General features: G+C 42.7%; 2 protein-coding genes and 1 long non-coding RNA gene across 5 annotated transcripts; all 3 read right to left on the bottom strand.

The window, feature by feature from the left end:
* Positions 1 to 36,507: 36,507 nt before the first annotated feature.
* Positions 36,508 to 92,600, bottom strand: CRADD (CARD and death domain containing adaptor protein). 3 transcript variants are annotated; one of them, XM_083365978.1, is made up of 5 exons: positions 92,422 to 92,600; positions 91,351 to 91,649; positions 57,975 to 60,528; positions 56,585 to 56,680; positions 36,508 to 36,769 (listed from the first exon to the last, which is right to left on the bottom strand). In XM_083365978.1, the coding sequence occupies exons 2-3, from the start codon at positions 91,646 to 91,648 to the stop codon at positions 60,227 to 60,229; spliced, it is 600 nt and encodes a 199-aa protein (XP_083222104.1). In that variant the 5' UTR covers position 91,649; positions 92,422 to 92,600; the 3' UTR covers positions 36,508 to 36,769; positions 56,585 to 56,680; positions 57,975 to 60,226. The 3 variants fall into 3 exon arrangements, with proteins under 3 accessions (XP_083222104.1, XP_083222105.1, XP_083222103.1); XM_083365979.1 differs by lacking the exon at positions 36,508 to 36,769 and having other exon boundaries at positions 53,949 to 56,680; positions 57,975 to 58,295; positions 60,347 to 60,528; XM_083365977.1 differs by lacking the exon at positions 36,508 to 36,769 and having other exon boundaries at positions 53,949 to 56,680.
* Positions 63,267 to 66,244, bottom strand: LOC310642342. Its single transcript, XR_014492891.1, has 2 exons — positions 66,123 to 66,244; positions 63,267 to 63,613 (listed from the first exon to the last, which is right to left on the bottom strand). It is a non-coding gene; the product is annotated as an uncharacterized lncRNA (long non-coding RNA).
* A 3,054-nt stretch (positions 92,601 to 95,654) lies between the features above and the next one.
* Positions 95,655 to 102,748, bottom strand: SOCS2 (suppressor of cytokine signaling 2). Its single transcript, XM_083365822.1, has 2 exons — positions 101,852 to 102,748; positions 95,655 to 100,123 (listed from the first exon to the last, which is right to left on the bottom strand). The coding sequence occupies exons 1-2, from the start codon at positions 101,982 to 101,984 to the stop codon at positions 99,666 to 99,668; spliced, it is 591 nt and encodes a 196-aa protein (XP_083221948.1). The 5' UTR covers positions 101,985 to 102,748; the 3' UTR covers positions 95,655 to 99,665.
* Positions 102,749 to 116,386: the final 13,638 nt, after the last annotated feature.

Here is a 116,386-nt window from a genome sequence, read left to right as displayed (position 1 = left end):
GATAGTCCTCGACTTATGACTACAGTTGGGACTAGAACTTCCATCATTAAGTGATATGATCGTTAAGTGAGTCACACCCAATTGTCAGAATCCCCTAGGAAGGTCATAAATGGTGAGGACTTATGGTAAAATAATATCTTTCAACCTGGGTGAGCCTCCCCTGAAATCCAAGGAGGAGCTAGAATCAGAAGGTCATGTCTGCTATTGATTTACATATATGCAATTGAAAGAAAGATTCAAGTTAGATAAAAAGAATCATGGGTTTAATTTTGTTAAAAATGAATTGGAAAGTTTACTGTGTGGCAGTGGTGGACATATTGATAAAGTTTATAAAATATTATTGAATTTAAATCTGGAGAACAAACAAGTAAAACATTGCATGCTTTAGTGGGCAAGGAATTTGGAGTATAATATAATGCTTGAACAATGGGAAATTATGTGGAATAAAGGATTAAAATTTACATTAAATTATAATCTAAAAGAAAACTTTTACAAGATGATGTACCGTTAGTACGTAGCACTAGACAAGTTATCAAAAATGTATACAGATATTTCAGATGAATGTTGGAAATGTAAAGGCAAAGATTTATCATTTACCATTTATGGTGGACATGTGATAAAGCAAGAAGATATTGGAGTAGGATTCATATGTTAATACAGAAAATTCTTAAACTAAATATAGAAAGAAAACCAGAGACTTTTCTTTTGGGGCTAATGGACAAGACCTGGAAAAAAAAATAAGGAACTTTGATGTTATATATGTTGACAGCAGCAAGATTACTCCATGCTCAGAAATGGAAGATTACATCAATTCCTACAATGGAGGAATGGTTACAAAAACTGATGGAGACAGCAGAGATGGTTAACTGTCTTTACTGATTAAAGAAACGAATACGAATACTTTTATTGCCACATGGAAAGTGCTTCTAGATTTTGTGCTTGGGATGGAAAAAAATGAAATTTTGATTGTGGCCTTTACCAATTAGACAGTCTTGATGTTATTGAAATGGCTAGTTTATATTATTTTGTAAAAGTAAAAAGTTGAGGCTTGAAGTTGATAGTCTATTGCACCAAAGTGTTCTGTACCAGCCTGCTACCGGCCTTGCAGAAAAGGCAACCCCTTTACAAACGGCAAGAGGCTGGAATGACGTCTACCAAATTTATTACAAAAACAAACAAGACACGAACCAAGATACAGGAGCTTTGAAACACTATCTGAGCGGTTGCTTTCAGCAAACCAGCCCTCCCCAAACATTCCTTTTATAAAGAGTTCAGGGCGTGGCCTCTCTTTGCCTCCTTCCGAGAAGCCCCACAGCCTTCCTCTGTTTGCTCCTACTTGACTGCCTCCTGCATCGGGCATCCTTGAACAGGGCCAGCTGTGGGTCATCTTCATCCACACTGTCAGGCTCACACAGCTGGGTCTCCATGGTGACCAAGTGGGAGGGGCCTGCTTGAGGGCTATCATCAGCAAGGTCTTCAACACCCCCCTCCTCCTCTGAGTCGTCCGACCCAACTGCCGAACCCACAGGCTGACCCTGAATCACAACACAAAGGAAGTAGGAAGTCAATGCCTTTCCCCCCCTTTTTTTTCTCCCTTACCTCACTTTTCTATTCCCTTTTCCCTTCCCCATCTTTTCCGCTATTTACTTTGTATTTTGATTGCATCGTATATTAAAAACTAATAAAACTTTGTACAGGATAAATGGTGAGGAGATGACCCTGGACACTGCAATTGTCATAAATATACTGTAAGCCAGTTGCCAAGTGCCTGAATTGCTTCATGTGGTTGTGTGGGGTTTTTTTATATAATATTTTATTGGTTTTCCAATTTTATATTTGAGTATTTGAAAAGCAACATGGTGGGGTTAATCAATAATTCAATAACAAAATCTTTAGTACAAATCTCACATCACATCATCAAATATTTCTTCTCTTTTTCCCTTAACGTGTACTATCTGAAATTCAAGCTACTACATTTCTAATTATATCAACTCAATGAAAACATCATTATTACATTTATTGATACATTTTTAGCTTATACATATCTTAATTAGTCTTCATAAAACAATCCATATCCTGTTATTAATTTTAACCTAATATTCCAGTTAACCTTTAATATCCATAATTTTCAAGTTTGGGGTAACCAAAGTTTCCCTTGTGTGGGGTTTTAAGTGTGAGGACTGGTTATAAGTCACCATTTTCAGTGCTGCTGTAACTTTGAACAGTGGTTAAATGAATGGTTGTAGGTTGAGGACCACCTGTAGTTAGCTTCAGAAGGACTGCAGTGGGTGCACTAGTTGTAGTTGTGTAGATGTGCTCCTCATAACAACTGCCACCAGGAATTGTTAAGGATTAAAAAACCAGGCAGCACCTTTTCAGATCAACAGGAAGGACAACCCCTTTGAAAACTACATGAAAGCTGCAGCCCACAAAACTTTATGCATTTTTAATGAAGCTTTTGGCCTGAAAAGGAGCTACTAGAGTCTTCTCGATATTTGGATACCATAGTCGTCCTGATACAAAATCTACAACTGAATCAAAGAAGGCTCCCAAACCTACTTCTTTTGAAGAAATATAACAACATTCAGAGCAAACTTCACCAAAATGCCAAATATTAGTTTTACCTCTTACCTATAGTACCACCATCCTGTCTGGATTTAATTTCAACTTGTCCAGCTTGAGAGTAAAGTGGGGCAATCTGGAGGCTTTCTCCTTGTATTCCTCTACTCTGGCAGACAGATTTGGGAGAGATCATTCCCCATCTTCAGCCAGGGCTTTGTTATCTAGGCTAGGTCAGTGCAGAATCAAATCCCAAATAACAGAAGTTTTGTCAACAAATAACTTGACATTAAAAAGACCTTTATTTTCCCCCAAATTACGTAATTGTTTTGTTATACAGTGCAAATAAGACCTTTAGACTGAAGACTCTTCTTGGACTTTCTTTGGGTTTGTGCCTAAAGTTGGGACTAGAACTCAGTCTCCTGTTTTCTAGCCCACTACTTTTAACCACTATACTTTAAAACTATACTTTACTAAACTTCGTCTCATGCCACTTAGCTACAAATTAATAAAAGTAATGAGCAGTTGCCCTTATGCAAAATCTGAGCTTTCCATCCATGTTGATTTATAAGGGCAAAGAGAATGGGCCAATTCAAGGACCATGCTAGTACATCATTTTAAGTGTGTTTAAGTTAAGTCAAACTAATTTGATGCAATCCAGATAATATTAACAATAAGTTCTAGCACTATGTGTATGTGGGTGGTTTCTTGAAATGACTTTGCCCTACAGTACTTATATAGAGTAAGTTGTATTTTTTTTTTACATTTTTCTTTAGGCAAAGAAAAATAAAAGAAACATAAATATACTATTTACAGCCAATGCCAACATGAAGCTATGTGAACTTGTGAGCATTTTTTAATCTTTTGAGTATATACTGTCTTAAGTGCTGTCTCTTACCAGAGGTTAATAATCATCAATGTCATTTGTTTTTTTGATGTCACTGAACAAGGATATTAATGTATATCAAACAGTGCATGTAGATTTTTCAGCCAGAATATACTGTACACCAGTGCTTTAGTTCTCTTAACATTTTCTTGTATATATGGTTGTTATTTCTCATTGCAAGTATTCCTATTTCCTATATTTTGTCACAATATCCATATCTTTATCCATCCTTTGGGGGAACTATCTCATATCCTTCAACCCATAATATTAATCTTCTCTACATCCACATTTCAAAGGGTTCTATTATCTTGTTGCTTGACTCATTACCCATACTTCTAATTTACATGATAGAAATGGGAAGACATAGCAGCCTACAACTCACAAAGTTCTAATTTTAAATCTCAATAACAAACAAGTTTCCTTTTAAAAAAACTAACTACTTTATCCAGCTCATTTCCCTACTGTCTATTTAAGTTTAATTTAATTTAATTTAATTTATTTAATTTAATTTAATTTAATTTAATTTAATTTAATTTAATTTATTGAGATTTTTATACCGCCCTTCTCCCAAAGGGACTCAGGGCGGTTCACAGGGCATAAATATAAACACCAATACAAACATTAAAAAATAATTAAATTAATGCCCAAGTTAAAACCAGAATACTAAAACAAACCAATAAAAAACCCAAGTACCCCCATCAGGCCAGACCCGCTAGTTCAAATAAATGGGTCTTCAACCCGCGACGGAAGGATCGGAGGTCTGATGCCATCCGGAGCTCGACCGGCAGTTGATTCCATAACGCCGGAGCACCCACAGAGAAGGCCCTCCCCCTGGGGGCCACCAGTCGACATTCCTTGACAGGAGGCACCCTGAGGAGGCCCTCTCTGTGGGCGCGCACAGGGCGGAGGGGAGTCGACGCCGGCAGCAGGTGGTCCTCGAGGTATCGCGGACCCATGCCATGTAGGGACTTAAAGATCATAACCAAAACCTTGAACCTTACCCGGAAGACAACTGGCAACCAATGCAGCTCACGGAGCAAAGGTGTAACATGGGAGTACCGGGAAACTCCCAAGACAACTCTCGCGGCCGCATTCTGTACCAGTTGGAGCCTCCGAGTAGTCTTCAAGGGAAGTCCCATGTAGAGAGCGTTACAGTAGTCTAGGCGAGAGGTCACGAGCGCATGAGTAACCGTACACAAGGCCTCCCGATCCAGATAGGGCCGCAACTGGATATAGTCCAGTCCAAAATATAGTCAAGGCTTCTAGTTTTCCTGCTAGAATAATACTTGGTTCAGGGATTTTGTTTTTAATGATAACTATTACCTTTTCTTCTGCATTTATATTTAGCCAAAATATTTATTCAGTGGATATATATGATTAAATTTTCAATTTTGTAAATCTTGCTTACTATTTGCCAATGTATCATTTCTTTAGGCATATAAGACCCTATGTTAATATTTGTTTAATAATGATGCTGTGTTCTATCCTTTTATTACAAAAGAGGTATTCCACAAATGATATTCTTATTTGTACTTTTTCCTGCAGCACAACCTCGGTCTATGCTGTAGAACAAAGGCCATTTCACCAATGTCATTGAAAGTGAGAAATAAGGCTACATATTGGTCCTAGCTTTATGCCATTTCTATGTTAACTCCATAGTGGCCCATCTTCCCCACACAGAGTTTTACTTCCCAAAACTTGCTGGAAGACATACATCTTTGTTCTAATCTGTGCAGATAATGCATCAATACTTTCAAGACCTATTGGCCTTAAAAGACCACTGAGAGTAATCACACAATATTTCAGAGAAGATCAGCTGGAACTCAATTATCAGAAAACTAAAATCATGGCATTTGCCAAAGGACTCAGGAGCCATTCCTGAGCTTAGACAGCCACAAGACAGAGCAGGTCTACCATTTCATATATTTTGGAGTAAAATTTCATCTCCAACCCCAAGGGATTACATTGCTGAAAATGCATAGGAGAGTTCATCTGCCATCCTTAAATTCCTTAGGACAACAGTTGGCCAATGCATACCTGCAGTTCTCAAATTATTTGAAGCCAAGCCAACAGGACAGCTTCTATATGGTGCCCAGTTGAACTTCTCCAGTCTGCACTATTAGAACTCACAGAGTCACACTTTTGTGAGATGGGCAGTCATATAAATATGAGAAAAAGAGAAATCAATTTTTTAAAAATCAGATCTTCAAGTCCCTAATTGTGTCTCTAATGCCATGCTGTGATTAAAGACAGACTTCTTGAAAGTGGAAGCTAGAGAGTGGGTGTCCATTCTCAGCTATTGGCTCAGACTCTTTTCAGCCATGAATTCTGAATTTTGTGATATGGTTTTTTATATAGTTTTATATGGGTTTTATTATTTTAAATTGTTTTGCAGTTTCACATTGGTTTTAACTATAAGCTGTCAGAATCATGTACTGAGATGGGAATAGAAATGTGCTAAATAAATAAATGTCAAAGGTGATAAACTGCATAGATGTTCTGGTTTAGTAAGTTCAAATTACTTTAATAAAAGTTTTCTAGTTCAACAATTAGAAAAGGTGCAAATCAGGGCAGCCAATTACTTAGAGGCTAGGGCAGCTGTCTTCTGAAGAAATATTACCACAATGGGAACTTCTTAGCCTAAACGGAAATAAGGACGTTATGAAATAGATGTAAAAGGTCATGCGTGCCATACATAATGCAAAGAGAGAATTTTTCTTCCTCTTTCACACTATTAGAACTTGATGTCATCCAGTGAACATGGAAAAATTCAGGGCTAAGAGGTGTAAATATTTATTCAAAGCACACAGTTAAATGGTGGAATTTCCTGCCAGCTTGAAGTAATGGCAGTAAATTTTGATATTTTTGAAAAGATACTGGACACTTTTATGGACAATCAGGCTATCAATAGTTGCTAATACTGATAGAGTTTTATTTCCTTCTGAATTTTAACACATTGTATGGTATAAATGCCTGTTGTTGAAAAGTCCAAGCATCTGTGTGACACAAGAGAATGGATTCCAGGTGTGTCTGGGGTAGCGTGGCTCAAAAGTTCAAGATGGCAGCCACAACTATGTGATCAAAGCCCTATACTAGATATGTCAAACACAAGGCCCGCAAGCTGCATTCAGCCCATGATTGGCCGATATTTGGTGCTTTGAAGGAGCAGACAGGACAGCGAAGTTAAGCAAACTTAACTTTATTAGGAACCAGGCAAACAACAGAAGAACATTGCTCTTATTTATAGTAGCAGCTGTCAAACGTCTGGCCAATCAGGGCTGTGCCGGTTTCCCGCTCCGTTCGCTTCCACCAATCGGAGTCGGTTGGTTTTGACAGCTCGGAGCTGTCATCTGGTGGCGCGTGCGCTGTTGCCGGGTGATTTTGACAGCCGAGAGCTGTCAGTCGGTTGGCGCCTGCGTAGTTCTGTCCGGCAGCTTTTGACAGCTGTCAAAAGCTGCCGCGGCTTTACCTCAGCCCTGTTGGTTTTTATACATTAAGAATGTTTAACGTTATATTAACATGTAAATACATAACACCCCTTACCCCTCCCTCTGATTGAGTTGACGTTTCCCCAACTGTTTCTTTTTTGGGTTTCCCCATTCAAAGTCTTCCAAATAGGCGGGGGGTCTTTTTATTCTTTCGGAGCGACGAGGGGGTGTCTCTACTGGTCGTTCCTTTTCCCCAGGTGTATTGGAATCTGGCTCGGGGGGCAGGGGGTTTGGCTCCGTCGTTTCAGAGTTCCTTTGTGGGAGGAAGTCGTTCTGTGCAGGGTTTTGCTGTGGTGCCATTTGTTCGGGGGGTTTTTGGTGTGACAGTGTTTGCGGAGGGGGTTCTGATCGCATTTCGTAGTTCCCCCTTTCCCCCATATTTTGTGGGCTGCGTTGTCGTAACTGGTCAATGTGTCTGCGGATATGGGAATTGTACCGGAGGGGAAGCTCTGGGTCTGCTGGGGTTCTATCTGGATGTAAACGGTCCAATCTGGTAGTCAGTCATTTGCCCCAGCGGAGTTCTGCCGGAGACTTCCCGGTAGTCGTGCAGGGGGTGGTGTGTTGCGCTAATAGGAATTGAGCAAGTCTGCAGTGCCAGTTGCCGGTGATGATTTTCCGCAGTGCCTCTTTGGTTGATTTCACCATCACCTCAGCCAAGCCATTCGTCGAGGGGTGAAACGGAGCCATGGTGGTGTGCCTAATAGAGTTCGCCGTTGTGAAACTCTGGAATTCGTGGGAAGTAAATTGGGGGCCGTTATCGGAGACTAATATATCCGGAAGCCCATGTGTGGCAAATAACCCCCTTAAAACTTGTATTGTGGCTGCAGAGGTTGTGCTTGTGACTGGGGCCACCTCTAACCACTTAGAATAACTATCTACGACTATTAGGAACATTTGTCCCTGGAAGGGACCTGCAAAGTCTAAATGGACGCGTGACCAGGGCGTTTTGGTTGTTTCCCATCTGTGTATGGGAGCTTGGGGCTGAGCTGCTCTGACAAGTTGGCAGGGATAACACCCAGCCACATGTGTTTCTATTTGCTTGTCGAGGCCGGGCCACCAGACGTAGCTTCTGGCCAAAGCTTTCATTTTGACAGTTCCCGGGTGACCTTCGTGGAGGCTTTCCAGGACTTTTAATCTGTGTTTTTCAGGTATTATTACCCTGCTGCCCCATAATAAGCATCCCTGGTGGGAGGATAATTCTTTTTGTTTTAGAAAGTAAGGTTGGAATTCTGTGTCTGGGGGTGTGGTTTGCCACCCTGAAGTGACGTAGCCTAAAACTCTGCCCAGGATTTTGTCCGCTGCTGTGGCTGCTGAAATATCTTTTACTGATAAAGGGCATTCTGGCAGTTCGGATATAGCTAGGATTTTTCCAGCTGGTGCGGGGTCTGGGTCAATCACTGGTAGGGGCAGTCTGCTAAGCCCATCTGCGTGACCCATGCTTTTCCCTGGTTTGTATTCTAATGTGAAAGAATAGGCTGACAAGAAGGTGGACCATCTGAGGATGCGGAGAGATAATATCTGGGGCGTTTGTTTATTTACTGTGAAAATCCCTAACAGGGGCTTATGATCCGTAAAAATAGTAAATTGGCGACCATAGAGGTAGTCGTGAAACTTTTTCACGCTGGCCACTATGGCTAAAGCCTCTTTATCAATTTGAGCGTAATTGCGCTCAGGTTTTGACAGCGTTCTGGAATAGAACGCTATAGGGGTTTGGGTTCCCTCCCTGGTTAAGTGGCTTAGGACCGCTCCTATGCCGTAGGGAGAGGCATCACATGCCAAACATAGGGGTAGCTGTTCGTTGAACAGTGCCACCGTGGCGTTGCTGGTCAATAAGTTTTTTAGAAGTTTGAAACTTTTGTCGTGCTGTGGGGACCAAGACCAGGGTTTGCCTTTGTCTAAAAGTCTATGGAGGGGTTCTGCAATTGAGGCTTTGTGTGGCAGGAAGGTATGGTAGAAATTAACTAACCCCAGAAAGGCTTGCAGTTCCTGCTTATTCTTTGGGATAGGTGCTGTTTTGATGGCTTTTATCTTAGACTCAGTGGGGTGAATCCCTTTTGCATCAATTTTGAACCCTAGGAATTCAGCTGAGGGTACCCCTATGGAGCATTTGTCTCGCCTTAATTTGAGCCCTGCTGTTCTGAACCTTAGGAGCACATTTGTCAGCTTGTTTGCTAAGTCCCTTTCAGATTCCCCTGCAATTAGAATGTCATCAAAATATGGGCAGACCCCAGGGATTCCTTTTAGTGTTTTTTCCATGATTTCTTGAAAGATCCCTGGGGCTGCAGAGATGCCGAATTGAAGGCGGTTAATTTTGAATGCTCCCTTGTGCGTGACAATTGTCTGTGCTAGGGCGGTGTCAGGGGTGACAGGCAGCTGTAAGTACACCTGCGCCAAGTCTAATTTAGCGAAAATGGCGCCTGACTTAATGGCCGCGAGGATGTCTTTGACAGCCGGGATCGGGTAAGCATGGGCGTTTAATGCGCGGTTCAGGGTCGCTTTATAATCAGCGCATAGTCTGATTTGGCCATTGGGCTTGATTGGGGTCACTATGGGTGTTTCCCATTCGGCCCCTTCGACTGGTTCTAATGGGCGTTTTTTGAAAATCCACTAGGCGGAGTTTAGTGGGACGTAAGGCAGGTTGTTGCCGGCTGCGGCTACAAATGTCCTTGTAAGTTTGCCAAGAAATGAGAGAGACGGAGGACCCTGAGTCAACTTCCATCTCGCAAGGGATTCCGTGGATTAGGACGTCCACCTTGACTTTGGGCTTAAGGATGCTGTGGACCGTATTCTCCCTCGCTTTTTCCTTTACATTTTGTACTAGGGGTTTAAATTTTTGTTTTTCCCTGGGTGTGGGTCGGTTCGTACCTGCAGACGTCACCTCCAATTCATGTAGGTTTTCTCGGCTCCGGCTCCGGCACACGGCTTTGAGGTGACCTGTTTTTCTGCATCCATGGCATTTGGCACTGCGGAACCAGCACGATGCCCTCGGGTGGCTTCCGCCGCAGCTGGCACATTTAGCTCTGTTAGGCTGGTAGCTAGCGCTCTTGTTGTTGGAAGGGCCCCCTCGGTTGTTGCGCTGGAACTTGAGCCTCTCGAACCGCCGCTGAATGGCATCGATGTCCATAGAGATGTCATCGTCCTCTGGCCCGCTGAAGGTGCCGTCCTCCTGGTGCACGGACCCACTGGGTCTGCTATCAGGGGGACGTACGTTGTCGCCGTGGCTGTCTTCATAGGCGATGACTTCCATGGCCACTTCAGCCAGCGTTAGAGCGGGTTTGGCGATCAGTTTCCTCCACAGGCGCTCGTCTTTAAGCCCGATGATGATTTGGTCCCGGATCCGGTCCTCCAAGTCGGGGAACCGACACCGCCGTGCAGCGTGTCTGACCTGGGTTATGAAGTCATTAGCGGGGCTCGTCAGGAAGTTGTACGCGTTGGGCGAAATTCTCTCTCCAGAACAGCTCTGACTTCGTGGGCATGAAGTGTTTGCTCAGTCCCTTGGTGAGTTCTGCGTAGGAAATTGTTGCGATGGGTTCTGGACTGAAAAGTCCCACAGCGGCATCGTAAACGGCAGGGCCACTGAGCCAGAGGAGGGCGGCTGCTTTAGCCCAATCGTCGGTTATTTTCTTAACTACCAGGTACCCTTCTACCTGGTCTAGGTGTGATTCCCAGCATTCTGGGTGGCGAGTGTTGAACTCACGAATATGGCTGTGGTTCGTCATGCTGTCCGGTCATGGGTGCTGCTTGCGTTGTTGTGGAAGCTAGGCTTCCCGTTAGTGACTTCAGCGAGTGACTAGCTCGGGCTAAGGGAAAAAATCTCTTCTCCCCTTAGGCGGTGACTTCAGCTACGCAAGCAGGCATCCCACCTTCGTTGCCAGTGCTTTGAAGGAGCAGGCAGGACAGCGAAGTTAAGCAAACTTAACTTTATTAGGAACCAGGCAAACAACAGAAGAACATTGCTCTTATTTATAGTAGCAGCTGTCAAACGTCTGGCCAATCAGGGCTGTGCCGGTTTCCCGCTCCGTTCGCTTCCGCCAATCGGAATCGGCTGGTTTTGACAGCTCGGAGCTGTCATCTGGTGGCGCGTGTGCTGTTGCCGGGTGATTTTGACAGCCGAGAGCTGTCAGTCGGTTGGCGCCTGCGTAGTTCTGTCCGGCAGCTTTTGACAGCTGTCAAAAGCTGCCGCGGCTTTACCTCAGCCCTGTTGGTTCTTATACATTAAGAATGTTTAACGTTATATTAACATGTAAATACATAACACCTGGCCCCTGGAGATGACAAGGGACTGGCCCCACCCAGCCGGACAGCCGCCAAGGCACATGCACAGGAGGTGGTGAGCATGCAGGAGCCAATGGCGTCCAGCAGCAGGGGCTGCGTAGCTCACTGTGAATACTGGGCCAACCCTCCAGCAGCAGTGCTGCAGCAGCAGCATGCGGAGTCAGGGGGGCACGTGATGCAGACTGTCGGACACACCTACTCCATCCCATCTCTTGGAAAGCAGGTCACCACTGGTCATCTCCCCAGTCCCTGCATGGGTCTTGCCCTTGGCCTGTGGGTGGAGTGCATTCCCCTCATGCACCATGGTACCTACTGCAGTGGTGGCTGCCAGATGCTCTCACACATCCATTAGGCCACTGCCCGGAGCTGCAGGCCTGCCCAGCACGAAGGAGGCAAAACAGTCAGCTAGGAATCTCCGAGTAGAGGTGGTAGAGCATGTCCAGGGCTAGCAGGCAAAAGGCCACTCCAAGCAGGGAAAGCCGGATCCCCATTGGTGCAATGGCTGCCCAGGCCCAGCAGAGATGGAGAGGAGGCACGCAATCCTGGCTGGGACTGGGCTGCCAGGGTGCCGATTGGGATCTGGCTTTCCCCGCTCAGGGTGGCTTTTTGCTTGCTGGGCATGGGTGTGCTCTAACACCTCTACTTGTGCTGTGCTGGGCTGCTGCTCCGTGTGGTGGCCTAATGGACCTGCGTGAGCTGCTGGCACCAGTGGCCCAAGGCAGGGACAAGGTGCATCGGGTGTATGAAGGGAACAGGCTCCATGAGCGGGTCAAGGGCAAGATCTGCAAGGGGGCCGAGGAGATGACCAGCAGTGACATGCTCTCCAATTGCAAACAAAAACAGATGGGATGGAGTAGGCGCATCTGGCGGTCTGCATCATGTGCCTCCCCTCCCCTACTCTGCCTGCTGTTGGAGGGCTGGCCCGGTATTTGCAGTGGGCTGTGGAGTCCCAAAGTGTGCTGGTTGGAGGGCCGACAGGCTGTGGCTGCTGATGGACACTGTCAGTCCCCTTTCACTCGCTGGCCTGTGTGGGAGAGCAATGGTGTCACCTCTCCCCAGGACGAGCCACCTGCCCATCACCCCTCCTACCAGAGATCCCCTGGATCTCCCCGAACCCTGCCTGGCCCCCACAGGCATCCCTGAGCAACATTGAGGTGGCCACACCCCCTGGCCACGACCATCCAGCAGCCATGACCACCACAGCCATGCCCACCCAGTGGTCCACGCTCACCTGGCCACCCTGAGGGAACCACAATGCTGATGAGGCCCTTAGTGAAATTGACTTTGACACCCCTGTCCTATCATAAAATTAATTATGCCCACCACCTTGCTTTTTTAAAATCTCCCTGAGGACACCTCTATTTTAAGAATTGCATTTCTACTACAGTAACTCAAAAGACTGGGAAATTCATATTTTTAGAATGATAATTTTTTAAAATATGCACATCTGAGCAATCCATAACACTCCCTATTTTGAAGATTGTAGCAATTTTTCTCATGTGTAGTGGAAAAGCTTTACAAATAATTCCAGCTTATGGCGAATATCAATTTAAGGAAAAAGTAATGGAAAGTCTATTTTGATTTTTGTCCCTGTCCTAAATCTAAAATTAAAGTGTGATTGTGTGTGTGTGTGTATGTGTGTGTGTGTGTGTGTGTGTGTTTGTGTAATATGCATGTATACCTAGATTCTAATCAAATTAGAATGGATAATTAACTTCTCTAAGAGGGGATAAAAACTAGAGATTGTGCTTAGACTACCACATTTGACCTTCTGAGCTTCTTCTCTGAGCTTTCATTGGACTAATGCAATTCTACAGAAACATAATAGTGTGCACTTTGTATAATGGACAGTGTCTCATCACTAAAAAAAATATACAGGGTCTCCTCATTTTGGATTATCTTTTGAAAGACCTTCATATGACTTAATATCCTCGCTAAAGTTTAGCATTTAGGCTAACAACAACAACAACAAATTAGGACAGAAAGAAGCATCATAATTTAATTTTTCTATATTTTTCTCTGATCATCAATATGTCAGCTGTTAACCGATTTTCTGTATATGTGCACTTCCCAGAATAGCAACTTGAACTTTACTTTTCTGTAAAAAAAAATGTGGGTACTTTCCAGCCAACAACATACTTTTATAAACCACAGTAATGATGTTATATTGATTCTAATTTATTTTCCTTGACTGACTATATAGTCAGATGAAGTACTGTACGTATCTTTTTATAAATCAATTCGCAATACATTGAAAAATATTAGTAATAATATTATGCCTAAAAGCCTTCCATAATACTTGTAATTATGCTCTTTATGTAGGCAATTCACTTTCTGATTTAAGCATACTTTGAATAAATGGTGGCCCAAGATTATGAAGCTTAGACTTGGATACAATAAAGCAAGCAAGTTTACTTTTTGCTCAAAGTAAGAAATAGAGAATACAGTGTTAATAAGAAAAATGGCTTATTAGTGCAAATTAAATACAGAGATTTTACAGGTAGTCCTCAACTTATGACCGGTCACTTAGCGATTGTTCAAAGTTACAATGGAATCCCCAAAAGGTACTTACAACCTGGTTCTGAAGTTCCAATAGCACTCCATACACAGAGAGAGTCACATGTTTGCATTTTGGGCACATAACAACTGGTCCACCTTTATGTCTGTATGCATCATTCCATGGTCACATGATTGTAATTTAAATTTTTGTTGAAAACTGGTGTCTGTTCTGGTTTTGGGCAAAAATGCCCTACAGCAAACAATTAATAACCCTTAATGACTTTGGTATTTGTTTAAAAATCACTGTGTTTACCTAACAACAGCCACAAAAAAATACATCATGAAACTGAGTTGGTCACATTTTACAACAGTCATGACTTAAGCCCGTAATTAATTGGAAGGTTCTGTTGTGATACATTGTGAGGAATTCTTGTATAATTAAAAATAATATGTGAAAAAACAGATATAGTAGGGAAGGGATCAGATTTCCAGATCAATCAGGTGAACATCTCCCAAGTTAACTTCATATTTCTATGGCTGTAACAAAGAGAAAACAAATATAAACAAACATATAAACAGCCACATACTTCTCCCAGAAGAAGGAAGCAGAAACCACTAGCCTGATGATGACGGATGGGATTTCGTCGAAACGTTGCGCCTACACCTTTAGTTCTACGCAGGGAAAAACCCGAAAAACCAAGGATCCACAAACATATAAACAAATATACTTTTACATGAAGCACAACACTCTATCTTCATGCATTAAAATTTTCAGCATGGCAACTTATTTTAGAAATCTGAAAGCTGCAACATCAATGCAGTATATCTTGCAGTTGATACTTGGAAATGCTAGAGGACAAACAAAATCATGAAACTACTTAGGTATTGCTTCAGTGATATTCCACCACAAGACATCATAAACAGATTCAAAACTCATTACACAAATATATTATCAAGCACATATCCTCTCATTTTTCTGCTTCATGAATTTAAAGAAAACAGTAGGTGTTAGGAACTCAAGATATTACAAAATGGCAGTGTAGCTTTATTTTATAAATAAGAGAATGTACATATTCCAATAATCTCTTCCGTGTCAAAGTAAATGACAAAATCATTTCAAATAATATGAATATTTTACAAAAGCACCTCCATAAAATGTCCACTTTTGCACATACTTCAGGCATTCTGAGCAGTTTGATGCGGGCCTAGATAATGCCACAACTCAAGGCGAGGCTGAGAAATATTTGCAGATTGATAGGAAATGCAGTTGTTATAACTTATCAGAGTCAAAATCTCATGTCTACAACAAAAAATACTACACTGGAATCAAAATAGTCAAAATAGCACCGGAAGCTACAATGATGCTTTCAGTTCTATATTCAGAAGCCAGTTAACTGAATTTGAATGATCCAAATACTGTGATCTTAACAAATTAATTTAGAATAAATCATGGGTAAAAATTATGGCTGAAACATAGTGCCTTCAAGTTTGGGCATATTAAATAGGAAAGTCTCCCTCAAGTTTGTATGTCTTGCTGGTTCCTTTGAGAAAGCACCATGAGCTAAAATCCTTTTTCAAGCTTTACAGAGGTGATTTAACCACAGGATGGCGCCAATAATACATATTAGAAGAAAAACTAGTTCTTAAGCTTTTGAAGTAACAGAATAACCGAGTTTGAACTTTTGAAGTAACAGAATAATTTTATTTTAATTCTATTTTTTTTATTTTAATTCCATTTATATCCCGCCCTTCTCCGAAGACTCAGGGCGGCTTACAAGCTTAGCAGTAGCCTTCATTCTATGTATATGCCTGGGGCTTTCACACACCCCAAGCGGCATTATTACAAAGTCAGCTTAATTGCCCCCAACAATCTGGGTCCTCATTTTACCTACTTCAGAAGGATGGAAGGCTGAGTCAACCTTGAGCCTAGTGGGATGCGAACCTGCACTAATTGCAGGCAGCTGGTGTTACTTAAGGAGGCATTAGCCCACTGCTCCACCAAGGCTTCCACCAACAGAGTTGGAAGTGACCATGGAGGTCTTCCAGTCCAATCCCCTGCTCCAGCTGGAAACTTTATACCTTTTCAGACAAATGGCTGTCCAATCTCTTCTTAAAAACTTCTAGTGAGGAACTTCTAGAGGCAAATCATCCCACTGATTAATAGTTCTTACTGATAGGAAATTTCTCCTTAGTTTTAGGTTGTATCTCTCCTTGATAAGTTTTCATCTTTTACTTTTGACCTGATGTCAGGAATAGGTTGACCCCCTCTTTGTGGCAGCCCGTTAGATATTGAAAGACTTCTATAGTGATTACTGCAAGTTGTGTTTTTGCTGCTTTAGAAAGAAGCTGTAGTGTAGATCTTTCAGCATGCATCACTACAAAAACAATTATTTTTTTTCAAGCAGAAGAAAATTCTTAGGTGTTCTTGTGGGAGGGAATTCATTCTTATCAACAGTGTAATCTTATCACTGTTGCTTTTGTGAGTAGACCTATGCCTAAATTACTTAGAAATCTGGATTCTGAAAACAGTCAAAACAACCTGATTTCCACCCACACACTGTCTAAACCAGGGACAACCTGTATGTGAATCGATAATTGCTTCCATAAGAAAGAAGAAAGAATTATGGAATGCCTATATCTGTAGCCATATCATAATTCTTTCTTCTTTCTTATGGAAGCAGTTATCAATTCACATACAGGTTGTCCCTAGTTTAGACAGTGTGTGGGTGGAAATCAGATTGTTTTGACTGTTTTCAGATGTATTTGGACATCTACAAATAATGCATGTCTGCATGCTTGCCAGCCTATAAAATTTGTCAAGAACAACCCAGTCAGTTCTTGTGCATCTGAACACCAGCTGAGCACAAGGAACTGTAAACCAAGCAACCTTGGCTTAAAAGGGCTGTAACTCTGTGCCTCTTCCTCCTTTGACAAAAATAAAGGTGAATATATTGCCAGTTAGTCCCCTTGTTTGTTTCATACCAGTGAGAAATCTTTGTAATTTGATACCTCTTGGCTCCAGGATGAGAATGGAGAACAATTGTGAGGAAGTGGTTGGATTAGCAGCACAGAGACACAGTTTCTAATCTAGTCTATTCTCAGCCACAGAAGCTGTCTGGGGGAATCTCACAGGGTAGTTGTGGGGAAACTAAGAGCAGGAAAAATATTTTCTGCTTAGAGTTGCTTATAAAAATAATAAAGACAGGATATAACTAACTAACGAAAAGTTGTTACTTTATAGGTTACTTGATTATGTATTGTTGCACTGGTTCCTGCAATTTCTGCTTTATGCTTTTAGAGTTGTTGGCTGAAGTGGTTTATAAATTCATACGTAAATCAATAATAAACTCCCTTTTTATGACCCAGTAGTCCAGAGGTGTCAAACTCAATTTCATTGAGGGCCGCATCAACATTGTGGTGTCTTCAGGGGGGCCGGGTGGGTGTGGACCACTGGGTGGGCATGGCTGTGGTGGTCATGGTTTACTGGGTGGGCATGGCCAGGAGTGTGGCCACCTCGATGATGTTCATGGGGGGATGCCTATGTGGGTCAGGTAAAGTTGGGGGAGATCCGGGGGGGTGTCTGTGGTGGGTGGGGCAGTGGGCAGGAGGCTCATCCTATGGGGTGAAGCAAGACGAGGCAGGGGGCAGGGCGGGGGTTCCATTGCCACAGGGCAAGGAAAAGTGAGGCAAGGCTGCTGCCTGACACCATCGACCCCCATACACAGAGGCCAGTAAGCGCATGGGGGCCAATGGTGTCTGTCAGCAGCCACAACCTGCTGGCCCTCGACCAGTGCACTCTGGGGCTCTACAGCCCACTGCAAATACTGGGCCAGTCCTCCAGCAGCAGTAGGGCAGGGGAGTCACATGATGCAGACTGCCCAATGCGCCTACTCCGTCCCATCTCTTTTTGTTTGTAGTTGGAGAGCAGGTTGCTGCTGGTCATTTCCTCAGCCCCCTCACAGATCTTGCCCTTGCTCTTGGCCTGATGCACTTGGGTCCGCCTTGGGCCGCCGGCGCCAGCAGCACACACAGGTCCATTAGGCCACCACCACTGCCTGGAGCGGCAGCTCCACCCAGCACAAAGGAGGCGAAGCAGCCGGCAAGCAAGCTCCAGTAGAGGTGGTAGAGCATGCTCATGCCCAGCAAGCAAAAGGCCACCCCGAGCGGGGAAAGGCAGATCCTCATCTGTGCCATGACCATCCAGTCCCAGTCAGGATTGTGTGTCTCCCTCCCATCTCTGCTGTCCGGCAGTCTGCATCATGTGCCCCCTGACTCTGTGTGCTCCCATTGCTGCTGCAGCACTGCTACTGGAGGGCCAGCCCGGTATTCACAGCAGGCTATGCAGCCCCTGCTGTTGGACGCCATCGACCCCTTGCGCTCACTGCTTCCTTTGTATGTGCCTTGGGGGCCGCCGAGCTGGGTGGGGCTGGTGCCAGGGCAGCAGGGGCCAGTGCCTCGCCATCTCCAGGAGGCAAATATTGGCTAATCACGGCCTGGATGCAGCCTGTGGGCCTTTTGTTTGACCTGTCTGCTGTAGTCCCTACATAAATCAAAAATATGTACTCTAATTGCTTTCAGCAGCAAGCCCCTGATAATGGTGCTATATGACCAGGAGGGGGAGCTTGTCTTGCCAAGAGTACAAGGCTGTGGCTTTCCTGAAAGACCCCCTTATATACGCCTTCTGATACAACTGAAAAAGATCCTCTCTGAACTTCTTACATCTTACAAAACTATTTATGTATTAACTTCAAGCCAATCTCTATACTTGCTTTGTTTTGTTGTTTTACATTTTCCCAGATTGTGGTAAGCAAATAAAGTGACTCATTCACCACAAACAGAAAGTGCCAGTTCTGTACACCACACCCAAACCATATGGAAGTGGTGCATATGCAAAAACAGCCACTTTGTGGTGACTCACATGATTTGATCCTTGTGACTCAGACATACTTATTAGATTTAGGACAAAGAATGCAAGAGTCCCTTATCAAACCTATTTGATAAGTGGGTTGCCTCTTTTCCCATGTCATACTATACAGTTTGGGGAGAATGCAAGCAGCCCAGAGCTGAAATCTTGGCCCAAGTTATCATTTCATAAATAAGTGAATACTAAAGGAAACCTAAATTTATGTGACTAAAAATCTTGCAAAGCCAAGACAATTTAAGTACATCACTATATCAAGAGAGTAAATAACTGCAGGATTTAATGCCTTTATAAGTTATTGACCATGTTTGCAAACAATATGTCACGGCCCTGTCAGATTTTGGTTCAGAGGAGGAGGAGTTGGAACCAGAACCATTTGATGGGGATGGGACGTCTTCCCTGGAACATCTGGAGAATCTGGGGACTGAGGACGATGCTGTCCCAGGCACCTCCAGCATTGGGGAAAGTGGTTGACTGGATGAAGAGCCATCTGCCTTCAAGAATGTACAGGAGGATCAGTTACAAAGAGGCAGCAGTGATGACAGGCAACAGATCCTCTCTGATGAGGAACAGCTGCCTCCCACACCTGATCCACAGGCACAGAGAGTGGAGTGGAGGGAAGCTCAGAGGAGGTCAATGAGGCTGTTTGCAAAGAAGGTGCCCCTCTCCTCCTTACAAGGAACACCTGGCTCAGAGTGATTTAACCAGAGGCCGGGAGAAGGTGCATTTGTCATTAACAACCATTTGTGTCAACACACAGTCCCCTGACTTTTGGAAACCATGACTTGTGGACTTTGACTCATGTTTCAGCCTTTTGATTTGTATACCTTGCTTTGCAGACTCTGATTCTGAATTGTGGTTTTCAGACCTTGTTTTGCAAACTCTGCACCTGGTTTGTGGTCTTGGACTTTCTTTCTGTTTGAAAGCTTGCAGCTGGTAACTAGTGGACTCAGCTGGTGGGACTGAGTTACATTGATTGTTGGTAGCTGTTTTGTGGAGAAAAATGGAGTGAAGGTTTACCATCATCCCTGGAGGCCCATCTGTCATGATTTAGTAATGCAATAAAAGACTTTATTGGTGCTTGCATTTGCCTGTGTGACTTGGGTCAGAACACAATACTTCTCTATGAATAGAACAGCTATGAAGGCTCAGTTTAGAAATTCACATAGGATTCGTTCCAATTATTACTTTGATTGGATCTTAAAATCAGATTTCAGAACTGATGTACTAAATTCAGTCAGCTACCTTCAAATTCATTCAGGAATTCATTTAATGATCTTTTGTACAGTCTCAGAAAGTTTTATCAAATTAAATTGTCTGTCTAAATCAACCACTCAAGCCACAAAACTAAATCAAACTGAAACATTAATTTCAACTGAATTACAAATTCAACTCAAATCAATTAATAATTGAAATTGAATGCAAATCTGAATTGAGGGAGGGAGTATGCCCACAGCATCTTCAGAGGGACAACAGGGGCATCATAAAGACAATTTTAGAGATCTTGGAGTTGGTTCATATGCAAAATGTGGAGCCAGGAGAAGGGGGAAAACACTCATCCTAAATTGAAATGCACTGTCTCTGTGGTAAACTAAGGATGGGATGAAGGTGACATCATGAGGACATGACCTATTTTGTAGAAACAGGTAGACATCTTTTTATAATTAGAAATATATGGGGATGAGCCCACAAATTACTTCCATATTGCCACTATTCTCAGATCTTCAGAATTAATGTGAAGATTTTTTTTTATTTCTGCCAACATATACATATTGAACAAGGAGTTTCTGCATATGCAAGATGGAATGAAAGAGAAACTAGTAGCCTGAAGGCATTATTGATCAACCTATTTTTTTGATTAGTTTGGACTACTGAGAGGCAGATGCAAAGTAAATAAAATAGCATTCCACAGAAACTAGAATTACCGGATGCAGGGCTAGATAAGAATTCCTTCCAGTGAGAACTTGTTACAAATAATGAAATATGCCATTGTTAAAATTAATGGATCTGTTCCAATAATGACTTGTATTGGATACAAGAAAATGTATATGCAGAAATATTAAACCCTGCCAGCAAAATTCAGACAACTTGAAGACCTGCCTACATTTCATCTCTTAGATTTAAGCTAAAACAATTATTATAATCTGGTTATAAATGGTCTGCAGAGATTTCACCAATAAGATTGCAAGAAATGGATTGTGTTACAATTATTAGTTAAAAAATGTTTCTGAGCAAGAGAAGGAGCAGTGGCGTAGCGTGGGTTGTCAGCACCCGGGGCAAGGCAAGTAATTTGCACCCCCTAACCCGTGGATTTTAGCACTTGAGTCTCTTCCACCGCTGCACTGTCCCTCCCCCAGATAGTCCCTCGCTCTCTCTCCGCACCACACCGCACGCCTGGCACCCCCCCTCCACAGTGGGCGGCGACCCGGAGGCTCGGATCGGATTCGCACAGCCAGCACTGCAGTGAGAGAGAGTGAGTGAGCCAGGCAGGGGCAGAGAGCTGCGAGTGCGAGCGCGCCCCCCAGATGTTGCGGCCGGTGCGGCTGGCCCCCCCTGCACCCCCCACGCTACGCCACTGAGAAGGAGCACTTCTGAACTACACAATTAATTCACAAGTTCCCAGCACTTTTTTTGGTCTGAAGAAGTGCATGGTTATTTTCTTAGGCTTTCTATGTGTGGTTACTTAATTCTTGTTCTGGGTGGTCTGTACTTAACTTGATTTCAAATAAACTAGACCAAATAAGGCTTAATTTTGACTTATCTTCTTAATAATCTTGAAGTATGCATTATTTAAAAATGACTCCTGTTTGTTTTTCTTTTGCTTAACAGTCAAACAGTGAGAAACATTATTATGCTAAAACAACCTGAAATTATTTGCAAATGATGAAGAACATGAAATTTGTGCCTAGGTATCACTTGCACAATTATGTCATGATGTTATGTTACTGTGTCTTCTAACACCTAGAAAATGTAGTTTTGGGATACAAGATTTTATGACATTGATAGACAATTGTACAATGATGTTTCACAGCATGAACATGCGTGTGACATTACAAGTCCCCCTGTAAGCACACAAGGTCTCTTTCTAAGGTAGTGGAAGTCTCATTTCATAATCCGTACCATCCCAGAGCATCTGAATTTATATGCTAATTAATTCAGAGTATAAAAGTGAAGTGCTTTATTAATTTCTTGCTTATGAAATCATAACAGAAGGCATCTAGTCAAATAACAATAAAGGAAAAAATAAAACTACACCTGTTTATCCTTAGGACTTTTCTAATAATAGAAGATGCTAGGAAATCACTGCTACAAAAATATAGCTCACTCTACTGCAGACTGGCTTTGTGCTCCACTGAAGATTCTTTAATATCACAGTTAAAGATTCTTTAATATCACTGGGGAATAGAATAGAATAGAATAGAATAGAATAGAATAGAATAGAATAGAATAGAATAGAATAGAATAGAATAGAATGGAATGGAATGGAATGGAATGGAATGGAATGGAATGGAATGGAATGGAATGGAATGGAACGGAGTAGGGTAGGGTAGGGTAGGGTAGGGTAGGGTAGGGTAGGGTAGGGTAGAATAGAATAGAATAGAATAGAATAGAATAGAATAGAATAGAATAGAATAGAATAGAATAGAATAGAATAGAATAGAATAGAATAGAAAGCTGGAAGGGATCTTGGAGATCTTCTAGTCCAGCCCCCTGCTCAAGAAGAAGAAGAACCTATACCATTTCAGACAAGTGACTGTTTAGTGTCCACTTAAAAACCTCCAGTGATGGAGCACCCACAGTTTCTGAAGACAGGCAGTTCCACTGGTTAATTGTCCTTACTGTTAGGAAGTTTCTCCTTAATTCCAGGTTGCTTCTCTCTTTGATTAGTTTCCAGTCTTTGTTTCTTGTCCTGCCTCTGTGCTTTGGAGAATAATTTGATGTCCTCTTCTTTGTGGCAGACCCTCAAATACTAGAATACTGCTATCATGTCACTCCTATTTCTTCTTTTCTTTAGACCAAATATAACCCCTACCCTGAAAATAAGCCCTAGTTTTGGGGCAAGGCACACCCCTAAAAATCAAGCTGGGGTGGGAAATGGACCTGCCCCATGTGCCCCGCACTCGCTTACTAGGCCTCCCATGAATTGACACCTGCCTCTCCTCGCTGGTACACTTCTGCGGCATCCCCGGCCTGCATTTTGCAATCAGAAGCCTTTCCTGAAGGCCTCTGCAGCCGAGAACTGAGTTATGGAAACTTGGTTCTCGGCTGCAGAGGCCTTTGGAAAGGCCTCTGACTGTGAAATGCAGGCCGGAGCTCCATTCTCAGCTGCAGAATGAAGCTGCTCCTTCGGCCGCAGAAGAAGGGTCAGCTGGGTGGAGCTGTTGGTGTTGCTGCTGCAAGATGAGTGGAAAAGACCCACTCAACCCAAAAATAAGACCTGGTGTCTCTTTTGGAGACAAAGAAAAAATAAGACCGGATCTTATTTTTGGGGAAACATGGTAGTTATAACTTTGTTTGCTTCTAGTGGTTCACAGATCTGATTTTTTATTATCTTTTCCAGGTATTGATATTAGACTGATTGGTCGATAGCAGGCATGTCAAACTCACGACGTCACGATGCCGCACGATGTATCGGAGCTTTTCCCCCATTGTCGGCAATGGGGTAGGCGCGGTTTCTTCATGGCGCATCTGGCCTGTGGGCCGGCAATTTAACACCCCTGGTCTATAGTTTCCTGGGTCTGTTTTTTCCCCCTTCTTGAAGATGGGAACCACATCAGCCCTTTTCTAATCCTCAGGTACTTTCCTGGTGCTCCAAGAATTTTGAAAGATACAGTACATTATACTGTAACTACCTGGAACTGCTAAGATACATATATCCTTCTTTTGATGGCCAAATCAGTACCCATTCAAGTACTGATTGGACATAAGCCATTGCCACTTGTTTAAAAGGGCATATGTGTAATTCTTGCACACCAATGTACAGTATATCATGATGTGGTATAAAAAGCTATCTTGTGTTGAGGATCACACGATCCATTGGGCCTAGGTTTAAAGGGACTGATGTTTTTTTTTAATCATAAGATTACTCCCATCATTAGTTAGAAGGAAACAGCTACTCCTGTAATGAATGCTGGAGTGGATCTGGAGAAGGTAGCAGCCAAGTGGAGCAGTGGATCAAGAATAACACAATGTATGATATCTACCCAACCTAGACTAGATGTTCTCATCGAAGGATAAGATTTATTCAGGTAACTAATATATTCCCTGAATGACAGTAAGGACAAATTTCTTTGCCATAGAAGATGGTTTTTGCTGGTCCCATTGGAAACATGTGTTTAATATGTTTTTGATGGAAAGAAATGAAATCTGAGAAAATAATAGGTTTAAAATTAGTTTTCTCCTAAACAGAATCCTTACAGGTTCTTCCAAAGTCTGGTCTGAATGGAAAGCTGGAGGATATGATTCCTTTATTCTGTCATATCTGTCATTTTCTCCCCAACCCCTGGTCCATGGACCGGCACCGGGCTGCGACATGCCAGCAACCAGGCCACACAAAGAAGTGAAGCCCCATTTGTGGGATGCAGGCAGCAGGCAGAACCATGCCCCCTTCTGTCTGCAGAAAAACATTTCTCTATGGAACCAGTCCCTGGTGCCCAAAAGGTTGGGGGCCACTGATATAGACTAACAAGCTGTGGTTTTGAAACTCAGCTAAGACCCTTTGCAAGTGAACCTGTTAAAGGAATCAAGGAAAGTGAGGTGAAATTTAGTTTAAGCGATGGTTAAACTTAATGGTTAGAGGCAGCCAGACAAGGATCCAGGGATGAACAAAGTTCATCATTAGCATAGTAAAAAAATACATATCAAGAGGTGGTCAGTGATAATGAAGCAGGATTAAACAAACAAACAAACAAACAAATAAATAAATAATCAGGTATTATGGGATGGTTTTAGTTTGTGTGCATGTGTGACTATCATGAATTTTGTAACCAGTCAGTATTTCTCTTACTTTGGTTTCCCTGGGTTAAATTGTATAAAAATAACTGAGCCTGATTTTTGGTGTACTCCTTGGAAGTAAAACGCAGAGGCATTCTTTTCTGCTTCTGCATAGAAATAAAACAGTTTTGTCTCTCCTTGATCCTGTGTGAACCCCCCTCCCTGTGGCTACCTTGTTTGCTGCATTACCATCTGCAGTCTCCAATTGTGAAAAGCAAGGTTTGTTGGTAGAAACTTTGTACTGTTTCAGGGACAAAGCAATATACTTTATCATAGTTTATTGCATTTTGCTATTTTTTTATAAAGTTCATTGTTTAGCTTACTGAATAATTCCATGGGTAGATTAGGTAAGAATCTAAGAAGAAATTTAAATTCAGTAAATCTGCAGTAAACTAAAACAAATTCACTCTTTATGCTTTAAGTCATAAGCATCTTTGCCAAGTGGGAAAAGGCGAACTTTTGTTAGGACTGAGATGCAAGTTGTCAAATTGCTCGCAGTTTATTCAATATTACAGGCTTTTGTTCGCTGTGATGCAGGCATGATGATTTATTAAGACTGGCAATTATCTCCTTTGTAGCTTGTTCAAAGCAGAGTGCTTTAATGTTTAATCCTCTTGTAGACTTCCTGAGTTATGTAAAAGGTATAAATATAGTACTTTTGGTCCATGTTCTTCCTGCAGGTTTAGAAACTACTGTAATATAATGTTCCTATGCCTCAAAAAACAGATCATTTTAGGATGTCCTAAAAGAAACATATTCTGGAGGCTTCTTCCTGGCATATCCAAACCCTAACAAAGGCAGCAAGGCTGTCACTCGTACCACCAGCTGATTATTTTAAAGGCAAGTTCATTCTGAAAGATCAATGTCACAGCTCCCTCCCACACATCCTACTGAGGATATATTTAGAGGAATGCATTGCATGATGGTTTGTGGGAGAGCTTCACAGCTTCATCAGTGGAACAACCTGCCTCCAGAAGTTGTGAATGCTCCAATATTGGAAGTTTTTAAGAAGAGATTGGACAACCATTTGTCTGAAATGGTATATAGGCTTTCCTGCCTGGACTAGGGTTGGACTAGAAGATCTCCAAGGTCCCTTCCAACTCTGTTATTCTGTTATTCATACACAATCCAATCTGTTATTTATCAGGAGCAAGAACAAGATGGTCTTAGATAGAAAACGTTGCTTCCCATCTCTCTCCTCCTCTTCCAGCTTCAGAAAAGGATTACAGATAGAACGGGCTCCAGAGGGACTGAGATGGATGGATGGATGGATGGATGAATGGAGATAGATAGATAGATAGATAGATAGATAGATAGATAGATAGATAGATATGAAAAGTCATAAATACTATCCTCTCATACAATTCTTATTGGTTCCAAATATTTCAGTACTCTAGTCCACATCAGGCTGTAAGCACCAAATGCTCTAAAATTGAAGACTTCAGTGATTAGGCTAGCTTTGGCATTATCTTATGCCCTAGGATGTCAAACCACATAGTAGGGCTGTATTACTAGTATCCTTCTCATTTTTCCTATTACCTACTCCTTTAGCATCGTATGACTATCACTTTGTTGTTTGTATATTATGATTTATGTTAATTGATTTATTTAGTATCCTATGACTATCACTGAGGGTTATATCTTATGATTTAAGATAATTGTATTTTATGATTATGATCATGATTTATTACTTATTGCGTATATGTACCCTGAGAGCTAAAGCACAGGAGAAAAATTCCTTGTGTGTCAAATCACACTTGACCAATAAGGAATTCTATTCTATTCTATTCTATTCTATTCTATTCTATTCTATTCTATTCTATTCTATTCTATTCTATTCTATTCTATTCTATTCTATTCTATTCTATTCTATTCTATTCTTCAGTCATCCATTGACTATTATTTATTTCAGAATGTTCCCAAATCAAACATTTTCTTATTATCACTATTTTTTATAGAAAAAAATTGAATAGCTAGACAAGTTCCAAGTTCCTAGCTCTTTAAATCAGAAAAGTATTTCCTCTTCACTTTAATCTAGTTGAAGTCTGCTGGCAGATTAAGAATTCACTTAGACATGGGCACAAAGTGAACTTCCAGGAGCTGCACTTTTGAATAGCTTTGCAGGAGTAAGTTGGAGGAAGCAAACCTCTGCTGTGTTTACAGACACAGCAAGGCTTCATGTTTCCAGCACCTTTGTACCCTATTATTTCTTCAAATCCTAATCATACTTACACAGTCTCAGAAATGCTTATTTAGTGCCATAAGCTTATTTAAAAAAAGAGCTGCAAGTGAGAGAAAAATGATATTCCAGTTCAAGGATTTTCAAACTTTTTCACCCACAAAACCTGTTATCTAATAATAATAATAATAATAATATCCAGGTCCTTGGAAAGAATTTAATAGGTGGATAAAAATGCCAAATCCAGCCTAAATGTATTGTGAGATGAATCATAATAATAGTAATAATATTTGTCTGGAAGCAAAAACTGGAGGGACCACAACATAGATAAAGTAATAGAAAATGAAGAAGGTAAAGTGCTCTGGCAATTCAAAACACCTGTCACATAACACCCTAAACTTAACAATTGTCAATAAGAAAGACAAAAAAAAAAATCTGGATAGAACCTGGGAGACAGCAAAACAGAACAGAAAGAACTGGGGAAAATCACAAAATACAAAGACATGCAAATAAAGGTGGAACAAAGATAGTACCAATAGTTCTAGGTGCCTTGGGTGGAGGCCCAAAACAGCTAGAGCCCACTTGAACACTATAAGCATTGATAAAATCCTCATTAGTTAATTGTAAAATGCAGTTTTGCTTGGAATAACTTACATCTTGTGGCTAATATCTTTAACACCATTAAACAACATCTGCCTATCCCAGGTCCTTGGAAAGGAGCTGATAGTTGGATAAAAATGCCAAATCTAGTTTAAACATTTGGCTGACTGTCCAACAAATGATAGTAATAATAATTCAGAATTCCTAATCAAGAGGCAAAGTTGTAGAGATAGAAAGCTGGCTTTGTATATTTCCTTGAGTTCCTTGCAGAAAATAGAAATATAACTAATGAAAGATGGAATAAAAATGCAACTAATAGATAAAATTTTAATCTAACAATTTAATAACAATCATTTAACATTATTGATAATATTTATTATTACACTGGTCTTCCAAAGTCCAAGTACAACACTGTAATGATAAAACAGATGCTTTCCCTTGTGTGAAATTTTAGTTTGTAAGCTCTCATAGCACTGCCCCTGCCTTTTTTTTTTAATTCCATTTATATCCCGCCCTTCTCCGAAGACTCAGGGCGGCTTACAAGTTTAGCAGTAGCCTTCATTCTATGTATATGCCTGCTTGTTAGGGTTTTCACACACACCCCAAGCGGCATTATTACAAAGTCAGCTTAATTGCCCCCAACAATCTGGGTCCTCATTTTACCTACTCGGAAGGATGGAAGGCTGAGTCAACCTTGAGCCTGGTGGGATGCGAACCTGCACTAATTGCAGGCAGCTGGTGTTACTTAAGGAGGCACTAGCCCACTGCTCCACCAAGGCTCTTTTCTTGTGCCTTCTTGTGCAAGATGTGTGTCTTGTGGCTTACTGAGAGAAAGCTGGATAAACATAAATAACATAGGAAAAAACAGAAAATCATCACAAAGTAAAGTATAGCATAACGCTATGTTAGCCAAGCAGTTGTCAAATTCAGCTCCATGATACCTTGCAAATGTTGTAGGATCACAAGGCTCAGGAAAAAAAAAAGATGAACCATTTGCGTAAAAGAAAGACTTTTTTTCTTGATTATTTACCTTCAGATAATAGGGACAGCTTACACTTGTAAGCTTGTGCTTACAATATAGTAATTCTTGGAAAATGTTTTCTGACTAATCTTCCCTAGAGTAGCAGCTTATCTTAAAAGAGATTTTCCTTTTTGGTAAACACAATATTACATGGCATTCCTCTTCAGATGAATATTTATACTGCAGTACCTATACCTTTAAAAGTTAATGAAAGTTGAAGCAAACTAGTAACTTGAAGTGACAACTGTGAAGTAACAAATCTCTGGGCTGCAGGCCAGGCTTGGAAGATTTTTTTTTAAAAAAAAGTGAAAAAAGGTAACGGCAACCGTTTCTATATGACCTGCCAAGAATTACCTTTTTACATATTTCTGGGAGCTCTTATCAAAAAGAGCCTTGGTGGAGCAGTGGGCTAATGCCTCCTTAAGTAACACCAGCTGCCTGCAATTAGTGCAGGTTCGCATCCCACCAGGCTCAAGGTTGACTCAGCCTTCCATCCTTCCGAGGTAGGTAAAATGAGGACCCAGATTGTTGGGGGCAATTAAGCTGACTTTGTAATAATGCCGCTTGTGGGGTGTGTGAAAGCCCTAATAAGCAGGCATATACATAGAATGAAGGCTACTGCTAAGGTTGTAAGCCGCCCTGAGTCTTCGGAGAAGGGCGGGATATAAATGGAATTAAAATAAAAAAAATAAAAAATAAATAAAAAGCCCAGTTGGTTGAATCTGAGATATTTTCAGAAATAACCAGCTATTTGAAAGTAGATGTTTTTCAGGTTTAGTTTCTTTGTAAGTTTATATTGATGCATGATACTCTCAGCATGGTTACTATCAGGCCCCGTCCGACGAATCGCCCAAAGAGAGAAACCGGAACGGGAGCTGGTTCTTCCAAGCTGTGTTTATTATCCGCATAAACGTTCGCTCAAAGACAAATGAAGTCAGCGTTGACTTTACAGCACAGTCAACGCTGTTAAATAACCAACAAGGCTAACTCCCACCACCACACCCTTAATTACAGCACCACGCCCCCACCCTACTTAAACCCCACCTCCCATGGTTCCCTCCTTTTGGCTCCCGTCCCACCACCAATGCAGCCGGTAAGTTATTCCCCAGCCTAACCCTCCCTCCTTTTCCCCGGAGTTCTGCCTTGACTCTACGTTCCCCGCACCACCCCAGAACGCCGCGAGCTGCTCACTAAATCCCTTCCCGGCCCACCGGTTGTCTCCAGCACCCCCTGACCCACCCAGGCACTCATTCGTGCCCTGCGGCTCGGGCGCCGGGCAGCCACCGCCTCGTTCTTTGCACGGCCCTTTCCCGGCCTGTAAGTAGCTTCTGGAGCCCGGCTGGCTGGTCCGCGGCCTCCCCAGCTGACAGGCGGCCCGCCGCTGCGCCGTTCTTCTCCCTGTCCCTGTTCCCGATCCGTTGGAGCAGCGTGGGCGTGGCCAACCGTCGCTGGAAGCTGGCAGCATGGCGACGGGACGAGGAGGCCTGTGAACGACCCTGCGGCCTGGTACGTTGCTCCGGGCGGTTACCGGGTCGCTGGGAAGGGCTGCGTGCTGGCCCGGGCCTCCGGATGACGACGGGCGACGGCGGGAGGCTTCGGGGCCTGACAGGGTGTTTCCGGAGTGCTGGGGAGGGCCGTGTGCCGTCCCGGCCCTCCGGTAGACGACGGCCGCCGGCGGGAGGCTTCGGGGCCTGACGGGGCGTTTCCGGAGCGCTGGGGAGGGTCGGATGCTGTCCTGGCCCTCCGAGAGACGACGGCCGCCGGCAGGAGGCTCCGGGGCCCGACGGGTTGCTTCCGGAGTGCCAGGGAGGGCCGAATGCCTTCGGGGCCTGACGGGGTGCTCGGAGGGGGCCTGGCGGCCTGGTGAGCCACCCCGCGGCCCGTCCGGATGTCGGGCGTGCTCGGCCCGACATGCCGCCCCCCCTACCAAGGGTCCTCCTGCGGATGCAGAAAACAGGGTTATAGCATCGTTCACTGTGCGCACACCCCCATGACCCCCACCCCCCGGCCTGCCAGGGTGGGCTCGATGGAAGGCCCGGATCAAACGTGGAGCATGGACATCCTCCCGCGACACCCACGTCGCCTCTTCCACCGGGTACCCCTTCCACCGAAGGAGATATTGTAGGGCGCCCCTCCGCACTCTGGAGTCCAAGACCTCCTGTACCTCATATTGATCGGCGTGAACCGGTCCGGGACCCTCCTCCCCTGCTGCCGCGGTAGCCGCTGGAGCAGGTTTCAGCAAGCTACTATGGAACACCGGGTGGACCTTACCCAAAAACTTAGGCAACCGCAGCCATACCGTCACCGGGTTTATTACCTGCACCACCCGGAACGGCCCGAGGTATTTGGGTCCTAGCTTACGGCACGGAACCTGTAACCGTAAATACTTGGTAGACAAGTAAACCAGGTCCCCCACCCGCGGCGTAGCAAAGGGTTTTCGTTTCTTGTCTGCCTGTGCTTTGGATGCTACGGCAGACCGATCCAACGCTTCTTTCGCTGCCCCCCAGACAGCCGTGATCTGGTGCATCCAGTCAGGCGGTGAGCTCGGAGATCCGTCGTCCTGGGGACACTCAGCGAAGGGAACGAACTCGTGACCGGTGACCACCCGGAATGGAGAGAAGCCAGTACTACTGTGAACCGCGTTATTGTATGCAACCTCAGCAAGCGCTAACAGGTCCACCCAGTCTGTCTGCCGAAAAGAAACATAGCTTCGTAAATAGCGCTCCACAGCAGCGTTGGCTCGTTCTGCGGCCCCGTTGGTACTGGGGTGATAAGCGGTACTCAATCCCTGGGACGAGCCAATATGTCGCAAGAACTCTCTCCAAAACCGGGCCGTGAACTGCACCCCTCTATCCGAAATCACACGCCGCGGTACTCCATGCAGTCGGTATATTTGTGTGAGGAACAACCAAGCTAGGCGCCGGGCTGATGGCAACCCTTTACACGGGACAAAGTGCGCCTGTTTAGAAAACAGGTCAACTACTGTCCAGATAACGGTGTGACCCCTACTCTCTGGGAGGTCCACAACGAAGTCCATGGCGATGTCCTGCCAAGGCCGAGTCGGGTCAGCTACCTGTTGCAATAACCCCAAAGGCTTCCCAACCTGGGGTTTTGTAGTGGCACAAATATGGCAACGCCGTACGTACTGCTCGATGTCGCATTTCATGCGAGGCCACCAGAATTGACGGCGTGCCAGGTGTAAGGTTTTCACAAACCCGAAATGTCCCGCCTGTTTGGCGTCGTGGCACCCATGTAGAACGCGTGGCCGCACGGTTTCGGGCACATACAGTCGTGTTCCATGCCACGCTAAACCGTCCCGCATTGTCAAGAGTCCCGGATTACTCCGCAACCAGGCATCCTCCTGCAATGTCCTTTGGATGGCCTGGTTCAACGTCTCCTCCGATGCCTGCCTAGCACTCTCCGAACCTATCCCTCCGGTTGCCAGTGCCGGGATGAGTGCCTGCACTACCTCCTCCCTCTTGCTGTCAAACTGAGGCATGCGCGACAAGGCATCTGCCAGAAAGTTCCGACCCCCCGGCACATACTTCAGTACAAAACGGAAACGACGGAAGTATAAGGCCCATCGGACATGTTTAGGCGACAAGCGACGAGGGGTTTGTAGGGCTTCCAGGTTTTTATGGTCCGTCCACAGTTCGAACGGGTGGGAGGCCCCCTCCAGCAGATGTCGCCAGGTTTCCAAAGCCCAACGGACCGCATACGCCTCCTTTTCCCACACCGCCCAGGCCCGTTCGGTGGGAGTCAATTTCTTGGAAGCGTAAGCACATGGCTGCAGAACCCCGGCACTGTTCCGCTGAAGGAGGACGGCCCCAAGAGCAACATCGCTCGCATCTGCCTGCACGACATAAGCTAGCGTGGGATCGGGATGTCTCAAAACGGGCTCTTTAGCAAAGAGGGACTTCAGTTCCTCAAACGCCCGCTGACACGCGATAGACCACTCCAATTTCAACCCCGGACGCGGGCGTGTCTTCAACTGTCGTGTGCGCAGTAGATCTGTTAACGGCAGGGCGATAGCTGCGAAACGTGGGATGAAATGTCTATAGAAGTTGGCAAAGCCAAGGAAACTCTGCAACTGTCGCCTAGTCTGCGGAGCTTGCCACTGTTGAATGGCCTGTACCTTTTTAGGGTCCATCTCCACCCCCGCCGACGATATGCGATACCCAAGGTAGTCCAGCTGGGCCTTATGGAACTCGCACTTGGACAGTTTAACATAGAGTTGCGCTTCCAGCAACCGTGACAACACCTGCCGCACAAGAAGCACATGCTCCTCCAATGTGTCCGAGTAGATCAGGATGTCGTCTAAGTATACCAAAACACCCCGATACAGGAACTCATGCAGGACCTGATTGATCAATTGCATGAACACAGCGGGAGCTCCCTGTAGGCCAAATGGCATCACGCGGAACTGAAAACTGCCAAGAGGACAATTGAATGCGGTCTTCCATTCGTCCCCGGCTTTGATTCTCACCCGGTAATAGGCTTCCCTGAGGTCCAACTTGGTGAATACCCGGCCTGTCGCCAAATGGGCCAGCATGTCCTTCATCAAAGGGAGGGGATAGAGGTGCTCCACGCACACCGCATTAACCCCCCGGTAGTCCACACATAAACGTAAGCCCCCATCCTTCTTTTCACGAAAAAGAACTGGCGCCGCCACCCGGGATCGTGCTGGTTGAATAAACCCTCTTTCCAAGTTCTTATCTATGTACCGCCGTAACTCCTGCATCTCTTTTGGAGACATGGCGTACATACGGGGTTTAGGTAGTCTGGCCCCAGGTTCGAACTCAATAGCACAATCCGTCGGCCGATGGGGTGGTAACAAATCGCACTCCCGCTCATCGAAGACGTCCATTAAATCCGAGTAGTCCCGGGGTACGTGCACCTTTGAATCATCCGTGACCCCGCAAACCTTCTCCCGCATCCCCGTGTCCTCCGGCCCCAGGAAGGAATGGTGGAGAGGGGGCTCGGGACCCAGACTCACCCGAAGATGACGACTACCCCCCTCCCACCAAATCGTGGGGCCCCATTTATCAAGCCACGTAAGGCCCAGAATAAGAGCTTCAGTCATAGAGGGCACCACAACGAAACGCAAAACCTCCCAGTGGGCCCCCAATTCCAGCCGGACGGGTTCGGTGACGTGGGTGATAGGAGCCCCCCCAAGGAGCGACCCATCCACTTGTTGGAAACGCAGAGGGGTTACCAGTCGTTGCAACCGGATACCGACTGCAGCCACCGTTTTCCGGTTGATAAGACACCGGGTGCTCCCCGAATCGACCAAAGCCCTGACCGCCCGCCTTTGCCCAGATACAGGACTCACCAATACCACGGGGAACACAAAAGGGCATACCGGAGCGCTTACCATCGGGTCGTCCTCCAGCTCCAGATCCTCAAGGTCTCCCGTCGGCACGGTCTGGGTAGTTACGGGGCCGGTTGCCAAAGGAGGTGTCGTGTCCCGACGGCTGTCGTCAGCGGCTTGATATGCAGTTCGGGACCGCTCCGAGGTCTTCCTAGCAGGCAAAGCCCGTGTCGAAGTCGCTGGAGGAACCATCCGGGCTGGCGGGAGCGGGCATTCAGCCGCCCGGTGACCCGGCTGGTCACATCGGAAACACCTAATACCCGGACGTGGTGGTGGTACAGGGTTGGCCTTGGCCATCGGCAAGCCGGGCCGCTCCTCCACCTTCACCTTTTCAGCCGGCCGCCGGCCCCCGGTCACCCCCTCAGACCTTCCTCGAGTATCCTGCAAGCCAATGTCCAGCTCAATAGCCACCCGGAACCAGTCCTGCAGACGGGCCGGAACCCCTCTTACCACACAAGCTCGTCGCAAAGCACCATCCAGTCCAGCCTTAAAGTGGTGCACAAGAAGGCGTTCAGGCCATGATCGTAGCCTCCCGGCCACCTTCCGGAACTCCCCAACGTAACGTACGGCCGGTCTTCCTTGTTGGCGCAGATCCAACACTTCGGCCTCGGCACGGAGCACCCGTGAGATATCCTCAAAACGAGCGCGTAAAGCCTCCAGGAAAAGACCAAGGTCCCCGAGCTCACGGGCATGATCGCCGTATAGGTCAGCCGCCCAGGCTGCAGCCTCCCCTTGTAGACACGCTGTGACAGCCACCACCATCGCCCACTGGGACGCATAGGCCGGGCCGTATTGGTCCATGTGATTAATCACCTGCCCCAAAAACATTGCCAGGCGATCTGGATGACCGTCATAGACCACGGTCAGGGGCGGAGGACCCCACGCCAGCCCTTGACCCCAAGGACCCAACGGCATCCCCTGGGCTGGGACCCCCCCATCTGGTCGTAACGGCTGCTGTCTTGGTCTTCCGGTTACGCTGTCCCAGGAAGTCGTGCCGCCCGGTACCGCCGTAATGGGAGCCGAAACCCCGGGACCTCTGGGAACCTCAGGCTGGCGAGCTGCTCCCTGGTACCTTGGGCTGTCCATTCGAAAGCGGGGTGGGCTAGACCGTCGAGCAAGACCACCTGAGAGGGACCACTGCCCCTGATCAGACTCTTCTGGAGCAGACCAAAGCCCAGGCTCCCGACCCCTCACTTCCCCAAACCGCTCTCTGAGAACCTCCATAGTACGGTTGCCCGGAACGGTGGAGTAACTCCATTCTTCACTGCTGTCCTCCATGAAACACCGCTCCCTCCACTCAGTAGACGCACCTTTAGGCCGGTTCATCAGGCCTTGGCCGAGTCCTCGATGATCCCCATCAGAATACGTCCACCGATCACTGTTGCGACCCCGCACTGCAGCCTCCTGAAGCCCCGGACCAGGGCCTTCGAGTGGAGGGGGTTTTTCCTTCCGCCGCACCGAGGGCACCGCCTCCTCCCCCACTTCCACCGACTCCAAGAGCCCAGCCGCTGCTCCAGCTTCCTCCTGCCCCTCGGCCAGTGGTGCAGCATCCTCCGTGCCCTCTGCCATGGCAACTTCTGAGGGAAAAGCTCCCCGCAAAGATAAAGGAACGCTGACTTACTATCAGGCCCCGTCCGACGAATCGCCCAAAGAGAGAAACCGGAACGGGAGCTGGTTCTTCCAAGCTGTGTTTATTATCCGCATAAACGTTCGCTCAAAGACAAATGAAGTCAGCGTTGACTTTACAGCACAGTCAACGCTGTTAAATAACCAACAAGGCTAACTCCCACCACCACACCCTTAATTACAGCACCACGCCCCCACCCTACTTAAACCCCACCTCCCATGGTTCCCTCCTTTTGGCTCCCGTCCCACCACCAATGCAGCCGGTAAGTTATTCCCCAGCCTAACCCTCCCTCCTTTTCCCCGGAGTTCTGCCTTGACTCTACGTTCCCCGCACCACCCCAGAACGCCGCGAGCTGCTCACTAAATCCCTTCCCGGCCCACCGGTTGTCTCCAGCACCCCCTGACCCACCCAGGCACTCATTCGTGCCCTGCGGCTCGGGCGCCGGGCAGCCACCGCCTCGTTCTTTGCACGGCCCTTTCCCGGCCTGTAAGTAGCTTCTGGAGCCCGGCTGGCTGGTCCGCGGCCTCCCCAGCTGACAGGCGGCCCGCCGCTGCGCCGTTCTTCTCCCTGTCCCTGTTCCCGATCCGTTGGAGCAGCGTGGGCGTGGCCAACCGTCGCTGGAAGCTGGCAGCATGGCGACGGGACGAGGAGGCCTGTGAACGACCCTGCGGCCTGGTACGTTGCTCCGGGCGGTTACCGGGTCGCTGGGAAGGGCTGCGTGCTGGCCCGGGCCTCCGGATGACGACGGGCGACGGCGGGAGGCTTCGGGGCCTGACAGGGTGTTTCCGGAGTGCTGGGGAGGGCCGTGTGCCGTCCCGGCCCTCCGGTAGACGACGGCCGCCGGCGGGAGGCTTCGGGGCCTGACGGGGCGTTTCCGGAGCGCTGGGGAGGGTCGGATGCTGTCCTGGCCCTCCGAGAGACGACGGCCGCCGGCAGGAGGCTCCGGGGCCCGACGGGTTGCTTCCGGAGTGCCAGGGAGGGCCGAATGCCTTCGGGGCCTGACGGGGTGCTCGGAGGGGGCCTGGCGGCCTGGTGAGCCACCCCGCGGCCCGTCCGGATGTCGGGCGTGCTCGGCCCGACAGTTACAACCGAAGTGACATTCAGAATTCCAGTGTAGACCAGATTACATTCCCAGAAATCCCAGGTGAACTGGCCAGTAAGTGAAAGATTGAAGGACGGCACCCTTGACTCTCCCCATCAATCTGGAAACCAAGTTAATTGGCACTCCCCTTTCCTCCATTCTCCATCTCTTGAATGCCTTCTCTTTTTAGCAACATGAATGCGAAGATGGAGTCAGAGTCTGTCTCGCTTTTGTAATTGAAGTAAGTTGCTTTGGGAGATATAAGTGTCTGAAAATAGAGAATACAATCTACAATAAATTAATAATAAATGAAATAGTGGAAACAGTGAAAATAGAGAATAAAATCTACAATAAATTAATAATAAATGAAATAGTGGAAATAGTGAAAATAGAGAATAAAATCTACAATAAATTAATAATAAATGAAATAGTGGAAATAGTGAAAATAGAGAATAAAATCTACAGTGAATTAATAATAAATGAAATAGTGGAAATTCTTTACCTACACCAGGTAAGGGAACATCGGTTTAGAAACTATGATATATTAAAAATGCCACTGCAACTTTCCAGATTTCATTAGGATACAAAATATGTCAATCATATCTTGCTTACCTTTTCCATAACCTGTAGGGTGAGATAACTTTTAACTTCTCCTGCCTTCCAGCTCCTCAGTTATAACAGGTTATGCTAGTTTTTCAAAAGAACCAATTATTCAGGCTCTTCACCATTGTTAGTTTGAAATCATTTAATTGGTTTTAGTGCATTCGAGGAGGAATTGCAAAGCTCTTTCAGCTAAACATTTGGTAAACTTTAATCCTGCCTTTAATTCTCCTTTCCCAAGAATAGCCAAACTTTTCATTTTCTCTGTCTCTGATCATCTCATCCTGTTACAGAGTGATTACTATTAAGAAATATAATAAGGAAAATGACACACTGACACACTGGCTTCTCAATTATGGCTTTTCTGACACTGTTCTCCACTGAATTTTACAAAGCACTCGAAGGCAGGACACGAAGCAACGGATGGAAACTAGTCAAGGAGAGAAGCAACCTAGAACTAAGGAGAAACTTCCTGACAGTTAGAACAATTAACCAGTGGAACGACCTGCCTCCAGAAGTGGTGAATGCTCCAACACTGGAAGTTTTTAAGAAGAGATTGGACAGCCATTTCTCTGAAATGGTATAGGGTTTCCTGCCTGAGCAGGGGGTTGGACTAGATGACCTCCAAGGTCCCTTCCAACATTATTATTATTATTATTATTATTATTATTATTATTATTATTAAAAAAGTTTGCAATCCACTGCTTATGAGTGGAAGCCATCAGAAAAAGCTCTCCTGGATTCATCCTTCCAGAGCAGGACTGAAGAAAGAACAACGTTATTTTCTTTTGGAGGGGGACTTGTGTTGTGTTGCAGAAATTCTTTTAAAAGTTCATTTGCATGGTTGGGTTCTCCAAAGGACATAACCTTACGCTATTCATGTTGCAAAAGCAGATAACTTTAGATGAAGCTCCAAATCTTGGGGGCTGCCCTGCTCACAGTGAAGTATACAGGGGAATTGAGGACAAGTGTTAGTTTACTGCATAGGTACACAGTTGCACAGGGTGAAATAAAAAATATGGCATACACTGGACCAGTGTATTATTTCAAAAACAAATAAAAGATGGCACACATATGCATACACCAAAGGCTACAGGTAATAATGGATTCAGTTTTTTAAAAATCAACATTATTATGTTTCAAAGAGAGATAAAGTACAAAATAACCAAAAGGGGGGGGGGAGAGGAACAAAATGGGGAAAGTTAGAAGCTAAAAAAAGAGACTATTTTGTTATATAATTCTAATGTTATTTTGATTGTATATTTTTATATGATGTTTTTGTGGTTTTGTTTTAATTTCAAGTAATACTATATATTCTACTATATATTTTTATCTGTACTGAAGAAATCCAGAAGTTATTTTTTTTCTTGTCACTTTTTAACTTTTACCCCATTTTAGGAAGTGAAGGATTTATATAAATAATTCATATAAATATGAATTATTATTGGTAATTGTAACAATTATCTTGCTTTGGTGTATAATTCGATGTCTGATTGGGCAACTGTTCCCAGGAAGGTGCTTTCTAGATGTGTTAAGTGTTAACTTCATTAGCAGTGAATGATGTGACTTGAAGTTCTCCTGATTAAGGTGACTGTATTACTCTGTGTTTTTATTTGGAAGTATGTAGTAATTTGCCTGGTTTTGTTTTCCTCCTTTCTCCTTTATTTTTGCTTCCATAAAAACTAATATGAACCTTTAATGCAAGGTAAAAACAATTAGCATAAAACAATTGCTTATCAGTCATTTGAATATATCCAAGATTTTTGAAAAGGATATAATATAAATTGGGTATGTGTTGCTTTTCTCTACACTACTAATTAATACTGAATATATTTCATCATTGCACTTTGTGTCAACTATCAGAATGTTTTTTGGATTTTTACTGTTTTCCTCTAACTCAGTGTTCCCCAACCTTTCCGGCTTTGCAGACCAGTGGGGGGGGGGTGGGTAGAGGGGATGGTTCCGCAAAAGCGGTGAGCCAGCGTGCACATGCACCTAGCTCCATTTGCACGAGTGCACTCGCCTGCCACTTCCGCAGCCCAGTTCCAAATGGCTGAAGGCCCGGTAGTGGGCCAGGGTCTGGGATTTAAGTTTAAGTTTAAGTTTGTTATATTTGTATACCGCCCTTCTCCTGAAGGACTCAGGGCGGTGAACAGGGCATATATAAAAATACAAAATACAAAAATTAAAAAGAGAATTAAATACGAGCCCGCACTAAAAACAGTAGAAAAATATAAAAAATCCCCAATAAAAAACCCCAACGCATCCCCCATCAGGCCAGGCTGGCTTGTTCAAATAGGTAGGTCTTCAAGTCGCGTCGGAAGGAGCGAAGGTCAGGTGCCATCCGGAGCTCAACCGGCAGCTGATTCCATAAAGCCGGGGCGCCCACAGAGAAGGCCCTCCCCCTGGGGGCCACCAGCCGACATTCTCTGACCGGTGGCACCCTGAGGAGGCCCTCTCTGTGGGAACGCACAGGGCGGAGGGAAGTTGACGCCGGCAGCAGGTGATCCCCGAGGTACTCCGGACCCATGCCATGTAGGGCTTTAAAAACCATTACCAAAACTGTGAACCTCACCCGGAAGACAACTGGCAGCCAATGCAGCTCGCGGAACAAAGGTGTAACATGGGAGTACCGGGAGACTCCCAAGACAACTCTCGCGGCTGCATTCTGTACCAGCTGGAGCTTTAGGGACCTCTGCTCTAACTTGATTCAATAATTGCCTCAAAGTAAGTTATATTCACACAAACATACACATACACACATATTGTCTTTTCATCTGGGAGGTTAAGGCAACTGATACTAATAACAGAAATAATAAATTTAGCAATTAAAAATATTGCTTTCAGAATAATTAAGAATAAAGACAAAAAATGTAAGGCTATTAAGCTGATTCAATAGGAAAAAACATTTTAAAAAGTTTAAAAATTGCAACCTGATTAAAGCAGCATAATAAATCTTAAGTCATTGATGGTGAAACCATGTCCAATATTTTTCATACTGAATTAAATAGCCAAAGATGCTGTTTTCCTAAATTTGTGATGGCAATAACAATGCTGGGAATAAAATGTTTCTTTCTTTCCTCCTCCACCCACTGTATATTATATTATATTTTATATTCCTTCATGGAATATAAAAAGCAACAGTGTGAGATAAGAGGTATGGCATTTCTTCTTATCATAGGTAGTAATTATGATCTTTCTATGAAAAGAATTTGAAAAACACATCCTATTCTTAAGAAAATTATTAATCCTCTCATCGTTCCAAACATCAACATATCAGCTTTTTTATTGTCACATTTCAATCCAGTCCAGGATTTCTTTCCATCACTGTTGGCCTAAAGCCATTTTTCTTGAGTGTATTTCCAAGAAAGCGATTGACAAGCTTGGCACAGCTATTCCTGGAAATGTTCAATAGGTCATCTTCTGGAAAAAGAGTGTTGACTGACAGATCAGAACAGATCTTGTTCCTCATTCCACCCAATACTTACAACCTCTGTCTAAATCTTTCTGATTTAGAGACATAATAATCTTAAACAACAGATAATCTGTAGCATTTGGCCTGTGCAGAAGAATATGCCTCAAGTTCTCTTTCTGTTTTGGCAGCATAGCAGCAGCAACAACTTGCTTTGTTGTTGCCAACATACACTAAATTGCCTAAAGCTAAGATCATAAACACATCTAGTAAATAATTGATGTTTAAGTTCAGAATACAATAATGTAAATGGCTGTATTTAGCAAGGAAGGAAGGAAGGATGGTCAGACTAAAAGCACGTACAGCCAATATCTTATGAGTACTTCCGCATAGCTATTACTTATTTATAATAGCTTTTTCCCACTATTGGCTCGAAGTCTTATCTACTGATCCTTGAGTTCATCACAAAATAGTCCCAGTGTAAAACTTGCTGCCCACATTGCAAATTGCTTTCTTATTTTGATTGCCTTTGTTGCTTCTGCGTTGTGGCTGAATGTTGTTGTACTGATTTGGCAGTGTTCCACTCATTTGAGGCATGATATTGGTTTTCTCCATTGGCTTAGCTGCCATCTTTCATAAGCATCAATAGATCAATGGGGAAACCATCCATTTACTGCTGTGCATCACAGTAAGACTGGATGGGTTTGATTACAGGATTGCTTTTCTAGCCTGGTTTGTCAGCCTTCCTCTCAAGGTGTCATGATTGACTCGCTACACAGCCCCACTTGCAATCAGACAACTGTAACGGGAGGGGGGAGGGAAGGCATTGGAATGTAAGGAAGGTTTGGGAGGGAAATTTGGAGTGCAAGTGTGCTGACTGTCAGCCTGAGACAGACCCAACACCTCAAGGTCGCCAGCTAGGGTATTCCGAGGCAGACAGATCTTTCCCAAAACAAAGAGAGTGCAAATGATTGGTGGACAATGGACAATGGGATGTCCAGGGAGAAAAGAGAAAGTTTTCCTATGCTATTTACACATGAAATCATTAGAACTTGCTTTTCTACTTTTGCAACCACATGGAATCTTCAGTAAAATTATACTTTTGGTAAAAAAAATGTCCCAGGAGTTTCTTTTGCTATCTCACCTAGTGGGATAGTTGACACATAGCTATTTTGGGCATCTCCCATCTTTTTTAAAAAGGAAGTGAAATATATATGGGAAGATGCCAGGACTGGAATAGTCTAGAGAGGTTGCAGACAAACACTATAAGGTCTATAAAACTGACTACTTTATGCAGAAATGGGTAACTGAAACTGAATAGCTGCTGAGTAATCAGGTATTTTCTCTAGGGCAGGGGTGTCAAACTCAATTTTATTGAGGGCCGCATCAGCATTGCGGCTGCCCTCAGGGGGCCAGGTGGGTATGGCCAGGGTGGGCGTGGCCTACTGGGTGGGCATGGCCAGCTCTACATCGTTCGCATCAAGGGTGCCTATGGGGGGCCTGGGCAGGAGTGGGACAGATCTGAGGGTCTCTGGAAGAAGGAGGGTCTCTGGGCCAGGGCCAAGGCAGTGGGGGCCGTTCCCTCAGTTTCCAGGATGGCTTCACAGGCCACATGAAACCACTTCATGGGCCAGATGTGGCCCCCGGGCCTTGTGTTTGACATGTCTGCTCTAGGGGAAGGGATTGAAACTAAGAAATATAGGAACTGAGAAATGTAGAGAAACCAGCAAACAAGAACAAAGGTTCAACATACTTTTCTGCACATTGTGCTGTGGAAAAATGTGTTGTGGGAAACCTTTTGGCGGTACTATGAATGCTGCTGGAATAAGAGAAAAATGCCACTTTTATAGCTAATGATGCTACTTAAAGCTTGCCAAGGAAGAAATAAGAACAAAGTGGTGGAGCTAAGAGGAAAAATTAGTATTATTGTCAGAGTAGGATTGTTCCACAGTAAACTGCAAGAGAAATCCATTTTTCAAGTAGTCCCACAAATGTCCTCAATGCCACTGTCACATCAATAGTGAGAACTTCTCAGCCTTTTCTCCACTGACCAATCAGATGGCATATAAAATAGCATCAAATAAATGCCATCACCATCTCCTTGCTCTTAGGAATTCACTGTTGTTTTTGCAGAGAATAAAATTTAAAATCTAGCCACCTGCTGGGTGGGGCATTTTAAAAATAGTCCTTCTGTTCATGACCAAAAAAATGCTGAACCTAAGAGTAAAGATCAGAAACTATGAGGCAGGACAAGATGGGAACTCTACTAAAGGGAAATTGTCCTCTCTGAATTTCCAGCTGCATTTTAATAATCTGTTCACAATGTAAGTTAATCAATTCAAAAACAATAGTATGAAAAGATAGGGGCATGTCCTGATACTATGGTCGGGGGCAGGGGGGAAGACTTTTGCTAAAGAGTTCCCTGTTGCTTCACAGAAAAAATAAATTTCTTATACAATTTCCTCCTTAACTTTTTCCATGTAGAATAATATCTATCCCATCTTCTTTCAGTGACTCTGCTTCATTGAGACTGCAGCCTTATATATATTTGTTTAGAAGTAACTCCCTTCAAATGTGTAAATGTACATGGTATTGCTATAATAAGAGTGCGTGAACTGTACTGCCAAGCATTCATTTCATAAAAAAGTCTCCAGATAATAAATCTGTAGTTATGTGATATCAAGTTAAGCTCTATTACTACTGGCAAATGCTCATCATTTTAACATGTTTAGGAATAACTTCTAGTTCATTCAAGACATGTGGTGATCTCTTTGATTCCATTCAGCCATTTTGTCTACATATTTCTACTTCCTTTTTTTCTAGTGAATCATATGCTTGTCCCAGCTAAATATAGTCCACGTGGATTAAATCAAGACCCATTTTAGGCCAATTTTATACTTTTTAACACCCCTTCCCTCTCCTTTTCTTCATATCATGTTTGCTTTTTCAGATGCTTGGCAATATTTTGATTCCTATTGGCAATATTTTGATTCCTATGCAGATTTAGGTTCTCTTCTTTCTTCAGATGCTTATTCTATTGCTTTTTGAATAGATGAAGTCTGGAGATTGTGATTTTTTTCATATTAGTGTGAATGTTTTCAAATGTTTTTGCCTTGATCTAAATCTTAATACACAAAGTTATCCCTGCGTCTATATCATTACAGCTCCTTGGGCTGATTCTACCATACTTCTATTGTATTGCACAAAGACAATTCCTTGCAACTTTGGGAATATTTTCATTGTGAATAAACATCTGCTTCTTCCCTAGATAAAATTAAGTCACTGGGCTTTTCTATGGAAAGTCTGTGTTCATTAGGATTTGATAATGCTAGAACTGCCTTGAAACAACGAATCTGGGATATTGATCTCCAAACAAATCTAAGTAAGGTGGCACACTCCAACATTTGTCACTTGCTCCCAGAAGGATTCTTCCCAGCTTTTTATCTATTTTCCATCACAATTTTGAAATTTCGTAAAGCTTTCACCTTAGCCAGGCTGGATGCATTGCCCTCGGCAGTCCTCTTTGGGCGGTTTAAGGGCACGCCTATGCACCTTCGATTGTGTCCATGTGGTGATGGCTCTATAGAAACTCTAAGCCATATGCTGCTTCATTGATATGAATTTTATTTAATGCTACTACTTTTGGATAAGGATCCAAAAATATCAGTTCAGGTTGCCCAGTTTTGTGCTACCATCTGCACAATATGTCGCACCATTATTAAGGTCTGAAAAATTTTAATATGATGTTTTATTTTGAGAATTTTGGATTGTATCATACTGATTGTTTGGTGGTTTTATATCCTGTAAATATGGATGTAAGATTGTTCCTGCTGTTATATATTTTGATTGTGTCTGGCCTTAAGGCTGTAATAAACAGATTGATTGATCTATAAGCTGAAACTTTCTTGACTTCATTTCTCATAGTAGTTTATTTTCTTTCCTATTTTTTTCTTTGGTTAGTTAGGTATTCACTCTTCATGGAACCTCCTTGCATGTTTACTTCAATGGCTGGGATCAAATGAGTAAACCCTTAATTTTCTTCTAATAGTCTAGCGCTGATGATGTTACCTAGTTTGGGTAATGAAACATCTACAAGAAAACAACCAAGCTCAGAGACTACCAAGGCCCTCCCCTTAATGTTCTATCTACGAATAGTACTTCCTTGGGGTCCCTTGAGGCACTGAAGAATTAAGTGTTTGCATCTTTGGTGCACAGTGTCAAGGTAATTATGATTTAGTAGCTGACCGGCAAAGTGATATATAGAGAATGAGTCAGCAGAGTATTTGGGGGTAGCATCCCTTTAAGAGACTGTGTCTGAGGAGAATAACAGTTGGAACCTGCTTGCTCACTTCAACCGTTTGAATATAACTACCTTGTATTCTATATGCTCCCTGATTATTGTTGTTTCATATTGTATATTAAACCACAGTTCTTTTGACAAACCACTGTCAGATGTTTATGCTTCTGTGTTATCACAAGAAGAAAATAAGAAAAAGGCTGCGATAATTTATATTTTAAACAGGTTATGGGCCCAGAACGAAGAAAAGCCCAGTGTGAAGTAAAAACACAGTGAAGGAAAGCCAAGAGAAAACCTGACCAGAGTCAGAGGAACTGGGCATTGTGGTTTTGAGTGCGGTTTGTAGTTATACAAGGTAGAAGTCAAAAAATGGCCTCTGTCAATATTATGGGAGGAGGCTTTGTGGTATCCCGGCTGAATGAAATGAACTACCTCTCCTGGAGTTTAAAAATGGAAATGTATCTACGAAGAGAGGAGCTGTGGATAATAGTTACTAATCCTCCAACAGAACTGGATGAAGGGAACCAAAGGAAAAATGAGAAAGCATTAGCTAACATTATCCTGAGTTTGGAGGATAACAAACTGATATATCTCCAATCTGCAAAAGAGTGCTGGGAGGTTTTGCATAGTGTGTATACAGTATAAGAAAGACTGCAGGCAGCAAAGTAATGTTGACAAGGAGACTGTATAAAGCATAACTTAAACAGGGAGACAGCATGTCTAAGCATTTGCAGGACATGAGAAAAACATTCCTAGAATTAGAAGAAAGAGGAATGACCTTTACTGAGGCACACAAAGTATGTATGGTGCTCAGTTCATATTCATGGGACGTTCTAGTAACAAGTTTAGAATCCATGAATGAACAGGATTTAACCATGAGATATTTAACTGGTGGGTTACTGGAGAAAGAACAGAAACAGTTGGATAGGCATCAAGGAATGGGAGGAGAAAATGCTCAAACCAGACCTATGACAGCAACATCAGAGAAAGAAAAAAGAGGAGCTGAGACCATTTGCACTGTAAAACGTTGCCACGTGTGTGGTTCTACAGAACATCTCCAAAGACACTGTCCAGTGAGGAAAAACAGAGGTACAGCAAGACAAGGATATAGAACTACGCAACGAACTAAAGATGGGTCGTTATTTACCCTGGCAGCAATGAAGAAAAACACGCACAAGTGGCTACTGGAAAGAGGACATGGACAAGGAAATGGAATCTACCAGAAGGAAAACAGACCATGGGATGTAAGTGGGTATATAAAAAGGTGTTATAAAATAATGAACTGCAATACAAGGCAAGATTGGCAGCACAGGGATTCACACAAAGAAAAAATGTTCATTATGATAAGGTGTTTGCACCAACAGTTAAGAGTGAAACAATAAGGTTAGCATTAGCTTTAGCTGCTGCATGTGATTATGTCATATATACCATTATAATATCTCCACTGCATATTTAAATGCTGGATTGGAAGAGGAGATATATATGACACAAGCTCCAGGATATGAAACAAAGCAACCTGGATATGCATACAAATTGAAGAAAGCCATCTATGGATTAAAACATTCAGCTAGGAACTGGAATCAGTGCCTAGACACTGCTCTAAAGAAATTAGGATTTAAAAGCAGTAAAGCAGATCCCCGTTTATACACTGCGCTATATGAGGGTGCAGAACGCTTGCTGTTGGCCTATGTAGATGATATATGTGTAGTTACAAAACATCATTCACAGGCCCACTCTTTTGCCAGACAATTGGAAAAGATGTTTAAATTAAAAAGCCTAGGAGATAAAGCCAAACAAAAAAATAAAACAGCTATTGAAGAAGCATGACATTCTTGAATGTAATAATGCATCTACTCCTATGGTTTTAGGCTTCCAGAATAATGAGATAAAAAATGACACAGAATATGATAAAGAGAAATATCAATCAGTGATTGGTAGTTTATTATTTTTATCCTAGCGGTCACGGCCTGATATAATCAATGCAGTTAGCATTTTGAGTAGGCACACGTCAGCACCAAAACAACACTGGATAAAAAGGGTATTACGATACTTAAAAGGAACAATGGACCTAGGTTTATGGATAAGAGCATCAAATACCAAGGACCCAGATTGTTGGGGGCAATAAACTGATTTTGTAAAAATGCCGCTGGGGTGTGTGTGAAAGCGCTAATAAGCAGGCATATACATAGAATGAAGGCTACTGCTAAGCACATTGATTTGTGCTTCTTAGATTGTAAGCCGCCCTGAGTCTTCGGAGAAGGGTGGGATATAAATGGGATTAAAAAATAATAATAACCTATCGATGCAATGCTATGTAGACAGTGACTGGGCAAACAATATGAATGATAGAAAATCAAACACAGGTTTTGTAATATTACTTGCCGGCAATGTAATTGGATGGAAATCTACAAAACAATCCTCAGTGGCACTCTCAACTGCAGAAGCTGAATTTATAGCATTGTCAGAGGTGTGTTCAGAGCTAACTTGATATGTACAACTACTGAAAGATGTAAATATTGACAGAAAAGGGGCTATATCAGTATGGGAAGATAATGTTGCATGTATAACAATGGCAACAGGAGGACGTGTCAGAAGCAGGAGATTCAAGGTGCTGGTGATGACCTATAAAGCCCTAAATGGCATGGGTCCAGGTTATTTACGGGAGTACCTTTTGCCAGCATTAACTTCCCATCATCCTGTGCGCTCCCACAGAGAGGGCCTCCTCAGGGTGCCGTCGGTCAGGGAATGTCGGCTGGCGGCCCCCAGGGGGAAGGCCTTCTCTGTGGGCATGCCTGCCCTCTGGAATCAGCTCCCTGTTGAGCTCCGGATGGCTCCCGACCTTCGCTCCTTCCGCCGCGACCTGAAGACCTGGCTATTTGAACTTGCCGGCCTAGACTGAGGGACTGGGATTTTAGATCTTAAATTTTAAAAATTTTAAATTTTAGAATGTGTTTTACTGTTTAGGGCTATTGGTTTAATTTTATTTTAATTTTTGTATATTATGTGTTGTTTATAGTGTTTAATTGCCCTGTACACCGCCCCGAGTCCCTTGGGAGAGGGGCGGTATATAAATCCAAATAATAAATAAATAAATAAACCTATGGATATCAAATATTGCAATGTAAGAGAGGCAGTAAAGAATAAACTAATAAAATTAAAGCATTTTCCCTCTGAAAATAATTTGGCTAATATGTTAACAAAGCCTTTGAGTTCAGACAAGCATCAAAATTGGGTAAAGGTGTTAGGACTGGCAGCCGTTCAGCTCTAAATGGGAAGACTGTCAAGGTAATTATGATTTAGTAGCTGAACAGTAGAAGTGATATATATAATGAGTCAGCAGAGTATTTGGGGGTAGTATCCCTTTAAGAGCCTGTGTTTGAGGAAAATAGCAGTTGGAACCTGCTTGCTCACTTCAACTGTTTGAACATTGTATTCTTGTATTCTCTATGCCAGGGCTTTTCAACCAGTGGTACGGGTACCACCTGTGGTACATTGGCACCTGGCAGGTGGTACACGACCATCCTAGAAAAGTGGTAGCAGGGGAGGGGAATGATCTGAACCGGGGGCAGCACCGCACAAGCCAGAGCGAGAGACGGCTGGAGCTGCAGGGCTGTCAGGGCTCAACAGAAGCACCAGGATCAGTGCTTCTTTGGGGCTGTCAGGGCTCGGCAGAAGCACCAGGATCAGTGCCAGGCTTCAGCTGGAGCTCGGTGCTGTTCCTGGTTCTTCTGCTTAGCCCAGAAGAAGCACCAATCAGCTGGAATGTTGCAGCATCTCCAGGGTCTTGTGATTTACATTCAGATGCTTGGCAACTGATTCACATTTATGATGGTCAGTGACCTAGGGTCATGTGAAGTGGCCAAAACCTGCTGCAACCATCCAGCAGATGGGGGGAATAAAAACCAAACACCCCCCACCTGCTGCCAATCCTCAACAGAAATGCTCACAACAATGAAAACCTCGGACAGGAGGAAGAGCGCTGCCGGGCGGGCAAGTAGGTGTCTTGCTCAGCTGTGGCTTGGGGGGCACTTTTTTCAGTGCCATCGTAACTTTGAACAGTCACTAAGCAAACTGTTTTAAGTCAAGGGCTACCTGTACTTCATCACTTTTTTCCTTTTTTTTTTGGTCATTCAAGTTTTTGACACCTTGCTAGGCGACTGGTGGTATTCAGATGTTGCCATATCCTAAAAGTGGTACAATTGGTGAAAAGGATGAAAAGCCCTGCTCTATGCTCCCTGATTATTGTTGTTTCATATTATATATTAAACCACAGTTCTTTTAACAAACTACTGTCAGATGTTTAAGCTCCTGTGTTATCACAAGAAGAAAATAAGAAAAAGGCTGTGATAATTTATATTTTAAACAACACATAGCCCTTCTGGTTTAATCTGAATATGTTTAGTTTATATTTTAACCGTATCCCATTGGATCAGTCTGAATAGCAGTTGCTTTTGGTCACAGATTTAGATGAAGCAGGAATTAATCCCCATACTCACAGAAAAAAAATAACCATATCATACTGTTGTCCCATTCACTCTTTTTTCTTACTGATAAAATTATACTTGTGCATTTCTTGGGACAGGCATCAATAGCATCTTTTACATCAAAAATCTACACGTGAAACTGAGAGTTGTGTTGGGAGTTTCCCGATACTCCCATGTTACACCCCTGCTCCGCGAGCTGCATTGGCTCCCAGTTGTCCTCCATGTGAGATTCAAGGTGCTGGTAATGACCTACAAAGCCCTCCATGGCATGGGTCCGGAATACCTCAGGGAGCACCTGCGGCCGACATCAATTTCCCTCCGCCCAGTGCGCTCCCACAGAGAGGGCCTCCTCAGGGTGCCACCGGTCAAAGAATGTCGACTGGTGGCCCCCAGGGGGAGGGCGTTCTCTGTGGGCGCGCCGGATTTATGGAACCATCTTCCGGTTGAGCTCCGGATGGTGCCCGACCTTCGCTCCTTCCGGCGCGACCTAAAGACCTACCTGTTCGAACAAGCCAGCCTGGCCTGATGGGTGATGGGTTTTGGGCATCTTGTTTAATCTCTTTTAATTTTTGTATTCTTGTCTTTTAACATGTATTGCCCTGTTCACCGCCCTGAGTCCTTCGGGAGAAGGGCGGTATACAAATAAAATTATTATTATTATTATTATTATTATTATTATTATTATTATTATTATTATTATTATTATTATTATTATTACACACATTTCCAGCATAAATGAGTGCTGTTGACACTACCAGTCTCAGAAATAGACATTACAAAAATGCTTTTGACCAGTGAACAAAACAAAAATCAAAAATGTTATTCAGAATGGTATCAATATGCCATCTAACAGTTAATGTTAAAAATAGCAGCAATGCTTTATTCTAAGCAGCCACACAGAATACTAATTTAAAATTATTCGTTCATTTAATTGCCTCTTTATTAACATTCACTGAAGTTTAAACCATGCTGAGCTAAAAATAATTCCATAAAGCAATCTTTTTCTCCAACCTGGTGCCTTCTAAATATACTGGGATTTATTCTGTATTGCCGTATCTTATATCTCAGCATCAGTTGATATTTAACTGCCAATATTAAAATAACACATTAGTTCAGAAATCGCCCTATGAAGGGTTTATCAGCATCTTCCTTTGGTTTTTGCAGCTGCTTCCTCAGATTTCAATCTTCAGTGCATGCAGCACCCCAAAAAACACTGACGCACATAGTACACCAAAATATTCACACCATGCCCTGCTGTTCTAAGAATATAAAAAGGGAGAACAGATGCTTGACTTTACCAGCTCAGTTGCTTCCCCATTATGTGCAGTGACATTTCATCAAAACAGCAATGAGGAAATTAAAAACTAATGCTAATTTTAGAGAAGTTTTATTTTATTTTTCTGGCTCCAGTATGCATGATCTACACTTTGCATGGCAGCAATAAGATTTGCATGACCTTCCCATGTGCACTACACAAAAACCACAAGCTTTGGTAGCACCCAAAGGAAGTGGTCCACTGTCTAACCTGAACTTCTTCCATTTCTCCAATAATGTAAGGTCACATACCATTATATATGTATATATATATTAACTCGGAAAAAATTAAGGGGATACAAATTAGAGATCAGGATTATAGATTGAGAGCATTGGCAGATGATCTGGTTGTTACAGTGACCCAGCCAGAGAACTCTGTTGTGGACCTGATGGAGATAATAACACAATATGGGAAGGTTTCTGGATTTAAAGTTAATATACAGAAAACCAAAATTTTGGCCAGAAATATGACAGTTTCGCAAAAGGCTCTCTTAGAAGGATTAACTGGATTTGAGATTGTTAAAAGGGTTAAATATTTGGGGGTGATTTTGTCGCCCTCTAATACAAAGCTATATAAAAATAATTATGAAAAACTATGGGGGAAAGTTCAAAAAGAATTGGAGACTTGGGAAAAATTGCAATTGTCTTTGTTGGGACGGATTGCAGCAGTGAAAATGAATGTCCTGCCTAAATTTTTATTTTTATTTCAAATGATACCTATTCTTAAGAAAGACTCTAATTTGGAGGAATGGCAGCGAGGTATCAATAAATTTGTCTGGGCAGGGAAAAAGCCACGAGTTAAACTTAAGATTATGCAGGATACTCGTGAGAGAGGTGGCCTTAAAATGCCTAATTTTAAACTATATTATGAAGCTGCTGCATTAGTAGGAATAAGTGATTGGATTAATTTGACACAAGAGAGATTATTAAATCTTGAGGGCCATGATTTGTTGTTTGGCTGGCATGCATATTTGTTGTATGATAAGAAGGTAGACAATGTGTTTAGAGTGCATATTTTAAGACAGGCATTGCTGAGAGTTTGGAAGAAGTATAGACATAAGCTAGACTGCAAGATACCACTGTGGGCAATTCCAAAACATGCAATAGAAAATATACATGCTGGTTTCAAACATGATGTGACTACTTACAAGGAGATCCTAAGTCTGGAAAGAAATGTCTGGTGTTTGAAATCATATAGCCTCTTGCGAGAAGAGAAGGTTGTTCAAAACTGGTTTCAATATACTCAGTTACGGGCCAGGTGGAAAGAAGACCAGAAAAATGGTTTTACAATGACTGATGAAAATTTGATAAAGCAAATTAGAAATCAGGGCCCAGCACATATCAAACGGATATATCTTGCTTTGATAGAGATTGACTCAGAAACAGAGCTTGTTAAGGATTGTATGATAAAATGGGCCCAAAACATCCAGGAAGTTATCACAATGGACACGTGGGAAAAGATTTGGGTGAGGAACGTAAAATTTACACAAGCTCAAAATCTAAGAGAGAATTTTTACAAAATGTTTTACAGATGGCATTTAGATCCTAAAAAGCTTGCAAGTATGTATCCGAATTATCAGCCTAAATGTTGGAGGTGCGGTGATGAAGATGCAACATATTTTCACATATGGTGGACATGTAAAAAGGTTAAGGCTTTTTGGATAAAAGTCTGGTGGAACATGCAGAAGATTTTTAAACAGAGGATAAAGTTTTGTCCGCAACTTTTTTTGTTGGGAATAATTACAGATGCTACAGTTGTGGACACCAAGCTGATGTTGAATTTAATTACGACAGCAAGACTTTTGATAGGTCAGTATTGGAAGAAAGAGGAACTGCCGACCATAGAAGAGTGGACTTTAAAGGTTTCCGACCTGGCAGAGATGGCGAAGATTTCGGCCTATTTGAAAGATCACTCGCAAGAACGCTATATTATGGAATGGAGAAAATGGATTGAGTTTATCCAGAACAAGTATAGGGTTAAGAAGTTTTATGTAGCATTTGAATAAGTCTTCTTTCTTTTTTTTTTCTTTTTTTCTTTTGGTTTTTTTATATATATTTAATATTACTAAGGCTTGTTTTATCCTATATAAGCTAGAGAGTGATGGATTTTAGAGTTTATAGTTGTTAGTATATGATTGTTTATGATTGCTTTTTATATATATACCTTGTATTTAGCTCTGGGAAGTCGGGGGGGGGAGGGGGGGAGGGGGGGAGAAGGGAGGGGGAGGGGGTTTTTAAAGGAAAATTGTATGTTAAAACTTTTCAATAAAAAAGATTTGCATGACCTTCCCATGTGCACTACACAAAAACCACAAGCTTTGGTAGCACCCAAAGGAAGTGGTCCACTGTCTAACCTGAACTTCTTCCATTTCCCCAATAATGTAAGGTCACATACCATTATATATGTATATATATATTAATATATTTTTTCTGAATATATATATATATATATATATATATATATATATATATATATATATATATATATATATATATATATATATATATATATATATATATTATATTTGGAATAATTCTGGAACACTATATGGAAAAGTTACATTTAATTCTTATCATTCAGTGCAAAATTTTGAAGAGGTTTCACATGGATCCTAGGAAAAAGTACACTGGCATGGATACTTTGTGTTTTCTTGCACACCATAAGGATCCGCATAGTGATAGAGTTGTGTTGTTGTTAGTTGCAAAGTCGTGTCCGACCCATCGCGACCCCATTGACTATTTTCCTCCAGGACTTCCTGTCCTCTACCATCTTCTGGAGTCCATTTAGGCTCACGCCTACTGCTTCAGTGACTCCATCCAGCCACCTTATTCTCTGTCGTCCCCTTCTTCTCTTGCCCTCAACCTTTTCCAGAATTAGGCTCTTCTCCAGTGAATCTTTCCTTTTCATTAGGTGACCAAAGTATTTGAGTTTCAACTTCAGGATCTGGCCTTCTAAAGAGCAGTCAGGGTTGATCTCCTCTAGGACTGACCGGTTTGATCGCTTTACAATCCAAAGGACTCACAGGAGTCTTCTCCAGCACCATAGTTCAAAGGCTTCAATTCTTTGGCGCTCAGCCTTTCTTATGGTCCAACTTTCACAGCCATACATTGCAACTCGGAAGACCATAGCCTTGACTATACGAACTTTTGTTGGCAGGGTGATGTCTCTGCTTTTTAGTGTGCTGTCTAGATTTGCCATGGCTTTCCTCCCCAGGAGCAAGCGTCTTTTAATTTCTTGGCTGCAGTCCCCATCTGCGGTGATCTTAGAGCCCAGGAAAATAAAATCTGTCACTACCTCCATTTCTTCCCCATCTATTTGCCAGGAATTGAGAGGGCCGGATGCCATGATCTTGGTTTTCTTAATGTTTAGTTTCAACCCAACTTTTGCACTCTCCTTCTTCACTCGCAACAAGAGGCTCTTTAGTTCCTCTTCACTTTCTGCCATTAGAGTAGTATCATCTGTATATTTTAGGTTGTTGATATTTCTCCCGGCAATCTTAATTCCAACTTTAGATTCATCTAGCCCTGCCTTCCTCATGATGTGCTCTGCATATAAGTTAAACAGGCAGGGTGACAGTATACAGCCTTGCCGGACTCCTTTCCCAATTTTGAACCAATCAGTGGCTCCATGTCCAGTTCTCACTGTTGCTTCTTGACCCACATATAGGTTTCTCAAGAGACAAATAAGATGGTCTGGTACTCCCATCTCTTTAAGAACTTGCCAGTTTGTTGTGATCCACACAATCAAAGGCTTTAGCATAGTCAATGAAGCAGAAGTTTTTCTGGAACTCCCTAGCTTTCTCCATGATCCAGCGTATGTTGGCTATTTGATCTCTTATTCCTCTGCCTCTTCGAAATCCTGCCTGTACTTCTGGTAGTTCTCGATCCACATACTGCTGGAGTCTAGCTTGTAGGATTTTAAACATAACTTTACTAGCATGTGAAATGAGTGCAATGGTGTGAGTTTGAACATTCTTTGGCACTGCCTTTCTTTGGAATTGGAATGTAAACTGATCTTTTCCAATCCTGTGGCCACTCGAGTTTTCCAAATTTGCTGGCAAATTGAGTGTAGCACTTTTACTGCATCATCTTTTAAGATTTTAAATAGCTCAGCTGGAATACTGTCACCTCCACTAGCTTTGTTGTTGCTCAGATTTCGTAAGCCCCATTTCACTTCACATTCTAGGATGTCTGGCTCGAGGTCAGTGACCAACTCATCATGGTTATCAGGGACATTAAGCTCTTCTTCTGTGTAGTTTTGCCACCTCTTCTTAATCTCTTCTGCCTCTGTTATGTCCCTGCCATTTTGGTCCTTTATCATGCCCATTTTTGCATGAAACATTCCCTTCATCTCTCCAATTTTCTTGAAGAGAACTCTAGTCCTCCCTATTCTATTGCTTTCTTGTATTTCTTTCCACTGTTCATTTAAGAAGGCATTCTTATCTCTTCTAGCTATTCTCTGGAATTCTGCATTCAATTAGGTGTATCTTTCTTTTTCTTCCTTGCCTTTTGCTTCCCTCAGCTATTTGCAAAGCTTCCACAGACAGCTATTTTGCTTTCTTGCATTTCTTTTTCTTTGGGATGGTTTTAGTTGCTACTTCTTGTACAATGTTGCAAACCTCCGTCCATAGTTCTTCAGGCACTCTGTCTATCAGATCTAATTCCTTAAATCTACTTGTCACCTCTACTGTATATTCATCAGGGATATGATTTAGTTCATACCTAAGTGGCCTAGTGCTTTTTCCTACTTTCTTCAGTTTAAGCCTAAATTTTGCAACGAGAAGCTCATGATCTGAGTTGTATAGAATCCTCAATAAAATGTTGGTTTTGGCAATTGTTCTTATGATTATGAATGGTTGCTAAGAATTCTACATTAGGGAGAATGTAAAACAAACAACGGAAAGATCTACAGGCATTAGCTAAGCAATCAGTCCAAATAAAATGTGTTCTTATAAATAATCAGAAAGTTAACATTGAAATTGAACATGCCATAGCATGCTTTATAAACTGCAAGTACTTTGGCAAATGTCATTATGATAAACATGCCATGTTTAATGGAATCTAGTCATCGCTATTATAGATACAAATGATGTAGTCAATATTTGCTCAGTTAACTTGCCAACTGAAATTATTTCTTTGAATGAATTGCATTAAAATCCACTTCAAAGAAAAAACATCATAAATTGACACATTTATACAATGGTATCATTCCAGCCTATCAATTCAATGTATTTTGAGCCTGCATAGTACATTATAGTGTTTATTACAATCCAATACTTTTATAGAAAGCTTAATGTGCCATAATTTAATCTGCAAGTATATATTATTTTACAGATAATTATAGTGCAGATTCTAAAATGTTTTCCCTAGTTTTGTATGCTGCCCACAGTCCAGTTCAATTTTTTTTTGAATAAATAGCCCTCTACCTCTGTTGTTATACCTGAATGTTTTGAAGGAGCTCAGTCCTTTAAAGACCTCTTTTCTCATAGTCACTCATGTCTTTGTGACCTCTTATCTGGACTATTACAAAGTGTTCTGCATGGGGTCTGTCCCTGAAAAGCATTCAGAAGTTTCAACTGGTGCATGAGTAGTAAAGGATATTGGGTATTCAACACATGCGATTCAAGGTGCTGGTTATCATCTTTAAAGCCCTTCATATCTTGAGGCTGGGTTACCTAAGTGATCATCTTCTCCCATTTTTTCTACCTGTTCAATTTAATCAGGCCGGTTGGGCATGCTGCAGGTCCTGTCAGCCAAGGAATGTCAGTTGGCAGGAACCAGATGTGCCTTCTCTGCCCTAGTCCCTGCCCTCTGAAATATTCACCTTCCAGATATCAGGTGGACTCCAACCCTTTTGCCCTTTCGCAAGGCTGTGAAGACTCAGTTGTGTGCCTGAGTCCCGTTTAATATCCATAGTAACAGTTTTACTTGGTGCCATATATATTTTTTTGTAATGTGCTCGATGAGTATCTTCACCTTCCTTTAGCTGTCCAGCACTCCAGGGGAACAAAGGGGAGAACTAAAAATGGCAGCCGTCTTAACATCCTCTCCCAGTTTTATCCAGTCTGCTTCCTGCAGTGAAGAAAATAAAAGTAAGAATCAATGAAGCAACTAAAGAGGAATAGGCCCCTCTTTTGGGACTGGGGCAAAATCACATGCCTGGCAGTTAAAAATGGGAACTCTGGACTCAGAATGAAAAGGAGTTCATAGACTGAAGAGCTGCCTACTCTACAGCTACAGAGAAAGGGCAGAGAAAAGCTACCATTACAGGTAGTCCTCAACTTGTGATCACAACTGAGCCTAAAATTTCTGTTAAGTGAGACATTTGTTAAGTAAATTTAGCCCCATTTTATGACCTTCTTTGTCACAGTTGATACAGGAATCACTGCAGTTGATAAGTTGGTAACATGGTTGTTAAATGAATCTGGCTTCCCCATTGATTTTGCTTGTCAAGATTGCAAAAGGTGATCACATGACCTTGAGAAACAGCAACAGTCATAAGCATGAACCAGTTGCCAACCATCTAAATTTTGATCACATGATCATAGGGATGCTACAAGGGTTTTAAGTGCAAAAAATGGTGATAAGTCACTTTTTTCAGTGCTGTTATAACTTTGAACAGTCACTAAATAAACTGTTGTAATTTGAGGACTATACTGTGTTTCTTCTGGAATAGTAGTTCAGCGTAAAAAGCTAATCACAAGTTTCAGAGTGTATGGAGCACATATGGATTTGCTAACCATGAGAAGGACCTGAAAAGGCCTGTCAATTACAGGAATCCGCACCTGAATCACTTCTTCAGAGGGAGATGGAAGAAGGCAGGAAGGAAAAATAGTAGTGTAATGTAGAGATCTGTAATGAACTATAGGTTTTTGAATTTAATAATTTATCGTAGGAACTACTTTGTATTAACCTATTAAAAAGGTAAAGGTTCCCCCGCACATGCGTGCTAGTCGTTTCCGACTCTAGGGGCCGGTGCTCATCTCCGTTTCAAAGCCGAAGAGCCAGCGCTTGTCCGAGGACGTCTCCGTGGTCATGTGGCCGGCATGACTAGACGCCAAAGGCACACAGAATGCTGTTACCTTCCCACTGTAGTGGTCCCTATTTTTCTACTTGCATTTTTACGTGCTTTCGAACTGCTAGGTTGGCAGAAGCTGGGACGGGTAACAGGCGCTCACTCTGCTACGCGGCACTCGGGATTCGACCCGCCAAACTGCCGACCTTATGATTGACAAGCTCAGCGTCCTAACCCACTGAGCCACCGCGTGCCCCTATTAACCTATTAGTGAGCCATATATGGGCGAAGGACTCATATTGTTTTGCAATAAAATGATGTAAAAAGAATGATGAAATATTGCATATTCACCCCAGAGAACGGGCAGAGAAGGAAAAGCTGCAATTCTTATTTCTGTAACTCTCATCTGCAAGGCCTCCACAAGTTCTGCTCTGCTGCCTCATCATGGTGAGTAGGTGGGTTTTTTTGGAAGGGATGAGCCACAAATGTTAGAGATGATGCCAAGGATATATAATTCTAAAATGGTCACTCAAGGCATGAAGATAAACTCCAGTGCTTAATGAAGCAAACTGCCACCTGCATCAGGTAGGTCGATGATATGCATGACAGCAATATTCCAATACTTGAAGGGCTGCTGCAGGGAAGAGGACATCAATTTATTCTCCATGGCATCTGAGGGAAGGACAGGAAGCAGTAGGAGAAAGTTTGTCTGGGGGAGATCCATAATGGAAAATATACAAGCAAAATTTTAATCACAGATTAAAGTAGTTTTGTACAAAGGAAAAAAGTACTTAAAATGAATGATTCAAACTTATCCTTGAATGAGGCAGAACTGATTGTTAAGAATTTCATTTACTAATTTAAATAACTGGGTTTTTTTTCCTCCCACAGAAATCACTACAAGGCCAGGTTAGGTAATCAAAATCAGAAAATATCACACCACTGTTCAAATGAAGTTTCTCAAACTTCAAAAATAACATTAAGGCAAATAAGATTAGCATAAAGGTTACCCTAATTTGAAGGCAAACTTACTGAACCCTTAATTCTAATTTCCTTTTCTTACTATGCAAGAGGAGTATGGCACCAGAGCATTTTAAAGACAGTTTCCTTGTCTTTTCTGACCCGACTATTACAACTTTTTCCTTGGTGATAATGCTAACTTTCTAGGGAAACAGATTCAAAACAGAGCTTTGAGGCATTGGAAGGGAACTGGGTTTCACATCCCACTGTATTCTAAAACATCTTTTCTAAATTATTAGGCCATAAAATCAAAGGGAGAGTGAAATGAGAAATTTTACAATCTACCAAAATATAATAAATCTTAGAAACAGGTAGGAGAGTGGGATGATGATAGAAAGTCAGGGTAGTAATGGACAATTAAAATGTATACAAATTCTGATAAGAATCTTCAAAAAGGCAGAGGACAAGGGATCAACTATCCTAGAGAAAAAAAAGCTACTTGATCAGATGATCCTTGGGTGGTAAGTGATTTAAAGAGGAATGAAAGCTGAAAGCAATCAAATAAGAACACTGGCTTTTAGAAATATCTACAAAATTCAATCCAGTAAGTAGAAAACACTTGACAATATTATTGAGTCACAAATGAACATATCCAGAGGAACATGACACAAATAGTCAGGTTAGAAAATGTATGCTTTTCGCCAATACTTGCTTTTAAATTAGAAATTTGGGGGGGGGGGGTTGACACATGCAAAGATAGGCAAACTTAGATCCATTAACTTCAGGAAATGCAGAGAACTCTTGTCTAAAATGAAGCTGCAGGCAAAAGCATATATCAGTATTATTAATCTTTTTATACTAAGTACAGAATATAGAGTATGGCCACTCCAGTGCACAACATCAAGAATTAAGATCAGATCCAATCCATGACTTAAGTTAACTTACACAATAAGTAATCAGAATTTATATAACAAATGCAGCTTTTTGGGACTCTTCTTTTTTATGGTTGTAATAATACACAATATGCAAGCTTTAAAAATAAACAGGACACTATAACATTCCTAGACATTAACATTTAAAAAAGCACAGTCACCAACTTGCTGCTGTATAACACCAAGTGGTAATTCCAAGTATTTGCTCTGTTTCCTTGCATCTCTAATAGTGAGACCATTATCCTTGGTAGCTATTCAGTGATGACAGCCCTTTCCTTATGATTTGCTACTGGATCAACTTATTGCTATTAATAAAGGTAATTAAGGCCAAGAGAAGAGTGCTTTGGTATTGCTGAAGGCTTGCACAGCTTTGGTACAGTTGTCAACACTAATTTCTCATCTACACGACAGGATCTCATGTAATACCAAAATCTCCTCCACGGTATCTGATCTTAAAAGTGGCTTTGCCATATGAAGGCATGGCATTTGGACTCCATAGAGGAAAAGGTTACCAACACTGATCATGATGGCAATATACCTTCTGCAACAATCAACATCTGCATGTTAAAGCCAATTGGTAGGCAATGTGAGTGAGAATACTGGGTGGTTGCTAAAGTTATGCCAAGATGTACTTTCCATAATTTCTGAGTGAGCACTGTGGAGACAGAATATGGGATGGGACTTTGGTTCGATTCAATCCAGTTTAGAAGCTCACTGAAGCAGTTGCTGGATTACTGAAGAATCTACTTCTCCAAATTTCAAACCAGTGCACAGACTCTCCATAGTAGCTTTATTCCCCAAACGCTGCCTCCATAAAATGAAGGCACTTACAATCTGTGATTGGATATTGTATGGGTGGTTGACTTTACAACAATAAATGTCATTTTGGCTCAAGCCAAGATATAATACAATGCATTCCCATTCAGGTCCAAGTCTCTGAGCAAGTTTACTAATCTGTTGATCGGATGGCAGTTTCTTCAGAATGTGCTGTGGAAATCTGAGTAGCTGATCGTCTAAAACAAAGAAAGGGAAAAGCTCAGATACATTCTTCTGAAAAATGCAGCATATTTTAATGCATACCTAAAGCATTAGTTTAAGAAACAAAATGTAGATCAGACCTTTATACCAATATAGACAAATTTCTTGTGGGTCTAATCATACTTGGCCAAATAAAGTATTCAATATAATCATATTTATTATTTAGCATATAAGAACCTGGCAGAAGAGAACCAAGCATATACATACAATCCACATAATTATATACAAAACTTCTATGGGAGTATGGCAGTGGCCTCATAACTGGATGTCCAATTCAGGCGATTGCAATGACTAGTTACCCGCAGACGAGCGTGCAAAGCTTCGTTTGCTAAGGTGCAGGATTTAGATTGCATGTGCAAAAACCATTCGTCCCCACTGCTGAAACCACTGAAGCAGCTGTCACCAGTCCACAGAACCCAAAAAATTGGGGACCTCTACTGTATAGGATGGCTCAGGGAATCTTTTACTTATTAAACTTGACACTCATTTTCTGCTTTGTGGTTTGAGTGATTAAAGAATTACTTCAAGGCAGGATAAGCAGTGGGGTGCTAATGTAGATAAATTGGATTAACTCTAATTAGCACAGAGCTATTGAAAATAACTGGAGAGCCAAAAGCAGCCTGCCTCTATTTTACAAAGTTATTAAGCATCCAGAAAACTTCCAAGGGAAGTACGGTGAACTGAAGATGGTTCTTTGAAAGCAGAGCTAACAAACACAGCAAAGACCAAGAAACCAGTAAGCAGAATGGTTCCTTGGAACCTCTCTGGATAAGGAGAGGATGGGAGATTGCCCACGTATCCTGGACAGGTGTCCTTGCAGGACAGTGGTTTTCCATGTTTTGGTGCTGGGAAACATTTGCCATTTTGCTTGCAAACCTGGAGACTATTAAAAGCCAGTAAGTTTGCAAACCTTACTTTCTTATCACTTGCAGAAATTGCTCATTAAGCACCTCTAACCTATTCTTTCAAAAATTTGAAAACACCAAGTAAACTTGGCTTTAATCCTAAAGCAAACAAACTTTTAATCACAAGCTTAAGAATTTAAAGAATCCAGAATAAACAGCAAAAAACTAAGTAAGATTCTGATCTTAGAAGTTATAAACAGACTAGGGGTCCCAGTAAACATGGAATATTGAAACTTATTATAAAATATTGTATAGTTCTCAACTTACAATCACAACTGAATCCAAAATATGCTTGTTAAATGAATTTTAAGCAAGACATTTGTTCAATGAGTTTTGCCCCATGTTACAACCTTTCTTGCCACGTTAAGTAAATCACTGCAATTGTTAAGTTAGTAACACGGTTGTTAAATGAATCTGGATTCCCCATTGACTTTGCTTGTCATAAAAGGTGACCACATGGCCCCAGGACACTGCAACCATAATACATATGAATCAGTTGCCAAGCATCCAAATTTTGATACATGACCATGGGGATGCTACAATTGTTGTAAGTGTGAAAAATGGTCATAATCCCTTTTTTCAGTACCATTGTAACTTTGAACAGTCACAAAATGAACTGTATTAAGCCAAGGACTACCTGTGATTATAAAGAACAGCTTTTGATGTAAAATAGATTCTGCTCTGGTTTTTACAAGATATAACAAAGATAAGCAATTTCATGACATGAACACTAGAGGGGACAAAGACTTTTAGGAAGAGGAAAAAACTCAACCCTGCAAAATATTGCAAAACAGTGTAACAATGAAAATATCGAAGACTTTTAAAGAATGGAATAAGAAAATTGTAGCTGAAACATCAATAACGTCAATAATGATTTCTGCTTCCATGAATAGACTAAGTCCAAAAGACAGCAATAGCACGTAGACTTATATACCGCTTCACAGTGCTTTACAGCCCTCTCTAAGTGGTTTACAGAGTCAGCATATTACCCCCAACAATCTGGGTCCTCATTTTATTGACCATGAAAGGATGGAAGGCTGAGTCAACCTTGAGCCAGTGTGAATCAAATTGCCGAACTCCAGGCAGCCAGCAGGCAGCAGAAGTAGCCTGCAGTACTGCATTTTAACCACCGTGCCACGACAGCTCATAAAGATGTTATGGAAGAAATGACAGATGTAGAAGAATTTTTATCTGACAATACTGTATAGAGATATCAAAGTGGATAACAGGCCAAGAGAATGAATTAGAAAAAGAAACTAGCAGAGATTTTAAAATTAAAAAGAGAAATGCAAATGACAAACCAAAACAGTCACCTCAATAATTTTGTCCTATTGGATCTATAAGAGACTTGTGAAAACCTTGAAGAACTCTTTGCAATGGGACAAAGAAGAAATGAAGACAAATCAAAATCCATAACATTTGAATGAGCTAAAGATTGAGACTGTTGTAAGTGATATAAAGGAATATAAAGATCATTTATTTTAGAGTTTCCCAACTCTTCTGGCTTTGCGGACCAGTAGGAAGAGGGAGAGGATATCTTGCCACCACTTCCGCGGCCTGGTTCAAATGGCTCAAGGCCTGGTAGAGGGCCGCAGCCTGAGGGTTGGGGATCCCTGGTTTATTTGATCAACCTTGTTATTTCTGCCAACCCTTTATAGACTTTCTGCTGACACCAGAACTGAAAAAAATGTTTCATGGTTTTGTTTATAGATAATAAATGGTATATGGGATGAAGTAATAAATGTTTGTAACCCTAGAGGAAGAGTGAGGAGTCATGAAATTTGCTTATATATATATATATATATATATTGATGAAGGTCAGAATTTATTCTTTAGTATATTCTTTATTTGCTTATTTACTTCTTACCTATATTCATACTTGTCTCTTTCTTCTTTTTTCTTCTTCCTATTCTCTTTTATTTTTTAAAGTATAGTTTGTATTAAATTTTACCATTACAATCAAAATTCTTAAAAAGAAAGTTATTAAGCATCCCCCAAGTATTGCAGTCATCTTTTTCTTTATGGAACTGAGTAACCATTGTTACTCTGTAAAGTATTTCAAATAGCACAATACATATCATTCTCATAATGTTAACTGAAGCAAAATGTTTCTACACAAAACCTACCCACAGCAGCAACGATCAACTTATGACTCCTTAGACCACAGGTCGGCAACCCGCGGCTCCGGAGCCGCATGCGGCTCTTTGAGCCGGCCCATGCGGCTCCCAGGCCTCCTCCCTCTTGAAAAAAAAAATGGTACTAAAAAAACTTAATCAATTTAAACTTCTCACAAAAAAACTTGAAAAGTTTAAATTGATTGGTTGGTTTGTGGGACCGCCCACAAACCATTTGTGGGCTACCCACAAACCTTTGTTTTTTTACTGGCAGAGTGGAGGAAGAGAGGAAGAAGTAAAACGTAAGTAGATCTGCTTCTTCCCCCCCCCCGTTCCCTCTCGTCGCCGGGGCTAGCAGCCCCGACGAGCAAGAAGGCGCGCTTCGCCCGCCCGCCCCCCGTTGGCTCCTCGTCGCTGGGGCTGAGAGCCCCGCCAAGTGAAAGCCGCGCTTCGCCCGCCCGCCCCCCATTGGCTCCTCTTCGGCGGTGCTGAGAGCCCCGCCGAGTGAAAGCCGCGCTTCGCCCGCCCGCCCCCCATTGGCTCCTCGTCGCCGGGGCTGAGAGCCCCGGCAAGCGAAAGCCGTGCTTCGCCCGCCTGCCCCCTCCCCGTTGGCTCCTCTTCGGCGGTGCTGAGAGCCCCGGCAAGCGAAAGCCGCGCTTCGCCCGCCCACCCCCTCCCCGTTGGCTCCTCTTCAGCGGTGCTGAGAGCCCCGCCGAGCGAAAGCCGCGCTTCGCCCGCCCGCCCCCTCCCCGTTGGCTCCTCGTCGCCGGTGCTGAGAGCCCCGGCAAGCGAAAGCCGCGCTTCGCCCGCCCCCCCCGTTGGCTCCTCATCGCCGGGGCTGAGAGCCCCGCCAAGTGAAAGCCGCGCTTCGCCAGCCCCCTCCCCGTTGGCTCCTCGTCGCCGGGGCTGAGAGCCCCGGCAAGCGAAAGCCGCGCTTCGCCCGCCCGCCCGCCCCCCGTTGGCTCCTCGTCGGCGGAGCTGAGAGCCCCGCCGAGCGAAAGCCGTGCTTCGCCCGCCCGCCCCCTCCCCGTTGGCTCCTCGTCGCCGGGGCTGAGAGCCCCGCCGAGCGAAAGCCGCGCTTCACCCGCCCGCCCCCTCCCCGTTGGCTCCTCTTCGGCGGTGCTGAGAGCCCCGCCGAGCGAAAGCCGCGCTTCGCCCGCCCGCCCCCCCCATTGCCTCCTCGTTGCCGGGGCTGTGCGCGCTTCCCCACCTTCCCTCTCGGCGCCAGGGCTGTGCGCACTTCCGCACCTTCCCTCTCGTCGCCGGGGCTTGCAAAACGGCGGATCGAGCCTCTGCCGGCAGACACGCTTGCAGAACGGCGGATCGAGCCTCTGCCGCCAGCAGAGGCTCGATCCGCCATTCTCCAAGCGTGTCTGCCGGCAGAGGCTCGATCCGCCGTTTTGCAAGCCGCCGGCAGAGGCTGGATCCGCCGTTTTGCAAGCCCCGGCGACGAGAGGGAAGGTGGGGAAGCGCGCACAGCCCCGGCGACGAGAGGGAAGGTGGGGAAGCGCGCACAGCCCCGGCGACGAGAGGGAAGGTGGGGAAGCGCGCACAGCCCCGGCAACGAGAGGGAAGGTGGGGAAGCGCGCACAGCCCCGGCGACGAGAGGGAAGGTGGGGAAGCGCGCACAGCCCCGGCGACGAGAGGGAAGGTGGGGAAGCGCGCACAGCCCCGGCGACGAGAGGGAAGGGGGGGAAGCGCGCACAGCCCCGGCGACGAGAGGGAAGGGGGGGAAGCACGCACAGCCCCGGCGACGAGAGGGAAGGGGGGGAAGCGCGCACAGCCCCGGCGACGAGAGGGAAGGGGGGGAAGCGCGCACAGCCCCGGCGACGAGAGGGAAGGGGGGGAAGCGCGCACAGCCCCGGTGACGAGAGGGAAGGGGGGGAAGCGCGCACAGCCCTGGCGACGAGAGGGAAGGGGGGGGAAGCGCGCACAGCCCCGGCGACGAGAGGGAAGGGGGGGAAGCGCGCACAGCCCTGCCCCCATCCACCTCCAGTATGGATGGCTCTGCCAAAAGAAAAGCAGCCGAAGCAAGCCTCCCATTGAGAGAATGGGGCAGCGGAGGCTTGCAGAACGGCGGATCGGGCCTCTGCCGGCGGCGGAAGCTTGCAGAACGGCGGATCGAGCCTCTGCCGGCGGCAGAGGCTTGCAGAACGGCGGATAGAGCCTCTGCCAGCGGCAGAGGCTGGATCCGCGCTCTGCAAGCCTCTGCCGCTGGCAGAGGCTCGATCCGCCATTCTGCAAGCGTGTCTGCCGGCAGAGGCTCGATCCGCCGTTTTGCAAGCCGCCGGCAGAGGCTGGATCCGCCGTTTTGCAAGCCTCCGCCGCCCCATTCTCTCAATGGGAGGCTTGCTTCGGCTGCTTTTCTTTTGGCAGAGCCATCCATACTGGAGGTGGATGGGGGCAGGGCTTGTGCACGTTTTGCCTTGTTTTGCGCATGCGCGTGCCTGCATGCACGCGCGCGCACATTTTGCGGCTCCCACTTTTTTGTGTTTGTGACGCAACCGGTTCTGAGTGGCTCTTTGCCTTTTTCCGGTTGCCGACCCCTGCCTTAGACAATACTCTTTAAAGAGCACTTTGTGACATATGTAAATAAAGCGCAGCAGATAGACCACTGAGAACAGACAGGATATGAAATTACATGTTGTTCTAAAGGAAACAGCTCTTACTTTCAGAAGTCATAGAAACACAGCTGAAAAGCAGCACTAAAGTACAATTCCCTTCTCAGTACAAGAAACCAAATTAAAGCATACAGTGAGTTCACTAGTACCCTCTTAAACACATCCAATGAATGATGATTGTTAAATGATAAGAAATTAAATATAGATAGATATTAAATATCATTTAGAATTACGAAATAGAAATTGCTAATGATGATCTACGATGAAACACAGATAGGGGGGACTTTGAGGAAGTCACCTGAAAATGATTAGAAAGATTAAGAATAATGGAAGTTAAGTATTCTTTTTGTATTTTTGTTGATTGTATTGTTTATGTTATGTTTTGTATTTTATATGTATTTTTTGTTTTATTATATGTTTTTATAAAAGCAATAAAAATAAATAAATAAACACATCCAATGAAACCTATCACTTCTTTGCACATCTCTAGTAAAGTCTTATTGTTAAGAACTTCTTAAACATTCAACCAGGCCTTGATTTTTTTTTCTGTATGGCTCTATTTCAGGCATCTGAAAACCTCTTCCTGAGTCTTCTTTTCTTAAGGCTAAGCCTTCCGTAAGTTGTACACTTTCCAGGGCCTGGTTCAATTTATCCGGACCTTTCCATGCTCAGAACTGCTTTTTCCATGGGGGCTATGGGGGAGTTGAAAAAAATGCAGTTAACAGGGTTGTACATTCTAGGAAAGAAAATGATGGAAACCGAACTGATAAACAGAGAACAAAACAATAATGCTGAAGGTGTTGAGATGGTTGGCTTGGCTCCATCTTCTATCTATGCCTTTATCTGGGCACTGATTTCTAATTTTGGTTGCGAAAGTAGCACCACCATTAGCCAGGCACATGAATAAAAAAGCAGACTGGTTGAAAAGAGGTTATGCTTGTAATAATAGCCACTATCGGTGCTAAGAGTGGGAATGTCTCCAGCGATTCTTAAAAGGCTGTAAGTTCCTTGAAACACTGTAGCTATAGCAACCGCTCACCACTTGCTTAATTTCCAGGAAAGTCCTGTTCTGTTCTGTTTCTGCTCCTGGCAATTTATGAAATGATAAACTTGTTTCAAGAATAATTCCACAGTTAATACTGACATCACTGTCATGACTACTTTCTTAGGGTGAGCACCACTTAAATTTAATTGGAATTAGGCATTTATTTATTTATTTATTAAATTTTTATACCGCCCTTCTCCCGAAGGACTCAGGGCGGTGTACAGGGCAATAAATATCAGAATATAAATACAAAAGTTAAAAAAGAGGTTTAAAAGAATTAAATAATTATGCCCAATATAATACAATAATTAAAACTATGTTAAAATTAAATCCAACCCTAAACCCATCAGACCAGGCCAGATTGTTCAAATAGTTAAGTTTTTAAATCGCGCCGGAAGAAACGAAAGTCGGGGGCCGTCCGGAGCTCAACCGGCAAGCGGTTCCATAGGTCTGGCGTGCCCACAGAGAACGCCCTCCCCCTGGGGTCCACCAATCGACATTCTCTGATCGGAGGCACCCTGAGGAGGCCCGCTCTGTGGGAGCGCACTGACGGAGGGAAGTTGATGCCGGCAGCAGGTGCTGCCATAGGTAATCCGGACCCATGCCATATAGGGCTTTATAGGTCATTACCAGCACCTTGAATCTCACCCGGAGAGCAACTGGCAGCCAATGCAGCTCACGGAGCAGAGGTGTAACATGGGAGTATCGGGAGACCCCCAACACTTTAGGCATGGTAACTGGACATCCTTATTTTCTACCACAGGGACGCAGTGGCTCAGTGGGTTAGGATGCTGAGCTTGTCGATCAGAAGGTCGGCAGTGTGTCGGGTCGAATCCCAAGTGCAGAGTGAGCGCCTGTTACTCGTCCCAGCTTCTGCCAACCTAGGCAGTTTGAAAGCACGTAAAAAATGCAAGTAGAAAAATAGGGACCACTATGGTGGGAAGGTAACAGTGTTCCGTGCGCCTTTGGCATCTAGTCATGCCGGCCACATGACCACGGAGACGTCCTCGGACAAGCGCTGGCTCTTCGGCTTTGAAACGGAGATGAGCACCGGCCCCTAGAGTTGGAAACGACTAGCACCCATGTGCAGGGGAACCTTTACCTTTACCTATTTTCTACCTCTTTTAAAGTGTGGTTTTCAGATTTTCCAGACCAGGTCCATGAAAATTTTAGCTTTCTTGGCTAACACAGAATGAATAGAAGACAAAAGCTGCGTAAAAGATAAAATAATTGGTTGTATTTATCTAGAAGATTCCCTTTCCTGCATGAAGTTATTGGCCTAATTATGATAATAATGTATCATCAAGTCGATGACAACTGTTAGAACTGACATATACTTTCTCTAGGAGGAATTGCTCTTAGCCAATGGTCTGCCTCAGCAGCTCCTAACCTTTTCTATACCCCTGATCCCTAGAACGCTTCTGATATATTCTCGCACCTCTTACAAAATTTTGAAATAATGAAATAATTATGCATATACACTATAATTTTGAAACTTCTAAACCCAAGTTTTCGCATCCCCTGGAATATTGTCTCGCACCCCCGGGTGGGAACCCCTGGTCTACCCAAACCACAATTAGTAAAAGTGATTAAACGTTTTCTAAGCCTTTAGGCAGGAGAGTTCCCATCCTTACCTCAAAATGTAGGCAACTGACCCAGGGACTTTTTTTGCATGTAATGCATTTATCATTAATGCCACCCATATGGATATATTCTTATTAGAATTATTTCATCCTGGATATTTTATGAAAGTCTTGAATTTTAATCCTCATCCTACTCTTTTTTCTTTTATTTATAGCCTCTCAAATGTATGAATGGAATATTTGCAAAAGCACAGTAGATGAAAAAGGATTTCTCATTAAGACTATTTCTAAACAAGCAGGCACAGGGATAACAGCTTTAAAACACCTGAGGTCATGCTTTGATTTTTCTCTCACACCTGTTCATTCTAGTAAAGAAAAAATAATTGGCATTTATTGGAGTGTTATATAATGCTGTTAATCTCCCAAGATTATGCAGATAGCTTGTCCTGTATTTGCACCTGGCAAAGCAGTGATTCATATTGGTATATTAAGACTGAGCAGAAAAAAAGTTTATATCACTGAGAACTTAAAGTCCTCAGTCTAGCAGAGACACATTATGTCTTTGAATAAGCTCTCTGCTGGTGCAGTATTGTCTATTTTTTGTTTTTCTTTAATTAATAGGAAAGAAAGAAGATGCAAGAACAGCAAACTGTCTTTACCTTGCTTTCTCTTCTCTTAATAGTCATATTAAGAGGCCCAAGCAGGGGGCAACATGACCCATTCAGAGGGGCAATTAACTGGTCATACACCACCAGCATTTCCAGCATCCTGTTAATAGATCAGCAGTATGTTGGCTATGCTCCAAGTTGTGAAATGCTGTCTAAGGGGTCTAGTGCATAAGCTAGACAGTGCATAAGCTACCATTCAGAAGAATTTGGAAGAATCCATTTATTAACTGGAAACAAGGAATGCCAAGATGATATTCTGCTAACTGGAAAAATACACAAGATTTAACAGGATAAACAGCAGCTAACTGCTGCACCCACATTTTAATAACTGCATTTACTTTTTAAAATGATTCTCCCAGTCTTCATAAAATTAAAGCTTAGTTAAAAGTGACACTGCTAGGCTATATGGTATGTCTGCCAAAGATGATACCCAGCTGACAATAGCACAACACTCATAGCTGACCATCACTGTTTTGCAACAATTGTCAGGTGCTTTTCGGGCTAAACCATTCAGTTCTCATCTGCTTCTTAAGTTTAATTTATGCTGTTTCATTTACTGTCTTTTCTTCCTGCTCAGAATGACTGGGGAATAATGAACCTCGTGAAATTTCCTGGAAGCCACACTCATTGCTTGCTAATATGTGTTCAAAAACATTAAAATAAGTACTTGGTAAAAACAATCAGCAGAAGAAGCATTTGGTGAAAGTGCCACCATTGCAAGGTAAGTATTACTTCCTGATCAAGGATTAACAATCAGGAGGCAAAGAAACCTAAACTAAATTCTAATTATAAGACAATAAATATTTGCTTTTTAATAAGGCCCTACAGTATAATTTACATTTTTGTGGACTTACAATACAGTAATCCAACATTGAAAGGAATATTTAATACATTCACGAAGAATCCTATGATCTGACCCATTAGTGAATCCACAACTTGATTGCTAATTCTACAATTAATGAATGCAATCTGGTTGAAAATGCATAGTAAAACTGGTTAGCAATAGTTGAAATAAATAACTGCATAAATAAATAGATAACCAAGCTCCTATCAAACAAAACGTGAGGATGTCAATACTCTATAGTGATAGCTTTAAGACTGAGAAGACAAGGATTCAAATTAACATTTAGAACAGACATGTCAAACTCGCGATGTCACATGACATCACGCAACGTATCAGGATGATTTTGCCATTGCCGGCAATGAGGTGGGCGCAACTTCCGCATGACGCATCTGGCCCGCGGGCCGGCAGTTTGACACCCCTGATTTATAAGGAGTCAATCATACTCTCTAGGGCTTAATACAATTTACAGAGTTGTATCAATAGCAACTAGGGACGTGGTGGCTCAGTGGGTTAGGACGCTGAGCTTGTCGATCAGAAGGTCGGCAGTTTGGCGGGTCGAATCCCGAGTGCCACGTAACAGAGTTGAGCGCCTGTTACTCGTCCCAGCTTCTGCCAACCTAGCAGTTCGAAAGCACGTAAAAATGCAAGTAGAAAAATAGGGACCACTCCGGTGGGAAGGTAACAGCATTCCATGTGCCTTTGGCGTCTAGTCATGCCGTCCACATGACCACGGAGACGTCCTCAGACAAGCGCTGGCTCTTTGGCTTTGAAACGGAGATGAGCACCGGCCCCTAGAATTGGAAACGACTAGCACGCATGTGCGGGGGAACCTTTACCTTATCAATAGCAACTAAAGAGAGCCACATACATTGGCTTGAACATTGTGAGAAATGTATGAATATAAATAAATAGTAAATATGATTTGCGTCTTTTCAGGATCCAATCTGTTTGAACTCCAAATTCCCAATATGACTTGGAGGTCAAATCTTAATTATGACTATAAACTTTTAAAAGTTTTTTAAATTCTTATAAAGAATGTCACATGACAATAGCTTAGACACTTTTCCTAAAATCTTTACCATTGTTTCTTCAGTCTTTCACTTTAATGTCCTAATTAAAATATTATTATCCAATTACTGAGTAAAAGCATTTTTTTAAAAAAAAATAGCATTTCAATTGTTTAACTGCTTTTAAATATATTAAAGTATCTTTTTAAAAGCTCAAAAGTGAGTATCAGAATATTTTTTTTGAACACAAGTATTTCAGCATTCTGCAGCCCTCTGGATTTCTTAGAGATTGTATTCTAAGAAAAAAGAGGAGGGAACAAAAATATTTTTTCTACAATAGAATCATTAAATTAACACAGAGATTTTGTAAAGTAAAACAGAGAAGATTTAAAATCCATGCTCTTTTACTGTTTCCTGTCTTCCTGGAAAAATCATATTGTTAAAACAGTTTGAATTACATAAAAGGATTAAGTGACGGCTGTGAAAAAAAATTACTTTGTAGTGAAAGCCACATTCTTTTTTGTTTTAAACATATTTTAATCATCTTGCACCTATTCTAATGTTCTGGGCATCGAAAAGATCTGTATTTACATTCCTTCCGATATTTAATAGAGTAAAGAAATGATGTATTAAGATTGAATTCAAAAGCATATGTTAGTCCCACTTTACTTACTACATAGTAAAGCAAAAATAAAGCAAGTCAAAGTTCTCCAAACAAACAACAAAATCAAAAACCATACTGTTAATCTGCCAGTCCAAAACTTCAACAATGCAAGACACAAACGGAGATGAATTAAGGAAGAGAAACCCAGAAACATGAGCAATTAATTCAGCACAAAAATTCAGGCTTTAGTTTTGCTATTCATAAATACTTTTTGAAAACATTTGGTTTCCCTCAATCATATTTTTGTGCTGTTTTCTGCTACTACACAATACAAGAATTATGCACCAGTGGGGGAAAAAATCAATATACTAACTAGACAGATTCTGCAATTATAAGGCGAAATTATATTGGGTATGTGTAACACATGCTCCTCCTTAATGGAAGTGTCCATATTTCCTCATGCTCTCATGGAGAGTGAGGAAGCTAATCTTGTCCTCTGCACTTACTGGGGTGTTGACTCAGATGAGACGTAGAGGGGGAGTACATTTGACTTTAATTTAAAATCCAGCTATAATAGGTACATGAACAAAGGCATTATCTTTACTTAGATGCTTAGAAATAGCTTGTGAATAAACCATGCCATATCATTAATGCTGTTAATCTCAAATTTACCATTTGGAGTAGTTGAAGTTAGCATGAAGATCTCAAAACCACTATCCCATGTAATTCTGAAGTATATCTCACAGCCTTAAAAATCTCCACCTGGAAGAATACAGAGTGATAGACAGATATTTGTTTGTCAGTCTTTTTGTGTGTGCACGTTTTATAAATTTATAGCAGAAGGTCAAAAAATCAACTGGGGACAACTTCCATGAATCTTGAATTGTGCAATAATATTTCTTAGAAAAAAAGCCAGATCATTCTTAGCAGGGATATATGCAACACCTGTCCTGGAATTTAATGATTACTGAAATACTCTGAAGCCATTTTTTATTAAAACAATTTTCTGTTCCTTAAAAGCTTTATAGTATCTTTTTATCACAAGACGCAGGATGCACAACTATAGTTTTATAGAGTATCTTCTACAAGTTTGTTTGTGTTTAAAAAAACAGTAGTAGTGATGGGTAGTATTTACAATGGGAACAGAAGAGCAGCCTAATTTAGTGAATATTTTCTTCATTGTGATTCTTCTAGTAAAGCTATAGTTACATACCTAAGCACTGCTATTTGCTTACACTGTAAATCAGATCTTGCTTAAAGTTAAGATTAGTTCTATATTTGCTTCTTTTTTGAAATCTCTCTCTGTGTATGTTTGTAGATTAATGGAGAAATATTTTAATGTTTAAAAAGTTATATTGAATTACATTACAAAAATGTAGAATTTTATTGTTTTTGAGAAATTGTATTTTATATCTATCATGGGAAATTGTCAAAGTAATTATTTTAAGAAACTGTAAAAAAAGTCTAGATATTAAGAACTGAATTCAAGAGATAATGCAAACTTTTGTATCTGGTTAAAAATGTATCATATTTCTCTTTGCTACAGATTTCATAATGTTTTACGTTGACAATGCCCTCCCCATTTTTCTTTCCTGTTTTATTTCTTATTGTCGATCAATTGGGGCTGGATTTTTTTTCCTTGCATTTTTGCATACTCTTTCTTGAAACTTGTAGTAACATTTTTAATGGTTAGGATTATTTCCTAATGATGGGTACACAATTCAGTGAATTCTGATGATAAAATATCTGCTTTTTTTTTCTCCAGCACTGTTTGTCTAGCGACAAGCAAAATATGACGTACAGTTGTTGGAAAGAAAATGAGAAAAATGCACACAGAACAAAAAAAAACAATAGCACACATAAATATGGGATTTGATGACGTGTGAGTCTGGGATTTATTTATAAAGGTTTTGCCATTTTCCCCTCCTTTTCTAAATATATTGAACTATGTCCTGGTTCTCCATTTTCATATTTATAAAGACTGAGTATATTCAAAAAAAACAGCTTATAGCAAGTAATTTTGCATGATTGTAGAGGGCCCGTGTGAAAAATGTAGAAGTTGTGATAATAGAAAAGCAATTATGATACATAAGTTATTTGATTTCCCACTGATTTAATATCCATGCTTTTTTATCAGTATATGATTAAAAATTCAATAAATTTAAAAGATAAAATTCTTATATGTTTTTTCTAATCGCCTTCTAGTATTTCCGAGAATAAAATCAGAGCTCAGTTATTTTTTAGTTTTCCCCTTCTCTGAAGGGCAGCAGTGCATGTGATGTTTAATTTTCAGTATCCCAAAATAGAGAATAAATTAAAACTATGTGCTACAAAGTGATGACACAGAAGCATAATTATAAACACATTTCCTCATCGGTGCCCTTTTTTTTGAACAAAATTGATTATCTGGTGACAGCTGTTGAAAATAGAGGAAATCTGAGGTTATTATTCATTTATTTGAACCTGCCTTTATTACTTTTACAAATAACTCAAGGCACTGAACATATCCAACACGCCTTCCTCCACCTATTTTCTCCACAACCACAAACCTGTGAGGTGGGCTGGGCTGAGAGACAGTGACTGGACCAAAGTCACCCAGCTAGCTGGCTTTCATGTTCAAGGCTGGACTTAAACTCCAAGTCTCCAGCTTTCTAACCTAGTGCCATAACCACTAGACCAGGGGTGTCAAACTCAATTTCATTGAGGGCCGCATCAGCATTGCGGTTGCCCTCAGGGGGCTGGGTGGGTATGGCCAGGGTGGGCGTGGCCTACTGGGTGGGTGTGGCTAGAGTGCGTATGGCCTACTGGGTGGGCGTGGCCAGCTCTACATCATTCGCATCAAGGGTGCCTATGGGGGCCTGGGCAGGAGTGGGACAGATCTCAGGGTCTCTGGCAGAAGGAGGCTCTCTGGGCCAGGGCCAAGGCAGTGGGGGCCGTTCCCTCACTGTTTCCAGGATCGCTTCGCGGGCCGCATGAAACCACTTAGCGGGCCGGGTCTGGCCCCCGGGCCTTGTGTTTGACATGTCTGCACTAGACCAAATTGGATCTTATGAGTATACGGTATAAACAAAGAACCAATAAGGCTACTGAGAACGCCAGATTTTTACCCTCTCCAAACCAAGTCAGAGAATATCTCAGGTTTTAATTTTCAATAATCTTGGAGTATAAAGGATCTTGAGATTACTTATTCAAAATTAATATTTTAAAATTGCTTATGTAAGTTATTCATCTAATAGAAAATTTATAGAAAGCATATTTGGTGAGGGAAAAGGAGGCTAACTCATGAACAATGGAAGTAAAAGACATGAAGAAAAGTTTTCAGCTTTTACAGAAATTAATTTCTGCCATTCAGTTTACTGTCTCAATCTAAAAACAGGGTCACAATTAAAATATAAGCTGCTTGAAGACTGTATATCTTCTCTGTTCCTAGTAAAGAAAACTCTTATTATTCAGAACTCAGAATAAGCATTAAAAGCATAACAGAATTTGGAAGATAAAACACTACAGTTGCATGAATTTGCCTAGAATGGTTTCGATTATATTTTCCTAGAAACATTTAGGGAATTTAACCGATGCTTTCATTATAAAGCATCTAGTTTGACTAATACAAGACAGAGTTATATTCTGTGTGTGTTTTAGATGTAGAAACTATAACAATTATAAATTAAGAGTATTTCTGTTTTGTGATCCTGTCTCTCCACCTACCTACCATTTTTAACTAAAATTCAGACTTCCCAGGACTACACATACTGAATATCTTCAAAGTAATTAACACTGTATTATCCTGGATAGTTAAATAAGGCATGAAGACTAGAAACTAGGAGACTATGAATCTTGTCCTGCCTTAGGTAGGAGAACTTGGGCAAGTCACCTTAACCTGAGGAAGAAGACCTACACGAAGACCAAAAACATTGTAGAACGTGAAATCATGCTTGAGGATTTGTTTTGCAAGATGCCAGGCTCCCATTCATGTTTTTAAAACTAAAATAGTATTTCAAAAATAAGTAGAACAGGGAGTTTGTTAGTCAACAGGGAATGAGTTGGTGAAAGCAATGGACAACACACTTGTTGTGATTCAGGGTCAGCCTGTGGGTTCGGCAGTTGGGTCGGACGACTCGGAGGAGGAGGGGGGTGTTGAAGACCTTGCTGAGGGGGTTGAAGATCTTGCTGATGATAGCCCTCAGGCAGGCCCCTCCCACTTGGTCACCATGGAGACCCAGCTGTGTGAGCCTGACAGTATGGATGAAGATGACCCACAGCTGGCCCTGTTCAAGGACGCCTGACGCAGGAGGCAGTCAAGTAGGAGTAAACAGAGGAAGGCTGTGGGGCTTCTCGGAAGGAGGCAGAGAGAGGCCACGCCCTGAACTCTTTATAAAGGGAATGTATGGGGAGGGCTGGTTTGCTGAAAGCAACCGCTCAGATAGTGTTTCAAAGCTCCTGTATCTTGGTTCGTGTCTTGTTTGTTTTTTGTAGTAATAAATTTGGCAGACGTCATTCCAGCCTCTTGCCGTTTATAAAGGGGTTGCCTTTTCTGCAGGGCCGGTAGCAGGCTGGTACAGAACAACACTAGGGACACAGACAATAAAGATGGCAAAAACTGGGGTAATAGAAATAGCCTATCAATTAAGCTCAGTTAAGAAAAAAAAGAAAACTGCAAAGAAAATTGTCTTCCTCAAGGTCAAACCAGCAATAATAATGCAGAATTAATTAACATAAAAGCTATTAAAAACCCCACTCTAATAGATAACTGAAAAAAGAAAAATAAAAAACAAAAGAAATCATCTTTACTGCTCGGTTGCTCCAATTTTTTTTTTAAATAAAGTGTAGTGGGGGAAGACGAGGGGGAAGATTTCTTTTTAGCATCTTCAAAGTTGGGACTGATAACAGTGTTAGCAGCCGAGAAAGCCTCAAAGAAGATCAATTCCTCTGTTGAGTTACCCCCCTTCTGTTTAATTCACCACAAAGGCTTTCCCTTTTTCTTGAGCAAGAATATATCTCTGCAAAGATGCCGTAACGTGAAATTTATCTTAATTCAAATAAATGATCTTCAGATGAAGGCAAGTTTTAGAATCATTAATAAGATTCGGAAAGGTCAGAAGACTGACAACATAAGGAGGGACTGAAATCCTCTGTTATCCAAATGAAAATGAAAGCAATGGCAAAAATATTTTTTGTCTCACTATTTCAAGAGTTTGAAAGAAAAAAATATAAAATTCAGTTTTCACCTAAATACAGCAGGTATACAAACTAGAATGAGAAAAGAAAGGTTGTGGAGAACTGCTGCTGAACAAGTAGAAAACATCACATTTTTAAAAAGCTAACATTGTACTCAAGAGGCAATGAAGAAATACATAGTTTTTTTGCTCCGTCATCATTGAGGAAAAGATTCCAAACCATAAAAGAAAGATCACTTTAGTATTACAGCTGTTAACAAAAGATTAACACTTCTGGGTAGGAAATCCATTTATTCCTTTTATTCAAAATTTTAACATCAAGGATATCCCTGGAATATATGTAATTGTAGTATTAAAACCATGCCCAAACTGCTCAATCTTACCTAAGTTTTATTTAGACCAGTGGTGGCAAACCTATGGCACACACACCAGAGGTGGCACTCAGAGCCCTCTCTGTGGGCACGTGCACCGTTGCCCCAGCAGAGTTCGTCAGAGTAGTGAGCACGTGGTGTTTGGAAGCAATGGGGCAGGAAGTGAGTGAGCAAGCGGTATTGGCCCTACAGGGATGCCCCAGGGATGGCGAGGAACTGGCACCACCACCCTGGCCCCGACCAGCCCGGAAGCCCCCAAAACAGGAGGCGGTGAGCGCATGGGGGACGACAACATCCAGCAGCAAGGGCTGCATCAGCAGTGCTGCGGCGACACTGGATGCACATTGAATCGGGGGAGCACATGATGTGGACCACCGAACACGCCTACTCTGTGCCATCTCTTTTTGGTTGGAGAGCTGGTCACCACTGGTCATCTCCTCAGCCCCCTTGAGGGTCTTGCCCTTGGTCCTTGGGTGGAGTGCATTCCCCTCCTTTACCTCGGTACTTACTGCGGCTGCCAGCCACTTGCGCAGGTCCATTAGCCCACTGCCCAGAGCTGCAGGCCTGCCTAGCACAAAGGAGGTGAAGCAGTTGGCTAAGAAGTCCCGCATAGAGGTGGTAGAGCATGTCCAGGGCCAGCAAGCAAAAAGGCCACCCTGAGCGGGGAAAGCCAGATCCCCATTGGTGTCATGGCCGCCCAGGCCCAGCAGAGATAGGGGGGAGGAACACAATCCTAGCTGGGACTGGGGGGCAATGGCGCCAATGGGGATCCAGCTTTCCCTGCTCAGAGTGGCCTTTGGCTTGCTAAGTGTGGGTGTGCTCTACCACCTCTACTCAAGCTTGCTAGCCAGCCGTTTCATCTCCTTTGTCTCCTTTGTGCAGCAGCCTAATGGATCTGGGTGAGCTGCAGGCGGCAGCAGCCTGAGGCGGGGCCAAGGTGCATCAGGTGCACGAAGGGAACAGGACCACAGGCAAGATCTGCGAAGGGGCCAAAATGACCAGCAGAGACCTGCTCTCCATCAGCATGCAAAATCAGATGGGACAGCGTAGGCGCATCCAGCAGTCTGCATCACATGCCTCCCCCCCTCCCCTACTCCACCTGCTGCTGGAAGGCTGGCCTGGTATTGGCAGCGGGCTGTGGAGCCCCAGAATGTGCTGGTCAAGGGGCCGGCAGGCTGTGGCTCCTGACAGATACTGTCGGTCCCCATGTGCTCACTGGTCTTTGTGGGGGGGGGCGATGGTGTCAGGCAGTAGCCACCCCAGCCCCTGCCATGCCTTGCCCCATGGCAAATCACCCCCATCCTGCCCCCTGCCTTGCCTTGCCTCACCCTGAAGGTCAAGCCTCCTGCCCACCACCCACCCACTAGAGAACCCCCTATATCTCTCCCAACTCTGCCCTCACAGGTGTCCCCATGAGCAACATTGAGGAGGTCCTGCTCACCCCCACCCCATCTGCTGTGACCACTGCAGCCACACCCACCCAGTGGGTCACGCCCCCCCCCAACAGCACAATACTGATGTAGCCATGGCACTTTGTGATAAATAAGTGGGTTTGGGGTTGCAGTTTGGGCACTCAGTCTCTAAAAGGTTAGCCATCACTGATTTAGACTGTCAAAGAAAGTGATTGACATTATATTACAACTTTTATAATGCTGGCTATTCAACCATTTTCTGCAGTAATCCTGTAAAAGGAACAAAAACAAAGAATTGGCAGCTAATAGGGATAAATCTCTTCCAATTTTCACCAAAGAGACAGCAGATGACTATGTCAAATTACATTTTGGCAAAAATATATTGTTGTGTCTCCAACTGCTTGTGTAAACAAAGAACAAGTGTAAGACAGAAAAGCAACTGCAAAGAAAATGGGTTTTATGGAAACACAGAAACTAAAGAGATACAGTATAGAGGAATTAGAAATGTGTTCATAACATTTTGAGAGTGATTTTTACTGTTCTTGGAATGGGTTAAAAAAAACAAAAACCTCATATTTGATCAACATCACTTGAACTCCAGATTAGAACTCCAGGAACTAAGCTAATACACCCATCACATTCCATAGTTGTAGAAGCCTTTCTATGTCATCCCTGATCCATGGAGGCGGCTCAAATCAGAGTTCAAGGTTGGTGGCAGCATGATTGTGTGTGAAGGTTTGAACCTGTTATCAGGAAACACACCCTCTTCCTCAAACATACTCTACTATAAACACCACCACCCACTACTCCTCCTCCCCTGTATTGGTAGGATATTTTTAGTTTTTAGTTTTTATTTGGCTTAATAATAGGCAGTCTTATATTGCTGGATGTTAAAAAATGTAATATTTCATATATTTAAATTAAATGTTTAAAATATGAAAGCAAATATGAACATAGTCTTTGTTCCCTGATGACAAATGAGCTAGTAATCTTCAGGTGATGAAACTATAAACATATTAGTTATTATCTACTCTAGTCATGTAAAAATCTACAATAACAAAATAGGAGATTTTGATGTGATTTTTGTAGAAGCATTTTTCAGGCTGCAATGCAATGCATTCTTTAAATTCATCAAAGGGTTATGCAAATTAAGAAAATGGCAGGAATGAAGGACTTTTCTTCAGAATCTGCTAGAAGACCTCCAAATCTTTCAACAGAAACTCTCCTTTAGCCTTCTCTCACTATGCTGGAGAGCAATTGGTAATTTACATTTTCAGCAATCCTGCCCTTATGTAACTCAAATAGAGATCATAGGCACTGAAAAACAACTCCTTTTTAGAATAGAAAACATAAAGTTCCATCAATCCAAGATGATGATAAGTGAGAGCTGAGAGGAGCAGAGTCCTACTTAAAAGGAGGCCTTTAGTATGTAGTCTTTATAGCTTGCATTTATAGTAAAGCAAATAAAAATAGTGCACCGTTCCGATTCAGAGAAATAGGAGCTTCACTATATGAAAGTGTGCACATAGCACACAGACACACAGAGGCCCAAAGAGACTAGCCTTTCACATAGCAACTGTGCAGTCCTTCTGACATTCAAAAGGTCAAAATACAAAATGTGAAGCCATTTCTATGATCAGAAGCTGCAGGGAAAACAGCAGTCCCATTCTTTTCCCAGCCTTAATCCCAGCCTTCCAGATGAGAGGGTATGGACAGCCAAACTGGTATGGGGGTTGGCATCAGGCCATATTCACAGCAATTAGATATTAACTTTATTATTTAGTGCACTATGAATCGTACACTCATTCAAATATGGCACAATCATGCTTTAAAATGCTTTGTTTTAGGCCATGGATATGCAAAAGTGTCCTCTCCCTAACTCTGAAGTGTAATCTCCCAAATCCCCTGACAGCTGTGGTTGACGAACATCTGGAAGATGCTAAACTGCCTACTTCTGATTTAATATTATCTGTCTAAAGATTATCTGTCAAATCTGATTGAATACCCTTCAGACAAAAATAGCTATATGGATAAACTAATCCAAAATCACAAGACAGAAAAGAAGAATGGGTAAAACTGCTTTCCTACTCCTATTACTACTTTCCTATATGATTGATTGTGTATCAACATATGTATATATATGGGGGAACATTCATCATGAACAGATCTATCCACTTTTTTCTCAGCATTAAATCTAAACTCACATCAATATAGTTAGTATTTAGGAGCAGGAAGGAGAGAAATAGAAAGAAAACATACCACAGGAAACTTAATCCCACCCCACAGCACACAGTTATCATTTTACAGAAACATACAAGCTATTATAACTTGCTGTTCCTAGAAAGAATTAAACATTTCTGCCAACAGCCACAACTTTTCTTAAAAACTGTAAACATTATGCAGATGCTTTCAGACTATTATGCCTTTGCCAGTATTCCTCCAAATAAATCCTCAGTTAGGAAGTCATCTTACTGCCTGATTGGCTAACACTAGGCATAATCATATCATAATAGTAAAGTTGGAAGGGACCTTGGAGGTCATCTAGTCCAACCCCCTGCTCAGGCAGGAAACCCTATCCATTTCAGACAAATGGCTGTCCAGTCTCTTCTTAAAAACTTCCAGTGTTGGAGCATTCACAGCTTCTGGAGGCAGGTTGTTCCACTGGTTAATTGTTCTAACTGTCAGGAAGTTTCTCCTTAGTTCTAGGTTGCTTCTCTCCTTGATTAGTTTCCATCCATTGCTTCTTGTTCTGCCTTCAGGCGCTTTGGAGAATAGCTTGACTCCCTCTTCCTTGTGGGAGCCCCTGAGATATTGGAATGCTGCTATCATGTCACCCCTAGTCCTTCTCTTCATTAAACTAGACATACCCAATTCCAGCAGCCTTTCCTTATATGTTTTAGCCTCCAGTCCCCCAATCATCTTTGTTGCTCTTCTCTGTACTCTTTCCAGAGTCTCGACATCTTTTTTACATGTTGGTGACCAAAACTGGATGCAGTATTCCAAGTGTGGCCTTACAAAGGCATTGTAAAGTGGTATTAATACTTCACGTGATCTTGATTCTATCCCTCTGTTAATGCAGCCTAGCACTGTGTTGGCTTTTCTGGCAGCTACAGCACACTGCTGGCTCATGTTTAAGTGATTGTCCACTAGGACTCCAAGATCCCTCTCACAGTTACTACTATTGAGCAAGATACCCCCTATACTATACCTGTACATTTAGTTTTTCTTGCCTAAATGTAGAACCTTACTTTTTTTCACCATTGAATTTCATTTTGTTAGATAGCGCCTAGTGTTCAAGTCTGTTCAGATCCTCCTGTATCTTAAGCCTGTCTTCTGGAGTGTTGGCTATTCCTGCCAGCTTGGCGTTGTCTGCAAAATTAATGAGTTCCCCATCTATCCCTTCATCCAAATCGTTGATGAAGATGTTGAAGAGCACTGGGCCCAGAAGAGAGCCCTGGTGCACCACTACACACTTCCCTCCATGTAGATGCGGTTCCATTGAGGACCACACGCTGACTATAGCCAGTCAGCCAGCTACGAATCCATCTGGTGGTAATGCTGTCTAACCCACATTTTCCTATCTTATCAAGTAGTAGGTTGTGATCTACTTTATCAAATGCCTTACTGAAGTCCATGTAAATTATATCCACAGCATTCCTCTGGTCCACTAATTTTGTCAGTTGGTTAAAGAATGCAATAAGATTTGTCTGGCATGATGTTTTTTTGACAAACCCATGTTGGCTTTTAGTAATGATTTTGTTTGCCTCTAGATGCTCACTGATTCGTTGTTTGATTATCTTTTCCAGAATCTTCCCAGGTATTGAGGTCAGGCTGATAGGTCTGTAATTTCCTGGATCCATTTTTCCCCTTTTTTGATGGGAACTACATCAGCTCTTTTCCAGTCCTCTGGTAGTTCACCAGTGCTCCAGGATCTTTGAAAAATATAGTTCAGTGGTTCTGAGATCACAGCCACCAGTTCCTTGAGAACCTTGGGGTGTAATCCATCTGGACCTGGTGATTTGAACTCGTCTAGGCTGGGCAGGTACTCACTTACCATTTTCTTGCCTATCTTAACTTGTGTTTTTATTCTGTTTTTTATGGCACTATTTTTGATAGGTTGGTCTGTTTCTTCCCTTTGTTTAAAGACAGATGCAAAAAACGAGTTAAAGAGTTCTGCTTTCTCTGTTGCTTGTCACCTTCTTGCCACTTTCACCACTAATGGACCAATCATTTCCTTCACTTTTTTCTTGTTTTTTACATGTTGAAAGAAGCTTTTTTTGTTATTTTTGACTTTGGTTGCAAGCGTTAGTTCATTTTGAGCCTTAGCTTTCCTCACTTCTTTGCAGGCTCGGGCTATTTGCTGATATTCTGATTTAGTTATGTGCCCCTCTTTCCACTTTCTATACTTGCCCTTTTTATCTTTCAATTTATCAGAGAGTTCTTTATGCAGCCATGCTGGTTTCTTTTGAGAGCTGTTATTTTTCCTCTTTGTTGGTATTGTGCTAGACTGGGCTTTTATTATCTCACTTTTCAAAATTTCCCAAGCTTCTTGAGTTGTTTTCCCCTTGAGGATTCTCATCCATGGAATCCTTCTCAAGCTCTCTCTACGTTTATTGAAATTAGCTCTCTTAAAGTCCAAGACTCTAGTTTGACTGTATTCTATTGCTTGTGCTTCCATAATGTTGAATTCCAATATTGCATGATCACTTCCTCCCAAGGTTCCTGTGGCTTCAACACCTTCTATCATTTCATCTGTTAGCGAGAATTAGATCCAAAATGGCCAATCCCCTAGTTCCCTTTTCTACTTTTTGGGTGACAAAGTTGTCTGCTAGGTTTGTCAGGAATCTGTTTGATCTTCCACTTGGTGCAGAGTTTGTCTCCCAGTTGATGTCAGGGTAGTTGTCCCCCGTTACTATTGTGATGTGCTTCCTACATACCTTAGTTAGCTGACTAGCAAAAAGTTCATCTATTTCCTCTGTTTGGTTGGGTGGCCTATAGTATACACCTCTGGCAATGTCATTTTTTCTCCCTTTTATATTGACCCAAATGCATTCAAGTTTACAGTTTGAAACTGCTTTTTATGGTGACATGGTAAATGTATCCACTAGATGGATCAAACAGAGGTGAAATTGCTTAGAAATCTTCTTTTGTTGATAACTGGAGTCTTCTGAATCTGAAGCCTACTTGTTAACCTGAAATCAAGATGTTTATGAGCATCATACATTCTTTTCTGTTGCTTTTATTGTTTAGCCAAGTATACAATGCAGGGAACTACCCAATCTCATAGTTGAAATGTAAAGGTAAAGGTAAAATTTCCCCCGGACATGTGTGCTAGTCGTTTCCAACTCTAGGGGCCGGTGCTCATCTCCATTTCAAAGCCGAAGAGCCAGCGCTTGTCCGAGGACGTCTCCGTGGTCATGTGGCCGGCATGACTAGACGCCAAAGGCGCACGGAACACTGTTACCTTCCCACTGTAATGGTCCCTATTTTTCTACTTGCATTTTTACGTGCTTTCGAACTGCTAGGTTGGCAGAAGCTGGGACGAGTAACAGGCGCTCACTCTGTTACGCGGCACTTGGGATTCGACCCACGAAACTGCCGACCTTCTGATCGACAAGCTCAGCGTCCTAACCCACTGAGCCACTGCATCCCTCACCCCAAAACCACGAATGATCTCACCCAGCGGCTTGATATAGATGTTAAACAGGAGGGGGGAGAGAACCATCCCCTGAGGCACCCCACAAGAAAGGGGCCTCGGGGTGGATCTCTGCCCCCCTGCCATTACAAACTGCAAATGGCCCGAGAGGTAGGAGGAGAACCACCGTAAAACAGTGCCTCCCACTCCCAACCCCTCGAGCTGTCGCAACAAGATACCATGGTCGATGGTATCAAAAGCCACTGAGAGGTGAAGTAGGACCAGGACAGAGGAACAGCTCCTGTCCCGGGCCCGCCAGAGATCATCTACCAGTGCGACCAATGCCGTTTCCGTGCTGTAACCAGGTCTGAAACCGGACTGGTACGGGTCCAGATAGTGCGCTTCATCCAGGAATTGTGGAAGCTGACGCGCCACAACACTCTCAACAACCTTTGCTACAAAGCGAAGGTTGGAGACAGGACGATAGTTATTCAACGAGGCCAGATCCAAGGCAGGCTTCTTGAGGAGGGGCCTCACCACCGCCTCTTTTAAGGCAGAGGGGAAGACACCCTCTGTCAATGAAGCGTTGACAACTGCCTGGAGCCAGCCCCGTCACCTCCTCGGCAGCCGAAACTAGCCAGGAGGGATATGGGTCTAGTAAACAGGTTGTAGCGCTCAGTCTGCGCATAATCCTGTCCACATCATCCAAAGATACAGGGTCAAACTCACCCCAGATGGTATAACCAAGACCTGCCCCTTCCACTCCGCCGGATTCCACCCAGTCGGAGTCCAAACCAGACCGGATCTGAGCGATTTTGTCCTGCAGATACTGTACAAATTCCTCAGCCCTACCCTGCAAGGGGTCATCCCTCGGTCGCTGATTAAGCAGTGAGCGGGTCACTCTAAACAGGGAGGCTGGGCGGTTATCTGCAGACGCGATGAGAGCGGAAAAGTCAGCACGCTTTGCCGCTTCCATTGCCACTAGGTAAGACTTAAGATAAGTTCTCAACTGTGTTCGGTCAGATTCGGATCTGCTGGACCTCCAACGACTCTCTAGGCATCTTTTCCGGCGCTTCATCTCTCTGAGTCCCTTGGTAAACCAGGGGGCCACCCAGGATCCACGCCGGGTTCAGAGGCTGCAAAGGCACAACTCGATCCAAGGCCCCAGCAGCCGCCCTCTCCCAGGCTGCCACTAGGGCCTCGGCAGAGCCGTGGGCAAGGGAAGCAGGAAATGTCCCAAGCTCTGTCCGGAACTTCTCAGGGTCCATCAGGCGCCTGGGGCGGAACCACCTGGTCAGTTCCGCCTCCCAGCGGCGGGGGGTAGCGTACTGAAAGTCTAGCCGGAGAAGAATATGATCGGACCATGACAGGGGATGGATGGTTAAATCACCCCTACCCAGATCATTAATCCACTGCCCAGAGATAAAAACCAGGTCGAGTGTGTGACCTCCATTATGAGTCGGGTCCTGAATTATTTGAGTCAGGTCCATGGCCGTCATGGAAGCCATGAACTCCCGAGCCAACTCAGATGCCTCACCCACGGAAGGCAAATTGAAATCCCCCAGAACTATAAGCCTGGGGAACTCAATCGCCAACCCAGGCAAGACGTCGAGGAGCTTGGCTAGGGCCAATGATACACAGCTGGGAGACAGGTACGTAATCAATAGGCCCAACTGAACGCCAGGACCCAACTTCAAAAGGAGAGATTCACACCCGCCTATCTGAGGGACAGTGGCCACTCGTGGACAAAGACTCTCCCTAATAATAACCGCCACCCCCCCACACCCCTGCCCTGGGTCCATGGCTGGTGAAGCACCCAGAAGCCTGGTGGGCATAACTCCGAGAGGGGGACACCTCCCTCTTGGCCCAGTCAGGTCTCCGTGATGCAAGCCAGGTCCGCGTTCTCCTCCTCAACAAGATCATGTATGAGGAGAGCCTTGTTCACCACGGACCTGGCATTGAAATAAACCAACCTGAGCCCAGGGTTCTGCAATCCTATGCCCCTGGGGAAGCAAGAAGAGCAACAAGGGCGGGAACAGGCAACCACTTGAAGACAGCGGTAGACCGTTCCCCGATAACAATAAAGCCCTCTGCCCCCACACTCTCTGCCCCTCCCAATCACCGTCAAGATAGGGAGACCCTCCGCACTCGGAGCTGAGTCTACCCCCAAACCCCTATTCCCCCCCCACAACCGTCCGATGGTCTGGACTGCTGTCCGGGTCAAACTCCCCCAAGTTCGTTCCGGATCCCCAAGGCCTTCCCCCCTCCCAGGTCCCCTTAAAATTTTATATTAAAAAATTAATAAAAATCCCCTCAGCCTCCTCTTTGAAGCATGCCATCTCTCAGGGTCCCACAACCCGTCATCAAGGAAGTTCTTATGTAGGACAGATGGGCGTTCCTACGAGAGGGGGGAATCTCGCCGCGAGTAAAGTTCTCTAAAATTGTACGCTGGCATACAAAGGAAGGCGGTAGCATCGGACAATGAAGGGTGCCAGCAGATGGAGTCAATGGAAAATTCAGTCGACATGTGGCAGGTCCCAGAGCCATAATCGTGGTAAGAGTGGAGTAGTCTACGGCGGCAGCAGCAAGAGCCGTAACAGGTGATGATAAGTCTAAAAAAGGGGGAGGCGGCCTGATAACAATGGCGATGGACCCAAAACAACAAGATTCAAGCAGAGCAACAAGGGCAGCAGCAGCCTCCGCAGCGGCAGGGAAAGCAGCAACAACAGCAGACCCCACAGCCGCAGCGCCAGCAGGACCAGGTCCACTGCACTCACAGAGCCGAACTCGCCGAGTGGCAGAGGGGGAGGGGGGAAACAACATCGAGGCTTCCTTCCCCCTGCCACAACCCTGGTCTCGGTAAAAACAAAGAGGCACTAAGCAGAATTGTACAAACCACATTGCAAGGTCAGAACATGCAGAACAATGTGTATAGACACAGATAGCATGGCTTACAAAGCCAGAATTCCCCTACACTGTAAAAATTCATTGCCAAGTACAGGGAGTGCAGAATTATTAGGCAAGTTGTATTTTTGAGGATTAATTTTATTATTGAACAACAACCATGTTCTCAATGAACCCAAAAAACTCATTAATATCAAAGCTGAATATTTTTGGAAGTAGTTTTTAGTTTGTTTTTAGTTATAGCTATTTTAGGGGGATATCTGTGTGTGCAGGTGACTATTACTGTGCATAATTATTAGGCAACTTAACAAAAAACAAATATATACCCATTTCAATTATTTATTTTTACCAGTGAAACCAATATAACATCTCAACATTCACAAATATACATTTCTGACATTCAAAAACATAACAAAAACAAATCAGTGACCAATATAGCCACCTTTCTTTGCAAGGACACTCAAAAGCCTGCCATCCATGGATTCTGTCAGTGTTTTGATCTGTTCACCATCAACATTGCGTGCAGCAGCAACCACAGCCTCCCAGACACTGTTCAGAGAGGTGTACTGTTTTCCCTCCTTGTAAATCTCACATTTGATGATGGACCACAGGTTCTCAATGGGGTTCAGATCAGGTGAACAAGGAGGCCATGTCATTAGATTTCCTGCTTTTATACCCTTTCTTGCCAGCCACGCTGTGGAGTACTTGGACGCGTGTGATGGAGCATTGTCCTGCATGAAAATCATGTTTTTCTTGAAGGATGCAGACTTCTTCCTGTACCACTGCTTGAAGAAGGTGTCTTCCAGAAACTGGCAGTAGGACTGGGAGTTGAGCTTGACTCCATCCTCAACCCGAAAAGGCCCCACAAGCTCATCTTTGATGATACCAGCCCAAACCAGTACTCCACCTCCACCTTGCTGGCGTCTGAGTCGGACTGGAGCTCTCTGCTCTTTACCAATCCAGCCACGGGCCCATCCATCTGGCCCATCAAGACTCACTCTCATTTCATCAGTCCATAAAACCTTAGAAAAATCAGTCTTGAGATATTTCTTGGCCCAGTCTTGACGTTTCAGCTTGTGTGTCTTGTTCAGTGGTGGTCGTCTTTCAGCCTTTCTTACCTTGGCCATGTCTCTGAGTATTGCACACCTTGTGCTTTTGGGCACTCCAGTGATGTTGCAGCTCTGAAATATGGCCAAACTGGTGGCAAGTGGCATCTTGGCAGCTGCACGCTTGACTTTTCTCAGTTCATGGGCAGTTATTTTGCGCCTTGGTTTCTCCACACGCTTCTTGCGACCCTGTTGACTATTTTGAATGAAACGCTTGATTGTTCGATGATCACGCTTCAGAAGCTTTGCAATTTTAAGAGTGCTGCATCCCTCTGCAAGATATCTCACTATTTTTGACTTTTCTGAGCCTGTCAAGTCCTTCTTTTGACCCATTTTGCCAAAGGAAAGGAAGTTGCCTAATAATTATGCACACCTGATACAGGGTGTTGATGTCATTAGACCACACCCCTTCTCATTACAGAGATGCACATCACCTAATATGCTTAATTGGTAGTAGGCTTTCGAGCCTATACAGCTTGGAGTAAGACAACATGCATAAAGAGGATGATGTGGTCAAAATACTCATTTGCCTAATAATTCTGCACTCCCTGTACATAAAACTTGTTTATGGAATCTGAATCTATGCAAGAAAAAAAGCATGCCCTCAACTGTCTCTCACCCGTAATATCTTGTCTAAAGATTAGCTTGTTTCACATTGTTTTGTGTTTTTTAAAATGGTAAACTCTGTTATGATCTATGGAGCATCTCATGTGTATTTCTTGATACTCTCTCCAAATCCTGAAAATATCCCTGCAGTTCTGCCATACCATACCTTGCACCTGCAATAGCTTCTCTCAAGGTTGAAGAATCATTCTCTACAATAGAGCTCCTTAACCTTTTTGTGCTTTGAGACTCTGCTGAAACCTACAGAGAAACTTATCTAAAACAAAATACATGGACTGTATAGCTATTGGAGATCAATTAGGGAAACCAACTATGCTCAAATAACCAAAATAACTAAAAATAAAAAATGTAATATGAGGTTTTTTTTTATTAAGCCATTAAACCAATAACAAGACTATTAGTTTGAGCTTAATGAATATAATTTTCCCCCATCCAAGATTACAGACCCCTTGAAATCTCCATGGTCCAAGTTAAAAACTTCTGCCTTACAGCAGGGCCCCCCAAACCCTGGACTCCGGGCCACTACTGTTCCACAGCCTGTTAGGAACTGGGCCGCAGAAGCGAGTGAAGCTTCATCTGTGCATGCATGGAATCTAGTGTGTGAAACCACACATCCCTACCGCCACTGGTCTGTGGAAACAAAAATGTTTTCCTGGAAACTGGTCCCTGGTGCAAAAAAGGTTGGGGGATGCTGCTCTACTACAGCATCCATAGAACAAGAGAATCAATAAGAAGGAAGGAATTTCTAAATGTAATCCCTGTACAAGGTAGTTCATGGAAAATATATTTGAGAATGGATATGCAGAATCTGGCTCACCAAAGAAAGAAATCAAAGAATGCTGTTATCTCCTAACCATTTACAAAAACTATCACGATCGATGGCCAACTATAATGCAAAACCACACAGGAGTGAACAAAATGCAATTAGTATATCTAGTCAGCACTGTATTAAAATTTTACAAGCTGTAAACTTTGGTTGACAACATGAATATATGGAAGAAAATGTGAGAAACTGGTGTTAAATTAACATTATTTAAGAGAGAACTTCTATAAAATGATATACTAATAGTATATATGATACTGACTAAACTGCCAAAAATTTGTAAGGGAGTATCAAACCAATGTTGTAGATATGAAAAGGAAGAGGGGACCTCAAAGTGTCTGAGTGGTGTTGCCCACTGTATCCTGGTCTCTATGGTGTCAAACAGAGGTACGCTCAGCTCAGTTATGATGTTTTGAGTACCCTTTTGACTAAAGTCACAGCTATTATTAATTCAAGGCCTCCGATTCCTGTCTCTACTGATCCAGAATCTCCTAATAACTCTTGCTAACTTTTCACTCAGAAGATCTGAGTGAACCTGGCACTACTTGAGGCGTTCACCATCAAGGACTTGTACAAATGTCAGCAAAGACAAAGTCTCACCAACTCATTTTAGACCACCACAACTCTACAGACAATATCCATATAGCAGTCCACTTAATAAAATTCCAAGTGGGTGACCTGTTCTGCTGAAAGACATGTACGTAAACTAGATTCATGGCTTATGGAATTTATCACTCAAAATATGTACACTCAAGATTAAAGTATTTGCAAGGCAGAAATTAAATAAAGGACCATAAAACTCCTTTCAAATTCATCATTGAAAGATGCATAATTACTGTGGACCAAACCAGTACATATTAGAATTGTTCAAATTGCATCCAAAGCAGGAAAGAGGCTTCATAAATGGTGTGGCTATGATTACTGTACCTATCACTAGATCCTTAAATAAGTTATGCTTTTTTGCTAATTGTATGGTCCAAAGAAAGTGCATGTTTGAATTAAAGCGGCAACCTTACCATTTCTTTATCATCTCTCTAACTCAACACACATAATATTCCCTAGGACCATGCAACTACCACATGAGTGTACAACTGAGATGGTTTCTTTAAGTAGTTATTGATAGGCACAGCTAACATGGCAATGTTGGATCTCAAGAACATTTTATCAGGAACAATTTTTGTTGCAGACCTTGAACATGTTTGGGGGGGAGAAGGTAAGATACCAGATATTAAATCAGCACTGTTACTACTTGTGCATTTTTTTTAAAAAAATAACCTGACGTTAATTCTAATGTAATTTTTTTAATTAATAGTAAGAACTACATTCTCAAACTACTAATTACTTAAACAAATCTTACCTGCAGGAGGCAATAGCATAACTTCATTGCGCTTTGATTCAAGTTTTTCTTTCACCCATGGAAATTCTTGTAAGGATTCTAGAAACGCTTCAAATGCCTTAGGCCCTCTTGTTGGAAGGATGTCAAGAAGCACCAAAGTTTTCCGTTGATTAGTAACTTGGGCCCTTATTTCTTGCACATGATTGTCTGTTAGAATTTCTTCTTGATAGAGATATTGAATGATAAGGCCCTCAACCAACAGCTCTGCACACAGCTCAAGGCGCAAGGAGCGCAGAACCTGCTTGTCTCTGGCATCCATCCTAAGGAAAAAAAAATACGTAAGTGGCCAACTTTGAAGTCTGAATCTTATCAATATGCATTTGTAAAGTGTGTGTGTGTGAGAGAGAGAGAGAGCGCGAGAGAGCCAGATCTGACTATTTAAATGGTCTGGGTAATCAGGCAAGAAGTTCAACATATTTACATTTCTTATAGCATTTTTTCTTTTTAAGTATGTATGTATTTATATTGATTTTTAATTTGTTTTTATTGGATTGTTTTTAACTTTTTTTGAGACACACAGATGAGATGGCAGGCCATGCAAATTGAATAAATAAATCATGATTTATCTTTTTTTCATGAACTCCAGGATAACATATTGGGATTTTGCCCACAAACCCTTCCATTAACAAAGTGAGAAGAATTCCAGGTTTCATTTTCTCTTAATTGTATTTTTAGACCCTATATCCAGCACCCAATTTAAGAACCAGTTAGCTCATATCATTTTATTTTGGACGATCATATAAGTAGCTTTCAGACAACGCTATTCGTTCTCTAAAAATTTTTGCATGCAGCAATAGTCTCTTTACAACTGAAAGCCATTACTTGCAAAATGTAATTCTTTAAAGTAATAACATTTTTAAAGTAAAAACTGCAGAACATTGTCCCAGAAAGAAAAACTGCAAAGAAATGAAGTCGCAGAAGGTTTATATAAAGCCTAAGAAAATAATCGGACTGCTCTGAAAACTCCCCTTTGGGAATTATATAATCAGCACAATAAAAAAAACAAAAAAGCTGTTCCTTTAAAATACTTACAAAACGAGGCGGAAATGTTATTTATTAACTCCAGGCGTAATGGGGCTCCCCCTGCACCATTTTTCTTGGAGAGAAAATCGCTAAACAGGAAGTGCTCCTTTCCCGCATTTCTTACAAGCGAGAGACCTCGATGAAAGGCGGGCGCTTAAACCAAACTTGCGCGACGATTCGAGTCGGAAGTTCTTGCATCATTTTGCCGCCATTTTGCCCTTCGCCTATAAAACAGAATGTAAGCTTCTTAGACTTAGAGGAAAGAGTGGAGCAATCTGAAATTGGAAAGGTTGTTTCTGTGATTAGATGCCTGGGCTGCTCGTAAAAGTTGAAAAGGAACAGAAGCTTATTTCAAAACCATATTACGACCAAAAACGTGCTACAAGCCTGGAATCTAAATATGTCGAAACTACAATTCCCAGAATTCCGTGGACTATGCTACGAATTGTAATTGCGTGATCCTCGGGAGAAGCTGGAAATTGTTTTTATCTTTCTTCAGATTGGAAAAAGGGTTTCTGCTGCTGCCCTCCCGAAGTTCTCTACAATTACCATGCATCTGAAATGAGATTTATTTTTCTGATATTTATTGGTGAAATATTATATTGATAAATCAGTATTAATATATGAATAAATCCAGAAGAATGTAGGGCTGAAATATTGTGGTGCAACAATTAGGATGACAACTAGATGGCAGTAAAGTAATTTTGCATGCTTTGTTGTCGTGGTTATCGAGTTAATGGCAATTCAAGAAGAATCAAGTCACTGGTCACTACTAAGGTGTGGCCATACCATACACATTACACTGGTTATTACTAAAATTATGTTTTCTTCTAACAGTTGATATAATGGGCTGCAGTCATTTGTGAGAAGTGTACTTGTGACTCCAAACTGAAGCTTTAGAAGTATTATTCAAGATATCAAATTCAGTTTTCTAGTTAGAAAGGTTACAAGAATAGAATGGATCATGATTTGGCCAGGTTCTTAAAACCAGAAATTAACTTCATTGTTAAGGAGAACTCTCTTAAGAAATAAACCATTAACAAAGCATATAATGATTTTATGATTTATATATTAACAGTATCTTTGCATTCTCCATACCACCAATATGCAAAAATGTAACAATAAAACATCACAATTTCCCTCCTCCCCAACAGAATAAAATAACATACCTTCAACATATACTGTAAATGATACTCAAGAAGTAACTTGCAGAATTAAGCTTTAAAAGTTTGGCAGCATCAAACAGTTTTCATATCATTGCAAAATACCATCTGGTCAGGATCAGCTCTCAGGATAAGATGTTCCAAAGGTCAGTGCTATAAAGTCTACTTATCCATGAGGGAGTAGGGTTTTGAATAGGATCTTTCAAGGTGTTCTGACAGGATGAGTGGAATCATTTTGAAGAAGGCACAGGAGGAAGCATTTGCCAACTTGATGGAGCAAGAGAGGATAGTATGTTTCCAAGGATGACACTGCTCAGTGATGCCCAATTTAAGTGGGCCAGAAGTTTTGAGTCTGCTAGGGAAGATGAGACAAGCTGAAGATCTAACCAGGCTGAGTACATTTTCTTGACGAGACCAGGAGACGATTGAATGAGAGATCTGTGGGGGATCAGGGGAATCTAGCATACTATTATCTGGAAGGTCCCAGGAAAGGAAGGAGTATAGTTTGGATTTGTCAGTGGAGGGACTGTTATGTAATTTGTGGCAATAATTGGCTTATTGAAATGTGTTCTGTAAGTAGTTGAATGAATCTGACCAGGCATGGTCCACAGTAATGACTTGCATATGGTGGCAAAGGCTGGTGAAGTATGTGATGGTTGGAACCACTGTTGGCCTCTGGTCAAAATATAATGAGGACTCAATTTAGCACCAGGATGGGCAAGGGAATATATTGCAAGAGATAGTGGGTTTGCATTGTTGATGTAGACCAGATGTGTCCAACCTGCAGCCCGTGGACTGCATGCAGCCCCATGATCATAAAAAGGAAGTTTGTTATTTATATACATTAACTATATCATATATTTTATACAGTGCTTTTTTTGTAATAGAAAAAGGTGCCGGAACTCACACGTCATACAACCCGCCTTACCTACCCTACAAGGTTCCATCCAAAAAAGGTGCCGGAACTCCGTTCTGAGCGTTCAATGAGAAAAAAAGGCCTGATTTTATATGTGGTCTTCTCTCAGTGTGACCAAGACAACCCAAAAGTTTGTATACCTATACTACAGACCCTATTTGTAAGCTGTTTGATCCAAGCCTAGGTATAGGTGGCCAATTTGTTAGGCTTTCTGGCTTCTACTAATAAAGCCATCTCTGTGAGCAATAAGATTGCATCTATCTCTGGTTTGGTAGTAGATGAGCATGCACACCTGAGACATGGCTGAGCAGTAACAGGAGTGTAGCCCAAGTGAATATATAACCAGTTCAAGTGTTGCAGCAGAGATGGCAAGGCCAATGAGAATGGATTGCCATGGTCATGCATGAGACTTTAGCAGTGATGAAAACTGCTCCAGAGGTAATTGTGTATGAATGTCTGAAGAATTGTTCTACAGAGACAAGCTAAGGTTGCTGATGGTATAGCAATAGCAATAGCCTTATAGAAGCTCCTGGATACTGTTAAGGTATCCAGTACTTCAATCTCCATGCCCTGGAAGATGGAACTGCAATAATTTTTATTAGTAAACGGCCTCCATGACCACTGTAGGTTTATTGCAAGTAATTGTGACCCCATGCACCTAGATAGCGACTACTTGTCACTTCAGAGAAGAGGAGACATTTTCTGAAGATGGAAGATAGTGACATTTTTCCTTTGGCTTGGTAAAATCATTTCATTGGTGCACTTTAAGTCATGAATGTCCTGGACCTTTCCATAGGTGACAGTTTCTAGAATTTTCCATTGGACCCAATGGATCTAGAACCCAGTGGATCCAGGAGTTCCAGAAGGTATTTTTTTCTAGTTTTTTAAAGTATTTTAATATGGTACTTTATCTAACAGAACAGGTTAAAAGCATTTTCACAAGAGGTACAACAACTGAAATAATTATTCATCAGTATTTATGCATAATGTGAAATATGTATAAGTTGATTGAACAATAAGATGTATTGCTTCCTGCACTGAAATATAATAATTTTCAGGACTCTTTTAATGTAGTTACATAATAAATAATAATGGATATTTACTCAATATCTTAGAATTGAAATAAAATAGATTGAATTCAATGTCACACTGTGTTACGAGGTAAATTGTTTTTAATCATAATAATCATAATTAAGCAAAAACGTATTTTAGTATAATACATGAAAGCATTTATAGATTGATTTTATATACATTGTATGAGAATATATTTTATGGCAATGAATTATATTTGCTTCATCAGTACATATTTAGAGTTGTTCCCTCAAATTGGAGGAAAAATTCTACCATAACTAATCTACTGTCAAGAGATAGTTTAACTATTGGGAATGCCAAATATTGAATGGTGATCATCTTTAATGTTTCAAAGCCTCTAAAGAAACATTAGAGTTAGAAGATAATGCTTTTGATTTAATAAAAGAATTATAATATTAAGCATGTTTTCTGAGTTCCTTCATTCTTTAGGTCAGGCATGTCAAACTCGCGATGTCATGTGACGTGCGACATATCGGAGCTTTTTCCCTATTGCTGTCAATGGGGTAGGCACCATTTCCTTGTGACGCGTATGGCCCGTGGGTCGGCAGTTTGACACTCCTGCTTTGGATTATAACATAAACTAAATTATGTTGGTGCATAATTTGCAAAAAATATGCACACTAGTATACTCTGTTTAGAGCTAAGTTTAGATTGCAACTGATTTCCATTCACAATTCCAGCCCAAAGGTGACAAAAGCAAAGCCTGTGTCTCTTTAGAAACACATCTAATTTTATCCAACACTCTCTCAGTGGTAGTAAAATAAAGATGAGGCTTAAGTTTTCAGCATGACACCAACCTAGTACAGAAATAACCTTAGATAGTTCATACAAATACTAAGCCAGAATATTTTAAAACACTAATCAGCCATAGCAGTTGAATCTACATATTGAGCAGGGCTACACATTATGGTACACCAATGATTAACATGGCTTGACAGTTAGCCTCATGTGCTGGAGCTATCACAGTACCTTTGACTCACTGTTACCAAAATAAGACTACAAAATATTTTATCCCAGCATTATAGAAATCAAGGAAGAATATGTGGAGGTATAGACTTCCACTTTTAATTCAACATTGCAGTTCAAAAGATTGGGAACAGGAGACTTTGCAATCAGGAGATAATAAATTGCTATATCAATGGGCAATCCAAAGGACACTTGCACTATCCCAACAACCCATCCGCTGTTTCCCAGAATTCCACTGCAGCTCACTGAGCCAAATCAGCGTTCGATGGGTGGTCCAGAGATGACGCATGCTATAGAGGCTTATTTCAACTTCAACTTCTCTCTCTCCCTCTCTCTGGACTAATTTATTTTATTTGGATTCTTTATGTCTTTGTGAGAGAAGGGGGAGGGGAAATTGGTCCCACATTCATTGTACTGACATCTTAATTTTCCTATCACAGCCACCCACAAGGAAAATATAATGTGCACCAACATGTGAAATAATTTTAGCATATTTAATTTGAATATATAAAAACAGCAATGAAAAAATAGATGTAAAAGAAACATTTCATCAATGTTAGGTGCCTCCATTTTTGTTGCTCCCACAGCAACAAAAGTATCTACACAAGATAGTTTTGCAAATAATCATGTGAGCATGGTCTGTTTCTAGACATGAATAGCATTGTAGCCCTACCTAAATATAGCTCCTAATGTGCACCTGGCTCTTTGCATCCCCAGATGTTTTATTTCTTATTTGAATAAACAGAATAAAGACTTAACTTTAAAATTAAGTTTCAAAAAGTTTCTATGACCGCATCCACCAACTGTTGAGAACTTGTGTAGTGGTATATAAGAATTAAAGAAAATAGATACTTTTCTTCTTTACTCATATTATTAAAATTCAAGTCCAGCACAGAATAAATAAAATCCTTTTTTGCACAATGCATAATTATTATATGGGATTATGGCATAAGATGTAGTTGAGGCTATTAGCTTGGATAGTATTAAAAGTGTTGAAACAATGTGTAGGAGAGGAATTTTAGATTTTTAGAGCTACTTTATTACCTATCACTAAATAATCAAACTAAACTGCTAAAATGTCAGTATGAATACACTTGGTGCCATAATTTTTGCTCTTCTGGAAATGATGTAGACAAATATTGCTTGTACAATTTTGAAAAGTCCATTTGAACACAGAAACACATTATGACTAAGCGCACTACAATTTGATTTACTGAATACAGTCTGAAATTGGACAGTTATTGGCTTGAATAATCTTTTTTTTAAAGGCAAAATTACTTGCATTTCAAAAAAATAAGAACACTAACAAATTCTACATTGTAGTAGTTAGTCATTATTTCCTATTGTTTTTAATTGAAAGAACTGCAAGACTGCAGTCTAGATATTTATAAAGCCTCATTCAAGGGAAGCCTGTTACTGAAGTTAGGGATCTAGAATAAAAAGTCTGTGGTAACACTAATAGTGGTACCTTACCCTAATTCAGTGGCTCCCGACCTTTTGGGCACCAGGGACCGGTTCCATGGAGAAAGTTTTTCCTGCAGACTGGAGGGGGTGTGGTTTTGCATGCTGCCTGCTTCACTTGTTTGCAGGGACTGGCTGCTGGCATGCTGCAGACCGTGTCAGTCCACAGATTGGGGGTTGGGGACCTCTGCCCTAATATATTCACTGAGTCCCTTTAACAGTGATAATGTGACCTTTGCTTTTTCACCCCTACTTTGAAATAAGATTTATTTTTAATCAATTTTTTGATTATTTTAAAATCAGGAATGATTGATTCCACCCGTTTCCCACACACACACACACACACCCTCTCCAAGGCCTGGGCTGCTTCTGGCCTTTCAGAGATGTGTTAGCTCTGCAGGATCAGGACCAAACAAAAACTGTAAACACATACAGCTGACATGGTTACTCCCCATGTACACCATACTCCCCTTTCTCTCAAATTAAAGTTACTATTTACTGAAGGCTTCGGGTGGGGCTTGTGTAGTCTTGGGATCTAAGTGTGTAAGGGAGACTGTTGCAGCTCCCCAGTGTGTTCAGATCTCATGTGTGATTGACTGCCTTATATCTTACCTAGAAATCTACTCCCATTTTGACTGTTCAAATAGAACTTTGTTATATTCTGAGTAAAAATGGATAAATTTGCTCTGTAGCTTTCATAAGAGCACCAGTATGATGTAATGGTTAAGGCATCAGGCTAGAAATCAGAAGACCGTAAATTCCAGTTCCATTTTAGGCAAGAAGCCAATTGGTGACCATTGCTCAGTCTGTCTGTCTCTCTCTCTCTCTCTCTCAGACCTAGGAAGCAGGCAGTGGCAAACCATTTCCCAAAAATCTTGCCAAGAAAACTGCAAGATTTGTCTAGGCAATTGTGAAGTCAACGTGGACTTGAAGGCACAAAAAAACAAGTTTCATGTATTCATAAGCAGGAAGAACTGTTAGATAAGTTTTTAATAAGAAAACACTCGAGTGCTATATTAGGAAATAAAAGCTTGCTATTTATTAATATGTAAATTATAATTAATAATGTGCAAAAAACAATCAGGACTGATCTAATTTCAGACAGTGAATCTCACCAGCCTTTTCTACGCCAGTCTTTTATGCTAGCTGGAAATTTATTGCCCAAAATGTATGTTCCCTTTGTAACTTCATAAAAAATTTACAGTGACCTAAATGCAGAGTTGTTAGCCATTTGCTGCTGAAATCCAGATGCCTATCCTCCCCTTAGCCCAGACACATCATTTGAACCGGGATTTTAGTAATATTTCACAAGATGGCTCTCTGTAAGAGAACCATACAGTACTGCCTCATTTATATTAAGAACAAAGTGAGTGCATAGGTATCAAAGAGCAATGAAACATGCTCTTGTAGGCACTTGTTCCCACTGAAACATATTTTCCCCCAGTTTGTAATTCTAATAGCATCAGGGAGCTTACTGAGCACCAAAGTTTTAACAGTGAACACTAAATCCAAGTCCTCTACTAAAACCCACAAACATACACAATAACATACCATTTTCACAGTGACCTACACGATACGTTCATGCAGCTGAAGATTCTGATTTCTTATAAATTGTATTCAGGACCTGTTTTCTTAAAATGAGGCTGAGTAGATGCTTATACCCGATATCGATATTCCTTTAAGAATTCCTTCAATCTTGTTGGTAACGGAAGTTCCTGGATTTTACTTGTATATCTGTTTATTGCTACTCTACACTGATGCTGTAGAGACAGTGTTGAATGATAGAGAGGTTTGTTCAAATAAAGATGGACTGTTCCATTGGAAGGTATTTCAGAGACCATTCTTCTATCCTTGCACATAAGGACATAATATTCAATTAGCTGAACCACACTGTCAAATTGCAGGAGTCTTGATCGAATGCAGATAACAGAATCCAGACGGAATTTCCCATCCTGAAATTCTATTCGTAAGTTGGTAGGACCTACAGAGGTTTTGACTGAAATAGTAAGTAAATACTCTGAGTGAGAGCTGTCTCTGACCAAGAAAGTCCCTTCAGATGTTTCTTGTAATCTTTCCTTTGCTTCTGCAACACTCATGCTTCCCCAATACCATCCTAATAGAAGAGAAAGCAAAAATAGTTAAGAATCTTCAGCATATTTTTAGACAGAATACCATTGGATGCTAAGGATAGTCCAGTGCCCATAATTATCTGCACTGGAGAATTTTGATAAAAGTCAACATAATAAATGCATTCAAATGATTCAAATCACTTAACATTCTAATACTACTTCCTGGGTGTCCTTGAATAACTAATGCAGTTTCTCACTTTTACTTTCTGTTTTGATTATGAGCCCCACAAGGCCAGAAAAGATACCTTGCAAATAGAATACGATATGTATTTATTTAAGAATAAATACCATTATACTACATAGGGTTGACTTCTGAACCAATATAATTAGTTGTATTGCAAAAATGCTGTATGGCTGTCAGCAGGATTTAAGGCTGCCCATTTTTCAATAGCCTTGTTTTGTTAAAAGCGCTGCTAAATAAACAACAAAAAATCCTATAACACTTCAGCCATCAAATACAGTGCAGATATGTGAAACATGAGATTAGAACAAGGCAAAATTTAGATCCTAAAATCAACACCTTCTCTTAATCCCAAAGAATAAGAGAGAATATACCTTTCATTTAATAACTGAAGTAGCCTGTCCGAGATGGTTGTCTCTACATGCATTAAAATACAACTCCTAGGATCACCTGGCAGAATTGGAATAATTTTTTGCTATCTATAATACAGTAGTGATAGGTAAAAGTAATAGCCTTTGCAGTGTAACCAATTTAGTCTCAGAACTAAACACAGGACCAAATAGGTAAACTGTAGTGAAAAAGGGACATCTTTTTAAAAGTGTAACATAAAAAGTAAAAGTAAAATAAAAAGCCCAGGGTGAATAAAGCTAAAAGATTTTTCAAAGAATTCTTATTAGAATTTCTGATCACTATTCTAAACAAATTGACCTGTTTTTATTAATACAGAGATGCTTTCCTAGAAGTCTTATGTAATTTGAGATTTACTCCTAATTCTGCCCTGCGTTTTACTAGTCTCTAAATTCTGAGGCGCTACTACTAGTGGAAGAACAAGTTCAGGATTATACAATGCATCTGATAATGAACACCGAATTGCGTTGGCTAATCTGAAATGTGGAAATTCAAGATGGATTGAAATTGCAGCACAGTGCTCCAGCACACAGGTCTGAGAAACGACAGGACTTGTTTCTTCCTTCTTATTCCCAGAACCTTAAACTATTATTGTATTCCATCAGACAGGATTATTCTGCCTGCTTCCTGAGAGTTCTTACTTTAACTCGGAATGATCATTAAAGGAAAGTTGAAAACCCAACGCAGTTTCCAAAGGCAAGCAACGAGCGAGAGACTTAAAACTAGCATCACGGAATAACCTGTGGAAAAATAGCTAACCCTGCAGAGGTTTCCAGGGAGGTAAACGCATTAGTTTTAAGGAATAATTTGGGCTCAGCCACCCCGTCTTTCCACCCTCGAAGCCCGATCCTTTCGAGTCGTGTCTGCAGCCTTGTCCTCCCGTTTCAGATTCTGCGGAGCGCCGGCTTTTGGGGGCTCCACTTCTCAAGGGGTTAACGTCGAGGGGTCTTCTTCCTCACCCCCACAACCCCATCAGCGCTGATGATGCTACCCGGCAGAATCACTGCAGTTCCTACGAACACTGCACGCAGGGAGGGGGAAAAGCTATTTTGTTTTTCCTCCCACGGGTCAACCTAACCACCGGCGCCCACTCCCACGCTCCCCTTCCCCACGCTTGGCTTACCCGCGCATCTCAACTCCCGCATGGCGGAGTCCAGGCGCTCCCCTTCAGCAGGTTCCGCCGCGGCTCTTCCAGCTTCCCACTCGGCCCCAGCCCTGTCGGCGCCATCCGAGGATTCGGCCGAGCGCAGGGTCATTTGCGGGCAGAGACCACGGCGTGAGGAAGAAAGCACGGAGCGCCGGACCCTTACCAGAGCTCCTGGCCGCTGCCCCAGCCCATCTGACCGCCGCCCGCAGGGACCCGCGGCTCTGCAGGAGAGGAGAACCAGGGCCCGGCGAGAGGCTCCGTCGAAATCCGCCGTTCCGGACGTTCACTTACGGAGCATCCCTCGGAAAGGCGTCCCGTTTGTTGCTGGGGGGTGGGGTGGGTTGAAGGGCGTCCGTTTTTCTCTGCCTCCTTCCTATCGTCCTGACTTCCCCATTGCACACGAGGGGAAAACAGCACCCGCCGGGAAAGCGCCCTGCCGCCACCTGGCCGGGAATTTCGAGGACGGCTTCCCGGCTTGCCTCCAAGGTCCACGCCTTCTCCTCCCTTTCTTTGCACACAAGAGAGCGGCTGCTGTCTAGGAAATAATCGGGGGGGGGGGGCAGCCCGGAGGCGAAGAGTCGTGTGTACCCCGGCCAAACTCTTTCTTACCTTCGGCCTCGCCAGCAAAGGCGGCAAAACCCAGAAGGGCGGGATGCTGGTTTCTTTAGCGCGGCGCTTTTTAAACGGAGAGGCCGTTGGGGAGGCTCCCTTCGGCAACCTGCGCTGCTTTTGTTTCAAAGGAGGGGGTGGGGGCGGGGGGTGGGAGAAGAAAGAGACCACCGCGGCATCAGCTGCTTTCAGAGCGAGAAAAAGGCCAGGCGAGCCGCCGCCGGGCCGGCCAGCTCAGGTTATCCTCTCCTACGAGAGAGCTTATCCTACCAACTCGCGGAAGGAAATATTCACGCGACGCGTGGACGCCAAGCAAACAGGAGCGAAGAGCCGCGGCCGGCAGGCGAGAGATTTGCTCCCTGGCGCTCGCCGATACCGAAACAACTCGGAAAGTGGGGCGGCGCGGTTGCATGTCAATGACTGGGAGTCATAATGGCGAGGCGAGCGTTGCCCCCGTCTTCGCTGCTTTTCCATTTCAAAGGGAGGCTGAGCGACCTACTGCTCGGTGCGGGGGTGGGGGGTGGGGGCGGGAAAGAGACAGGTTTCTCGTGCTTACAGTACGCGGAGCCCCCCCTCCCCTTTGTCCCCCCCTCTCTCCCCCCCCCCGGGACACATTGCAAGCCATCTGGACGCAGCGTCGGGGGTGCCTGGCCCGGTGCTCGGCCCCCTTTGTCCCCCCCCTCTCCCCCCCTCCCGGGACACATTGCAAGCCATCTGGACGCAGCGTCGGGGGTGCCTGGCCCGGTGCTTGGCCCTTTTCTCTCCCCGCGGTTCTTTTGCTTTGCTTTGCTTTTTTTTTTAACTCGCGGAACGGTTAAAAATGCAAAGGCCGCTTTCCAAGAACTTTCCAGGAATCGCGTCACGTGACCGCCGGCTCCCGGCGCCTCTGCTTGAAATGGAGCTGCCGTGTTGCAAGCAGCCGCTCCTTCCTTCCTCGCTGGCTCTCTCTCTCTCTCTCTCCCTCCCCTCCCACCCAATCTTTTTCTTCTTCCCCGGTGGGAGCCGGGTCAGGAGCATAAACAAAAGGCGTCTTCGCCGCCGGGAAACAGGGGAAACCGCCTCCGCCGAGCCTTTTTTTTTTTACGGAGCGACGCTGCTGAGTGCAAGGACGGCTCCTGCACAAGGAAGGCTCGCTCGGCATCTGCGACGCTTATTCCTCCGGGATAGAGAACGCGAGAAGGGCTTGGGCCGCTTCTGGGGTGGGCAGAAGAGGGGCAAAGGGACCTCTCCGCCAAGGGTGGACGAAGCTCTTGACTTGCGATGCTGCCCTACCGTAAGTGCCTGGCAGCGGTTTACAGCCTACATCCTCAGCCGCTTCCGGACCACCTAAAATTAGTATGTGGTCGCGCTTCTAAGCAAAATATTAGGCCTGAAATACCCGTGAAGGTTGGTCGGACCGAGATCCTGGCTATTCTTGACCAGAGAAGAAGGAATGGGGTTAATGCTTATAGTTATTATGATAAGGGATTGAAATGGGCAACATTTTAAATGCCCCATAAATCAGGGCTTTTCAACTTTTTTTAAAAAAAAAATTATTTATATACCGCCCTTCACCCATTGTACCATTTTTAGGATATGGCAACTTCCGAGTACCACCAGTCGCCTAGCAAGGTGTCAAAAACTTGATGAGCAAAGAAAAGGAAAAAAGTGATGAAGTACAGGTAGTTCTCGACTTACAACAGTTCGCTTAGTGACTGTTCAAAGTTACAATGGCGCTGAAAAAAAAAAGTGCCCCCCAAGCAACAGCCGAGCAAGACACCTGCCTGCCCGCCTGGCGGCATTCTTCCTCCTGTCCGAGGTTTCCATTGTTGTGAGCGTTTCTGTTGAGAATTGGCAGCGGGGGTGGGGTGGGGTGGGTGTTTGGTTTTTATTCCCCCCCCCATCTGCTGGGTGGTTGCAGCAGGTTTTGGTCACTTCACATGACCCTGGGACACTGTGACCGTCATAAATATGAATCAATTGCCAAGCATGTGAATATAAATCACAAGACCCTGGAGATGCTGCAACATTCCAGGTGATTGGCGCTTCTTCAGGGCTCAGCAGAAGCACCAGGATCAGCGCCAAGCTCCATATGGAGCCTGGTGCTGATCCTGGAGCTTCCACTGAGCCAGTGTTGTGATTCAGGGTCAGCCTGTGGGTTCGGCAGTTGGGTCGGATGACGACTCAGAGGAGGAGGGGGGTGTTGAAGATCTTGCTGATGATAGCCCTCAGGTAGGCCCCTCCCACTTGGTCACCATGGAGACCCAGCTGTGTGAGCCTGACAGTGTGGATGAAGATGACCCACAGCTGGCCCTGTTCAAGGACGCCCGACGCAGGAGGCAGTCAAGTAGGAGCAAACAGAGGAAGGCTGTGGGGCTTCTCGGAAGGAGGCAAAGAGAGGCCACGCCCTGAACTCTTTATAAAAGGAATGTTTGGGGAGGGCTGGTTTGCTGAAAGCAACCGCTCAGATAGTGTTTCAAAGCTCCGGTATCTTGGTTCTATCTTGGTTCGTGTTTTGTTTGTTTTTGTAATAAATTTGGCAGACGTATTCCAGCCTCTTGCCGTCTGTAAAGGGGTTGCCTTTTCTGCAAGGCCGGTAGCAGGCTGGTACAGAACAGCCTGACAGCCCCAAAGAAGCACTGATCCTGGTGCTTCCGCTGAGCCCTGACAGCCCTGCAGCTTCAGCCATCTCTCGCTCAGGCTTGTGCGGTGCTGCCACCGGTTCAGCTCATTCCCCTGCCCCGCTACCACTTTTCTAGGATGGTTGCGTACCACCTGCCAGGTGCCAATGTACCACAGGTGGTACCCGTACCACTGGTTGAAAAACCCTGCCATAACAGGTTTGGGTGGTGGTGACCAAGATTAATATTATACTGCGTAATATTTCTGACCAAAACTATTTTGTTCTGAAAATGATTTAAGAGAGTTATAGGAAACAATAATGATCCTCTATTCTAAACATAGTAAAAGTAGTGGCTGTATTTACAGAATACTCTTAACCATGGTTAACAGGATAATGGTTTATTCCAGATATGTCAAACACAAGTCCTGGGGGCTGGATCCTGCCCGTGAAGTGGTTTCATATGGCCTGCGAAGCCATCCTAGAAACAGTAAGGGAACGACCCCCGCTGCCTTGGCCCTGGCAGGGAGCCAATGTACAATTTCGTGGTGGCCATCTACGCTGAAACGCATTCAGTTTTAGCTCCACAAGGCCGTCTGGAAACAGTGAGGGACCAGCCCCTGCCGCGTCAGCCCTGCCCCCTGGGCACGCGCTGGGGAGGTATCACCCTTTGTGAGGAATGAAGAAATGCACCATCGCCTGGAAGTGGCCAGCACATGGCCCTGCCTACTTCAGGCAGGTTAGAGGCTGGGGAGTGTTGTGCTTTTCTTCAGATTCATGCTACCTGGCTCAGCCTTTTGGCACTGTGAGGAGAGCACCCCGCTGCCTGCCAAAACCAGGCAGGCTGGGGCCTGAGCAGCATTGCGCAGGTAACATCAACTCATGCTGCTCATGGCATCCCCTCCCCCAGAGCCCACCAAGCTGGATATGTGAAGTAGGCAAGGGCCATGTGCTGGTCATTTCCAGGCGATGGTGCATTTCTTCATTCCTCATGAAGGATGACACTTCCCCAGCTGCCTTTCTTGCCGGTTTTTCTCCCTCCCTCATCTCAAATATTTTCCCACCACTCTTAGGAAGGAAGGAAAGAAAGAGAGGGAGGGTCTGAGGGAAGTCATGCCTTAGTCTTTCCCTGCTGCCCTTTCACCATCCCCTTCCCCCCTGGGGGGGTGTCTCCCATCCTATTGCTAAGGAAGCTTTAGATACAAAGCCAGGCCTCCCTCTTGACTTTGTCCTCGTACCCATCATGAGCAACCTGGCTATGGAGAGCAAGCACAGCAGCAGCAGCCTTGAGGAGGAGGTAAGTGCAGCTGGGCGCCCCCTTGGGGAAGTGGGGCTGGGTTTAGTGCTGCGGGTGTTTGAGGGCTGAGCTGGGCATTTGACCTCTTTGCCCCTGTCCAGCCCCCCCACCCCCCATGGCCTGACAAGAACAGTGAGGCTCCTCCTGTGGACCATGCCTTGGCACTTAGCCGGTCCCATCTCCTTCTGCCAGAGACCCTCAGATCTGTCCCACTCCTGCCCAGGCCCCCATAGGTACCCTTGACACGAACGATGTAGAGCTGGCCATGCCCACCTAGTAGGCCACACACACTCCAGCCACGCCCACCCAGTAGGCCACGCCCACCCTGGCCACCCCCCCACCCCCGAGGGTAACCACAATGCTGAGTGGCCCTCAATGAAATTGAGTGACACCCCTGGTTGATTCAATTATGGGAAGCGCTGGCTCTTCGGCTTTGAAACGGAGATGAGCACCGGCCCCTAGAGTCGGAAACGACTAGCACGCATGTGCGGGGGAAACTTTACCTTTACCTTTATATGAAAGATAAATTGACTGTATGAGTTAGTTTGTGTAATAGTGTAAGCTAAAATGGTTGGAAACACAGCACCTGGAGGTTTTGGGGGGTTTTTTTTGTTAGTAGTTGGATTTCATTTCACTGATCCATCATTTTCTAAGAATCCTTCTGTTACCATTTAGAACCAGAGGCCTGATTAAAAATAAAGGTGAAGCCAGAGCATGACAATTCTTTTTTAAAAAATGATTTTTTTTCTAAATATATAAAAAAATTGATGGGCAAAGAGCCTGATGGATACAGTACATAAGTACACTGATTTCATATTGGCAGTACCAGGACTAGGGCATATCTATACATTTGCACATAAATGTATGTGGTGGCGCAGTGGTTAGAATACAGTACTGCAAGCTACTTATGCTGCCTGCTGGCTGCCTGCAGTTCTGCAATTCGATTCTCACCAGCTCAAGATTGACTCAGTCTTCCATCCTTCTGAGGTTAGCAAAATGAGGATCTACATTGTTGGAGGCAATATGCTGACTCTGTAAGCTGCTTAGAGAGGGCTGTAAAGCACTGTGAAGGGGTATATAAGTCTAAATACTATTGCTATTTTAGCTCATTATTATACATTAATCTTTTTGTCTTAGACCAGACATGTCAAACACAAGGCCCGGGGGCCGGATGCGGCCCGCGTAGTGGTTTCATGTGGCCCACGAAGCCATCCTGGAAACAGTGAGGGAACGGCCCCACTGTCTTTGCCCTGGCCCAGAGTCCCTCCTTCTGCCAGAGACCCTCAGATCTGTCCCACTCCTGCCCAGGCCCCCATAGGCATCTTTGATGCGAACGATGTAGAGCTGGCCATGCCCATCCAGTAGGCCATACGCACTCTAGCCACGCCCACCCAGTAGGCCACGCCCACCCTGTCTATACCCACCCGGCCCCCTGAGGGCAACCGCAATGCTGATGTGGCCCTCAATGAAATTGAGTTTGACACCCCTGTCTTAGACTAACAAACTGATGTCAGTGGCTTTAATTAGCATCAGTGTGATTTTTGGATTTAGACCTATAAGAAGCATGTACCACTAATCGTATGGAAACTGCGCTATATAACATTTTGTAATTCAAGGTTCTTATTTTTATACAGTAATTCTCTGCCTTGTTTAATAAAAAAAATCACAATCTTCAATAGGGCTGATTGTAGTATATAATTAGTATTGAACATTTAAGGATGTTTGTGAGTTGCACTACAGATACTTAAATACTTTGTGTAAACACACTAGTTTTTATGATCTGGCACACATCAACACTTGTGTGGTTGTCAGGAAGACATGGTTCTTGGAGACAGTTGCCAGTTGAGGCTTACCAGATCCGGGTCTGGCTCTTTTAAATGAACATCAAATACGTGTTTATTTAGATAAGCTTTTTGTTATAAACTTTTAGTTTTATTGGCTGCTATATTTATCTTTTTGTCTCCAATTATTTTACTAATGTTTTCAATTATGTTTTTATTTTATTCTTGTCCTTTGATGTAAAAAGAGAGCATGTACATGTACTAAGAGGGCAAGCTGCACATTTTCTAAATAAATAAACTGTACTTTTAAAATATTTCCCAGTAATTCTTTGAACTATTCTGAGAATTTGTTCTGAATTTGAATTTCTATATGCCTGTATTTAAATTCTCTAGTGTGAGATTGTTTTGCTTTTAATTATCCTTCTGCTTTATCCTGAAAAATTTTCAGTAATGTTTGGTAGGATTAAATTGTCCTTATTGAGTATTTGTACATGTAAACATCTTAGTAAATATTTAGGATCAGATTATGTTTTCATTAGGATCAGATGTTTTCATTTACATATTTATTTCTCAGAATCCTTTCTTTGATTTTGTTTAAAGAAATATTTTCAGCTAGCTGTTGCAGATGTTTATTATTTATTACATTTATATCCAATTGCAATCCAATTAAGGACTTCAAATGCTTGAAAGGTATTTTTTTTCTACCATTCAATTGTATCCAATTTTCAGAGACTGCCTGGACAACTATTTTCAGTTTTCTTTGCAAGGTTTTCAGAAGTGGTTTGCCATTGCTTTCTTCCTAGAGCATTTATACATTTGTGAATATTTGTTCTAGTTAGGGGTCGCTCAAACAGCACAAAACAAAGTTGGATCAATCCACATGCACAATTCGCGGTTGGTTTTGGGAAATGTATGCATCAGTCCATCTGCAGCCATCTGCAACCTGCACTTATCCACGAACTCCTTCACACCATAGGTATGTGGCAGCACCTACACAGAGATGCAGGCAACTATAAATCAAGCTTTAGGTGGGACTGGAGTTCATGGTCTCTTGATTTGTAGCTTGATGGGCAATTCACAACCAAATGCACAGATTTTATAAACATATAAAATCAAAATGCCCTAATTAACATAAAACACAGTGAAAAAATTATAAAGTAAACGGCGTCAGTAAGAAATGCTCTACAAAACAGTTCTGTTTTAAACTGCCGAAGGAGCAATGGTGGGAACTAGTCAGCTGGAAGACCTCAAAGGGCTAAAAATGTCACTGTGAAGTAGCACTCATTTCCTGGCCACCCTCCTGTAAAAGTAGGGAACACACGTTATTTCTACACTAGCACCACCCACATTCTATTTATTGGGCCAATTCTAGTTAGAGAATATGATTCTGAAAGTAATCTGGTGCCAAGCCATAGAGGACTTTATAGATTAAAAGCAGCACTTTAAATTGTACCTGGACAGTTACTGGAAGCCAGTGCACAGCTGTCATGTGCTCTCAATCCCAATGCAAGGAATTAGAGAGCACACAGGCTGGTGCATGCTGGATTATTTGCAGCTTTTGAGTGATCCTTAAATACACTTGGAAGTACAGCACATTATGGTAGTCAAAATGGGTAGTGATAGTAACAGGATGAGATATACCAAAAACGTCAAAGCCCTGATCATCATCTTTCATGTCTTAAGTCAAACTTAAACTGAAGAAGTGAGAAGTCCAGATCCCGACAAAGGTAATCATTCTAGAGTGTCAACTGTCTCTCAGATTTATTATCTGGGCCTGAAACATGACTGAAAATCTTCATAAAATCCACTTCCTCTCGGGTGCTTCTTTCTTGGTGCCCTACCTCTACCATTCCTAAAAAAGGGAATTTTGGAAACAGGGCAGTAGTTATTTAATAACTCTTGTCTAAAATGGGCCTCCTAAGGAAGAGGCATATCTCACCCTCTTTTTTTAGGTGCTGGCAGGACCCATTTTGCAGTACTGTGAGGTACTGACTACTTGGATCTAGGTAATTAGCTCTCCTCTGGCCATGTACAGTAGCCAGGATGGACAAAGATCCAATCTACAAGTGGCAGAAGACATCAGGAAATGCCAGCCAAAGGAGTCCCAGATAATATGTCAAGAATGCCCCAGGTACCAGCCTAAACCCTGGCCATATTAAGTCAATTACAGAGCAAATCTTATTGTGGTGTTACAGAAAGATTCCCAAAGGATTATTTTAAGACGGCAAGCCATACTTTACTCAAGAGAGCTGCTATTCTTTGTATTTAATTATAGAATTATAATGCAGTGTAATGTTGGCTGGATCATTTTGCAACAAAATTACATTAGGCCAATTATAGGGTTAAGCAATTTTTAAAGGACATAATGGCAATAGAATTTGTGTTACGTTTTCTCCTTCGTTTTAAGGTAGTGTTTAAAGGTAGAGAAAAACAGTTAATCCAACATAATAACTACTGGAAAATCCAGTTCTTGATACTTTGATATATTGAGATTGTGTCAGGTCTGTAAATCTGATTCAATTTTGTCCAGAGTTACAATGTTAATGTCTCTCAAACTTTCTGAATTTGATGTTCTGTCTTCCTGTATTGTTATAAACTTAGACTCTTCAACACAATAAAGTTTCATTGGTATGAGTTAATATCACTGGCTTCAAATTCTTTGCCTTCAGTTCTGAAAGAATAGCAATTTTTCTATTTACCTGAATTTTCCTAAACTAGGTGGTGTCTACAAGCTTTAATGAGCATTATACTAAACATGTAGTCAGCAATTTTATATACATGTCTCTTAACAGAAACCTGGTTCAGTTCAGACCTTCCATTGTTAAGTAGCCGAACTTTGGATCCAGCACTGAGGCATTTAATAATACATGTATTGTAAACATTATCATAGAATCATAGAATTAGATTTAACTTATACTCTATATACTTTGATTGATTGATTATATGCCATCAAGTCAGTGTCAATTCTTAGTGACCACATAGATCTTCCTCAGGATGATCTGTCCCTTCAGGGCTTCCAATAGTGAATCCATTCCCGCTGCAACTGAATCAATCCACCATGTTGGTTGTCCTCTTCTCTTTCCTTCCACCTTTCCCAGCATTATAAATTGTTCCAGATAACTAGGTTTCTTTTGTATATAAAACATATAAATGTGATGAATGAATGGATTTGTTTTCTTTCTTGAATATCCATGATATGTTCAGGAATCTTCTCCAACATCAAAGTTCAAAAATGTCAATACCCTTTCTATCCTGCTTCATCAAAGTCCATAGAATGTTGTAGGAAAACTATTACCTGCACAATTTTGGTCTTTTGTATATTTCTTCCTGATTTTTTTAATGGGTTGATGAAGCAATTTTGGGGAGTTCTTTCTTTTTTATTACTCTCTATGTTTGAGAAAGCTAAATATTTTTAAATGTTTACAAATAAAAAAGTCCAAAAATTTTCTGAGGGAAGAAGTAGAAGTTTTTTAAAAAAACAAATAAGGAACAGTCCTATAGCACCACAAAACCTGTACTTGGGGCTTTTAAAGTCTCCTTAACTATTTTAGTGCTAAAGAAGGATTTTCCTCTTTAAGGAGGCAACCAGCCATGGCAGCTTTGTAATAGATGCATTGGTAACTTTAGGCTGGTATGAGTAACTCCCCCTTCTCCAGTCCTTGGTTGCTGCTTTCTAGGGCTGCTTTGCTTTGGGCAGAAGGTAGAGCCAAGTTCTTTCTTTGTGCCAGTCCCCAGCTTGGACATATGGATCACCCTTCGTAGCAGGTGACCAGTATTGACAGTCTAGTCCACCCAACTTAGCCTCTCCCCCAATTCTAGCTGCAGTCTAGTTCCATCCCATCTCATATTAAAGAGAATGGTTGGTGGATGTTTTCCTGACAGCTGGTGACATTGGCAGGAGTGGAAGGAAACATAGTCAAGGGAATCCACTCTTCACTTTTTTAAACAAAGCTCCAGATGAATAATTTTTACCAGGACTGAAGCAGGGGAGGAAAATATTAAAGTCTTGTGCTCTTATTCAGTTGTTATTCTAACTTGCTGTTATTTACCTTTTTTAAAAATATGAATGTTGAAAGCAAATATGCATTTTATATTTCCTACTTTGGTCATAAGTCCATCTTATAATTTAATGAATACATTCCAATTATCTGAAATCCTGCTAAACAACAGTGCATGGAGTTTAAACTAGGACTATCTACAAACTGAACATCTGTGATAGCATCATAACTGTGCTGAAATGGAAGAAGCGTGGTTGCTGGAACCTTGTATGCAGTATTTGTTGACATTGGTTCAATACCTTCTAAAATGGAAGTGTGGGATGACATTATTTTGCTAATCGTACCCACCAATATGACTACTAATTGCCAGATTTAAGATTTTCTCAGAACAAGGGTGGAGATTCTTTTCAGTTTTTACAAACAGGTGATTGGCACTTGCCAGTTCAATTAAAGTTACTTCAGGCAAAAGAAAGACTACCTATAAACTATGAGCATTCCTGGAGGGATACTAGAAATTTAATTTACATATTTTGTTATGAAGATGAAAGAAACTTTGGCTAATGGTTGTGCAAAGTGTATGGATCTTAAATGACATACTAATTTATTTACATCTGGATACAATTCAAAATATGAACAACCTGCAAACATCAATTGACGCCTCCCAATTTAAAGTCTAAATTGTGATATTTGGAGAAATTAATGAGTTCCTACTTACTTTTATATTTGGTTAAGTATGTATTTCCATAAGGGTTTTATACATATCTGACAACTAGATGGAAAGTTCTTTTTTTATTTTTTAAAGTAGCAATTCTAAGAACTCAGGCAGAAATTGAGCAATTCTGAGAATTCAGGATGTGTATTGCATGCCACTCCCTCCCCATTTGAGCCAACATAGTTCTTGAGATCCAAGTTTTACATAATGGCACCCATGCAGTTTGGAATTAGTTTTTGTGCTAATTTAAAATATGGTGAACTCGGGTAAGTTAGAAAGAAAAAAAGACCCCTGCTCGCTTTGTGAATTCACTGACTTTAGAAATAGATTACAGTAGTAGTAGCCGCTAAAAATTTTCATAGGTAGACCTAAGAGGCGTAGTTTTTGTGGTGGTGGTGGTGTTTTCAGGGACTTTCCCAACCAGAAGGGAATATAAATAAACTAAGCTGAAATATTTAGCAAATGAAAACTTCAAAACAAAAACAACAACCCTTGGAAAGTGTTGGATTTTGCTGATCTTTTTTCTCCAATCTCCTTTATTTTGCATTAGGATTTTGCAGTTTTGAACTTATCAGAGTAATCAATGATACTGATTGTGAAAGACATGGGGGAAGAGCCATGCTTTGCAATGAGAAAATAAAATAAATTCCCTCTAGCTGCAAATCTCATATGTAACCTTTTTGGCTGTAACATGGAAAATGTTTGCTATGGGTTTTTTCCCCCAGGATGCTTTTTTGTTTTGCTTAATGAAGAGAAGGGCGAGGGGTGACATGATAGCAGTGTTCCAATATCTCAGGGGCTCCCACAAAGAAGAGGGAGTCAAGCTGTTCTCCAAGGCACCTGAAAGCAGGACAAGAAGCAATGGATGGAAACTAGTCAAGGAGAGAAGCAACCTAGAACTAAGGAGAAATTTCCTGACAGTAAGAACAATTAACCAGTGGAACAACCTGCCTCCAGAGGTGGTGAATGCTCCAACACTGGAAGTTTTTAAGAAGAGACTGGATAGCCATTTGTCTGAAATGGTATAGGGTTTCCTGCCTTAGCAGGGGGTTGGACTAGATGACCTCCAAGGTCCCTTCCAACTTATTATTATTATAAATATGTTTGCTTTTGCCTAAGAGTTTCCAGTTCTAATACTAAGTACATATGATTCGGCTTACATTTTTTTGCAGGGGAGTAGGACTCAGTCAAGATTAGCTTATGGGCTGCTACCAATTCAGCCATAATGAAGAACTTGTGCAATTGTAAAATGCATACATAGGTCTTCAACTAATTTTTGTTCACAAATCATCTTGAAAAGCAGGCCTTCACTGGACACATTTCAGTAATCTAATATGTAAATTGTGGATTATTGATGTTATTTGTTTCCTATCTAAATACAATAGCTTATGACAGGGCTTTTCAACCTTTTCACCCATTGTACCACTTTTAGGATATGGCAACATCCTAGTACCACCAGTCGCCTAGCAAGGTGTCAAAAACTTGATGAGCAAAAAAAAAAAAAGGAAAAAAGTGATGAGGTACAGGTAGTCCTTGACTTACAACAGTTCGCTTAGTGACTGAAGTTACAACGGGACTGAAAAAAGTGCCCCCCAAGCCACAGCCGAGCAAGACACCTGCCCGCCCGCCCAGTGGCGCTCTTCCTCCTGTCGGAGGTTTTCATTGTGAGCATTTCTGTTGAGGATTGGCAGCAGGGGTGGGGTGGGGGGGGTGTTTGGTTTTTATTTCCCCTGTCTGCTGGATGGTTGCAGCAGGTTTTGGTCACTTCACATGACCCTGGGACACTGTGACCGTCATAAATATGAATCAATTGCCAAGCATGTGAATGTAAATCACAAGACCCTGGAGACGCTGCAACGTTCCAGCTGATCGGTGCTGCTTCTGGGCTCAGCAGAAGCGCTGGGATCAGTGCCGAGCTCCAGCTGGAGCCTGGTGCTGATCCTGGTGCTTCCGCTGAGCCCTGACAGCCCCGAAGAAACGCTGATCCTGGCACCTCCGCTGAGCCCTGACAGCCCTGCAGCTTCAGCCAACTCTTGCTCAGGCTTGTGCGGTGCTGCCACCGATTCAGCTCATTCCCCTGCCCCCGCTACCACTTTTCTAGGATGGACGTGTACCACCTGCCAGGTGCCAATGTACCACAGGTGGTACCACTGGTTGAAAAGCCCTGGCTTATGATACCCCAGCCTTCAGTAACAACAGGCATTCCATGGCTAGGAACAACCAACAAATCCTGTGTAAGCTTACTTTTTCAGGGAGTATGTAGCACAATTTCTATAGTATGTTCAGATGAATTAAAGCACCTGCCACCTGCCAATAGTACTTGTGGATATGGTGGTCTGAGCTTCTTTTGATTGATTTTTTATTTAATCCATGGATAGACAATCCATTCAGACACACAAATAATGCATAATTGTATCAAGAACTGCATTACTACTGTATGTCCAATTCTTCCTAGCTAATTACAGCATAGAAGTAATTTCATTTTATTTACATCTCGTCCTCCTCTTAAACAGTCTTTTTTTCCTCTGGATTGAGAAACAGGAAATTCAGGTTTAAGCTTCTTGGAAATTATGGCAAACAATTGTAAATATGCTTCAGAAAATGAAACTGAGAAGATTTGCTAAGCCTTTTACATATTTGTATGCACTCTGGTATACGAAGAAAGGCTACTTACTGTTTGTTTCATTTATCTTTATAATAATTTAATGTAAGAAAAGCTAATATTTTAGTGCATTCTTAAAAATTAAATACATTTAGAACAAATGACAGAATTTCCTTTGCTGACTATATTATTTCCCCTACTAAAAGACAGAATCCAATTTTATATTTGATTTCTTAAAAAGGAAGGATGGGCAAATTGGTTCAGTTGGCTCCCAGATAGGAGATTAAAAGTTCTTTTGACAAATCTGCTGCAGGGTTTAGCACTTACTGTACATCAATTCAAATAGGGACAAGAGGAGTGAAGCTGTTATAGTCTGCAGAATTGACTGCGATAAGTTCACACGTGCTGTGGTAATGATTGTATGTATACTGAAGCAATGACTATGTTCAGGTAATACATTATGGATTAGCTCAATGAAAAAAGTAAAAAATTGAATAGCAGCAGTTCTTCAGCATTCTGGAGGGGATTCTTTCTCATCTCTCAGTAGGAATCTCTTGGAATCTCTGTTGAAATCAATTACACTCTCTGCCATTGAATTATGCTTTTAGTAACTCCAGCTGCATGGGTTTAGATTTCTCTTTGTTTTCCAGGAAAACTCGTAGTAAAGAGCTAGGGGTTTTTCCATGGGTTTTTTTCCCTCTAGCTTGGAAAATCAGATTATTCAAAAGTGTCTTTCTCTGTTAGTGTAAGAGTACAAATAGCTTTCGGACTGAAAGCGGTTGGCAAAGTATATTTCTTGTTGGTGATGGAAGTTCCGCATCCATGACTTTAGCATTTTGTTTTTCTGGCTTTGCTTTCTTTACCCTGTTGGCACAGGTGTTATTATGCAAGGATCATCTTATAATGATTATGT

The sequence above is a fragment of the Vipera ursinii genome (genome assembly GCF_947247035.1).
Source record: "Vipera ursinii genome assembly, chromosome: 6".
Taxonomy (NCBI): Eukaryota; Metazoa; Chordata; class Lepidosauria; order Squamata; family Viperidae; genus Vipera; species Vipera ursinii.
The sequence above is the reverse complement of the archived record's forward strand: the minus strand, read 5'-3'. Positions and strand labels throughout refer to the sequence as shown.

What these genes read in the sequence shown, in the direction of transcription:
- CRADD (XM_083365978.1), bottom strand. Translation starts at nt 91,648, where the DNA reads ATGGATGCCAGAGACAAGCAGGTTCTGCGCTCCTTGCGCCTTGAGCTG. An exon ending in TATGCTATTGCCTCCTGCAG is followed by an intron (nt 60,529 to 91,350) that starts GTAAGATTTGTT and finishes TCTTTGTTTTAG; the next exon opens with ACGATCAGCTACTCAGATTT.
- SOCS2 (XM_083365822.1), bottom strand. Translation starts at nt 101,984, where the DNA reads ATGACCCTGCGCTCGGCCGAATCCTCGGATGGCGCCGACAGGGCTGGG. An exon ending in GCGGGAGTTGAGATGCGCGG is followed by an intron (nt 100,124 to 101,851) that starts GTAAGCCAAGCG and finishes CTCTTCTATTAG; the next exon opens with GATGGTATTGGGGAAGCATG.